The following is a 124,100-nucleotide window of genomic DNA, read 5'->3' on the forward strand; positions in this document are numbered from 1 at the left end:
CTGAAATTTGTCTTCACGATACTTGGTAAGACCAGTTTATTGCCACGGTCAACCTTCATGCTCTAACCGGTTGCAACGTTGAGGTTTGGGGCTTTCTGTTTCGGCTGTATCTGTGCAGTTTCGCCCGGCTTCACGCAGCTGATCATCTGTTTTCGCGGTGTGCTACTGCGTCGCTTTGTCCTTCCTTGTTCCAGATAGTCAGCCACCTCTCTGAGGACTATGTCGTGGCGCCATCTGTACCTTCCTTGAGACAGAGATGTAGGACAGCAAGAAATAACATGTTCTAGAGTGCCGAGACGGTCACACTGTTGGTATTTGTAGTACTATGTCATCGAAGTTGTCTCTTTGGCTGAAACTTAATTAAACTGTTAATGATGATTTCTTCACAAACACGCACACATCTTACTATATATATTTGGTATTATCGGCCGTTGTAGGTCCACTTATGTATTTGTTTGCAACACGTGTAACTGCCTGTTTGTGCAATGCAGAAACGCGTAGAATAAACGCATGCATCAACATGATATGTAATGTACAAGTCCATGCATACATATCTTCAAATCTAAGAGTTATTTTAACTCAAATGCGAACGCAATTTTAGAAAGATACGAGCAGTGATTGTGATGCCTCGTTCATTACACATTTATGCATAATGTGTTTTAATATCTACCAATCTGGTTTCCGCCAAAATCATTCCTGTCAAACATCCTTGATTCGCCTTCTTGTACATTCTTGGTTACAGTATATTGATTCTGGTCGCATGGTTGGATCAATTTTCCTGGATCTCAGAAAAGCATTCGATTTAGTAGATCATGACATTTTACTTAAAAAACTCAGCATGTACCATTTTTCTGACAATGCTCTTGCTTTGATGAAATCTTATCTTTCTAATAGAAGACAGTGTATTAAAATAGGTTCCAGAAAATCGTCGTTTCAATATATCAAAACCGGTGTACCACAAGGCTCAAAATTGTATTTCTTATTAACATTAATGACATCCCATCCTTCGTTAAAAAATCAACAATTGATCTTTACGCAGACGATTCAACATTACACGTATCGGATTATAACATTCATAATATACAATTACATTTGCATAAAGATTTGGACAGTATAGCAACATGGTGTTCCTTTAATAACATGTCAATTTATCCAAACAAAACTAAATGTATGCTTTTATCAAAAGCTCGTCGTTCTACTGACAATCTTAGACTTTATATTAATGGCATAATCATTGAACAAACCAAAGAATTTAATTTACTAGGAGTTACGATTGATCAGCTTCTTACATGGCAATCTCACATAAACAGTGTAAATCGTAAACTTAACTTTATACTGGCCTCATTTAAACGAATAAACTATTTTATTAACTATGAAACAAAAAACTATTTAACAACTCATATATATTAACGACTATGGATTATTGTTGCGCATTATGGTGTTCAGCAGCACAGTCACACTTACGTAAAATACATTCGATACAAAAACTAGCTGCTAAAATACTACTGAATAAACCATATTTAACTCCTTCATCTCCCTTATTCAAAGAACTTGGTTGGTTGACATTTAATAACAGATGTACTTTCCTAATTGGATCTATTTTTCATAAGTTTGTTATAGGCGCAATGCCCTCTTATTTCAATAATGTTATTCATATCTTAAATAACAATGTGTACGCTCTTAGATCCATCACACACACTGATATATCATCTATTCCGTTTAAAACAATTATGGAAAACGAGCCTTTTCGTGTCGGTCACGAACCATATGGAATTCAATTCCAATAAGCATCCGACAATTGTCTTCGAATACTACATTCAAAATAAAATTTTAAAAATACCTACAAACAAATCATTTTTTTATTTTTCTATGTAAAACTTTGTTGTGATGTGTCTGATGTGATTTATTTTGAAAGATTGAATTTTGAAAGATTGATTTTTGTATCAGATTTTGCATATTTTGTATTATCATAATCATCATCGTCATCTGTATCATCGTTGTCGTCATCTTCGTCGTCGTCGTCGGAATTGATAAGGAAGTTATTATAACATTTAACTGTATAGTTAATTTTCTTTTTTCCCTTGTATGTTCGTATGCATGTTTCAATATGTATACTTGTGTTTTGTTACTGAAGACCACATTGTAAAAAAGAAATTATTTCTTAATGTGAATTCTTCATGAAATAAAGTTATTATTATTATAGCTACAACACTAATATATTCACACGTTAGCATCGATAACAAACTAATATTTACAGCATGATACACGTATGGTTTGTTTTCTCGTTGAGGTCACTTTCTCGGTGAGTCATGCATATGTCTGAACATAGTCCGACAAGAATAGTGCAAGTGCACATTACTGCAGCTTATTAATTTAGCAATATCTAATGGTGCTGACTTATTTCAAGAACGATTTTTTAATACTTATAACTATAATTCTGCTTAAAAGTGTTAATTACCGAGCGCGCGAATTTAAGCAAACGTATAACTGTGGCACCAACTTCACGTCAAAACATAGATGTAGTCTTAATATTTTTCGGCATAAAACATGTATCCATTAAGCAATATATTTTTCTTTGATTTTCAATATGAACAGTTTAGCAAGAAAACGACAAAAACAATTTGTATAATGATACATATAATAATCTTCGTTTTTCAAACCTATTGGAAAAGTCATAGCTTAAGTAATATTCCATAGATCGTTTCGATAAAATGCATTGTTTTTCTTGTGCGAATGAATTAACGACATGTCAGGGTGACATTTAATGTATTGCAAAAAAAGTGGATAAAACCTGGGGCAACGGGACCTATGTCGTTTTACTTTTTACACATATACAACCCTTTAATAATATTTTTAATATAAGTTATATAATATTGCTGTAACTGTTATATGGGTAATTCAGTGCTCGCTTATTCAATGCCGGTAGTAGCAACACATGTTGGAAATAAACAATAGTCGTAATAAACAGCAAATATATACATTTAAAACTGCTCGCATTTAACCTGTTTACGATGTCATTTAGTTACAATCAATAGTTTTCTAAAAAGCGCTCATGTGTTAAATGTCAAGTTGACATGTTTGTTTAATATCAGGTTCACATGATAAGATTACACTCTTTCCAAAAACTATCGAGTGTTTAGAAGTATATAATACGCGGCAATATTTGCCGAGAAAGCGCACATGTTTTAAATGTCATGCTGACATAGCTGTTAATGTCAGATTGACATGAGAGGATAACGATCTTCCCAAAGACTACCGAGTGTTTAGAAGTTTATAATACGCGGCAATATTTTCCGAGAAAGTGCACATGTTTTAAATGTCATGTTGACATTGTTTTTTAATGTCAGGTTCACATGAGAAGATAACGATATTTCCAAACAACATTAAGTATTTAGAACTATGAATTACGCGTCCACTTTAAATTAAGTCAAACAGAACTACAAACTAACGCTTTGTTGAAAGGATATTATTATCAAACGGTTTGCAAATAGTCTTCATTCATTACAATTTTCACCTTATTCGCCTTTACATTTATTGTTGCTACTGTTGGGTAACTCTATGCTTGCTCATTCAAATCCGAATGTAGTGACATATGTTTGAAATAAACATGTGTCGTACTCAACTGCGCATATCAGCATTGACATCTGTGCGCAATAATTATCCTGTTGTATATGTCAGGTTGACATGTGTTTTTAATGTCAGGATGACATGATAAGTTAACGATCTTTCCAAAAAATAATTTATAGGTATTTAGAAGTATATAATACACGACAATATTTTCCGGAAAAAACGCACATGTTTTAAATGTCAGATTGACATGGGTTTTTAAAATGTCAGGTCGACATGAGAAGTTCACGATCTTTCTAAAAAATATCGAATACTTAGAAGTATATAATACACGTCAACATTAACTGTTCGTCAAACAGAACTACAAAGTAGTGCGTTGTTGAAAGGATCTTATTGTCAATCGTAATAAATAAGACGTCGCTTGTTATGATTGGGCATATGTCATGCTTATACTAATATTCAGACACATCTACATATACACATTGGAAACTGTGCGCACTTATTATCTTGTTTACGATGTCATTTCATGTCATGAACTAATTTCCAAGAAAGCGCACTCAAGGTTTCTAAATGTCAGAATGACATGGGGTTTTTAATGTCATTATGACATTGTACGTTAATGATCTTTCAAAACATAGGGTATTTAGCAGTATATAACACGCGTCAACAACGACTGCTATTCAAGCATACTTTCAAACTAGCGCTTTGTTGAAAGGATCGTATTGACAAACGGTTTGGAAAATATTTTGATTCATCAATTTGAAAGGGATTAAATGATACGTAACTTAAGTGAAATATCGTATATCTGTTATGTTTACGTTTTTTTAACACAACTAGTTTTGCATTTATTAAAGTCGAATTATAGTGTGCATTCATCATATTAGGAATAAATTTGTCAAGGCTTTATTAACATTATTTTGTGTAAGTCATGGCAACATTGAGACTTGTTCTTGTGATTTGTGTGATTTACTTAATAGGTAAATAACCAGAACTACTTCTACTACTACTACATCTACTACTACATCTACTACTACTTCTACTTCTACTACTACTACTACTACTTCTACTACTACTACTACTACTACTACTACTACTACTACTACTACTACTACTACTACTATTACTACTTGTACTACTACTACTACTACTACTACTACTACTACTACTACTACTACTACTACTACTACTACTACTACTACTACTACTACTACTACTACTACTACTTCTACTATTACTACTACTACTACTACTGCTACTGCTACTACTACTACTACTACTACTACTACTACAACTACTACTACTACTACTACTACTACTACTACTACTACTACTACTACTACTACTACTACTACTACTACTATTACTACTACTACTACTACCACAACTACTACTACTACTATTAAAACTATCACTGCTATTACGACAACTACTACTACTACTACTACTACTACTACTACTACTACTACTACTACTACTACTACTACTACTACTACTACTACTACTACTACTCTACTACTACTACTACTACTACTACTACTACTACTACTACTACTACTATTACTACTACTACTACTACTGCTACTACTACTACTACTACTACTACTACTACTACTACAACTACTACTACTACTACTACTACTACTACTACTACTACTACTACTACTACTACTACTATTACTACTAATACTACTACTACTACTACCACAACTACTACTACTACTATTAAAACTATCACTGCTATTACGATTACTACTACTACTACTACTACTACTACTTTTACTACTACTACTACTACTACTACTACTACTACTACTACTACTACTACTACTACTACTACTACTACTACTACTACTACTACTACTACTACTACTACTACTACTACTAATATTACTGTTACTACTACTACTACTACTACTACTACTACTACTACTACTACTACTACTACTACTACTACTACTACTATAACTACTACTACTAGTACTGCTACTAGTACTACTTTTACTTCTACTGCTACTTTTACTTCTACTACTACTACTACTACTACTAGTAATAATGATAATACTTCTACTTCTACAACTAAAACTACAATTACTACTACTACTACTACTAATATTCACTGAATTACGTGTCCAAAGCTCTATATTTATATAATATAGTGATATTAGATGCTCAAATTGTTTCAGGAGTGGATGCTTCCAGCATATACGGTACACGCACGTATCAAGAAGGTATATCAAACTCTTTATTATAAATTCCCACCAGTTTTGAAATTTGACGTAACGTCTGCGACGTTGTTCTCACTATCTAAACGATGGCAGTATTGCCGAAACGAGTTAAAGATGGCATTTGTCTTTTCATTAACATACTTTGTACGTAGTGTGCATTTACTATTGAATATTTAAAAGTTAATGTTTTCTGTCATCCATTATATCAAGGGAAATATTGAGTTCTGCGGCAATCGCTATTGACATTGTCTTTGCTTTGAAAAACACAAAACTGCTTGAAAATGTTTTGTTTTTGAAATATCCAGTACGACACTGCTTTAATATTTTATTTTGTATCAGCTTGCTTACTTATATTTTGTCAAAACCTGGAAATGTGAAGGATACAAACGCGTTTGATGTTTTATTTGAAATTTTATTAATTAATAGCAACATGCTACTTTCCGATATATCAAATTACATTGTCAGAAAAATACAGCCATATTTCGTTCCTTACGAACATTTTTTACAAAAGTAATTCATAACGATTGATACCGAATTTTACCGTAACGTGTTTGAATGCAAATCCTGATGTACACAGGCACACATTTCAGTCAAATAATATCATTTGAATCAATAAAATGCACAATTAATGCATTCTTTAATTTGTTGATTTGATGTAGTTTCCATGGTTGTTGGCTTGTAGGCGAACGTGTACCATCCAAAGACCCTTGCCTTTTTTGCCGTTGCTCCAACGGAAAATTGTCTGTGAAGGTATGGCATGCCTGGATTGCGTAGGCTACACACCACCAGGCCAGTGTTGCCCAATCTGCACAGAGGTGTAACATATCTTCATTTGAAAATATAATAAAACCCGTTATATTTGCGTGTAATCGGTGTTATTATTGGGTTAACGTGGAATCGTATAAACATTGTTAAATGAATGTTGTAATACTGCATTTACATATAATTAAGTGCTTTTTATAGGAAAAATGATGTAAAATACGACTGGAAAAAACAAAATGTGATAATCATGAAATAAAACAATCATCAATAGAGTTTTTATGTAAAACACTTATTCGATATTTTGTCATTCGTGTTTTACGAGAACTGTTTGTGAAGCTGCAATTCACCACTTCTTCTCATTTTAAGAAGCAAGCTTGAGATAAAATACAAAGGTTTGTAAAAATCGTACACAGGAACTAATCCCATTGGGAGCAGTAAATGTCAAAAGTCCAATGTTTACGTTTGAACTAAAAGAAAAGAAAATATTTAAGTGTCAAAATCTAGTGAACTTACTCTGGAAATGCTCAATCAAGAACCATAGCTCAAAATGTTAAACTCCAAACCATAACTCAAAAAGACCACGTGGACATCTTCGAATGCGACATGGATTTTTTATTTAACGATGCATTGATAATTATACATAGACATTTTTTATAAACAATAATTATAATATGGCTTAATACCTGAATGAACTAAAATAAAAACCCATGTGATCGGTTTGATGAAACTATATTATATTACATAATGTTAATAAATCTTCATCATCAGAAAACGCAAGTGGCTCATCCGCACATATGCAAAAGCTCTAGCTAAAATATTCATAAAGCGAACAATACAAATAAATTTAATATACCAAGAGGAACTGTCGTTCTTTATGTCCGTCTTGCATACCAGAACATGAAGTATGAACATGAAATCATAAAAACTGGGTTCAACGCATTGAGGCGGTTTAACCCGGTTTAAAGTTTAAAGGCTAGAAAAACCACATAAGTAATAAAAACAAAACATGAGTCTACAACGATCTCATTTGAATTGATCTCTACAAAGCGAGCATGAACACATGATTTCAAAAACTAAACGTGTAAATTAAATATTGCTGACATAATTTTAGCGTAGTAGAGTCGTTAGTATCGAAAATCGCTTAAAACGTTAATGGTTAGTTTTTCATCTATATACATGTAAGATAGTACACTTTCAAGTTTCCACGTTGTCGGCGTTTGTTTTCAGCGTGCGGAGGCTTACACTTCGTCGCTGACCCATTCTTCTTTCCATTAACGTTGTTCTTCATATTGTTAGTTTTCGAAAACTGCGACATCGTTTTCTGTTTGACAGGAAAATCTCAAATTGGTCACGATGCTTAAAAATTGTTACAAATTACAAAACACAAATAATTTAATTAACATGCGTTAACTACGCACGTCGAATAGTTGAACCACTATATACAACTCCATAGTGTTTAACGTTGTTCGTATTTTGACTACTTGTGTATGCCTTTTATGCAACTCCGAAGATTCTCTGGGGTCAGTTATTGTTTCTTATAGAAGTAAGGATCACGCTTTTGCTTTGTGGAGAGCGTTGTGTTTAAACATCAATCATGACAGCTTTACATCATTACATTTACGTGTATGCATCTTTGACAACATTAACCTCATGTTTACGAGTATAGTTCGCCCAATCAATTTATATTGGCAGTCTTAAACTATTCATGCCATGACTTCAAAACTTTATCGATTTCAATCAACTTCATGTACTATGTGATGAGAACGACATTTTTTATATATATTTATTTATAATGGCATAATGTGTATGCCTTCATATCTCAAATTCAGATGATGGTCTCTTAAAGACATATTCCGATAAATCTAATGAAATGTAACATTGTTCCACCAAAGTGAAACATGCTTAAACGGCAGGTCTATTCTGCTTAGCGTAACATACTTAAAGACAGAATCTAAACCCTATGTAACCCGTATACAACGGTCACTGTTTAAACGGAAGAAAATAAAATCATAATTTATTAAGTCTGATCAAGTTGTTCTTGCGGGAAGATATATATATATTTATTTATTTATAACTATGAGTAATTTATGTCCTGTTCAATTATATATTATGACCGTACACATTTCCCTATTTGACAATATGTATTTGTAATTGAATACAAATTCTTAGAACACATTCCAGTCAGATTGATTTTTCCTCTAATAGTTTATTTGAAGTACATTTAGAAATTTTAAGACAGCTTTCTGTCTAAATATAACCATTTATTGCGCAGTGAAATAAAGAAACCTATTAAAGATCATATACAAAATATTACTTAAACAGCTATGCTCGATGTCATTAAAAGTTCTATAAAAAGTATTGAATTCAAAATTACAATGAAAGAACGTGAAGGAATAACAAACTACTATACAAGTTAAGCCCAACTTAACTTATATTAAACAAAAGCAGCTGGTTATTAGAGTGTAACAACATTACAATTCTGAACCTGTTCGAGCCGATCACCTAGTCATGTACATAAGTCACGCACATCAGACGTATACATTCTTGGGAAACCCCCATTCAGGATGTTTTTGTCATGCCATATATGCTTACAATTTATGGTCATCTATAATGTTTCTGTACCGGACTCGTTTTATGAAGTTGAGGTTGCGAACACGGTCTGAATCCGGATAGTCGAACAGCAGATGATAAACACCAACGCAGTTCAAGCCAAACATGGCGGACCCAAAGGCGAAATTTGTAAATATTTTTCAGGATTTTTATCAGTAAAAACGTCAAACTTGTCACAGCAGTAATATCCTGTTGTGTAAATAAAATATTTGTTTATTAACGCTCACGTGTTTTCGGTTACGGGGATTGAATCTGGGTCGTCCCACCTTGGCGATCCGGGTTCACTCCGTTTTCCTGCAAGCATTTTAGTTTGGTTCGTGGTCACAGTACCGGAGAGGTTGGGTTTCAAACGAGTACTCCGGCTCTTTCCTCCCCCCCCCCCCCAGCACAAGGCCACAATTAAATTTAAAATCTTTTAATATCAATTAAATAACTAAAAATTGCATATTTATACGTCAATATTTACCAATGCCTTCTTGCGTCATGTTATTTAATTAGGTTGCCCATGGCGCGGAAAGACCTCAAACAATTCAAAATACACACACAGTCACTTTTTATTGCTGGAATTTATTGAGATATTCTTTAGAAAGGACATTTGAAGTCCGCACGTTTTTAAGTATCTGAACACAACCCAGTACATGTGTTAAACTACCGCAGATATATGAACACAAGACGATGTATAATGCTAATACGCAATATCTGATGAACTTCTGTAATCTAATGTAATGTAATGTGATATCAAAGTGTAACATTAAATCATAATAAACACGTTTTAAGCTAAGTCGTTGTTGTAATTGCTTGTTTGAAGTCTTGCATGCTTAACATGTATGTGTATTTTTCATGCTGTTTTATCTAAATAAAATTGTTGGAAACAATGTACCAACAATAAATTTTGTATTTTATGAGTTTTAAGATACCTGTCAATGTTGTTCATTTCAACATTTCTTTGGGTGACGAGGTATCCGGGCAATGGTTCATACGCTAATTTGGACAACAGAGGACATTGATTCATACGTCGTTTTGACAACCCAGACATTCGTTACAACGTAATGTTGACAACTCCAAAAATGGTTCATGCATTATTTTGACAGATAGGACATTCGTCCGGTATTCGGGTTACCAACCCCACAACGACCGATATGAAGTTCACCAGGCTAACAAATATTAAAGAGTGTGGGTCATTTATATAGTACATAATCATACATTATATTTGTACAATTAATCTTTTATAACGTTATGTTATTCATATTTCGTTTACCTCAAAACTAAATAAATAGCAAACAAAGATTGTGTAATGATATTTAATGTTACGAAAAAATTATGTATTAGGTTTTAAGAATTCACTTCAAACGAATTCCCTCTAATTATAGGCATATCGGTGTTTAATGCTATGTTATTAAACTTCAGTATCTCGGTAAACGATCACAGTGTACGCATATGAATTTGTTAAATGACTTGGATAAAACGGTTAGGATATCTCGCTAACAGTTAACGTCATCAAATGCGCAAATATATTTGTTTATCGTTTGAGTTTACAAATCAGAAAAAAATACTTTCTTATAATGCAATATATATGAACGTTTGGGCCCATTCAAAGTGGGCACGAGGAAATCGATTGTGTTTGACAGTTTCCGTCCTTCTGTTTTGAAAGTCGAACTATAAAGACATGGTAAAAGTGTGTGTCTCTTTTCTTTTGTTTATATTTTAATTACAATTACAATGTGAATGAATGTTTGAGCTTTAATAATAATTTAGGTTTTGGTTAACCGATAACAACAAAATATGCGGATAACGTATATGTGTATGAATGATATGTGTTTTTTTCAGGAAGATAACATACAGTTTCTCGATATGTATTTGTTGAATTATTTTATTATTGTGAGGTTTGTCATGTTTGATGCAGACAGAAGAATGCTTTGCCAAATACAGTAAATGTACGGAACATTATTTATGTCTTGTTTTGTTAATTAGCAAAGAGTAAGAAAATGTGTTGTATTTTATTTGAGATTTGTATAGGAGAGAGACTGGGGTACATCGTTGATATATAAGAGGTAAATGAAGAGGTCCATGAGGAATTAGTTTGGAAGCTCGCGAACGCAAAAACATCCGGAAATCGTTTATTAGTATTAATATTTATAACTAAAATCGTTCAAACAGTCAAACATGTCATAATCACAAAATACTTTTAAAACAATACATGTTTCATGCTGCTAATACATTACTCATAGGTAAATAATTGAACACATGTTTATTTCAAACAATATAAGTATTAAAACACAATCTGAACAATTCGAGGGAATGGAAGACGATTGTTTGATCGCAACACAATATTAACACTTGTTCAGGAAGCAAAAATAAACAAGCAAACAAAAATAAACAATCAATCGTTTCTTGAAATAAAGGGACCGTGAACAAATTAAAGTATAATACATAATCAAGTATGCATCAACAAAACAAAATATAACACAACGTATTTCAAGGAAAAAAAGAAACAATTAATAAAGTATTTCACCTGCATCATCTACTGACTTGTAAACACTTGACAACTTGTGAACACACGAGACAAATGAAATACGCGAAATAAATATTTAATGGGGCATAATGGGCGTGAACTGAGCTGTGGATAGTATGACCGGATGATACAGGTTTTTGAGTTGTCGTCGATGTCGGTGGCGGAAGTGTGGTGGTCTGGTACGGTGACGTCATGAGGAACCGATCCACCACGTGTATTATTGCGTTAATGGCTAAAATGTTTGGTTTGACGATCTTGGCTTCGATGTCCTCCCAACGGAGATAAAACCCTGAAAGTAGATAGCTTATAATAAACTGTATACCCGATATAACATTTCGCGCCATTGGTGCTAAAAGAAACCATATGCCTTCTTAGTTCAATCGCACCTTTTTGCACCAAGGGGGCGATTTTATATGCGTATATATAACAACCAATCGGTTTGTCCGACTTCCTTTTTTCAATTCATGAGCTTTATGTTCACAACAATTTTTTTAAGTTTTCAAATATAGATCTTTTATTATAAATGTCTTCTTAAAGTAAAATAAATATTTTTTCCAACGAATTGAAAAGAATAAAAAAAAATAAAGTAATTATGGATGTAGGTAATAAGTATGTTCTTCCAAAATGGTGGATCAATGTAATGCCATACGACGATTAATAAACCTGGCCCCTGGTGAAAATGGACACATGATATCATGTTAAGGCTTAAACGTGTTAACTAGGAAGTTATACTATAGATACTAAGGGCTGGTTAAACGAACAAGGCTTTCCAATGACGGTAACAAGGCGGTTACAGAAGTTGATTTAATTTTTGTGTGTAATTATGCATCTCGTCTAGTACATGTTTTATGCTACATAATAACGAAATTTGTTCATTGACACAAACAAACAAAAACTGCATGTATAAATAAATTTGTTTTGCCTACTAATGTGGCGCAGACGTTTTACAAACTAAATTCATGTACCATACGGAGAAAATAAAACTAATATTAAATCAATTTATCAAGGAAATCTTGTACAAGTAAAAATATTCTAAACGTTTGCATATCAGTACGTTGTGTAAATGCTTCTATATTAACGATATAAACATTGATATAAATTAGCTACAGCAATTTCTCCAATCTACGGCAATGCACAGATCTTTTTAATGCAGAATAGATTGACTAATGTCCTACAAAAGCTCATGAAATCATACAGACGACACTAACTGTCAGTTCTAGCTATCACTGTAATAGGGTCACTCAACATCAGTTTTAGCTATCACTGCGATATGGTCACTCACCTTCAGCTTTAGCAATCACTGTGATATGGTCACTCAACGTCAGTTCTAGCTATCACTGTGATATGGTCATTCACGTTCAGTTCTAGCTATCACTGTGATGTGGCCACTCACTGTCAGTTCTATCTATTAATTGTGATATGGTCATTAACCGTCAGTTCTAGCTATAACTGTGATATGGTCACTCACCGTCAGTTCTAGCTATCACTGTGATATGGACCCTTACAGTTAGTTCTAGCTATCACTGCGATATGGTCACTCATCGTCAGTTATATAACTGTGATTTGGCCACTCACCGTCAGTTCTAGCTATCACTGTGACATGACCACCCACCGTCAGTTCTAGCTATCACTGTGGTGTCGCCACTCACCGTCAGTTCTAGGTATCACTGTGATGGGGCCACTCACTGTCGGTTCTAGCTATCACTGTGATGTCGCCAATCACAGTCAGTTCTAAGTATCACTGTGACGGGGCAACTCACCGTCAGCTCTAGCTATCAATGTGATATGGTCAGTGGCTGTCAGTTCTAGCTATATGTATAGATGTGATATAAAGTCAACTCACCGTCAGTTCTAGCTACCACTGTGATATTTCTGCTACCTGCGTAAGCGCTGAAGGAGCCGTCGATGATGGTGTCGTAATCCACCTTTTGGTTGGGGACGATATGGCGGCGAACGATCTAGTCAAACAATACAACGAAAACCACATGTAAACAAATAATAGTTAGTTTAAGAGTTGTGTCCTTTATATGTACAGATGTCTTAAATGAAACACATTTATAATATTCGACAGCTTTTAATATGATGCGATGAAAAAAAACGCGTATATCGGTTTCTATTCAAATTGACAAAAGATATAGTGAATAACGATGAAATAATGTGTATGTTGGCAATAGTCAATACAAGCTCTATGAAACACGTTTAAAGTGTTATTATTGCTGTATTTCGTGAGTGAAATAATTATGTTTTCGAACTTGATTCCCGACGACATTATTACGGGCAAAAAACAACCTTGTTTACTAAAACAGCCAAATAAACATTGAACTAAGACGTCTAAATATTTTGCATAACCATGTAAAATACTGTCCTTAATTGCAATCAAAAATCTAATGTCAGGTTTAGCATCAGGTCTAGTGCTAGGTCTACCGCATGGTCTAGTGCAAGGTCCAATGTCAGGTCCAGTGTCAGATCAGGTGCTGTGTATAGTGTCAGGTCAAGTGTCAGGTCAAGTGAAAGGTCCAATGTCAGTTCAAGTGCCAAGTCAAGTGTAAGGTTCATGTAAAGTGTAAGGCCCAATGTCAGGTCAAGTGTAAGGTTCAGGTCAAGTGTCGGGTCAAGTGAAAGGTCCATTGTTTGGTCAAATGTTAGGTCTAGGGTAAGGTCAAATGTCAGGTCAAGGGTTAGGTCAAGTGTAAGTTCCAATGTCAGGTCAAGTTTCAGGTCAAGTGTAAGGTCCAATGTCAAGTCAAGTGTCAGGTTAAGTGTAAGGTTCAATGTCAGGTTCAATATCAGGTCAAGTGTCAGGTCAAGTGTCAGGTCAAATGTAAGGTCCGATGTCAGTTCAAGTGTCGGGTCCAGTGTAAGGTCCAATGTCAGGGCAAGTATCAGGTCAAGTATCAGGTCAAGTGTAAGGTACAATGTCAGGTCAAGTGTGAGGTCAAATGTAAGGTCCAATGTCAGGTCGAGTGTCAGGTCAAGTGCAAGGTCAAGGGCAGGTCAAGTGTCAGGTCCAGTGTAATGTCCAGTGTCTGGTCAAGTGTAAGGTCGAATGTCATGTCAAGTGTTAGGTCTAGTGTTTATTCTTGTGTCAAGTTAAGTGTCATATCTAGTGTCAGGTAAGGTTACGTCTTGTTTACGGTCAAGTTAGATTCAGAATAAGTAAATTATCGGCCAATAAACGCTCATACCAACTAAGTTTTCTTCGTAGCTAAGCATTTTGATGCTGTGTTATCAAAGATAATATTGCGACTGAATGGTAAGATAATTCCATATACCAAACAGTTGTGATCAACATGATCAACAGGATTTCATCTTTAATCATTTAACCATTGTTTTATTTTATTAATCACCATTATCGCACCATACTAGCAGACGATTACAGCAATTACTATCCTGCAAATCATTTTTACAATATGAGCCGCTAAATTTGACTTTCTGCTCTCTGTGGTGATCCCAGGTACGCTGGGCGCAAACGACATAAGACACATTCTCGCGTGACGCGCCTTGTATTGCGATTCACTCTTACCGCAACGCTTTTTTAGCCTAAAAGGAAAAATGATCGTGAAAAAACCTGAAGTTGGGAAAATTCGCATCGTGAAATCTTCGGTTTGGGAAATATAGGACGTCTTTATTGCTTGGTACGTTATTGCACAATCCCACCTACATAATATTGTACATGTTCTTGTTGCTGAAATGTTCAATTTTAGTGCGCAATTTATCTGTTTAATTGTTGATATTGTACTTTTGGAACGGAATTGCCATTTTATATTTTTTGTGGGGAGGGCGGAATTATTTTTGGCATTTATGAATTGTGCAAATTGTCCTCAATTGGAAAGTGCCTATTACGGGTACGTGATAAAGAAGAAAAACAAATGGCTGTACCGCCATCTTCGCCTCCTTAGTGAGGTTGGTGTTTATGTACTCCAGGTCCAGCCTACTGAGATGCTGGGGGTCAAGCGAGGAGTCCGAGGGCACGAACACCGTGTACATGGTCTTCAATGACGTCAGATCGATACCTGTGTCGCTCGTAATGAGCTTCAGCAGCTGATCGCTTCCAAGACTGTAATACAAATATAAATAAGCCTCAATTTCGGACAACGGGGCTTAATCCATGCGGTAAAACATCGTCCCAAATTAGCTTGTGCAGTCCGCATGGGATTATCAGGAAGGAACCTTTCCGCTTATATGGTATTTTTCGTTCAAAGTCTCTTCTTTGCAAGAATCAAGTTTTTGTGGAAAGTGTCGTCCCTGCAGTTCGCACGGCTAAATATGGGATGACACTTTACGCACTTTAATCCCCGTCATCCCAGAGCCGGGCGCAAACACACACACATGATATTATTTTATCATGATAGTAACGATGATGCTACCTAATGTCATCCAAATGCATGAAACGTATAAAAAGATTGGATACAGTATATTATGGATGCGGATGGTGTTAATGGGGGTGGTTATTATTATAATTAGTATAATAAAAAGTAGAAGTATTATCTAATCTCCCTGGTGAAAATTATATTTCAGCATTATGGGGATGATGTTTGTCATGATAAGCTAATTGTTTGATAATGATGGCGGTAACGATGGTGACGATAATGTCAACAATGCTTCGGTTGAATGCATGAACGATCGTTAGCTGAATATTGCTGTCAATACCTAATATCTGGTTGATGCGTCAACTCAAAATGAGCGTCATGCAGCGGGAAGTTCAGGAAGCCGTCGATGACGTAGATAATGCCGTTACTACACGCGATGCCGTCACGCACCAGGTCGAAAGACCGTCTGAGATTCGTGTAACCGATATCAACCGAAGTAATTTCTGTGAAATCGTGTGCATAGTGTAAGTTATTTATGATATAATAACTGCAAAATAAACCACAATCATCGTGAGGTGAATATCAACCGAAGAAATTTCTGCGAAAGTTATTTAAAACACAAAAAACACAGTATTCTCCATACTCATAACCTTTTTTGACTTAATAACCACAAGTGTTTATTTTCTTAATACTTCATCAAGGAAAAACAAGCAATAGTTTTACAACGACGCAACAAAAAAATCTTTTAACTAAAGTTTAAAAATATGTTTGATATCAAATTCGTGTTTAGGCTACCGTTTTAAAGTAATACATATTTACCCGTTCTATTGGTAGGGTCCACATTAACAAAGGTGAAGGTCGTATTGTAGCGATTCTCTGTGTAGAACACTCGGCTGCCAGTGAACATAGCGTCCATGTTCGCTTGATTTAACGTGATAGATGGCAGTGCGTGGCTGTTGAATAACTGAAAAAAGCAAAATATAACGTTATATTATTTTACCGATTCGCGTGTGCGTAAAGTGTCGTCCCAGATTGGACTGTGCAGTTTACAGTCAGGGATAACACTTTTTGTATTATTCGTTTAAAGGACTTCTCTGCGTTGCGAAAATCCAGTTAAGGCGGACAGTTTTTGTCCCCGATCAGCCAATGTAGACTCATTCACGGGCTTATCTCGGAAGACACTTAACGCACATGGGTTATAGAAAATCCGCTCTTGAAACTATGACAGACTGACCATCTCAATGATACGTTTGAATTTTGATTTATAATAATATGCAAGTCTGTAACGGACCTAAAGACACACAGCAGCAATAAATTTCAGTACACTGAAATTAAATAGCCAAATTTCATATTGTTACTATAAATAGTAACATAACGACGTCGCGAGCGGGCCGTTATTCGTATCTAGCGGGCACATATAAATTATTGTGCCGTGTGTTTTTGTCTAATAATGAATCATTGAAGAACGTTTTAAACTTTTTCCAAAAGTTTTAACTCTTCATTTCATGATACATGTATAAGTGACTATGCAATTACATAGCATTCACAGAATCTATACGACAACTAACCATTTAATATTAACATCGTTTTCATTGCCTTAGCTAGATTGGAAAAAATATCAACTAAACGTGTTTAGCATAAAATATTAGCACTTCTAGTATGCCTAGGTCCGACTTCTCGTTTATGTAATAAGTATTAGGTTCTGTGAAATTTGCTATTCATTTGTTATTTGGTTGGAATCGCGCGAAGGTTGATATCCGCCAAGCGATAAAAAGGTCCCGGTTTGATTCCAACTGAGGAGGTCTTCTCGAAATCGCATCAAAGACATTATGTGCTGGATGTACTCAGAAAACGGATTCGAAAGTGTCTTAGTAGGTCTTAGGCTTTCAATAAAATTGAAATGAAATATATATGTTTAAAGTAACGGCACGAAATGCTAATGTAATGTAACATACCTTTCTATCCATGTCTGGCTCCGCGCTTATGTAACTTCGGTGGAAGTTTGAGAGGCTTGCTATAAACTTGGCACTGGGAACCAGCAGAGTGAGATTCGTGTCGTGCGAGTTGGACCACGTGTAGAGGTCATCCACGTTCATTATCATGTCGTGAAAGGGCCTGAAATGATTTCAAACCATACCCCGTATTCACCAAACAACCAACTTCTAGACTTTTGACTAAGAACAAGACTTAATTTCAAAAAATAACACTTAAGTCCAAATATTAAGACTTAAGACTTAAAATAAGACTTAGGAACAAGCTTTAAGACCACGAAGAAGGAACGTTCTTAAAATAATAAGGTTCTTTAAGAGCTTAAATGTTTGGCATCCGTACATTGATGAGTTTATTAATAATTTTAGAAAAGTAATTGACAACTAAAAATGCACAATAAAATAGAAAAAGGCGCCTGAAGTATCGCGGTGGCGTGATGTCCACCTAGCGGTTGAGAGTATCTGGCAGCGATCCTAGCGCTAGGAGCGTTCTTCAAAGAAATCAAGTAATGCTCGAATAGTCATAGTCGCCTAAGGTAGTACGTATTGGTACCCTGAGCAATCTTAAGTACACTGCATAGTACCTGGGGCATGGAAAATGTGCTTAAAAGTACCCTGGCGTATGGTAGGGTGCCTTAATGCACATTTTCTTCTACGGGGTCACTACATTTTACTAAACTTAAGAGTACCTGAGTGACAACATTGTAGTTTAATTAAGAGTACCCGGGTTACTACCTTGTAGTATAATTAAGAGTATCCGTGCTACTACATTATAGTATATTAAAGAGTACCCGGGTTACTACATTGTAGTACCCGAGCCGACCAATTGAGCCCAAGAAATAATGAACCCCGTAAAAACGACTCAATACTAGTATTTTGTTCAATAAGCGATAAACTTCCGGTGCTATCGAGCTTACTAACATGGAAAACTTTAAACTAGAAATGGCGTACAAGAGGTTGTTGGTTTTCTCAATGGTTTCGGCGACGGTCCAGAAGGGAAACTGTAACAGCGTGTCCAACACGTGGATGATCCCGTTACTGCAGCGGATGTCGGACCTGATGACGCTCCCACGGACATTGCAACTGACCGCGAAAACTGAAAGATGAAGAATACAAGAACTCGTTACCAGACCATGCCGGCCATTCACGAAGCCTTAGCTCACTTATTCAGAAATTCGTTACGAAAACCTCTTACCAAAATGACGAACATATAGCTCTCTTATATAGACACTTGTTACCACCAATTTCTGGCCAAAATGACATACCTATAGCTCACTTATACAGACACCCGTTACTAAAACCACTGGCCAAAATGACGAACTTATAGCTCACTAATACAGACACTCGTTACCAACAAATACTGACCACAATGACGGACCAATTGCTCACTAATACAGACACTCGTTACGAAAAAATCTGTTCACAATGACGAACCTAAAGCTCAATAATTCTTACACTCGTTATTAAAATTGTTGGCAATAATTACGAACCTATAGCTCACTAATACAGACACTCGTCACCAACAAAAGCGGGCCACAATGACGAACCTAAAGCTCACTAATACGGTCACACGTTACGAAACATTCTGGTCACAATGACAAACCTATAGCTCACTAATACAGACACTCGTTACGAAAACTTCTGGTAAAAATGTCGAACCTATAGCTCACTAATACAGACACACGTTACGAAAAATGGTGGTCAAAATGACAAACCTATAACTCACTCAGTGAGATACTCGTTACCATCAAATGTTGGCAAAAATTAAGAATCAATAGCTTACTAATTAAGACACTCGTTACCAACAAATGCTGGACAAAATGACGAACCCATAGCTCACTAATACAGACATTCGGTACCAACAAATGCTGGACAAAATTACAAACCTATAGCTTACTAATTAAGACACTCGTTACGAAATATTCTGCACAAAATGACGAACATATAGCTCACTAATTCATGCGCTCGTTACGAAACATTCTGGCCACTTTGACGAATCTACAGCTCACTTATACAGACACTCGTTACCAACAAATGCTAGACAAAATGACGAACCTTTAACTCACTAATACAGACACTCGTTATCAACCAATGCTGGACAAAATGGCGAACCTATAGCTCACTTATACAGACTCTTGTTACCAACCAATGGTGGAGAAAAAGATGAGCATATAGCTCCTTAATACAGACGCTTGTTACCAACAAATGCTGGAAAAAAATGACGAACCTATAGCTTACTAATACAGACACTCGTTACCAACAAATGCTGGCCAAAATGACAAATATATAGCCCACTAAGTCAGACACTCGTTACAAACAATTCCGGTCGCAATGACGAACCTATAGCTCACTTAAACAGACACTCGTTATTAACAATTCTGGTCACAATGACGAACCTATAGCTCACAAATACAGACACTCGTCACGAAACATTCTGTCAACAATAACAAGCCTAATGCTCGCTAATTCAGAACCTCGTTGCGAAAAAATCAGGCCGCAATGACGTACCTATAGCTTACTAATTAAGACAATCGTTACTAAAAATTATGGCCTCAATGACGAACTTATAGCTCACTAATACAGACCCTCTTTACCAACCAATGCGTGTCAAAATGACGAACCTATAGCGCAATAATTCAGACACTCGTTACCAAACAATGCTGGACAAAATGACGAAACTATAGCTCAATAAGTCAGACACTCGTTACGATGAAATGCTGACTAAAATCAAGAACCCTTAGCTCACTAATACAGACATAATTTTAACCCGGGTAAGTTATTGGCTGTTTCAAGAGTTTCCATGATGACATTACACATGCGATTTTCTAAACTCATTTCTTTAATGAAGCTAATGAATTATGCAGCTAGTTATGTGCTTATATTTGTAATCATCAATACATTTGTGAAATTTCCATATAATCAGCAGACGTATTTTGAGAGATTATATATACCATTTACTTTATTTAAGTCCGTTTAAGAGCTTTAAGTCTTGAGTTGCTGACTAAACTCGATAAACACAAAAGTAAATATAAAGAAAATTATGTGAATTTTGGATAAAGATCAATTTTATCATCCGATACTTAGAACCATGATCATTATCCAAAACTCACATAATATTCTCTTTATCCTATTATTTCCTCCCTTTTCCCATTAATAATTATAAAAAAGTTCATTTTATGATTTTATCTTTCCGTAGTTGACAAAAATATATTCACCAATTTTTGGAAAAACCAAAATCTGATCTAGAAATAGAGATATTTTCAGCTTAAAATTATACGATCGTTGTTATACTATCGATTTTCATCTGGTACAAGGATTAGAAGTAACATGCTATTAATGTTTGTATGTTTATTCGCTATAGCTCCAACTAATGAGACACGTGTAATGTTTTACTGGTGAATAGACATATGCAATTTCGTACACATGCTATTACCTTTCTCTTGTTCACGTAGAACAAAGAGCGGATCGCCTGTCAGAGATGAAAATTTCGAGTAATCACGTAACTGCTCCAGGAAATATGAAGAGCCTAAAATAACATGTGAGCGAACGATCTGAAATAAAAAGCATAATACGGGGTTTAATGCATGTGCGTAAAGTGTCGAGCAATATTAGACTGTGAAGTCAGCGCAGGCTTATCAGGGACGATTAGCCTGTGCGGACTATTTAATTGATACATAATGCGCAAAAGTAATTACGAAGCATTGTAGATTTACATATGCATTCATATTTTTTTGCACTCATATGTTGGTTTCATTGAGATTTTTAAATAGTTTTGGAACAAAATATGGGCAGTTGACACATGCATATTTACCGCTATGTAGTCTAACTAATAAACTCAAAAATCAGTTTTCGCAAAGATATAGCAACAATATTCCATAGATCGATATAGTTATGAATGTTAGAAGTATTCGAACATGTTGCAGTAAGATGGGGTCTTGCAGCTTCTGAGCCCGATGGGTGGGTAGCAGTGTGAACGCGTCGTCACTGGGAACGAACATGGTGAACGTTTTACTCGTGTCCTGAAGGATTTGTTTCAGAGACGGAATGACATCGATAATTCCCGCCATAACCCTTAAGAAAAACAAACAAACGTTGTTAAATACTTCTGTTCTTAAAAAATAAAACGTGTTAATACTTTTCGAAACTTTAAGTAACCTCGCAATTCAGTAAATAACAAAGAACTCACACTTTTAGTTTTAAGACAATGTCATATTAATAACGCCCCTATTAAGGATATCATAATTGATTAACGCAACATTTCAGCTTCTTCACTAAAGAAACGCTACCGAAATGACTCATAACAGTATCATTTTGGTACAATATACAATGTACAATAGCCTCATTGACGTAATGATCACATGATCATGAATACGTAACCCGTCAATATACAATGTAAAATAGCCTCATTGACGTAATGATCATACGATCATGAAAACGTTACCCGTCAATATAAAATGTACAATAGCCTCACTGACGTAATGATCACATGATAATGAATACGTAACCCGTAAATATACAATGTACAATAGCCTCACTAAATTTAAAGTACAAACCATATCTAATTTACTTTGTTTATCGCCCACCAAATAGCCCTCAATCTTGGATTGCCTCATTTGATTTACAATTAAATAAAGCAGACATGGGAGATTGTAATTTGCATTCGACAGGGGATTTTAATTTTCAATGTTTAAGCCAAAACGTATTTAACAATAAGAAATGGGAAAAACTTATCACTGATTTTAATTTAAAACAACGTGTGTCTTTTCCAACAAGAGTTACTGAGCGCTCATCATCTATATTAGACCATTTGTATTCAAAATATGACAACATTAATGAGGTTATCACACCAAAAATATGCATAAGTGACCATTACCCAGTAGTTTTCACATTAAGCCTCTAAGGTAAAATCGTGTAGACAGACGATCATAAAATTACTAAGTACAGATGTTTTAACAAATTTAATAAAATATATTTTCAAAATGACTTCTCGAATCTTATTAAAAAGACTGAATTTACTGAACACGATTTCAACTCTCTAAAAACATATCTAGATGCTAAGCTAGATTCTTAGCATTTCTCTGTTCAGTTTATTACTAGTACTTCATTAGAAGTTGGTACTTTAATTGATCAATTACATTCAAACAAATCTGCTGGGGCTGATGGTATCGGGCCCTGCATTATTAAACTCTGCAAAGAATTCATAATACGACCAATCACTGCTCTTATAAATAACTGTATATCACATGGAACCTTTCCAGACATGCTTAAAATTGCAAACGTTACACCTTTGTACAAGTGGGGATCGGTAGAAGATCCTAATAATTATAGACCAATATCACTTTTACCTACTATATCTAAAATATTTGAAAAGCATATAGCTAAACAATTGCATATATATCTAGAATCTACAGGTCTATTAAACAAAACTCAGTCGGGTTTTCGCAAATATCATTCTTGTCAAACAGCATTGATTAAAATAGTTGATTCATGGCTTAAACAAATAGATAATGGAAATCTGGTAGGTACAATTTTAGTGGATTTAAAAAAAGCATTTGATCTTGTCGACCATAGGGTTCTTTAATACAAATTAAAACTATCATTTTAATGATAGGTCATGCGACCTATTTTCTTCATATGTCCACAATCGATTTTAGTATATCAAAGCAGAAAACACTTCCTCTACTTGTAAAAGCATCATTGCTGGTGTTCCCCAAGGATCTATTTTGGGACCTATCCTAATTCTTTATTATGTTAATGATCTTTATTAAATCTTACATGTAATTCTGCAATGTTTGCGGATGATACACTGTGGGAACAAATATTCAAACAGTTCAAACTAATCTACAAACAAATCTTTCCATTGCAAACGAATGGTGCAAAACTAATAACATGATTATTAATCCACTAAAAACTACTTGTATGGTATTAGGGTCGAAACGGAAAGCTCAACAATTAACGAATCTAAAACTTAAAATTTCAGATACGGTGATCAAAACAGTAAATTGTCAAAAACTTATTGGCCTTTATATTGACAATACTTTATCCTAGAAACTACACATTAACAGCGTTTGTTAAAAAATGTCGTCTCGAATGTTTCTTCTGCAAAAAATAAAACCATATTTAACCCTTGACATGCGTAAACTCTTCTATAATGGTTATATGTCACCTATATCCGATTTCGTTACATAGAGTTCAGCAGCCAAAACGGAAATTAATAGAATAGTAAAAACAATACAAAAGCGTTGTATTGCACATAGTGTAAATAAAAAGTACAACACCAATTCACCAATTCAAAAACCCTATTTAAAGATCTATAATGGTTGACTTTCAAACGGCGTAAACACTATTTCACGTCAGTTTTTGTATTTAGATCATTTCACAATCAAACCCCAACATACATACGTGACCTTTTAACACCTTCACAAAATAATCATTTTAACTTGCGATCTTGCGAAAAGAGGGATTTAAGGCTAATGCGAATACCAGAATAAAAAAAATTCAAACGATCGTTTGAATTTTCTAGCACAAATATTTGGAATTTATTACCGCAATCTATACGTCAACCAAACAATTAAATGACATTTAAGAAAAAAATAAAAGCTTATCTTTCTACCACACCTAATGAAATAAACTGAACATGCTTCATGTTATTTTTTAGTAAATAACCTTAATTTGATGTGTAAATACTGTTCTTGCATAAATGGTAATTGTAGTTTTATAAATGCCATTTGTTTTAAATTATGATATATATCATTGTACGTGTACATGCATATGAATATTTATGTTTTGTTCTTATTGCTCAAGATGAAATATGATGTATTTGTTGTAAATTGAATTATGTTATAAGACCTTGTTGATATAAGAAATGTATTATATAAATTGCATATTATGTAATTTCATCTGATGTATTTTTTAACAAGTAAATCTTCTTTAAATAAAGGTTTTGTTATTATTATTATTATTAACTGACGTTATGATCACACGATCATGAATACGTAACCCGTCAATATACAATGTACAATAGCCTCACTGACGTAATGATCACACAATCATGAAAACGTAACCCGTCAAAATGCAATGTACACTAGCCTCACTGACTTTATGATCACATGATCATGACTACGTAACCAGTGTGCTTTTAAAATGGATTGCTTGACAGCATATTTGTTCGTAGAATAACGAAAACATTGTAGTCACAATTACTAGTATTGTTTTCAACATAATTAGCGTACCCAAGTCCGGGTTGCACCGCCATTTCGTTCACAATGTTCCTGGTCGGAAGGTGCAGAAGGTTATCTGTGATATGTAAGACGCCATTAGAACACCAGATGTCCTCGATAACTACATCAGCTCGAATCCGACTTCCGATTATGAACAAACCTGGAAGGGCAATTGCAAACCAGTCAACGATTGAAAGTGACAAATAAGTTCATAGAAGTTCAAAGCCTTTGTCAATGTTAATGACACATTCAATAGCCATAATTTCAATGTCATTTTTAATTAAGATTCTTTCAATGCTATTGTCGTTTATAATATTAATTATATTACCAATAGTCAAAATTTCAATTGCATGCTCAATAGCCATACTTTCAATGTCATTGTCAATAGCCATAATTAAAAAAAGTCATTGTCAATAGCCATAATTTCAATGGCATATTCGATAGCCGAAATTTCAATGGCATGCTCAATAGCCATAATTTCAATGGCATACTCAATAGCCATAATTTCAATGGCATGCTCAATAGCCATAATTTCAATTATATTGCCAATAGCCATAATTTCAATTGTATTGTAAATAGCCATACTTTCAATGCCACTGTCAATTGCTATAATACCAATGCTATTGTTAATAGCAATAATTTCAATGACATGCTGAATAGCCATAGTTTCAAATGCATGCTCAGTTATATCAGTTATTTCATTGACATGGGCAATAGCCATAATTTCAATGACCTTCTTCATAGCTATAACTTCAATTCCATTGTCAATAGCCATACTTTCAATGCCAGTGTCAATAGTTATAATATAAATGATGTTGCCAATCCCCATAAGTTAAATTGCATGATCAATAGCCATGAAAATGTTCAATGGCATGCTCAATAGCCATAATTTCCATGACGTGGTCAATAGCAAAATTTCAATTGCCACAAGTTCAATACCATCGGCAATAGATATAATTTCAATGACATTCCCAATAACCAACGTGTGCGTAAGTCATTATCATCCAATAAGTAAACCCTATATTGTACAAACCTTAATTTGACATGAACGATACATTTAGTCAAATACATCTAAAGGTTTGCTTCTATCACAACATAGGCTAAATAGATGATTCTTGCAAACTGTATAGATTGGAAATCTTTATTGTCTAAAACTGATACCGTTTATCGAATAACACAGGTTTTCAAAATAAAGCCATTTGACTTTATAACACTCATGTAAAGTGTGTTTAATATGCAATGACCTAAATCATTTACAATTATATACCAGCTCAAATTCATGGTATATCTGAGTATTGAACTACTATTTTCTTATTTTGCTATGTCTAAGACAATACCTGTCTCGGTTGGATGCAGTGTGATAGTTTTGCCCGCTAACGTAGGTACCTCCATCTCGCCCGTTATTTGGGTGGAGCTCAGGATAACCCCGGGTGCAATCGATCCATGCAGCGCCTAAATCAGAGAAAATACATTTAAAACTGTAGTAGGGTTAGGTATAAGGTACGGAATCCGGAAAGTGTCATCTATAATCTCGCCCTTCTTTCATCAAGGGCGAAACTATTTTAAAAGTACAAATATTGTGCGTCGCTCCGACTATCGCGCAAAATATTGAGTATCGCTTCGTGTTTCTAATGTTGCGGTCTGAAATTAGACCGCGATACACGAGATTCGGATTATATGGGCGATATTCGAATAATAAAATATCATGCGTCGCTTCGCGTTTCGTGCGTCGCCCTTTGAACGCGAGACACGTCACACGAAGCGATACACGACAGTTGAGGCGACGCACGATATATTGCACGACAGTCGCGGCGAAGCACGATACTTTGCGCGACAGTCGCGGCGACGCCCTTGTGTAGGTAGCCCAAAAGGCGAAATATCGTGCTCAATATATCGTGCGTCGCCGCGACTGTCGCGCAAACTATCGTGCGTCGCCGCGACTGTCGCGAACAATATCGTGCATCGCCGCGACTGTCGCGAAAAATATCGTGTATCACTTCGTGTGTCTAGTGTCGTCCTCGTTGAAAGAAGGGCGAGATTATAGATGACACTATTCGGATTCCGTACAAAGGAGAGCTTATACTGCCTTGCTATATGAGCCAGCTTTTATAGCGATGTGATAGAGTGTCTAACTGATTAAGAACCTGGGGTTCCCGGGTTCAATCCCCATGGTCAAGATTTTTCTGGCTGGGTAACAACATGATGATACTTTTTATATCGTCTCATATTGTGTCTTCAATACACATGTTTGTTGCAATGTGGTCAACTTCAATAAAATTGATGCATCGTATTTAATGCATCTTTTGCCATTGTTAAACACCATATTGAAAATAAGCAATACAGAAATGTACTTAATTAACTTAAATTATTAAAGCAAAACAAAAGAAGTAAACGTACACGATTCGAAAACATGACACTGTTGTATAATTATAATCGCTTGTAAAGAGTTTGACTTGTTAGCAAAATGTAAACACACAGTTTAACTTCATCCTTAAATTACGCGTGTTCACACAGAAAGCTTAATGCATTATTGTCCAGTGGAATACAATACTCAAACAATACAATATCTATGCGCATTTACGTCGAGTATCAAATTGTAGTTGGACGTAAATTGTTCGAACGTGTCGCTAGGGATTTTGTTCAAGGCAGCGTCGCTAATCAGGAACACCGTCATGGGTCCATTTCTTGTAGCGCTCAATGTCGCCATTAGGTCCTGGTTCTTGCTAATCAATTGCTTCATTTTGCTATAACAACACAGTCAGTATTCTTTATTTTATCGAAGCAATAGACATAAAGTGATTAAATCTCAATATCTAGTTCACTTACAGTAGTTTGTATGCTTAGCTTCGAAGGTAAAGAATCTGAAACTGCAGCAACAGGAATAAAAACATATCAACACGTAAGTTCCTTTATTTAAGGCAAGTAACCGATTTCAAAACTACCTGACACAGCAAATAAATGTTTTTGACACGGGACAAAAACAAGCCACATACACACATACACGTGAATAAAACTGAAGTCATCGCTTTGGAACGGACAATGTAAACCATAAGAAGTTTCACACGTTTTTATGCGGCTCACAATTTCAGAACACGTAGAGATATTCTCTTTATTGGATCTTACAGCACACAAACACAACACAAGTTAATAGCGCTCGATTGATCATTGTAGGCTCGAGCACTAATTATAAATACCCCGGGTACTCTTAAGTATACAACAATGTACATCGGGTACGAAAAATATACTTAAATGTATCCGGCCTATATTAGACTGTACCCGAGTTTTATTCCCGTCAATAATCCGATGTTAAACATTACTCCAAAAAACATTCATCAACATGCTTTTTTCAGTATAAGTTTCAATAATGTAGAGGCCATTTTGCAGAATATTGACATAAACATGAACATAATACCAACACAAAAATAGCCGACAACGACTTATTTAGTGTTTGTATTCTCGGGAACTGTTAAGCATATTTTCCGTACCAGTGGAACATTGTAGTATACTTAAGAGCACTCTGGGTACTTGTAAGTAGTACCCGAGCCGACAATGACAAATCGAGCGTAAATAGCGTACACATTAACGCAGTTAAGAAAGCGATGTACAACACTGGAAACATGAAACATGCTTACAGCGCATACAACCAAATTGGTGCACAAAGGTACCATGTGACATTGAAATAAGAAGGCAAATGGTACCTGTTTGCACCAATAGGGAGATACTTTTTCGCAAATAAAGCACTGACCTCAGCTGGTTGATGCCTATGATTGCGTCCCAGATGGTGAAGTCACGCTGGAAGAGAACACTGTTGACGAGATGTATGACGCCGTTGGTGCAGCCGATATCCGGAGTGGTCACCTTGGCACGGACACCACCGCCTTCCACGTATACGACTGAAGGAGTAGAGGAGAATATGGTTTTAGTGTAAACCTATGTTTAGCTCCATTGCATCATAAGACGTAGGCTTACTGAAACGCTCTCTATTAAGTTCCTGGATAAATGTAGTTGGTGACTTTGGGGGAGGACTAAATAATGCTTATAAAGTGGAGATCGAACCCATGACTTCCGGGTATATTAGTATATAAATAATCAAGTCCTTCAAGCTATAATTATTTCATGTAGATAGGAAATGCATAACTATAATACGTGATAACAGTTTAATTACAATCAAATCTATTTTAAAATACGTGTCTCTCAACCGTAACTGTTTTTGCGACTGGTGTTTTTTCCTTCAGTCTATGATAATAAAATGTACAGTTCGGTACGAAATTAAATGGTGGGTCTTGTATTATAAGCAATTAAAATACCAACTCTTTATACATAAAGATATGTAAAAATATGTGTACATATTCATTTATGATCAAAATGCAAATAATCGTTTCGTTTATTGCTTATTATCATACATAAACAGTAAAAACCAGTGAGAGATCGCAACAACAACCGAGCTTAATGCATGTGCCTTAAGTGTCGTCCCAGATTAGCCTTGCAGTCCGCACAGGCTTATCTATGAAAACAACTTCCCTATTAATTGGATTTTTTTTAAAGAAGAGACATTGTTTAAAAGATAAAGTACATACTAGCGGAAAGTGTCGTCCCTGATTAGCCTGTGCGACTGCGCGGGCTAACCCCTGACAATACTTTACGCAGGTGCATTAGGTCCTTTTTCGCAGGAAAAGGCTCATCCGTATACCATTTTGAATCTTCTTCACGGTCAATATTGCGCCGTCTGCGGTCGAGAATGTTTCCCCGTCTTGGAAAGAATCGATGGCCCGCTCTGCATACATAATAAGGTGGTCCTGGAATAACTAAACAAAAAACACATGCCGATAATTTAACGTGTTTTGGTGTGATCAATTAATAGTCAGTTAATAATATGTGATCAAATAATAGTCAGTTAATAATATGTGATCAAATAATAGTCAGTTAATAATATGTGATCAGATAATAGTCAGTTAATAATATGTGATCAGATAATAGTCAGTTAATAATATGTGATCAGATAATAGTCAGTTAATAGTATTGGTGTGATCAAATAATAGTCAGTTAATAATATGTCATTAATAATTATATACTCTGGACATGAAACGTTTCTTACATATTTTGAAGTGCATTTTAAATTATAGTTTATAATTTGCTTAAATACATTTTAAAAATTCAAATTAACTTGAACCTAACTATAAACGTAGAACTAAATCTCTCAGATACACCAATCATTTATTAAAAAGCACTTGAAAGACCGTCGGGAAGTAATATACAATTCAATTTAATATTTGAACTTGTTCCGTCAAACATTTTAATGCATTGACATGAATGTTGAATGTTCTTTTTGTGTACAAATGTAAAGTGTGAATTATTAGTTGATACAACGATTTCCTAACCCATTTATGCCTAGTGGACTAACCCATCCTTCTAAATTAGGGATGTCTAGTATATTTATTTCTATATTTAGAATATTTCTTACAAAAATTCCTTTAAGCAAACATCGCATACCCTGATGAGACGCCGCATCATGCGGCGTCTCATCTAGGTCTTCGCTGTTTGCCAAGGCCTTGTTTCTAGACGCTAGGCATACATGGGTTGAGTGAGTGAAAAGTAATTCGCAATCATGAACGCATATATATCCACAATAATTCATATTAAAATGAACGGTTTTGTGCGTAACTTTTATGAAGACATATTTTTTCTATTTGTCAATATAACCTAACACTACTCACCCGAGAAACGTGAGTTCCATTATTGTCTATTGAATGTTGTTTATGTTGGGGCAGCTTTGCAAAGGCGTCGTCTGTTGGAAGGAACAACGTCATTTTGCGTGTTTTATCCGTGAGTTCGGTCACGATTTCCGCGTCTAGACCGTGAAGATTGCCTTGTATAAAACTGCAATATAAATTGCCTTGTATAAAACTGCAATTTGTATTGCTTTAGCATAAATGATTGTGGAGCGAGTTCTGTTTTAATAATCGTTTATGAACAGTTATTTTTCAAGATGGTTTAAAAGCGCAACGCGAAACATGCGTTTCGTATGATAAACATAATCATAAAAATTGGTTGTTTCAAAGATTTTGAAGATAGCATATATTTATTGCCGCGTTTTCCATCGTACACGTTATATACTGAATGTTATAACAAGTTACTCTGCATCGATATTAACGAACGTTTATGGTACCCGGCATTCTCGTAGCATGATGATACGCAGTTCGCATACACCAGCTTGTTTGCTTATCCTCGGGTTTGGAAAACTGGACTTAATGCATGTGCGTAAAGAATCGTCCTTAATTAGCCTGTGCAATTCGGAACGGCTACTCAGGGACCACACACCTCACTTTAGTTAGTCCCGGTTCATTAGTGGCAAGTGCCCTCTCTGATTAATCTAGAACGACTCTTTATGATTATGCATTTAGCCAAATTTTCCCAGAACGATATTCTTGCTAAACAAACCCGGTTACTTTACACATGTTCACAATAATTGCAATGTGCGCTTCAAGTTAATACAAAACCAGACCCGATTATACATTATATGAAGATAGGTCACACACTACCTTATCTTTTGCTGATGCTCGATCGTCTGCCGCAAGTTTCTGTACACAAAGAAAAGCAGATCGTCGATAACGTGGATGACCCCGTTTTGTACCGGGATGTTCGGCTGCACAACACGAGCTCGAACCTTATTGTTCGACACGTACACTGCAACAATTCAAGGATGAAATTATTTAAACTTAAAACAGTTTGTGAGATTGCCTGGTTTGTCCCCCTTTGATCATATACGTTCAATTTAGACAACTGAATATTCCCAATCTGGTTTAAATGTTTATTAAAATCAGTTGGATTAACTATAAAGGCACTGGCTTTGATATAAAAAAAAACATGTGTGTCTTAAATACGTAAAGCGTCGGTCCAGATTAGCCTGTGAAATACGAATACAAGAAAGGTACAATAAAAGCAAACGCTCATCTTGGGCGACGCCCATTTATTTAAACATATATACAGTCATTTTTGCTTGCGTTTTAAATTTCTAAAGAGCGAAACAGGAGTCTTCAAAACGTATTTAATATAAACTCTGTTGGTGTTTTGCGTCTGTTTGTTTACTTATTTAAAGCTTATACCATCGGATCCAACGCGGTAAAACTTCAGTATGCCCGCCTTTGCTGGGTAGTTGGGAATGGTTCCCATCCTGGGGATATACACCGTTTCGTCCTCGATCGTGTGGGCCCAAAATACCTACAAACAAAGCACTTGAGTATCGCTCTGGGAAAATGGGGCTTATTGCATGTGCGTAAAGTGTCTTCTCCGGCAAGCCTGTGGAGTCCGCATAGGCTTATCAGGGACGACACATTCCGAATGTATTATATTTTTCGTTTTTAAAAAGTATTTAATAATAAAAATCGTTTTATACTACTGCTCATTGTGTAAACGTGTTTTCTTTGCGAAAAACCAATTTAAATGGAAAGTATCGTCCCAGATTAGTCGGTCCCGATTGCGCATGATAATGTTAGACGCAATTACGCAAATGCATAAAGCCATTTTTGCCAGGACGATGTGCAATTAATAATGCGTTTTACACCAGTAATTCTTCACATTCTTGCCAACCTTTCTACCGATGTATTTACCCATTTATGCCTAGTGGATTCTCCCATCCTTCTAAATTGGATCAATTTATTTCCAAAATTAGGGATGTCTAGTATATTTATTTTTGTATTTAGAATATTTCTTACAGAAATTCCTTTAAGCAAATAGCGTAGACCCTGATGAGACACCGCATCATGCGGCGTCTCATCAGGGTCTACGCTTTTTGCCAATGCTTTTGATAGACGCTAGGCATAAATGGGTTAAGTTAAATTGTTCAATCATTGCGTAAAACAAACGTAATGAATGTTTGTTACAAAACTGTTGGTTTCTTCAACAGGAACGCAAAAGACACATTGATAAATACGAAAAAAAAAGTTTGTGTTTTAAATTGTGTCTTGATTATAGTTCCAAATGATTGTCGTCCTGTGCGCACGTTTGTTTAACAAAAGTCTTCATGATTTGGTGTATAAGCATACGAACTGGTCGTGCATATTCAGTGTAATTTGCTCAATAAACCATCAGTTTCTAATAATATTCTCTAAAGTAACATTAGGCCGAATGTAATCAATACAATCAGAAATAAAATTGATAAAATACCAGAGCCTACCTACGATTGCCTTGACAAAAGCTCGATGAGTCATTGTCGGTTCGGGTACTACTTAAATGTATCGTGGTACTCTTAAGAATACTTAAATGTACCCGGGGTACGGAAAATATATAAAAAGGTACCCGGGATTTCTAACGATAGGGTAGATGTCGGACTTTGTTGTAAAACTAATTATGTTCATATTTATGTCAATATTTTATACAATTGAATCGATGTTAAACAAACTCATACTCAAAAAAGAATGTTGAATTTGTTTACACAAATAGAATTTTGCTTCGTATCCGTAGCACATTTTGCGACATCAGATTTTTGGCGGGAATAAAACTCGGGTACAGTCTTAACTGGTCGGGTACGTCTGAGTATATTATCCGTACCCGGGGTACATTTAAGCAGTATCCGAGCCGACAATGGCTAATCGATCGTGACAAAAAAAGTGCGAATAAACCAGCCCACAACCAAAGATTTCTTACCGATTTCAGCAAAGCCGTATCATTAAACAAAATATCCTTGCCAAAGTCCGACATTATGTTTATGTTGGAGTCATTAGGAGCAAACACGGTGAAGCGATTCGTTGAAGAGTTCGTTGCAGACTTTAGTTGCAGGTCGATGATAGATGCCAACCTTATTGATCTGGAACATAAACCACAAGTCCAGTACATAATTTATTTATACAATAACGAAGCACACACTATAAAATTGACATAGATAAATCCATTGCCACCAGAGTATACAAAAGATTGTTTTAAGCACCACAGTTATAAATATTAAGTCTATGATAGAGAACATAAAGACCAAGTCATTGTTAGATGACAACGTAATATAGCTGGACTATGAATACCCAATTCTTAAATATGACGTTAAGGTGTAGGATGCATTATGTGAGTTTCAAATATGCAGATATAATATATTTTTTGTCCCTTATTGTGTTTAAATTTGAAAATAAAAAATACTCATACCCAGTTACAAACAATGCTGTTCCGTTTAATGTCAAAATCGTTATTTCGTACAAAATAACGGTTGATCTTGTTCGTGATTTTTAAAAAGTTCTTAATATGTCACCTTTATTATAATCGTCAGATTTTTAGGGATAAGTGGCGTTCCAAAACTCTAACATATTCCGATATACGTCTATTACAGTAGTATACCATAGTTATATGTATTTATAAGTTATGTATAACATTCGTATGTCTAACATATTCCGCGATACGTCTTTTACAGGAGTATCACATAGTTATATGTATTTATAAGTTATGTATAACATTCGTGTGTCTAACATATTCCGTGATACGTCTTTTACAGGAGTATCACACAGTTATATGTATTTATAAGTTATGTATAACATTCGTATGTCTAACATATTCCGAGATACGTCGTTTACAGGAGTATCAAATAGTTATATGTATTTATAAGTTATGTATAACATTCGTATGTCTAACATATTCCGAGATACGTCTGTTACAGGAGTATCACAAAGTTATATGTTTTATAAGTTATGTATAACATTCGTATGTCTAACATATTCCGAGATACGTCTTTTACAGGAGTATACCATAGTTATATGTATTTATAAGTTATGTATAACATTTGTATGTCTAACATATTCCGAGATACGTCTTTTACAGGAGTATCACATAGTTATATGTATTTATAAATTATGTATAACATTCGTATGTCTAACATATTCCGAGATACGTCTTTTACAGCAGTATCACATAGTTATATGTATCTATAAGTTATGTATAACATTCGTATGTCTAACATTTTCCGAGATACGTCTATTGCAGGAGAATCACATAGTTATGTATTCACTTATAAGTTATGTATAATATTCGTATGTCTAACATACTCCGAGATACGTCTATTACATGAGTATCACATAGTTATGTATTCATTTATAAGTTATGTATAATATTCGTATGTCTAACATACTCCGAGATACGTCTATTACATGAGTATCACATAGTTATGTATTCACTTATAAGTTATGTATAATATTCGTATGTCTAACATACTCCGAGATACGTCTATTACATGAGTATCACATAGTTATGTATTCATTTATAAGTTATGTATAATATTCGTATGTCTAACATACTCCGAGATACGTCTATTACATGAGTATCACATAGTTATGTATTCACTTATAAGTTATGTATAATATTCGTATGTCTAACATACTCCGAGATACGTCTATTACATGAGTATCACATAGTTATGTATTCACTTATAAGTTATGTATAATATTCGTGTGTCTAGCATACTCCGAGATACGTCTATTGCAGGAGAATCACATAGCTAAGTATTCACTTATAAGTTATGTATAATATTCGTTTGTATTTTGCATATGAAAAAACAAGTGTAAGTATTTCTAATATAAATACTGAAAATACAACATGTGACCGTATTTCTCTTGCATGTTAATTCCCGAGTTCGAGTGGAGAAATATTTGTAAGCGTGTTTCGCTAAAACACAACGCTTTTATGCCATTCACTAAAAGGCAAACATCAATTTGCATATGGTCTTTAATCTGTAAACAAACAGTATTGTTTAATTTTAAATAAACTAAAAAAACTATTAAATTTTTATCGCAACAAATGTTCCTCGATACGGAGCATTGTGATGCAGTTGATAAACCTGTATCTATTGAATGTCTGAAAAACATGTGAAATTACACACAATAAAGAACCCAATCTTAAAATCTCATTTGTTTTCCGCAATTGTGTACTTAAGCAAAAACTCAAATGTGTCTTTTATGTCCTGAAAGGTGCTTTCAGACACTGGTAATATCGTTTTTATTGCCCTTCGTCTCGTACGAGAAAGCGTTGCTAAACATCTTATTGCAACCAAGGGGGATAATCGTGTTAAAACATTTGATAATGAAAACCAAAGCAATCATTCCTGACATCAAGACGTTTGAGCAGCGGTGCTTAAAAGAATGTGTAAATCTGGCGTTTCAGATACTCGTAAGTTAATGGCGGCGTCCAATTTCCAAATTTCAGACACTTTTACAGATCCATTTGTAAATTTGTCCGATTTGCCAACGATAATCAAGTTTGTTGCGGAGTGTGTTTGTGTATTTACATTTGCGATAACGCTGTTATTTAGGGGCTAGACCATCACTTGATTTGAATTATTACAGTATGTAATTGTAAATGAAACCTTAATTTAAAATTCGTTTAGATATTATTTTATCAGCGATTTAATTCATAGGTTAATTAAGCTATACATATATTACACCAGCCTAATGCTGTATGTTGATAAAGCTATACATATATTTCACCAGCCTAGCGCTGTATGTTGATTAAGCTATACATATATTACACCAGCCTAGCGCTGTATGTTGATTAAGTTATACATATATTACACCAGTCTAGCGCTGTATGTTGATTAAGCTATACATATATTACACCAGCCTAGCGCTGTATGTTGATTTATTACACCAGCCTAGCGCTGTATGTTGATTAAGCTATACATATATTACACCAGCCTAGCGCTGTATGTTGATTTATTAAGCTATACAATAATATTACACCAGCCTAGCGCTGTATGTTGATTTATTACACCAGCCTAGCGCTGTTTGTTGATTTATTAAGCTATACATATATTACACCAGCCTAGCGCTGTATGTTGATTTATTAAGCTATACATATATTACACCAGCCTAGCGCTGTATGTTGATTTATTACACCAGCCTAGCGCTGTATGTTGATTTATTAAGCTATACATATATTACACCAGCCTAGCGCTGTATGTTGATTTATTACACCAGCCTAGTGCTGTATGTTGATTTATTAAGCTATACATATATTACATCAGCCTAGCGCTGTATGTTGATTGATTACACCAGCCTAGCGCTGTATGTTGATTTATTAGAGAGCTATACATATATTACACCAGCCTAGCGCTGTATGTTGATTTATTACACCAGCCTAGCGCTGTATGTTGATTTATTAGAGAGCTATACATATATTACACCAGCCTAACGCTGTATGTTGATTTATTACACCAGCCTAGCGCTGTATGTTGATTTATTTGAGAAATACATAAAAAACAAAAGCACGCGTAATGCCATATTTAATATATTAAGTAAATAAATCAGGATACCCGAATAATTATCATGAAAATGTCAATATAGTATTAGGATACCTTCGGCATAACACAAAATCCAAAATTAAATGTTCATCATTTTTACTATATCATGCATCGATAGCCCTTAGACGTTTTAGTAAACATTTGATACACATTTTTACACAACAAATATGAATTGCATTTGAAATTTCTTCTAATCCTAACGAACCACAATTTATGCAATTTTAAAATTTGTACAATTTTTACATTTTTTTTACATATTTTACGTTTTTTTTTAATTTTAATTATCACAATTTTAATCTTTAGTGAATCACAATTTATTTCAAATGCATACATTTCGAAAGCAATTTAATCTTTAATGAATCCCAATTTATAATAATCTTCTTTAAAATCAATGGAAATAACTGGCAAATATGAATTGCATTTGAAATGTCGTGTAATCTTTACAGAAAATGCATGTTCTTACTGGAATGAAAACCTCTGTATGTCCGGATGTTCCAGGTAATCTGCGACCGTCTTGTTGGACTGTATTGGTATCAGGAACCTGTCAACTAGGTGAACTATTCCATTGCTAGCCAGAATGTCTGCGGTCAGAATCCAGGCTCCGTTGACGGTGTGTACCTATATCATAGGACATGCACGAGTGTGTACCTATATCATAGGACATGAACGAGTGTGCAACTATATCATAGGACATATACTGTACTCGTTACCTGCACTAATTACATTTGAGCCTCGCTCTGGGAAAACGGGGCCTAATACAGTGACGTAAAGTGCCGTCCGCACAGGGACGACACTATCCGCCTTCAAGGTATTTTTCGTTTAACGTCGAATATCAATATTAGGCGGAAAGTGTCGTCCCTGATAAGCCTGTGCTGTTTTCACAGGTTGATATGGGACGATAATCACGCACAGTCATTATGCCCTGTTTTTTTCCGCAGTAAGACTCATGAAGGGAAATGTGGAAGTTAGTGTGCTTACTATTCGTTTTATGAAGTCGAAAAGACAAAAGCAATAATGAAACTTTGTAAGGCGAGCAATTATTGCTAGTTTTACATTATACATTGAAGATAACAGTATTTAAACTATGAACAGGAGGAAAACAAGATATTATGTACTAAACAAAAATGAATCAGCACATTTCGTTTAGATGTAGTTTCGCATGTATTCTAGTAATACAATACGATTCAACACCGTACTCCACTCAGCATTATGGACTGATAGTTGATATAGTGTGTGCAAAATAAGTATTGCAGCGTTCAGTGACAGGTGGCTTGCGATGCAACAGGAATTTATTTAGAATTTGCTTAGTGTACGAAATACAGTATCAGTAGTCATCAATCTAACATCGAATACTCCACGTTATTGATTTAATTAAACAATCTTCAAATGTTTCAATCAAATCACCTTAATCCATGTGTTCAAAGTGTGGACATACGAGTACCAATTTAATGTAACCGCTTGTTTCCGTAAGCCGTAAGCATTTGATTAAATCGAGCTAAATAAACGATCCTCGCTCTGGGAAAACCGGTCGTAAAGTTTCGCGAAGATACAACACTTTGGATGTGTGAAAGGTTTTATCCAAGATTAGCCTGTGCACAGGCTTATATCGGACAACACTTTCCGTCTCAACAGGAGTTTTGATTAGAACAGACTTTCGTTAAACGAAATATACAGAACAAGCTGTAAGATTCGCACCTGATTAGCCTGTGCGGACTGTGAAAGATTCGCACCTGATTAGCCTGTGTGGACTGTGAAAGATTCGCACCTGATTAGCCTGTGCGGACTGTGAAAGATTCGCACCTGATTAGCCTGTGCGGACTGTGTAAGATTCGCACCTGATTAGCCTGTGCGGACTGTGTAAGATTCGCACCTGATTAGCCTGTGCGGACTGTGTAAGATTCGCACCTGATTAGCCTGTGTGGACTGTGAAAGATTCGCACCTGATTAGCCTGTGCGGACTGTGAAAGATTCGCACCTGATTAGCCTGAGCGGACTGTGAAAGATTCGCACCTGATTAGCCTGTGCGGACTGTGTTAGATTCGCACCTGATTAGACAGTGCGGACTGTGTAAGATTCGCACCTGATTAGCCTGTGTGGACTGTGAAAGATTCGCACCTGATTAGCCTGTGCGGACTGTGAAAGATTCGCACCTGATTAGCCTGTGCGGACTGTGAAAGATTCGCACCTGATTAGCCTGTGCGGACTGTGAAAGATTCGCACCTGATTAGCCTGTGCGGACTGTGAAAGATTCGCACCTGATTAGCCTGTGCGGACTGTGTAAGATTCGCACCTGATTAGCCTGTGCGGACTGTGTAAGATTCGCACCTGATTAGCCTGTGTGGACTGTGAAAGATTCGCACCTGATTAGCCTGTGCGGACTGTGAAAGATTCGCACCTGATTAGCCTGTGCGGACTGTGAAAGATTCGCACCTGATTAGCCTGTGCGGACTGTGAAAGATTCGCACCTGATTAGCCTGTGCGGACTGTGAAAGATTCGCACCTGATTAGCCTGTGCGGACTGTGAAAGATTCGCACCTGATTAGCCTGTGCGGACTGTGAAAGATTCGCACCTGATTAGCCTGTGCGGACTGCACAGGTTATGACGACACTATACGCATAAGCCCGATTTTCCCAGAGCCTGGCTCAAATGTATTTTGAGTAAAAGGCCGTCACTTACTATCGAGTCTCCGTAGTTGTAACTTCCGAAATACCACCGCCTCTGTCCTTCGAGAGGAGTCATCGCGGATTTCCGTGAGGACATATCAGCTACACTCGTTACCGAGTCCGCTAAAAAAACATGAAGGTTCATTAAAATAACTCGCTGTTCTGTTTCTAATAAAGTAACATGAATTCTCAAAATCAACGAATATTTCGGAATATGTTTCGCAAAATAAAGTGAAGCCTTAAAAAATCAGTGTTCTTTAAAGCAATAGCCAAAATTTCAACGCTAGATGTGGTATGGTAACATAGATCTAACAAGATACAAATTGCTCGATTTTATTTTTTGTGCGAAAATATAGTCCATGTTAATTTCCCGACACGATATCCGAACATTTACGAACGAACTCAAAAGCCAACGAAGGACGGGCTTCGGGCAGCGTCGGAAGAACGACGTATTCATGAGAACTATGTCGTGCTTCCGAAGCTGCCCGAAGCCAATCTCGCGTTCGCTCGTCTTATGTCGCAGTAAATCTATGTTACCAGACCACTTCTAGCGTAGAAATATTGCCATACGGAACATTGATTTACATGAGTTAACTTTATTTTACGAACTAAAAACGCGCTTTTTTTCCATGTCGGGTGATGGCGGCATTCATCGTAAGGTGTATTCGAGTATACACGGTTACATTCTTCACAATGCGGTTTACTTCGTTAAAATGGTCGATTTTAATTGGACATTGTAGGTATACTTATTGTTGTGTTAAAATGTAACGTGTGGTGAGGATTACGGTTAACGTTTAATAAGTGCTTGCTTGGATATCCGTTAGGCGACCGGTAACTTTTATGAACGCTTTCTCGGATTTCCATTCGGTAATTGATTAACTTTGAAGCGTTACTTTATATGATATTATTTAATAACAATTCCATATATTTCCTACTGTTCGAACAACAAAACATGTTACTATGCCAAACAACTGGCATTTAATCACTAACCAATTTATCATGTGCGTTTGTACGTTATACAATTAAAACGCCATCATGTATCAGTCTGTTAATGCATTTCAACATCTTACAGCTATAACCATTCGCATGCAATCAACGAATAAATCACCCCGAACATCGACAATGACGTTAATCAATATACATACACAAGGGACGGTTACTACATAAAACCTACGGGATTGTCCATTATGTAAATCTCAGAATTTCCAGCTGTATTGGCCGCCACAGGAAACGGAACGAGTCATTCATAGCGCAATCCCAAACTAATTGTCGCTATTTGTAATGTGTGCGCACGTTCTGATTCATAGCGCAATCCCAAACTAATTGTCGCTATTCGTAATGTGTGCGCATGTTCTGATTCATAGCGCAATCCCAAACTAAGTGTCGCTATTTGTAATGTGTGTACACGTTCTGATTCATAGCGCAATCCCAAACTAATTGTCGCTATTTGTAATGTGTGCGCACGTTCTGATTCATAAGCGCAATCCCAAACTAATTGTCGCTATTTGTAATGTGTGCACACGTCCTGATTCATAAGCGCAATCCTAAACTAATTGTCGCTATTTGTAATGTGTGCGCACGTTCTGATTCATAAGCGCAATCCCAAACTAATTGTCGCTATTTGTAATGTGTGCACACGTCCTGATTCATAAGCGCAATCCTAAACTAATTGTCGCTATTTGTAATGGTTGCGCACGTCCTGATTCATAAGCGCAATCCTAAACTAATAGTCGCTATTTGTAATGTGTGCACACGTCCTGATTCATAAGCGCAATCGTAAACTAATTGTCGCTATTTGTATTGTGTGCGCACGTTCTGATTCATAGCGCAATCCCAAACTAATTGTCGCTATTTGTAATGTGTGCACACGTTCTGATTCATAAGCGCAATCCTAAACTAATTTTCGCTATTTGTAATGTGTGCGCACGTTCTGATTCATAAGCGCAATCCCAAACTAATTGTCGCTATTTGTATTGTGTGCGCACGTTCTGATTTATAGCGCAATCCCAAACAAATTGTCGCTATTCGTAATGTGTGCGCATGTTCTGATTCATAGCGCAATCCCAAACTAATTGTCGCTATTTGTAATGTGTGCGCACGTTCTGATTCATAAGCGCAATCCCGAACTAATTGTCGCCATTTGTAATGTGTGCGCACGTTCTGATTCATAAGTGCAAAACCAAACTAATTGTCGCTATTTGTAATGTGTGCGCATGTTCTGATTCATAAGCGCAATCCCAAACTAATTGTCGCCATTTGTAATGTGTGCGCATGTTCTGATTCATAGCGCAATCCCAAACTAATTGTCGCTATTTGTAATGTGTGTACACGTTCTGATTCATTGCGCAATCCCAAACTAATTGTCGCTATTTGTAATGTGTGTACACGTTCTGATTCATAAGCGCAATCCCAGACTAATTGTCGCCATTTGTAATGTGTGTACACGTTCTGATTCATAGCGCAATCCCAAACTAATTGTCGCTATGTGTAATGTGTGCGCACGTTCTGATTCATAATGGCAATCCCAAACTAATTGTCGCTATTTGTAATGTGTGTACACGTTCTGATTCATAGCGCAATCCCAAACTAATTGTCGCTATTTGTAATGTGTGTACACGTTCTGATTCATAAGCGCAATCCCAGACTAATTGTCGCCATTTGTAATGTGTGTACACGTTCTGATTCATAGCGCAATCCCAAACTAATTGTCGCTATGTGTAATGTGTGCGCACGTTCTGATTCATAAGCGCAATCCCAAACTAATTGTCGCTATTTGTAATGTGTGTACACGTTCTGATTCATAAGCGCAATCCCAAACTAATTGTCGCTATTTGTAATGTGTGCGCACGTTCTGATTCATAGGCGCAATCCCAAACTAATTGTCGCTATTTGTAATGTGTGGGCACGTTCTGATTCATAAGCGCAATCCCAAACTAATTGTCGCTATTCGTAATGTGTACACACGTTCTGATTCATAAGCGCAATCCCAAACTAATTGTCGCTATTTGTAATGTGTGGGCACGTTCTGATTCATAAGCGCAATCCCAAACTAATAGTCGCTATTTGTAATGTGTGCACACGTTCTGATTCATAAGCGCAATCCCAAACTAATTGTCGCTATTTGTAATGTGTGCGCACGTCCTGATTCATAAGCGCAATCCCAAACTATTTGTCGCTATTTGTAATGTATGCGCACATTCTGATTCATAGCGCAATCCCAAACTATTTGTCGCTATTTGTAATGTGTGCGCATGTCCTGATTCATAGCGCAATCCCAAACTAATTGTCGCTATTTGTAATGTGTGGGCACGTTCTGATTCATAAGCGCAATCCCAAACTAATTGTCGCTATTTGTAATGTGTTCACACGTTCTGATTCATAGCGCAATCCCAAACTAATTGTCGCTATTTGTAATGTGTGCACACGTTCTGATTCATAAGTGCAATCCCAAACTAATTGTCGCTATTTGTAATGTGTTCACACGTTCTGATTCATAATCGCAATCCCAAACTAATTGTCGCTATTTGTAATGTGTGCGCACGTTCTGATTCATAGCGCAATCCCAAACTAATTGTCGCCATTTGTAATGTGTGGGCACGTTCTGATTCATAAGCGCAATCCCAAACTAATTGTCGCCATTTGTAATGTGTGGGCACGTTCTGATTCATAAGCGCAATCCCAAACTAATTGTCGCTATATGTAATGTGTGCGCACGTTCTGATTCATAATGGCAATCCCAAACTAATTGTCGCTATTTGTAATGTGTGCGCACGTTCTGATTCATAATGGCAATCCCAAACTAATTGTCGCCATGTGTAATGTGTGCGCACGTTCTGATTCATAGCGCAATCCCAAACTAATTGTCGCTATTTGTAATGTGTTCACACGTTCTGATTCACAAGCGCAATCCCAAACTAATTGTCGCTATTTGTAATGTGTGCGCACGTTCTGATTCATAATGGCAATCCCAAACTAATTGTCGCCATGTGTAATGTGTGCGCACGTTCTGATTCATAATGGCAATCCCAAACTAATTGTCGCTATTTGTAATGTGTGCGCACGTTCTGATTCATAATGGCAATCCCAAACTAATTGTCGCTATATGTAATGTGTGCGCACGTTCTGATTCATAGCGCAATCCCAAACTAATTGTCGCTATTTGTAATGTGTTCACACGTTCTGATTCATAATCGCAATCCCAAACTAATTGTCGCTATTTGTAATGTGTGCGCACGTTCTGATTCATAGCGCAATCCCAAACTAATTGTCGCTATTTGTAATGTGTTCACACGTTCTGATTCACAAGCGCAATCCCAAACTAATTGTCGCTATTTGTAATGTGTGGGCACGTTCTGATTCATAATGGCAATCCCAAACTAATTGTCGCCATGTGTAATGTGTGCGCACGTTCTGATTCATAGCGCAATCCCAAACTAATTGTCGCTATTTGTAATGTGTGCGCACGTTCTGATTCATAAGCGCAATCCCAAACTAACTGTCGCTATTTGTAATGTGTGCACACGTTCTGATTCATAATGGCAATCCCAAACTAATTGTCGCCATGTGTAATGTGTGCGCACGTTCTGATTCATAATGGCAATCCCAAACTAATTGTCGCTATTTGTAATGTGTGTACACGTTCTGATTCATAATGGCAATCCCAAACTAATTGTCGCTATTTGTAATGTGTGCGCACGTTCTGATTCATAGCGCAATCCCAAACTAATTGTCGCTATTTGTAATGTGTTCTGATTCATAGCGCAATCCCGAACTAATTGTCGCTATTTGTAATGTGTGCGCATGTTCTGATTCATAGCGCAATCCCAAACTAATTGTCGCGATTTGTAATGTGTGGGCACGTTCTGATTCATAAGCGCAATCCCAAACTAAGTGTCGCCATTTGTAATGTGTGTACACGTTCTGATTCATAGCGCAATCCCAAACTAATTGTCGCTATGTGTAATGTGTGCGCACGTTCTGATTCATAATGGCAATCCCAAACTAATTGTCGCTATTTGTAATGTGTGTACACGTTCTGATTCATAATGGCAATCCCAAACTAATTGTCGCTATTTGTAATGTGTGCGCACGTTCTGATTCATAGCGCAATCCCAAACTAATTGTCGCTATTTGTAATGTGTTCTGATTCATAGCGCAATCCCGAACTAATTGTCGCTATTTGTAATGTGTGCGCATGTTCTGATTCATAGCGCAATCCCAAACTAATTGTCACTATTTGTAATGTGTGCACACGTTCTGATTCATAGCGCAATCCCAAACTAATTGTCGCTATTTGTAATGTGTGCGCACGTTCTGATTCATAGCGCAATCCCAAACTAATTGTCGCTATTTGTGATGTGTGCGCACGTTCTGATTCATAAGCGCAATCCCAAACTAATTGTCGCTATTCGTAATGTGTGCGCACGTTCTGATTTGAGCTATACGGACCATTGAAGTAAGGGATATATTTCAAGCGTATTGTTGTTTTTGTGTGGCTTGCCTTTTTTAATTCCTACATATACACTTCGCAATTTGCAATATCATTACATCTAAACGTTGGCTTAAAAGGCAGTTTGCCCGCGCAGTCGTTGTAACCTGATACATTTGAAAGCGAGCAAACGTTGCCATGTTTTATGTTAATTTTTACAGTTTAATGGTAAGGTAACTTTAAACTTAACTTGTTATGCAGCATAAAATAAATATTTTGTTTCTGTAGGTAAACGGAAAATAAATGCAATACATATGTGGCCTATATCATGAAGGAACAAATCAATTTAATGCAATACTTTAAATACGTATTATGTCAGTAAGAGCGAATACATGTATATACAATTCATTTACGCTGATTCCTATATTTAATACAAAAAAAAATGAGACATATGTTTAAGCTTCGTGCACTCCTAAAGTTAGAACAGATGCGTACGTAAGGTGTCGTGTCCACTAATGCTGTGGCTAAACAAAGCGGCGTTGCATATGAGCTGTGCTCTGTGACTGTGCGTTAAGTGGCGTTCCGGATTAGCCTGTGAAGTCCGCACAGGCTAATCAGGGACGACCCTTTCCGTCTGAACTCGATTTTTGCTAATAAGAGAATCTCTACAAATGAAAAATAATATAAATGGGAAAGTGTCGTCCTTGATAAGCCTGTGCGGACTGCACAGGCTAATCTGGGATGACTCTTTAAGCATTTGCATTAAACCCCCTTTTCACAGAACACGGTCCATATTAAAATACATATTTTTACCCGAAGGAATGCCCTAACCATCACATCTAAATCGATAATTCGGCGGCTTATTTCTTACATAAATGCTCTCATTTCAATTAAATGCAACTTTATAATCCATTGCATTGTAAGTTAGATAAGTTTTCCAAAAAAGAAAATCATGTTAATAGTATATGATCCAAAAGTATGTATTTGACAGTACTGTAATCGTTGTTGAAGCCAAACCGAACGGAATCTCGTTTTATGAGTACTGCATTATCATGGAATACGAACGAACTTGTCAGTTTTGGATTCATATATAATGCGCCTTTAATTATTTTAAAAGACAACTTACCTATCAGCTATGAAAGAAATGTACATGACTGGAAAAACTCACCTATGTGATATAGAAGTATGCTTTCCACGGTTGCACGATCACTGGTGTTGTAACCAAACCAGGCGGCCTCGGTAAGGAATACATCGTTGGAGGAGGACACGGGTACGAACACTGTGATGCCGGGTCTCTCGAAGTGATGGGACAGGTTGTACGTCTTTATCAAGGAGGCGAACTGGAAACAAAAATAAGTCATGGTCTGGGAAAACGGGGCTTAATGCATGTGCGTACAATGTCGTCCCAGATTAGCCTGTAAAGTACGCACCGGACAGACGTTTCAAGTACGACACTTTCTGCCTGAAAGGGATTTGCATTTTGAGAAACTTCCTTTGAACAAAACAAGTCCATTACAGCTGAAATTGTCGTCCCTGATTATCATGTGCGAAACCAATGCTTGTGCGTCAAGTGTCTTCCCCCAAAAAAGCTTGAACAATCAGCACGGGCTTATCTCGGACGACACTTTTCGCTCAAAGATCCAGTCAGTGCAGGCTTATCTGGGACGACACTTTTCGCTCATAGATCCAGCCTTTTTTTTCAAGAGCGAGCATAAAATCACTTGCACATGTTTCATTGTAAGAAACAGCCAATGTTCTTATAATAACAACGTTAACTTATACATTATTGCGGATGTAGTTGGTAAACCGTTCCCTACAGCGTATGAGGCGGTCACATTAACATTAACAAACTTTGAATTTCTTAAGACAGGACACTTAGATAAGTATAATCTTTGGGGTTGACGCTTCCTGGTGGCCTTTATGTAATATTTGTTTAGATAAATCTGAATCGATTTTACTTAAAGCTGAATGAAAATGAACATGCGGATTTGTCGTTATTTCTGTACAAACGTATAACCAATGGAAACATGAATAGGTAAGTTATATAAATCGTAAGTGATTGAATATTTTCCAACATGTATTTCGCCAGTTTAAATCTTACTTTGTTCAAACTCTGTCCTGAGGAATACTGGCAGTTGTTTAATAATCATGGGCGTGTCAATGTATAAACACTGCACAAGAATGATCATAAAATAATAAATAGACACTGCGAATTTTTATGCCAAACAGTAACGCTTGAATAAGAAACGTGATATGAAAGGGGTCTGGAATATTCTGAAACGTGCGCGTTTCCGATCTAACTGAAGCATTTTAATTTGCAACGCATTGTTCATATCGGTTTTTTATACTTGTTTACGAAAATTCATAGCACATATCTGTTTTGCTATATCATTTATTTATTTTTTTAAAAACGCTTGTCAGTCAATAATTTAAGACACAATACAAAATAACAATAGAAACATAACAACATACATAATTTGCAACAAATAGCCTTGCGTTTTGGAAATTAATGTATTTCTATGATTTGTGTTTTTGTTTTGGTTTGTTTTAATTCGTTAATTCAAATGACTTATTTCCATATGTGTGTTGTTACTCAATAAAAGCGACACAAGTACTACAGATGCGATTTGTAATACAAGACACGTTTTCACCTGAATAATGGAATGCATATTGATATATATATACATCTTTATTGCAAAAAAACTTCTCATCTGCGAAACTTTCAAATTACCATCTTATTATAAGTTTAAACATAAAATGTATGGGGCATTCGACCTTTGGCGACGTATCTGACATAGCAATTGACGTTTTGTGTTTGTCTTGAATTAAATAACAATGTATGGGCCTGGTGAAAAATGATGGATTTTATTATTATGGTTGGCGTCAGTTCAGAGCATGATGCCGTCCTTGGTTTTCGGACGCTTGTAGTACCTTACATGTTTCATACATATACCATAGATACACTGTTGTTTTATAATGCAATCCTACATCATGAGTATTGAATAGGAAGGAATATGAAAGAATACACACTGGTAGCATATTTTATAGTTGGTAAAACAATATTTCTTCTAGACAACAAATCAAGTTTGCTGAAACAAATAACTACGTGACAATACCACATCTTTTACGCTCAGAATCGATATAAATGACAGTACTTTCCCTCCAATAATTATTATAACACTAGTAGAGTTACTGCATAAGTTTTCAAGGATGGATCAGAAAATGACACAGGGTGTGTCAGTTTCTATTAAAATAAATCGCTTCTTAAAAGGAATTGCCATATAAAGCTATTAAGTATATGTGATCTAATTAAATATGAAGAACTATAAACCGGACGGCCATTGAAAATGTCATAACTGTTCTCAAATTTATGAATAATGATGCAGGAGACAAAAAATGTCAATATCTGTTTTTGTACAACTGCGGTTCGCGTAGATATACTCGTAACATAAAACAAAGATTGAAAAATCATATGGTTAAAATATATTCTCTACAAGAAGCGACCAGTGCGTTAATTTCGGGAAATAAGTGCTTAAGAACAGAAAAAATACGGTACTTAAGACTGATATAAGATTTTTAAAGAAAGATGTAAAAAAGAAGAAAACACACAACTAATTATATCAACTGATTTTAGAATGAATAATTTAACATAAGATAGCTACTTTCGAAGTTGATATCTACATATTCCAAATGATAGGCCTCACAATCATGACCAAAGAAGTTATAAAGGCCAACCTTGCGCAGTCTATTCCAGTATTGTATGTGTTGATATACGGTCTTCCGGTGATGTGCAGGAGGTATCACAGTAATCCCCAGGTTTGCCATGACAACCAAGACAGTTCCAACTATAGTCAACACGACGCATGTTTTCATGTTTGCCTTACAACCGCAGTATCATTGTGAGTGTTGGCATTGTCTGTGTCTCATCTTTTCTTTCACTTTCTCGTCAGTGTTTCATGCTGATTTACCACACTTTTTATCCATTATATCCAAATTCGTCGCGGCGCGTATTGGACCTAATGAAATCGCTTGCTTTCCATCAATACATCAAGAACATATGCTCACAATCGCATACTAGTATCAGTATAATGTGTTCTTTTCTGCATATTGTCCGTAATAGCAAGAAGTCCTTTAATATCCTCTACTAAAGAAACACTTAGATTCATACTCGATCGGAACATATAAATATTAAAACAATGAAAGTAAGCTTTGCACTATTTACTTATGTTATCGTCATGGATAAACGTTGTGTTATTATAACCGAGGATTATCCAGTATTATCAAGATCTGTACAAATCTGTATTTTACAACCAATGTAACGCTTGCAATTTGCTACGAACATCGTTAATGTATAACCATTGTTAACAGTGCGTTCGCAAACCTACTTAGTAACAATTTGTTATCAATAAATCCCCACTCTTTCTCTCTCCCTGTCTCCAGCGGCAGTTCACTCATTTGCGCACACACTTACATTTCTTAGCTAACAGCAATGCTCACGTCTCAATGCCTTCAATTTGGCATGTACAACGAAATGTGAGAATCCTTCACGCGGTCATTTACGCCTCACTTGACCCGTCTTTGCAATCATACGTGCAGAACGCAAGCCAACCAGTCAACGAGCGTTAATACAGTTACAACTAAAGTATATATCGTTTGTATTATATTATACGGAATTTCAGTGCCGCCTTATTATCGTATTTTCAATATTATACAATGTATTATATGAAAATTGAACTAGATGTAATAACATTTCGATTATTATAAGATCTTAATTAATAATACACAAACCAGGCTGACTACCCTGAAAGACATTACCAATGCAGTCAGTAAATCTCCCATAAGGTCACACGTTAATCACGTAATTGTTTTAACAGTGCCTTATCAACGTTAAAACGCGTGTTCATTTTCGCCTGTCTTACAGCGCACACCGTTATCCTTATAAGGCGGCCTTTGATACACACATGCACAAAATCCGATAGTTGGAACGAGTTCATTACAATGTACAAAAGGTTCACAAAAAATCTACTTAATTATACATATTACAAACGCATGCGTAAAAGCTTTTGTACTTGGCTAGATAATTAGTAAACACATTCAATCGTTTTGAATAAGATACCAGTAATTTGTGGATTATCATTATATTTCATCATGCTTCCAGCGTATGCGCTATAAAGATGTCACATTGTGAACGCGTCTTTAACAAACAAAAATCTATTTTATTGCACCCATCGTTTGATATAAACAATCTAAAACACACATAGCCGAAATGCCAAAAATGTTCATGGAAAGAAACAGACAATTCAGTATATGTAATTGTTTTCTAACAGCAGTGATGGCAATACAAAAACTGTGACAGACCGCTACCAAGATCTCTAGAAAGTCTAGCAGATTTATCTAATGAAATGGTGTTTGCTTTTGATGATCAGCGTGTTTGTTCAGGCGGTGACAAGACAATAGTCTCAGATGAGAATCGGCAGCAATTGCAGACCTATGATGATTGCAAACACCGTTGTTTTCTATGGGTAGATACTACCATGCTTCAATATTTCGAGTCTGATTTTAACGTATACTTTTAATACTGCGTTCTCTACAAATTGTTGTTCAAACAACATTACCGTGTACGCTAAATACCTATTACAGAGATTGACTTTTTAAATAATACGTTACAGATCAATAAATAAGTGTAGTTTCCAAAGCAATTATGCTTGTTTCATTCATTCTCATAATCATGTTTTATTCCTTGTTAGTGAACATGTTGTGTACATTGCATACTACATTTAAAACGATATACATATACATTTTTATTTAACCCTTTACCCCTTTACCTCACTTAGAAAGTTAAATTTAATTACAGACTTTTCTTACCATATTCAAGTTTTAAAGGCTTCATTTCCAACCCCTAGATACTGATGGGCAGCAAACAGCATACAACCTTAACAGAGTGCGAGTTACTCGCAGGCTGTTCTGGTTGTATGCTGGTTGCAAAAACCATTTCATATTCACTTTCTGATGGGGAAAGGGTTAAATCCTCTTTAAAGAATTGGCATTGGTGCTATTACTTAAACATCAACTTACCAATAAAATATTGGTGTACACACTCTATTTACTCCATATGTGTTGTTAACAAGATTTTAAAGTGTACATTTCTATAAAGTTAAAAAAAGTGCTGCTTTTATTAAACGCTGAACGATTTAGATTCCGGAAAACTGGCGGAAGCAAAATATTCTAAACTTAAATAGCAAATTGAACTAGTTATCCACAATTTATTATAGAATCTTATCTCAGAAAGCATCGCACTATTGGAGTAGAAAGAAAAACAAAATGTCCAATTAAGATGACAATCGTGGCGTTGCCAGTTTCTCTGTTCTGCGTATGGAAAGTCACGTATTGTTTCAAAGTAAATACGGGCAACTAGGCATGGGTGTACCTACGAAACGTTTCAAAATCGCGTGTCGAATTTAAAAATTTGATCGCCATAATAACACGTCCCGTATGCAAATCCGTCCTGCGTGTTTCTGTTTTGGCGATAAAATCTTTCTGGCAACGAATGATTGACTGCTAATTGCAGGACAAATCAAAGCATTTTAGACAGCTGTTTATGAGAATGCTACGAGTCTTTCCCTCTACATTTTAGACTAACAATATCTAGAAGCCCTGTTATTATTGTGAAGTTTTCAATGTCATGTTGATGTACTGTTCATTTTCACTAGCGTTTGAATAGCATTTTCGCAGACTCAGTTATGACAACTAAATAAGTGCGAACTTCTGATTTAATCTTATCTTCAAATTGTTATAATTTGTAACTGTATAGACCTAAGACTATTTACTTCGGACGAAAAATATCTAAGTCTCTTCGAAGCGTGTGTTTTACATTTTACAAATGTCTTCAACGAAAACAATGTACAACCATTTGTTCATGTGGATAGCACATGCTATATTAGAATAACAGACATCTCATATTAAATTCTATAATGTGGCCTTGGGTACAGATCGGCAAAGTTTATTGAATTATCCTCGGTGTACTTAATCCTGACACAAATTTATTATTAAGTGAGTGTGGAATTTGGCATGTCACGGTGTAAGTCTGTGAGTATTATTTTCTAAACTGCTCTTCTTCAGACGACATTACATTTTTAATAGCGACAACATTGGCACTATTTGCACTATTTAAACTTCTCTATTGTGAATGATCGACGTAATGCTTATATCATAACATTTTTAAAGCGGCGACAGTTTTGTAAAATAGTACATTTATTTTGAAGGAGATGTGAATAATTGCAAATGGACATACACGTGTGTTAACACTACATGATGTTTCGACGCAAAGCAAACTGAGGAAATTGGACCTTATTAAAAGAAGATGCGGTGACATATCGAACTCTTTGGACCTGAATCCTAGCTACAAACAAACGTATTTAAGTGAAAATGATCTAAAAATGTTGTAAGTCTACGCCCACAAATCTTTTAAATGACTTAGATTCAAGACCAGCGATTACCAGATAAGATGAGGATCAAAGACGAATAGAAGGAGAGCTGTAAATGGTGCGTCACAAATGCTTTCAATTAAGTATACGGAGATATGGGAATGGATTTACCAATATTCAGAGGGAGTAATCACTTGATAGTCAAGATGGCGACGGTCATGCAGAGGCAAGTATATTTCGCCGTTTTCAACCCTAAATTACTTGTATTATTTTTTAAAATGCCGCTCACTTTCCAGTCAAATTAGCAAAATAGCGTTTGTTTTGTATAAATATTCGCTCAATATGTCGACTTTACTCGATGAACAATTTCTTAGCGGGATGACCTAATTACAGCTCAACTAAGAAAATTTGCGGGGAATAAAGTCGAGATATATAGCGAATTTTAATACGAAATAAACCCTCATCGCCTTTTTACTGATATGGATAGAGAGTGAGCGTTATTTTGCAATTTAACAAAATATATTAAGGGTATAAAACGGCGAACAATATTTGTCTCGGCATGAACGTCGCCATCTTGACTATCATGTTATTATCCCCTCTGACATTGTTCGTTCCGAGTTGAACAAAATGAGTACCGGTATGTATCTGCGGGTCGTTAACAGGGTGCAGGATCACATGACTGTGTGGGGTTCCCGATTACACGTTAATGGATGTAAACAAACCGGTAAGATATGCTTGTTTTTCAAATAAATTTTTTAAACAATTTTCTTGAGAATTTCAACTCGTGCATGAAAGACAGATTTGTATGCTGCTTATGGCAATGTGAAATACATCAGAATTACTTTAATTAATAACCCTGTGTATTTGTTCAAAAAGAGGGCCTGAAAGGCCCAAAGTCGCTCACCTGAGATAACAAGATATTATTGGGACAAATCTTCTTACCAAGTTTCATGAAGATCGGAAAATAAATGTGGCCTCTAGAGTGTTAACAAGGTTTTACTATAGCCATTTAAGGAAAAATGCCTCGCCCCCTGGCAGCCATGTTTTTCAACCAAACGGCATCATTTTTGAACTCGTCCTCTATATTATTAGGATGAATCTTCTAACCAAGTTTCATGAAGATCGGAAAATAAATGTGACCTCTAGAGTGTCAACAAGGTTTTACTATAGTCATACATGTATACGGAAAAATGCCCCGCCCTCGTGGTGGCCATATTTTTCAACCAACCGGCATAATCTTTGAACTCGCCCAAGATATTTATGGGATAAATCTTCTGACCCAATTTCATGAAGATCGGAAAATAAATGTGCCTCTATAGTGTTAACAAAATTTTACTATAGCCATATAAGGAAAAATGCCCCGCCCCTTGGCAGCCATGTTTTTCAAGCAAATGGCCATGTTTTTCAAGCAAATGTACCCATTTTCGAACTCATCCAAGATATTATTGAAATATTCTGTATATATATATATATATATATATATATATATATATATATATATATATATATATATATATATATATATATATATATATATACAACATACCAATATATACAAAAAAACTTTCACATAGAAAAATGATGCTGTATTGTGTATTACATATAGAAATATGAATAACTGTTGATATCTGATTATGCATGATTTTTTTGTATATTCTCGTGGTGGTTCCGTATGTTGTTATGAGTTTTTTACATAATGCGTTTTCTAATTGACGCTTTTGCGCGCAAGTGCGCAAAGGCGGCTGCTAAGTGTGCGCGTGTGAGTGTGAGTTTGCGTGTAAGTGTGAGTGTGCGTGTGCGACTGCGTGCGCGTACGTATACGTAAGTGCGTGCGTTCGTGTACGTGCGTGCATGTCTGGGGGTTCATGCGTGTGGTTGTCAGTGAGTCTGTGTGTATGTGTTTTGTAAGTTACATGTCAGAGTAACAAAAACGACAGTAATTAAAAACACGTTTAATATATGCAACAGAACAACATTTCTGTTGGGGGAAAGAACTCACTGAGTATACAAAGGAAAGAATGCATATCTATTCACGTATGACACTTCAATGCAATAACAGTGATTTCAATTGAAGCAGAATCCTGCATTTTGATGCAAGAAAGTTGCAATGTTCTAATTGTTGACTCCTGCAAACGATAGCCTTTCATCATTTTGAACACAATCCAACTTGTAAAAAGGACAAGAAATTAATCATTTATGGAAATAATAAAGCATTCAAGATTTTTTTTATTATTATTATATCACAGAAGCTATTGCAAACCCTTAAACATGCATTTAGGAACATTTCAAGTAACTTCAGTATTTTGACCGTAATCATTTTTATTTTGACCCTTCATTATTTTGAGACTATGTGTCATTTTGACTCTTGGTTTTCAAAATCTATTGAAATCCCTGAATAACATGTCAACTGATGAAAGTTTATTCTACTCTGCTAATCGGAAGCTACTTAACGAGGATAAAAGTCTCTCAAAACTGATAAAAGTCGAATAATTGTTGTTAATAGCGCTATTGAAGTCAAGAAATAGGTCTATTAAGGTTCGCAACGTCAATGCGGGATCTTAATAACTTAAGTGATATACATACCACCATATCATGTTAACTTTTATAACTTATCAGGGCGACCCTCCACGTATCAGCTCTTGTCAGTTTCATTACTCCGGTTTTATATGTATATGGGCCGTGCTCTGTAAAAAAAGGGGTTTAATGCATGTGCGTAAAGTGTCGTCCCAGATTAGCCTTTGCAGTCCGCACGGGCTAATCTGGGACGACACTTTCCGCCTAAACTATATTTTTGCTAAAAAGATACGTTCTTTAAACAGAAAATATAATAAAAGCAGAAAATGTCGACCTTGCTTCGCCTGTGCGGACTTCACGCACATGCATTAAACCCCCTTTTCACAGAGCACGGCCCATATACTTTTTCCGAAGCTATTCATAAGACTTGTTAAATAGCAAATTCCAAACGTTTTAACACCGCAATGTAAATGCAACACTAGAACACAAAATAGACAAAATCGACAAAACAGTGTAAACAACGTGGCCTCTTTAAAGATAACATATCGTATGGTAGACAACAATAGACTGGTACCTTTGCACACATGTAACGTACAGCAAGCAGCCGACAGAATATGAAAACTTGTGGCAAAACGACATGTTAAAAAGTTATAATAATATAATTTAATATGATAATATAATAAATATTAGCTTTTTATGCATAGAAAAGTTAAAACAACTTTTGTGTTTATATCAAAACAAAACTTAAAACCAAGGAGCACATTTACATCAAATACGAACATAATACAACTTAGACGCAACATATCGCCTTAATATTTAGTAATACTCTACTCGACACGAAAACTGACACATAAAGTCATATTTATTTTTATTATTTTCTCAAATACCGTTTTAGATATTGGCCCTTTTAAACGAAAGATCACCCTTTTGTCTTACATGTACTCTCGCGAATAAAAAGCGTGAAAATGGTATTATCTTTTCGATTAAAAGTTCGTGTTGTCTTCCTTTTTATTCGGTATCGGTTTTTAGTATACCGGTCTTTAACTCGTCATTCCACTCGTTAATTAACATAAAATAACAGATGCTTGAAATAATCGACTATTTTCTGTTCTCTTAAATCTTTAATACGAAATTAACAATGCAATTTCGTTTGTTCGTGCATCAACCTATTAACCAAATATCTCGTTCTTGATCGTCGCACAAAACCACCTGTACAAAATACCTCACCATGACACCATCTCGAGCCGAGCAACAATTACACGTAATTATCCGCGTAAGAGATTCGTTACAATACCCAATACCTTGATAACGAGTTTAAGTAGGCGTCTTTCCAATAGCGAGAACACTTGAAATAACAATGCAAACTTTTTGTGCGATTTGTAGATTGGAAAGCCGAAAATACTAAGGACAACGAAACTAATTATCAATTTACCATCCTCGACAGACAAACGTTCGTAGCACGTAATCCTTACGATTGTCAATCCTATTCGCAAAAAGCGATGAAACAGGTGTTAACAATGAGAATTGCCTCTTCCCTCAAGGGATTGTTTTTTAATCGCTTCATGCGTTCATGTAAGCAGTAACATTACACATTTGATGAAATATTGTTTTTTTTAAAACGTGACATTCCAAAATACCGATTCCGTTTATTGAATGCCCTGTTTTTGAAGCACGTTTTTATTTTTGCTGAATATTTAACACTCTTAAACTTGAAGCAGAAAAACACTTGATATCTTCAAATTAAAAATAACGTTTTTTTCATAACTTCGTAATGCAAGAAAACAATCTCTATAAATGCACAAAATATTATCTTTCTTGGGCTATTGAAGAGTAAATAACGTGCCTACAAACGTATGTTCAACGCTATTCCATGCCACCATCTACACCTCAATGTTTATTATCAAATCATTGTATTTCAGTGAACGATATTATTTTATTTGAAGGCCTTACATAAAACACAAATAACAACACAATGCGCTACCGAAATATAAACCAAGGCTGAACTTTCTATTGATGTCTGATCTTACGCACGGGTATTGGCAATTTGTAAGAATAAAGATCAACTCGTGATTGTAAAGTGAGTGTAGCATGTTTTACGTCCACGATAGTGATTTTGTTATTGCATATTAATAAGACTATCAATATGCTTCATAAGTTACCGCCAACCTTATTAATCGTCTCTCACTGCTGAAGTTAATGCTTACTTTATACGTTGTCGCTTACTTTATAAATAGTCGCTTACTGCAAAAGTTAAATCTTACTTTATAAGTTGACGCTTACTTCATAAGTTTACGCTTACTTTACATGATGAAGCTTACTTTTAAAGTTGACACTCACTTCATATGTTGAATTTTACTTTATTTATTACAAATCAATAAGACAATCAATATGCTTTATAAGTTGCCACTAACATTATTAATCGTCTCTTACGGTATAAGTTGAAGCTTACTTTATAAGTTGACACTTACTTTATAAGTTCTCGCTTACTTCACATGGTGAAGCTTACTTTAAAAAGTTGACACTCACTTCATATGTTGAAGCTTACTTTATTTAATACAAATTAATAAGACAATCACTATGCTTTATAAGTTGCCGCCAACCTTATCAATTGTCGCTTACGGTACAAGTTATAGCTTACTTTATAAGTTGACGCTTACTTTATAAGTTGACGCTTACTTCACATATTGAAGCTTACTTTAAAACGTTGACACTCACTTCATTAGTTGAAGCTTACTTTATAGATTGACGCTTACTTAAGAATGTACGCTTTGTCTATAAGTTGACGCTTATAAACAATTGTGCGGTTACTTCAAACATCCGTTATTGATCAGGGAGCGTTTCTCTCTAAATTCTTCAACAGCGATGAAAGTTAGCTTGTTTTTGCATATTTTTAATGTCTTGGCATTTTAAAACGCCACACAGTGATCAAATGTTGGCTGATTGTGTTATAAACCATCGAACTCTGCTTATTATGAATCTCTTAGCGTGCGGCAACCATGTTTTGTTGTTCATTAACCATTTCAGGCGTTTCAATTTGCACATTGTTTAAAGACCCTTGTGAAATGTTGTTCCGTTCATGCAACCTGAATAATTGCTTGTTAGGGAGGTGTAAACGATGTTGTATAAACACGAACCATGCTGCATTATACATAGCAATACAAGAAGACTAATTTTAAATAATGATTTCCTCGGCTTATGTTCAGCCCAAGGCCCGTTTTTTAAAAACATATTAACAATATAAAATATTCACTCTTCCAAAAAAAGACTGCATTTAATCACGGTTATAAATAATATACGCAAGTTGATGTTGATGCTAAAATAATCGGTATTTCAAGTCCTATTATTTTATTCACAATAAATCGATCCGAAAAATGCATTTACATACATTTTGGAAGACAGGTTATTATAATTTATCTGATAAAAACTCCTTTAAGACGTGTTCGTTACAAACATATTTATTTAAAAAAAAGGTAAATCCACTTCAATGACAATGAAAATACTTCTATCAATGGAGAAACATCAATAAAGTTTATTTGAATGGGTTTTTAATTTACGATCTATTTTCGAATGATTACATTTAAGATATCGTATTGGACTTATTTTGTTAGTAAAAGACTGCGCTTTCAATTTAAATCTCAAGTTTGCAGTTCAAATCAAACATACATAACTACAATATATTTCATTTTAAGTTCCAATCCAATATTATATATTCAACAATGTACTTTATTCGTATAATTAAAAAAACCTGACCTCGTGAAGTAAACTTGTTTATTTCAATATTGCACTAAACTTACAACAGTAAATCTCCGTTTTAACGACTGTTCCACTTACACTATTCTAAATTTATCCATCGAAGAATGAGTTTTATTCTCATCCATGACAACACATACAAATACCAGATCGATGAAAACATCAAATCCTTCAAATTTCCAAAACGTTTAGATTGAATTCGTATTGTCGTTTTTTGAACGAAGAATATAATTTAATCGCACATTAAATGCACATTGCAAGTAATAACTCACATAATCCAGAATGAATAACCTGGACGCACCTAGCACAAGGTTTGATGTATAAATACTTTCAAAATGAGTTTCAGCGACTCTACCTATTTTAACATAACTGCGTCTTTCTTTCCTTATCCTGACTTAGTGATACAATACGCACACAGTTTCGCATCAGCACTAGGCATTAAGATGTTTATCTACCTCCAACAATGCAAACATTGCTACTTTAGACTGGACATTGCGTGCGTAAATATAATTACCACTGATAGCCGCCAGTCCAGTTAGATTGGTCACCCGGTGAAAGGGAATATTTACTTCCCATGAACAGTTTAAATAAGCGTCGCGCTGGAAAAACGGGCCATAGTGCATGGGCGTAAGGTGTCGTATGAGATAAGCCTGTGCAGTCCACACAGGCTAATAAAGGACGACACTTTTCGTCTAAACTTTAAATCTCGTCATACCGATATCTGAATTAACGCATCATTCTTTTCTAACAGGACCACCCACTTTAAACCCTAAATTTAATTGTTCTGTAATCCCGAACATTGCATGCGTGGGAAAGCGAAATTACGCTTGTTATCAGCGTCCTTGAAATGTGATCAATGAAATGTTTATATCGGGTGTGTGTGAGTCACCCTTATATCAAAAGCTTGGATAACAACAAAGAAGAGTTCGGATATAAAAAGACTTTTTCGCAAGCATCGCTTTAACCCATGTAGTTGCAATTATGTTATGTTCCTTTTCGCATGTGTGTGTATGTATTATTTCTCAAAGATGAAGTTTACTTTGCCAAGCTGTATTCATGTGTTTGTTTGGATTGTTGCAATTTTAACAGCAGTGCAGTCACATTCACACTTTTCTCGGCATAGCTAGGCTTGGGCGTTTAACCGTGCAGCATTTGGTTCACTTACACCAGTGACTGAAATCTGCCCTTCTTCAATCCTGTGCCGAAGAGAATATGTTTTTATTATAGACATATAAGGAAACGGCACCGTCCCTGGTTGCCGTGCTTTTTAAGCGGACCGAAACCATTTTTGAACTCAGTCGAGTTATCATTAGAACAAATATGGTTAACTTGGAGCCACAGCCACTTGTGAAGCCTCTGCAATCTCCTTATACCGACAAAGTCTCGATCTAGTATACATTGATATCTGGGAAGACGGGGCTAAATACATATTCCCCACCCGCCCACTAGCGGCGTTCCTTTTTCAATGAACGGGAACCATTTAGAATTCAGATGAGGCTCCTAATAAGATCACACTGCTCAATGCACATCGATTACATAAGTGGATCGTTAACAATATTGGGCCGTGCTCTTTGAACAAGGGGTTTAATGCATATGCGTATAGAGTCGTTCCAGATTAGCCCGTGCAGTCCGCACAGGCTAATCAGTGCTAATCAGGGACGACACTTGCGGATTTTATTATAGTTGTTCGCTTCAAGAAAGTATCTTCTTAGCGAAAATCTAGTTATGGCGGAAAGTGTCGATTAGCCTGTGCGAACTTCACAGGCTTATTTGGGACGACACTTTACGCACATGCATTAAATCCCTTTTCACAGAGCGCGGCTCATATGTTGTTTCTGGCACTTTGTAATAAGATTGACTTTTGATAAAATGTATGTGATAAGATTGACTATCGATAAAATGTATGTGATAAGATTGACTATCGATAAAATGTATGTGATAAGATTGACTATTGATAAAATGTATGTGGTTATATTGACTATCGATAAAATGTATGTGGTTATATTGACTATTGATAAAATGTATGTGGTTATATTGACTATTGATAAAATGTATGTGATTATATTGACTATTGATAAAATGTATGTGGTTATATTGACTATTGATAAAATGCATGTGGTTATATTGATTATTGATAAAATGTATGTGGTTATATTGACTATTGATAAAATGTTTGTGGTTAGATTGACTATTGATAAAATGTATGTGGTTATATTGACTATTGATAAAATGTATGTGGTTATATTGACTATTGATAAAATGTATGTGGTTATATTGACTATTGATAAAATGTATGTGATGATATTGACTATTGATAAAATGTATGTGGTTATATTGACTATTGATAAAATGTATGTGGTTATATTGACTATTGATAAAATGCATGTGGTTATATTGACTATTGATAAAATGTATACTTCCTTCAAATCTCAACGTACCGTCTCTGGAGAGTTATGTGTTGGGTTGTAACAAGCCAAAATATCTGCCTTAATAGGATAATAGGTGTGTCTGCATTAACATTTCTTATGTTGTCGCATAATCCTATTGCAATATAATAAAAAGTTGTATTAAATAGCAATACGTTATGTTATGAACGCTTATAAACATTTAAATATTATCTTAGTTACTTATTAAATGTCCATACGATAACTTGTGTAGAGATGTCGCTGTTTCTCGAAAATGTCGTTCGAATGTATGAATAATCTAGTCGTTGAGTCAGATTGCGTCGCCAGCAAATTAATTCAGGTATTTTAACCTGCTTATTTTTACTCAATTGCATAGAAAGCCGAAAGCTTATTTGAAACGCTCTCGAATCCGTTTCCTGGGACTAGAACCAGTACTTGGTGTATATGGGGGAGGTCTAAATAACAGTCCCACAGTGGGGATCGAACAAATGACCTCCCGGTCGCTAGAAGGACACCATATCCAGTACGACATGGCGACAATGAAGATAATTATATTTGAACGTGTATGACAGACAAACGCAATTGTTCAGATGCTTCACTCTATATTTTATTTGGTTTATGTCTTATCAATCAAATTATTTGCCCATGAGAAAAGCAATACGACACCTGTAGAAACACACACTTGAGAAGCGCAACAAATAACCATAACTACCAACAAAGAGTTATAACAATGTAACGTGTAGCCAGTCGCTGTAGCGCTTACGAGGTTGGTGTTATTTGAAATCCGAAATATAAAGATAAACAACTTATTATCGTTTCAACGATTTTGGGAAACAGACTCGACATCCAAAATACTGCTAGACGTCTTGACCTTACGTGACGCACCTGTTGTTAAATGAAGTATCTATGTCCTGTCTTGACCTTACGTGACGCACCTGTTGTTAAATGAAGTATCTATGTCCTGTCTTGACCTTACGTGACGCACCTGTTGTTAAATGAAGTATCTATGTCCTGGGGTAATGTTTTGAAGCGCAATGGTGTTGCATTTTACCTTCGTTCTTACATACGATCTTTTGAAAATGTGTGATTAATACAATAAATAGCAATTTAATATACTAATATTTAAAGCATTTTTTTCGCTGAAGATATATGGTTCTTTACCTAACACAACTTCTACATTCTAGTAACTGATACCGTTAAACCGACACATGGGAGAGCGTTATACACACGCTCATTCACAAAATAATACCTTTATGTAATAGGTATGGTAATATTTTTATGAAATTTGTTCAGGCACTTCTGAATTACTTGCGTAAATGTTGAACCTAACGGAACAGCACCACAAACCGCCGCTATCATAAGCTGCGCCAAGTTAAAGACATAAGTCGCACTCTGCAAAAACGGGGCTTAATGTTCGTGCGTAGTGTGTGCAGACCGCACAGGCTTATCAGGGACGACACTTTCCGCATGTCCTGCATTGTTCGATTAAAGGAAGTAGCATCTTCGTTAAAATGCAGTTTAGGCGGAAAATGTCGTCCCTGATTATCCCGTGCGGATTAAATATGTCTTTTGGGTTCCTTGCACAATTTCAAACAGAAATGGGGTAACAAATGTCGATATAATTGCCTGACAAACATTGAACAATACCTTTCTTTACGTTGTATAGCTATATAACATGTGAACATAAGAACTGAGTTACATAAAATAATTCCAGCAAATTATGTATGTCACACCTCTTTGGACGCTAATATGTTATAGCAGTACACCAGAAATGTGACATCGGCACATAAATACATATATGTTAACCTCGCACTGTGAAAAACGATTTTATGCATGTAAGTCAATTGTCGTCCCAGATTAAACTGCGAAGTCGGCACTGGCTAATCAGGGACTACACTTTCCGCTTTTCCAGTTGTTTTAAAGAAGTCGTCCCTTACAAGCCTTGCAGACTGCACAGAAACGATAAATCAGTCCAAATTTGCCATTTGATAGCTAAGCACGGGTCGATATCGGAAGATGCTATTTCATTTCACAATAATTTCATAAAACACTACAACAAATTTTGGTATACAAAACAAATAAACTTAACATTAAGTTTCCGTTGGCCTTTTATCCAGTCTACTTGTAAATTGTATACATTCAACAATGCTTTAACCATAAACGGTAACGAAATCATCCTGCCAAATAATTTATTGAATTCAATCACGAACACAAATAATATTAGCACATTGATGCTTAAATAATTGGTATTAACCCTGCTATCTGATTCATCTCTTACACTGAACGTCGATTAGTAGTAAATCCAGTAACCTATTTTTGATATGGGTAGACAACGCTTCAACATTTTATATGATAAGAGCATGTTTATAGACGAGTGTGTTTGTAATACCTAGATTTATTTCCATAAGTGTTAGCCGTTGAAATAAGAAAGAAAATATTTGGACGAATGAAGCAAGCGGACATGTTTTATATTGGGACATGTATTATTAATATTTATGTACGATCGATGAAATTGTACATTTTTAATTTATTTGGAGAAAAAAAAAATACTTTTTTTCTTCACAAGGTATATTAATCCACATTTAAAGCCTTTATATATCTTCAAAAAACATATATCACTTGTTTTACAAATTTGTTGTTTGTACACTCTTTTATATTGGATATGTCGCAATGTACATCTGATACGCAAACAATATGTTAAAGATACCATTGGCATCATGGATGAATCTTATGGGTACGTTGATCATACTTTAAATTAAAGTATTGACCTATAATAATAAATCACAAAACTGACAAATATATCAAGGGTATTATAAGACGAGTGCATGTGGTTTAATATCCCTGCATCTAAAGTAAGCTTACACCATTAAAAATAACGTATAATTACCAGTGATCAGAAGAGAAAACGTCAAATTTGTCATATTTCATTGAATCGTTTGACAAATAATCCAAGGCAATTTAAACATTCCTGTTTAAAAATTGCACACGAAATGCACACTTCAAATCATTCAACAGATAACTCCGCAAGTAATAGCATCCACAAATCAAAGCACAAAAATATTGATACATATAACACTTTTTAGAATGCGCCCCATAGCGGTAGCTTAGTATGAGATTCATGCGGCTCACAATTTCACATCAGTTCACGGTGTACCACCAGCTACTGTACAAACATTGCTACCTTAGACTGGACATCAGTACACGGTGTACCGCCAGCTACTGTACACACATTGCTACCTTAGACTGGACATCAGTACACGGTGTACCGCCAGCTACTGTACACACATTGCTACCATAGACTGGACATCAGTACACGGTGTACCGCCAGCTACTGTACACACATTGCTACCTTAGACTGGACATCAGTACACGGTGTACCGCCAGCTACTGTACACACATTGCTACCTTAGACTGGACATCAGTACACGTTGTACCGCCAGCTACTATACACACATTGCTACCTTAGACTGGACATCAGTACACGTTGTACCGCCAGCTACTATACACACATTGCTACCTTAGACTGGACATCAGTACACGTTGTACCGCCAGCTACTATACACACATTGCTACCTTAGACTGGACATCAGTGCACGGTGTACCGCCAGCTACTGTACACACATTGCTACCTTACACTAGACATCAGTACACGGTGTACCGCCATCTACTGTACACACATTGCTACCTTACACTGGACATCAGTACACGGTGTACCGCCAGCTACTGTACACACATTACTACCTTAGACTGGACATCAGTGCACGGTGTACCGCCACCTACTGTATACACATTGCTACCTTAGACTGGACATCGCGTAGGTAAATAAGATTAATTTATTGCTGTCATCCCAGATAGATTGGTGACCTGAAATGATTGACTTTACTCACACAAATACATGCCTTATTCGCATACATTCGCTCTAGCTTTAGCGCTTATGGCTTAGTAAAAATAGTTCCGCATAGCTTTGTTCAAATATTGAACTGCAGTCGGAGTATAAGTAATTGCAGTAGTAGTAGTAGTAGTATAGTGTAGTAGTATGCAATATAGAAGTAGTCTAGTATGTAATGAACATATAATAAAATTAATAACATCAGCCGAAAAAATACGCTATTTATTTTACGCAAAATGTTTACACGTGAGTCATGTCGATTAGATTTTTGAAAGCTTAAACTAACGTTTTCCCATTTTAACACATTTATGCCTAGCGTCTAGAAAAAAGGCCTTGGCAAACAGCGTAGACCCAGATGAGACGCCGCATGATGCGGCGTCTCATTTGGATCTGCGCTGTTTGCTAAGAGGAATTTCTGTTAGAAATATTCTAAATATAGAAATAAATATACTAGACATCCCTAATTTTGGAAATAAATTGATCCAATTTATAAGGATTTGAGAGTCCACTAGGCATAAATGGGTAAAATGACACCCGCATGCCTTCAAAAGACACAGATGGCAATAAACATATTTGCGTTGCGGAATGAAAGTTAGACGTTATCAGCTTTCGTTGCTTGTTATCAATTTTCTATCACATTGATTGTGTGGTCTCAACCATTCGGATATAAATTATGCGTAACGCTTAGCTGTGAAGACGTGTTCAGAAGTAAACATTAACTTGCACAAGCTAATGTGTACAATACCGCCTTTTACGAAAAGTATTGATTTTTTGTTATCTCTAAACAATCTAACATTTACTTCACTATTGTAAAAAGAAAGTTTAAAATTTTACGATGTTCAATCGCCACAATACTTTACCAAATCGTATCGTCATTCGCCGCAATTCAGGTCATTTAAAAGAGGTTTCTTTCCCAATATTTCGTAACTAAAAAATATCCAAAATATCTGGTAATTACAAAAAATGCATAAAAATCGGTAAATGTATTGGTAGTTCATATCTTAACAAATACCATTTGCTTGATTCTGCAATAACATTTTTAGAATGTTGTTATCGAAATTAATTGAGTTTCAATACAAGTGGTTAAATCTGTTTTGTTATTCTAGTGTACGCAATCGTTTCAAAGTCGTAAACCACATCTTCGTTACAACGAACCTAACATATGGTTTCCAACATATAATTGAGCCGTGTTCTGTGAAAAGGGGATTTGATGCAAGTGCGTTAAGTGTCGTCTCAGATTACCACGTTTATTCCGCAAAGGCTAGCCAGGGACGACACTCTCCGCCAAAGCTGTAATTTTGCTAAGAAGAGACTTTCTTTAAACATAAAATATAATAAAAGCGAAAAGTGTCTTCCCTGCAGTCCGCACATGCTTATCTGGGACAACACTTTACGCGTATGCATTAAAACCCTTTTTCACAGAGCACGGCCCAAATATAAACAGCCGAGTGAACACCAATCGCCTTAAAGTTGTTAAAAATCTGACAGAAAATACTCGAAAACAATAAAAAATATTTCAAGGAGTTTGTTATGAACAATTAATCTGATATATTTTATAGTAACAAATCCGTATGGTACATCAAACAGTTCTCTTAGTGTTAGTGCATTGGGTGTGTCAAATCGCATGTCAATAATGTCAATGTCAATGGACTGAACCAATAAAGGCAGACAGGATTACAACTAATAACCAAGAATTACCAGGGAATACCTTTTTAATCTGTACAATTCCTCATTTGTCCAAATAGAAATCAACGAGTCCGAGAATAGTCTTTTCTATGATTAAACACTATGAATATAGATAATGTCATATTTTTGTCACGTTTACGATTTTCATTTAAACAAATTCACATGTTGTACAAAGAATCAGTCCTTAATGCTAGCTCATAGGGAATAAGAAAGTAAACATGCCAATAAAATTAAATCGTGCAAATTACGTTAAAGTCCAAATAGAAATAGCTTTCGTTTGGTCAGACCAAACAAAAAGTGTGATTTTGATCTGGCGGGATTTAGCGCATTAAGGTTTGTAGTTCTGAGCTGAGATATTACCGGAATAATTGACTTCGCTGTCAAGAGCTGTACATGTTATCTTGAGCAATATCTTTACTGTTCAAGTATTAACTTGCGCAATATCTGATATGTTTCACTTAATATCCTGTGCAATATCTGCTATGTTCCGCATATTAACTTGCGAAAGGTATGACATTTTTCAGGTATTAACTTGAGCAATATCTGCTTCGTTTCACTTATTAACTTGTGCAATATATTCTACACTGTATGTTTCACGTATCAACTTGTGCAATATCTGCTACGTTTCACGTAATAACTTGTGCAATATCTGCTACGTTTCACATATTAACTTGCGCAAGATATGCAATGTTTCACGTATTAACTTGTGCAATAGGTGTAATGTTTCATATATTAACATGTGCAATATATACTTTCTTTGCTTCAGATATTAACCGGTAACATATCTAATATGTTTTACGTATTGACTTATAACAATATGTACTATGTTTCAAATAATCGGCAGTTTACAGCATAAGCTGACACATTAAAATTAATAGTGAAAATTGATTCATAACAATATGTCCAAGCGCCTGTGCAACACGCAGAATTAAATGTGCAACCCAGTGTGGTTTGGGATGTTTCCTTCAATTTTTCAAGACAAGTTAATGCACAATCTCTTTGATTCATTGGTCGCGTACACAAAACATGTGTCATTGATCTGTCAACATCCGGCAAAGACTGTTCATTTGCGAATTAGCATAAATATTATGTAGTGGCGTAGGCTGCAATTATTTCTACCGCCGTTCGCACATTATTGAATATATTTTGGGACGATTTGCCATCAACGAAGACATTGGTTGATAAGGGGAGAAGCTTATACTGTTACGTTGTGTAAACAATAGTAACGTCCAAGCAGAAAGGGAACATTTCAATATATAAACAAATAGCAAGTTAAGTATTTCAGCTACATTGCTTATTAAATTGATTATTTCCAAAACTACTCAATTACAAGAGTACATTTATGTCAAAATAGACATATGGTTTAACATAATATTCAATTGATTACGGGGTTTTAGAAACTAAAGTATATTTTTTTCAATTTCTACATCGGAACGTCTTTATATTTGAACCTCCGCTCTCTCTTACTATGGGAAAACGGGTTCTTATACAAGTGCATATAGAGTCGTCCCAGATAATCACGTGCCGTCCAAACAGGCTTATCAGGGACGACACTTTCCGCCTAAACTGAATTTTTGCTAATAATGTACATCCTTTAAACGAAAAATACCCTAAACAATGGAAAGTGTCAGAATGCACAAGTTAATATTGGACAACACATTCCGCCTTAAGTGGATTTTTGCTAAGAATAGGCATCGTGTACACGAAAAAAAAATCAAAGAGCGGAAAGTAAATAATGGGGCCTTTTTTATTTAACTAATCTTCAGTTGGATAACATAATAGACCGGTACGTTTGTTTCTTTTTTCTCCATGGTTTAACTTATACTTAAATGTATTCCGTTTGAACTCCTTTTAAATGACATAACCGCTTTAAACTTTGTTAAAACATTTCCGATAGACTTCACACACTAACATTTTCTTTCCCGTGCATTCGCTTCACACTGTATTCTTATACACCATATAACTCGGACCTAATTTAATTATATCCGTTTGCATTATTGTATTAACAAGACATATACGGCTCATATGTGAATATAATACTTCTTTATTACAGTTCTGATACGTGCATGGCATAGAATATATGGGCCGTGCTCTGTGAAAAGGGGGTTTAATGCATGTGCGTAAAGTGTCGTCCCGGATTAGCCTTTGCAGTCCGCACAGGCTTATCAGGGACGACAATTTCCGCTTTTATGGTATTTTCGTTTAGAGAAAGTAAAAATGTATTTTGGCGGGAACTTTCGTTCCAGGCTAATCTGGGAAAACACTTTACGCATATGCATTAAACCCCCTTTTCACAGAGCACGGCCCATATTGATATTCCAACTCACATTTATAGATACAACTGACATTAAGTTGGTTAACAAACTATCGAATGTGTATATTGTTATTTTATATATTTGGAATCGAACAAAAACGCACATGCAATCTCTCGGCAAACAACATAATTTTATATCGACATTGTCCAAATAGCGTACATGAATATCAATAGGCATCGGAAACAAGCGTTTGATTGTGGTCACTTTGCGATTGGAATGCGAGATGGATACATTTAATATATCCTCCGAATTCCCAACGTATCTTCTCCGGACAATTAAAGCCCGGGATATAAAATGCTGAGTGCTCTGAGAACAATCTGAGTAAGAATGTAAACATATTAAAAGACCCTGAAAATTCTGCTTTATAATGTTAAGAATTCGCTTCGTTCCCTCAAACATCTGCACAATGTTTCATTGAATAGTAACTTTGTTTTAATTCTATATTGCTAAGATTTATAATAAATTATTGTTTTGTAACGAACATGAAACGTCTGCTGTACATTTATTTTTCTTTAACACTCTTATTAAATTATAGAAATTTAGACTTTGTTATCCGCAGTTTTAAAGTATGCGCTATCAATTTGGCTATTGTAATTCCTATAGAACTAAAAAGCCCAATATATGTAAGTTCGTTCAAATGTCCATCACGTCGTTTACTTTACGTTGATTTATCAACTAAACTTACTGAATATATTTAACATCACAATTGAAGACACCCGTACAATACTCTTCAACATGACAACCACTGGCACTTATTACAAAACATGCAATTAGCAAAGAGATATTTTAAAACAAAACACAATACTTAAATAAAGACCATAACCAGGCGCCAAAACAATGCAGCAACTACTCTCGAAGCTTTCTAGACCACTTTTAGTGCCGCATCAAAGTCCAAAGAACAAAGGATACAAATGCACAAGGGCTATATAGCGATGGTAATTGTGACTTAAACTTCTCTCAACGAACAACAATGAAGAACACATAACCCTTAATGTCAAACGCTAAAAACAAAAAGTATTTCGCATTCTTCTGGGGTGTTTCCCTCTTTCCTAAAAATGAATGAAGGTTAATTGCTTGGTAGATTTTAAACAGCTTTATTAGTATATATCCGAAGCCTTATTTATCAATGTGTAAGTTAAGTCAATATAATTGCCTGAGAAGCATCGAGCAATACATATTGTAACGTTGTATAGCTATATAACATGTGAACATAAGAACTGGGTTACATAAAATAGTTCTCGCAATTCATGTATTCCACACATTTTTGGACGCTAAAATTGTATAGCAGTTCACCAAAAAATGTGAAATTGGCACATCAATATATATAAATTTACTTCGCTCTGGGAAAAAAGGGTTGACTGCATGTGCGTCAATTGTCGCCCCAGATTAATCTGTGGAGTCCGCACAGGCTAATCAGGGACGACCCTTTCCGCTTTTATGGTATGTTTTGGTTAAAAAAGTCGTCCCTTATAAGTCTGTGCGGACTTCACAGAAACGATTTATCAGTCCAAGGCAGCCGTTTGGTAGCTGAGCACGTCTCTTTATCGGAGGATGAAATTTCATTGCACATTGAATTTCATAAACCACTACAACAAACTTTGGTATACAAAACAAATAAACCAAACATTATGTTTCCGTTGGACTTTTATCCCGCCTATGATCTGAATTGTAATATCTATACATGTTGATTCAACAATGCTTTAACCATCAACGGTAACGAACTCATCCTGCCAAATAATTTATTGAATTTAATCATGGACAAACATAATATTAGCATTTTGATGCTTAAATAATTGGTATTTAACCCTGCTACCTGATTCATCTCTTACACTGAACGTCGATTAGTAGACAATCCAATAACCTATTTTTGATATGGGTTGACAACGCTTCAACATTTTATATGATAAGAGCATGTTTATATACAAGTATGTTTGTTATACTTAGATTTATTTCCAAAAGTGTTAACCGCTTAACTTAGAAAGAAAGTATTTGTACGCATGAAGCAAGCCGAATTTTTTTAGTATTAGGGAAACACGTATTATTGATATGTATGTATGATCGATCGAATTGTAATTTCTTAATATCTTTGGAAAAAAAAAATTTCTTTCTTCACAATGAGTATTCATCCACATTTAAAGCCATTATATATCTTCCAAAAAACCTATATCACTTTTTTGACAAATTTGTTGTTAGCACACTCCTTTATATTGGTTGTGTTGCACATTACATTTCATACGCAAATAATATCTTAAAGATAACATTGGCATCATGGAAGAATCTTATGTGTACGTAGAACATACTTAAAATTTAAGTCTTAACCCTAAGTAATATATCACAAAACTGACAAACATACCAATGGCATTATAATACGAGTACATGTGGTTTTAATATATCCTTATCTAAAGTGAGATTACACCATGAAAATAACATATAAATACCAGTGATCAACAGTGAAAACTTCCATTGTATCCTCATTCATTAAATCGTTTTACAAATAATCCAAGGCAATTTAAACGATCCAGTTTAAAAATCACACACGAAATAAACACTTCAAATCATTAAACAGTTAACACCGCAAGTAATGGCATCCACGAATCTAACGCACAAAAAGATTGAAACATATAACACTTCAGAATGCGCCCCTAAGCTGTAGCTTAAAACCAGATTCATGCGGCTCACAATTTCACATCAGTACACGGTGTACCATCAGCTACAATACACACATTGCTACCTTTGACTGGACATCGCGTGGGTAAAAATGATTAATTTATTGCTGTCAACCCAGATATGTGGTGACCTGAGTTGATTTACTTTAATCACACAAATACATGTCTGGATCGCACACTGAGCTTTAGCGCTCATAGCTTAGTTCAAATATTTCCGCTCATAGCTTAGTTCAAATATTTCCGCTCATAGCTTAGTTCAAATATTTCCGCTCATAGCTTAGTTCAAATATTTCCGCTCATAGCTTAGTTCAAATATTTCCGCACATAGCTTAGTTCAAATATTTCCGCTCATAGCTTAGTTCAAATATATCCGCTCATAGCTTAGTTCAAATATTTTTTCTCGTAGCTCAGTTAAAATATTTCCACTCATAGCTTAGTTCAAATATTTTTTCTCGTAGCTCAGTTAAAATATTTCCGCTCAAAGCTTAGTTCAAATATAGAACTGCAGTAGTAGAAGTTGTAGTTATAGCAGTGATAGTAGAAATTGTATTCTAGTGTAGTTTTGGTATTATATAATGAACATACAATAACATTATAAAAATACGCTATTTATATCACGCAAAATGTTTACAAGGGAGTCACATCAATTAGTAATATGAATGCTTAAACCATCTTTTTCCCATCAAATGACAACCGAATGCCTTAAAAAATGCAAGAACCGTAATTGCGTGGAAAAATGAAAGTTCGACGTAATCAGCTTTCGTTGCTTGTTGTCAATGGAATATTATATTGATTGTGTGAGGGTGTCTCAACCATTTGAATGTAAATTATGAGTAAATACTAGCTGTAAAGACATGTTCAGAAGTAAACATTTACTTCCGCAAGCTAATGTTTACAAACATCGCGTTTTACCAAATGTATTGAATACTTGATCTCTAAACAATCTACCATTTACTTCAATATTGTGAAACGGAAGTAAATACTTGTTCGGATGTTCAATCGCTACACTGCTATACCAAATCATATTATCATGCGCCGCAAATCAAGTCAGTTATGTGATGCTTTTTTCTCAACGTTTAGTAACCAGAAATATAAATCCAAGATATATGGTCAAAACAAAAATGCATTAAAATCGTTAAATGTATTGGTAGTTTATAGCTTAACAAATAATATTCTATTTTTTCTGCCATAAATAAAGTTTAGAATGCTCTTATCGAAATTAATTGAGTTTCAATACAGGTGGTAAAACCTGTTGTTACTCTAGTGGACGCAATCGTTTCAAAGTCGTAAAGCACATCCTCATTACAATGAGTCCAGCATATGGTTCCCAACATATTATTGAGCCGTGTTCTGTGAAAAGGGGTTTTAATGCAAGTGCGTAAAGTTTCGTCTCAGATAAGCCTGTGCAGTCCGCACATGCTAATCAGGGACGACACTTTCCGCCTTAACTGGATTTTTGCAAAGAATAGGTTTCTTCAACAGTTAACTCCGCAAGTAATGGCATCCACGAATCTAACGCACCAAAGGATTGAAACAGAAAACACTTTTTAGAATGCGCCCCATAGCTGTAGTTTAGAATGAGATTCATGCGGCTCACAGTTACACATCAGAACACGGTGTACCACCAGCTACTATACAAACATTGCTACCTTAGACTGGACATCAGTACACGTTGTACCGCCAGCTACAAAACACACATTGCTACCTTAGACTGGACATCAGTACACGTTGTACCGCCAGCTGCAATACACACATTGCTACCTTAGACTGGACATCAGTACACGGTGTACCGCCAGCTATAATACACACATTGCTACCTTAGACTAGACATCAGTACACGGTGCACCACCAGCTACTATACAAACATTGCAAACTCAGACTGGACATCAGTACACGTTGTACCGCCAGCTACAATACACACATTGCTACCTTAGACTGGAAATCAGTACACGGTGTACCGCCAGCTACTATACACACATTGCTACCTTAGACTAGACATCAGTACACGGTGTACCGCCAGCTACTATACACACATTGCTACCTTAAACTGGACATCAGTACACGGTGTACCGCCAACTACTATACACACATTGCTACTTTAGACTAGACATCAGTACACGGTGTACCGCCAGCTACTATACACACATTGCTACCTTAGACTGGACATCAGTACACGTTGTACCGCCAACTACTATACACACATTGCTACCTTAGACTGGGCATAAGTACACGGTGTACCGCCGGCTACTATACACATTGCTACCTTACACTGGACATCAGTACACGTTGTACCGTTAGCTACTATACACAAATTGCTACCTTAAACTGGACATCAGTACACGTTATACCACCATCTACTATACACAGATTGCTACCTTAGACTGGACATCAGTACACGTTGTACCGCCAACTACTATACACACATTGCTACCTTAGACTGGGCATAAGTACACGGTGTACCGCCGGCTACTATACACATTGCTACCTTACACTGGACATCAGTACACGTTGTACCGTTAGCTACTATACACAAATTGCTACCTTAAACTGGACATCAGTACACGTTATACCACCATCTACTATACACAGATTGCTACCTTAGACTGGACATCAGTACACGTTGTACCGCCAGCTACAATACACGCATTGCTACCTTAGACTGGACATCAGTACACGTTGTACCGCCAGCTACGATACACACATTGCTACCTTAGACTGGACATCAGTGCACGTTGTACCGCCAGCTACTATACACACATTGCTAACTTAGACTGGACATCAGTACACGTTGTACCGCCAGCTACTATACACACATTGCTACCTTAGACTGGACATCAGTACACGGTGTACCGCCAGCTATTATACACACATTGCTACCTTAGACTGGACATCAGTACACGGTGAACCGCAAGCTACAATACACACATTGCTACCTTAGACTGGACATCAGTACACGGTGTACCGCCAGCTACTATACACACATTGCTTCCTTAGACGGGACATCAGTATACGGTGTACCGCCAGCTACTATACACACAAAATCCCTTAGACTGGACATCAGTACACGTTGTACCACCAGCGACTATACACACATTGCTACCTTAGACTGGACATCAGTACACGTTGTACCGCCAGCTACTATTCACACATTGCTACCTTAGACTGGACATCAGTACACGGTATACCGCCAGCTACTATACACGCATTGCTACCTTAGACTGGACATCAGTACACGTTGTACAGCCAACTTCTATACACACATTGCTACCTTAGACTGGACATCAGTACACGTTGTACAACCAGCTACAATACACACATTGCTACCTTACACTGGACATCAGTACACGGTGTACCACAAGCTACTATACACACATTGCTACCTTAGACTGGGCATCAGTACACGGTGTACCGCTAGCTACTATACACACATTGCTACCTTAAACTGGACATCAGTACACGGTGTACCGCCAGCTACAATACACACATTGCTACCTTACACTGGACATCAGTACACGTTGGACCGCCATCTACTATACACACATTGCTACCTTAAACTGGACATCAGTACACGGTGTACCGCTAGCTTCAATACACACATTGCTACCTTACACTGGACATCAGTACACGGTGTACCGCCAGCTACTATACACACATTGCTACCTTAGGCTGGACATCAGTACACGGTGTACCGCCAGCTACTATACACACATTGCTTCCTTAGACGGGACATCAGTATACGGTGTACCGCCAGCTACTATACACACAAAATCCCTTAGACTGGACATCAGTACACGTTGAACCACCAGCGACTATACACACATTGCTACCTTAGACTGGACATCAGTACACGTTGTACCGCCAGCTACTATACACACATTGCTACCTTAGACTGGACATCAGTACACGGTATACCGCCAGCTACTATACACGCATTGCTACCTTAGACTGGACATCAGTACACGTTGTACAGCCAACTTCTATACAAACATTGCTACCTTAGACTGGACATCAGTACACGTTGTACAACCAGCTACAATACACACATTGCTACCTTACACTGGACATCAGTACACGGTGTACCACAAGCTACTATACACACATTGCTACCTTAGACTGGGCATCAGTACACGGTGTACCGCTAGCTACTATACACACATTGCTACTTTAAACTGGACATCAGTACACGGTGTACCGCCAGCTACAATACACACATTGCTACCTTACACTGGACATCAGTACACGTTGTACCGCCAGCTACTATACACACATTGCTACCTTAAACTGGACATCAGTACACGGTGTACCGCTAGCTTCAATACACACATTGCTACCTTACACTGGACATCAGTACACGGTGTACCGCCAGCTACTATACACACATTGCTACCTTAGACTGGACATCGGTACACGGTATACCACCAGCTACTATACACACATTGATACCTTAGACTGGACATCAGAAGACGTTTTACCGCCAGCTACTATACACACATTGCTACCTTAAACTGGACATCGGTACACGGTGTACCGCTAGCTTCAATACACACATTGCTACCTTACACTGGACATCAGTCCACGATGTACCGCCAGCTACTATACACACATTGCTACCTTAGACTGAACATCGGTACACGGTATACCACCAGCTACTATACACACATTGATACCTTAGACTGGACATCAGAAGACGTTTTACCGCCAGCTACTATACACACATTGCTACCTTAGACTTGACATCAGTACACGTTGTACCACCAGCTACTATACACACATTGCTACCTTAGACTAGACATCAGTGCACGTTATACCACCAGCTACTATACACACATTGCTACCTTAGACTGGACGTCAGTACACTTTGTACCGCCAGCTACTATACACGCATTTCTACCTGAGACTGGACATCAGTACACGGTGTACCGCCAGCTACTATACACATATTGCTACCTAAGACTGGACATCAGTACACGGTGTACCGCCAGCGACAATACAAACATTGCTACCTTAGACTGGACATTAGTACACGTTGTACCACCAGCTATTATACACACATTGCTACCTTAGACTGGACATCGGTACACGGTATACCACCAGCTACTATACACACATTGCTACCTTAGACTGGACATCAGTACACGTTGTACCGCAAGCTACTATACACACATTGCTCCCTTAGACTGGACATCCGTACACGGTATACCGCCAGCTACTATACACACATTGCTACCTTAGACGGGACATCAGTACACGGTATACCACCAGCTACTATACACATATTGCTACCTTAAACTGGTCATCAGTACACGTTGTACCGCCAGCTACAATATACACATTGCTACCTTAAACTGGACATAGGTACACGGTGTACCGCCAGCTACTATACACACATGGCTACCTTAGACTGGACACCAGTACACGGTGAACTACCAGCTACTATACATACATTGCTACCTTAAACTGGACATCAGTACACGTTGTACCGCCAGCTACAAAACACACATTGCTACCTTAGACTGGACATCAGTACACGTTATACCACCAGCTACTATACACACATTGCTACCTTAGACTGGACATAGGTACACGGTGTACCGCCAGCTACTATACACGCATGGCTACCTTAGATTGGACATCAGTACACGGTGTACCGCCAGCTACTATACACACATTGCTACCTTAGACTGGACATCAGTACACGGTGAACCGCCAGCTATAATACACACATTGCTACCTTAGACTGGACATCAGTACGCGCTGTACCGCCAGCTACTATACACACATTGCAACCTTAGACTGGACATCAGTACACGAAGAACCACCAGCTACTATACACACATTGCTACCTTAGACTGGACATCAGTACACGGTTAACCACCAGCTACTATACACAAATTGCTACCTTAGACTGGACATCAGTACACGATGTACCGCCAGCTACTCTACAAACATTACTACCTAAGAATGGACATCCATACACGGTGTACCACCAGGTACTATACACACATTGCTACCTTAGACTGTACATCAATACACGTTGTACCGCAAGCTACTATATACACATTGCTACCTTAGACTGGACATCCGTACATGATGTACCGCCAGCTACTATACACACATTGCTACCTTAGACTGGACATCAGAACACGGTGTACCGCTAGCTACAATACACACATTGCTACCTTAGACGGGACATCAGTACACGTTGTACCGCAAGCTACTATACACACATTGCTACCTTCGACTAGACATCAGTACACGTTGTACCGCAAGCTACTATACACACATTGCTACCTTAGACTGGACATCAGTACACGGTGAACAGCCAGCTATTATACACACATTGCTACCTTAGACTGGACATCAGTACACGGTGAACAGCCAGCTATTATACACACATTGCTACCTTAGACTGGACATCAGTACACGTTGTACCGCCAGCTACTATACACACAATGATACCTTAGACTAGACATCCATACACGGTATACCGTCAGCTACAATACACACATTGCTACCTTAGACTGGACATCAGTACACGGTGTACCGCCAGCTACACTACACACATTGTTACCTTAGACTGGACATCAGTACACGGTGTACCACCAGCTACTATACACACATTGCTACCTTAGACTGGACATCAGTACACGGTATACCGCCAGCTACTATACACGCATTGCTACCTTAGACTGGACATCAGTACACGGTGAACCGCCAGCTATTATACACACATTGCTACCTTAAACTGGACATCAGTACACGTTATACAACCAGCTACTATACACACATTGCTACCTTAGACTGGACATCAGTACACGTTGAACCGCCAGCTATTATACACACATTGCTACCTTAGACTTGACATCAGTACACGGTGAACCGCCAGCTATTATACACACATTGCTACCTTAGACGGGACATCAGTACACGTTGTACCGCAAGCTACTATACACACATTGCTAACTTAGACTGGACATCCGTACACGTTGTACCGCCAGCTACTATACACACATTGCTACCTTACACTGGACATCGCGTGTGTAAATATTATTAATTTATTGCTGTCAACCCAGATAGATTGGTGTCCTGAAATGATTTACTTTACTCACACAAATGCATGCCTTATTTGCATACAGAGCGTTAGCGCTATAATAGCTTAGTTCAAATATTGAACTGCAGTAGTAATTGCAGTAGGAGTATTTATGGTGTGTGGTATGCAATATAGTAGTAGTGGAAGTATATAACGAACATAAAATAAATACAAAAACATCCGATTAAAATAATGTACGCTATTTATTTCTCGCAAAAATGTTTAGGTTTTTAAATGCTTAAAACATCTTTTTTCCCATTAAATGACAACAGAGTGTCTTAAAAAATGCAAGAACCATAATTGCGTGGGAAAATGAAAGTTCGACGTTTCAGCTTTCGTTGCTTGTTATCAATTGTAATATTATATTGATTGTATGAGGGTGTCTCAACCTTGCAGATATAAAGTGTGTGTAAAGCTTAGCTAGCTGGAAAGACGAGTTACGAAGTAAACATAAGCGTGCACAAGCTTATTTTTACAAACATCGGCGTTTTACAAAATGTATTAAATTCTTTATCTCTAAACAATATAACATTTACTTTACCTTTGACACACGTAAGTTTAAATTTTGTATGATGTTCATTCGCTACATTGCCTTACCAAATCATATTTTCATGCGCAGTCAAATCAGGTCAGTTCAATTATGTTGTTGTGTGTTCGATGTTGTATTACCAAAAATATAAATCCAAAACAAATTAATAATATTAAACTGCATTTAAATTGTTCAATGTATTGGTAGTTTTTAGCAGAACAAATACCATTTGATATTTTCTGTAATAAAAAAGTTTTAAAACGCTTTTATCTCTCTTAATTGAGTTTCAATACAGGAGGTTAAACATGTTGCTATACTATTGGACGCAATTGTTTCCAATTCGTAAACCACATCCTCGTTACAACGAGCCCAACATATGGTTTCCAACATATAATTATACACAGCCGAAAACTCGAAAACAATAAAAAATATACCACGGACATTGTTATAAACGATTAATCTGAAATATTTAATATAAAACAATCCGCATGGTTCATCAAACAGTTGTACCTTTGTAAGTGCATTCGTTGGTTGTGTCAAACCGCATGTCAATAGCGCCCATGTCAATGGGCTGAACCAATAAATGCAGACAGGATAAGAACTAAGAACCAAGAATTACCAAAGAATACCTTTCTATGTGTACAATTCCTTATTTGCCCAAATGTATATAAACGCTTCCAAGAATAATTTGTTCTATTATTTAACACTCAGTACATAGAATATTTCATATGTAGCTTTTACGATTTTCATTAAAAAATCACATATAGTACAAAGCATAAGTCCTTTATGCCGGCTCAAAAGGGAACAAGGAAGTACAAATGCCAAATTTAATCAAGCACATACCGTTTAAATCCAAATAAAAATCGCTTTCCTATGTTTAGGTAAAAAACAAGTAGGATTTGATCTGACGGGTTTTAGCGCATTAAGGGTTGTAGTTTCAGAGCTGAGATATTACCGGAATAATTGATTTCGCTGTCTAGAGCTCCACACATTAACGTGGGCTATAGATGATATGTTTCACGTATTAACATGTGCAATATCTGCTATGTTTCACGTTTTATCGTGTGCAATATCTGCTACGTTCCACATATTAACTGCGCAAGATATGCAATGTTTCCCGTATTAACTTTAGCAATATTTGCTTATTTCCACATATCAAATTCTGAAATGTCTGCAATATGTCACGTATTAACGTTTGTAATATATGCTATGTTTCACGTATAAAACTTATGCAATATCTGCTACGTTTAACATTTTAACGTGCGCATTATCTTCTATGTTTCACGTATATCTTGAGCTATATCTGCCCAATGCCACATATTAACAGGTGCAATATATACTTTATTTCAGATATTAACATATGCAATATCTGCTACGTTTCGCGTATTATTTTGAGCAATATTTGCTACGTTTCACTTATAAACATGTGTAATATATACTTTGTTTAAGATATTAACTGGTGAAATATCTGTTATGTTTTACGTATTTACTTAAACAATATCGACTATGTTTAACACACTCGGTTCTTGAGCATAATCTTAAACATTGAAATTAATGTCGAATTTGATTGATAACAACATGCTCCAGCATCTTTGTAACATGCAGAATTAACGATGCAAAGTTCAGTGTTGTTTGCGGGTTTTTTCCTTCAATGTTTCAAGACAATGTTAATTCTCAATAGCTTTGAATCATTGGTCGCGTACAAAAACCACGAGTCGTTGATCTGTCATCATCCGGCATAGACTGTTCATTTGCGAATCAGCATAAATATTATGTAGGGGCGCAGGCTGCAATTATTTCTACCGCCGTACGCACATTATTGAATATATTTAGGGTTGTTTTGCCGTAATCGAAGACATTATTTGATACGGGGAAGAAGCATATACTGTTATGTTGTGCAAACAAGAATTACGTCGTTCGTTCTACAATCAGAGAGGGAACATTATATAAATACACAAAAAGCAAGGTACGAATGTCTGCTGCATTGATTATAATGGTGAGTAGTTGTAATAATACTCAATTACAAAGTGTACATTTGTTTCAAAATATACATACCTTTTCACATAATATTAAATTGATAACGGGATTTGAGAGACTTAAGTATTATTTTAAATTTCTACACCAGAGCGTCTTCATATTTGAGCCTTTTCTCTCCCTTTCTCTGGGAAAACGGGTTTTAATGCAAGTGCTTTTAGAGTTGTCACAGATAATCATGTGCAGTCCAAAGAGGCTTATCAGTGACGTCACTTTCCCCCTTAACTGGATATTTGCCAAAAATAGACATCCTTTAAACGAACAATACCCTCAACAGTGAAAAGTGTAAGAATGCACAAGCTAGATCTTAGACGACACTTTACGCACATGTATCAAGCACTGGTTCCCGATCTCTCTACGTTAGAACGTCTTTATATGTGTATGTAATAATGTTAAGAAACCCTTAAACGCATATAATATATGGGCCGTGCTCTGTGAAAAGGGGGGTTGATGCATATGTGTACATTGTCGTACAGGTTTAGCCTCTGCAGTCCATATCCTTATCAGGGACGACACTTTCCGCTTTTATGATATTTTTCGTTTAAAAAAAGTCTCTTCTTGGTAAAAATATTGTTAAGCCGGAAAGTGTCGTCCCAGATTAGCCTGTCGGACTGCACAGGGTAATCTGGGACGACACTTAACGCATATTCATCAAACCCCATTTTCACAGAGCACGGCTCATATTTAGATAAAACTGATGTTTAGCAGTGTAATAAACTATCGAATGTTTATACACTTCTTGTTTTATATTTGGAATCGAATAAAAAAAGCAACGCACAAGCAGACTCTCGGCAAACAACATATATCGACATGGTCCAAATAGCGTAGTTGAATATCTATAGGCATCGGAACCAAGCGTTTTGTTGTGGTCACTTTGCGATTGGAATGCAAGATGGATACACTTAATATTTCCTCCGAATGTCCAACATCTTCGTCCCTGGGGAATTAAGGCTTGGGATATGAAGTGCTGAGATGTCTGAGAACGATCTGAGAATGAATGTAGACGTAAATGTTCCTGAAAATTCTGCCGTATAATGTTAAAAATTCGCTTCATTCCCTCAAACGTATGCACAATATTTCTTTGAATAGTAACTTGTTTAATGTTATGTTATTAATATTCATAATGAATCATATTCAAACATGCTACGTCTGCTGTGCATTCATTATTCTTTTACAACGACATTCATATTATTAGAATTAAAGCCCAACACTCAAAATCAACGAATATTTCATAACATATTTCGAAAAATAAAGTTAACACATACCAATCAGTGTTCCTAGTACCAATAGCCAACATTTCAACGTTAGATGTTGTCTGGTAACAGACTTTACGAGGTACAAAAATGCTCATTTGTATTGTGAGTGTGAAAATATATTCCATGTGAATTTCCCGCTACGGTATCCGAACATTTACGAGCGAACGCCAGATTGGCTTTGTAACTAATTAAATCTATGTTACCATACCACATCTAGATGTGGTAATGAAACATACCATATACCACATTAAGAAATTAAGACTTTCCTGTCTGGCAGTTTTTAAGTACGTAATATCAATTTGGCCATAGGAATTCCTAAATAACTATTAATCGCAATATATGTAAGTTCGTTCAAAATCCCCACCACGACGTTTATCATTCGTTGATTCATCGACTTATCTTACTGAAAATATTGATCATCGCAATTAAAGACACCTGTACACTACTCTTCAACATGACAACCACTGGGACTTATTACAAAACATGCAATTAGCAAAGAGATATTTTAAAACAAAACGCGATAGTCTAATACAGACCATAACCTGGCGCGAGAACAATACAGCAATTACACTCGAAATAGTCTAGACCACTTTCAGTTCAGTATATAAGTCCAAAAGAACAAAGGATACACACGCACTGAAGGGATATAATTTTATAGCGATGGTTATAATGACTTAAACTTCTCTCGACGAATATCAATTATGAACACAAAACCCTTAATGTATAACGTTACGTAAAATACAAAAGGTCTGTCACATTCTCCTAGGATATTTATTAGTATATATCCGAAGCTTTATTTATTGTTCTGTATATTTGTTTCTGTTTGTATGTCACAAACACTTTGTAAGTTAAGACAATATAAATGCATTACTAGCATCGAACGATAACTTTCTTGACGTTTTTTAAGCTATACAAAATGTGCACATAAGAGCTAAGATATTTTAAATAGTTCCAACAATTTGTGTTTGCCACACCTTTTCTGTGCGCCAACATATTATAGCGGGCCACTAGAAATCGACAAATCAATAAATATATATTAACCTCGCTCTGGAAAAAAGTGTCAAATGCATGCGCGTCAATTATCGTCCCAGATTTATCTGTGAACTATGCACAGGCTAATCAGCGACGACACTTTCCGCTTTTATGGTATTTTTTTTTGTTTAAAAGAAGTCGTCTCTTATAAGCCTGTGCGGACTGTTCAGACACGATTTATGAGTCCAAAATGGCCGTTTGATAGCTAAATACGTGCAATATTGGACGATGCTATTTTTTGTCACATTAATAAAACTCTACAACAATTTTGGTATACAAAACAAATAAACCAAACATTAAGTTTCCGTTGGACTTTTATCCAGCCTCAATTTATCTGAATTGCAATTTGTATCTATTCAACAATGCTTTAACCATACACGGTCACGAACTCATCATGAAAAATAATTAATTGAATTAAATCACGAACAAAACTAATATTAGCATTTTGATTCTTAAATAATTGGTATTTAACCCTGCTATCTGATTCATCTCTTACACTGAACGTCGATTAGTAGAAAATCCAGAAACCTATTTTAAATATGGCTGGACAACGCTTAATCTGATAATAGCATGTTTATAGACAAGTGTGTTTGTTATACCTGAGATTTATTACCAAAAGTGTTAGCCGCTTAAATAAGAAAGAAAATATTTGTACGAATGAAGCTATCCGACATTTTTTTTTATATTGGGACAACATGTATTATAAATATTTATGTATGATCGATCGAATTGTCAATTCTTAATTTCTTTGGAGAAAAAATACTTTTCTTTCTTTATAATGTGTATTAATCCACATTTAAAGCCATATTATAGGTCTTCAAAAAATGTATGTCGTTTTTTCCACAAATTTGTTGCACACTATTTTATATTGGTTATGTTGCAAAGTACATTCCAAACGCAACCAATAACTTTAAGATAACATTGGGATCATGGATGAATCTTATGGGTATGTAGAACATACTTTAAATGAAAGTCTTGACCCTTACTAAGATATCACACAACTGACAAATATATCAATGGTATTGGAATACAAGTGCATGTGGTTTCAATATCCCTGCATCTGAAGTAAGATTTCTCCATGAAAATAGCATATATACACAATACCAGTGATCAAAGTGAAAACTTCAACTTTAACCTATTTCATTGAATCTTTTGAAAACAAATCCAAGGCGATTTAAACATTCCAGTTTTAAAAAATCACACACGATATAAACACTTCAAACCATTCAACAGTTATCTCCACAAGTAAAAGCATCCACGAATCTAACGCACCAACGGATTTTTACTTAAAACACTTCAGAATGCGCCCCTGAGCTGTAGCTTAGACTCTACATCACTTCACGGTGTACCGCCAGCTACAATATACATATTGCTACCTTAGACTGGACATCGCGTGGGTAAATAGGATAAATTGATTGCTGTCAACCCAGATAATTTGGTGACCTGAAATGATTTACTTTACTCACTTGAATACATGCCTCATTTGCATACAGAGCTTCAGCTCAAATAGCTTAGTTCAAATATTGAACTGAAGTTGTAGCAGTAGTAGGAATTGCAGTGGTAGTAGCTATAGTGTAGAGGTATGCACTATACTAGTGGTGGAAGTCTATAATTAATCTTTAACAATTATGATAACAACCGATGAAAATAATTTACGCTATTTATTTCACGCGCAAATGTTTATGCGTGAGTAATGTCGATTAGTTTTTGAATACTTAAATCAGCTTTTTCCCATCAAATGACAACATAGTGCCTTAAAAAAACATTTCAAGAACAATAATTGCGTGGAAATCTGAAAGTTCGACGTTATCAGCTTTCGTTGTTTGTAATAAAATAAATATTACTGTGAAACCATTATTATTCGTCAGACATTAATTTTCGTCTTTTTCGTCCTTCGACCGATGGACGAATTCAAGATCCTAACGAACAATCATGTCCCATATTTGAAACAAATAAGACTGAATTACCGTAGGCATGAGTCATTTAAATCCAGCGTTATCCACGCATATACACAGGGCTCGAAATTAACACTCGCACACTCGCAAAATACGAGTAAAAAAAGATTGCAAGGTAAGTTATAAAGCCACTAGTAGTTTTTGCAAGTAAAGAAATAGTGAAAAAAAAACAACGAGTGATATTGCTTAATGCGTTCGACGGCGAGAACGCTAAACCGTAGGTCAATTTTTTGAACGTCCGAATACCCATATGCGGAAGCGCGCACCTTGTTTGTAGACTGGTTTACTTATAGTACAGATACCCGGATGGTATTGATACAAAGAACATGAAACAGTCGACTATTCACACTGAAGTTAAATCCGGTTTTGACACAAAGGGGTTTACATTATACACTTTACTGACAACTAACATTTCCTGTAAAACGCGAATGCAATAAGGCTGTATCGAATGCGTCGACTTCGTTTAGGTATAATAGTGTTGATTAGCGCTAATTGTTAACAACTTTATTACCCATTGTTGTATTGTGTGTTTCAGGGGTGTTGCAGATTATACAGCCAACACGCGGCGAGTCCGGATTAAAGACAATACTATTAAACGCAATTAAAAGTGACTACCAAGTGTCACCCCCGTCTATCACGAGCTTTATATTACAGAAAAAAATATTATAGGTTTATAGGTTTCTTAAAATGAATTATGTTCAAATAATTCAAAGGAAACATTCTAACAGTTTGTTAAACGTCATAACTATGTTTCCCACACAATTTATAACTGATCAACTATGCTTAACGGTATCCGGAGAAGCGCCCCCCCCCCCGGAGAACTGCCCCCCGGAGAACTGCCCCCTTATTTTAAAGGTGGCGGCGAGGTGCCCCCCCCCCCCCCCATCAAATCGGTAGGGGCGGAGAACTGCCCCCCTGTCAGAATTAAGTAGGCGGATATCTGACCCCCATCAAATTTGTAGGGGCTTAAAAATACCCACAACAAAGTCGTTTTCACCCGTTTCTCTTCAGCAATAACCAGCCACATACAAACGACACATAGGTAACTTCACACAAAACAGTTTATTCGGATCCACGACCAATTAACTGGAAACATACGCTTTTGTTCGCAGATGACACTTTATGAAGATCAATCGCTTTGGAGCATGTAACCGTTTAATTAAACATTTTTTCCTTGAGAGGTCTTGTCGGAGTCAATCTTGACTTTGAATGAAGATTCAAACGTTTATTTAGCAATATGATTGTTAGGAAGTTCGTTTTAAGTACAGCTTTCTGATACTGCACTTTTAACATGTGATATTCAAACTCGTGAAGCAATCTATACTATCACCTTACAAAATGCAAAGTTTTATTCTATGGTTTCCTACATATAATTATAACAGCCGAGTGATCACCCATCGCCTTAAATTTGTACAAAGTCTTAGAGCAATATACTCCAGAACAATAACGATATTTCACGGAGATTAATATGAAAAATTAATCTGAAATATTCTATAGTTACATATACGTATGGTTCATCAAACAGTTCTAGCTTTGTATGTGCATTCATTTATTGTGTCAAATCGCATGTCAATAACGCCAATGTCAATGGACTGAACAAATAAAGGCAGACAGGATTACAACTAAGAACCAAGAATTACCAGGGAATACCTTTTTTATCTGTACAATTCCTAATTTGTCCAAATATAAACCAACGCTTCCAAGAATAATCTTTTCTATGATTTAACACTCTGTACATAGAAAATGTAATATGTAGCATTTATAATTTTTATTTAAACAAATTCATATGTTGTACAAAGCATCAGTTCTTTATGCTGGCTATAAGGGAACACGGAAATAAGAATGCCAATACAATTAAATCGTGTAAATTGCGTTATAATCCAAATAGAAATAGCTTTTGTATGTTTAGATAATAAACCAGTAGGATTTGATCTGACGGGTTTTAGCGCAATAAGGTTTGTAGTTTCAGAGCTGAGATATTACCGGAATAATTGATTTCGCTGTCTTTAGCTGTACATTTTAACTTGTGCAATATCCAATATGTTTCACGTATTAATGTGCGCAATATCTGCTATGTTTCACGTATTAGCCTGTGCAATATATGGTACGTTTCACATTTTAACGTGCGCACTATCTGCAATGTTTCACGTATTAACTTGAACAATATCTGACCAATGCCACATATTAACATGTGCAAGATATACTTTATTTTAGATGTTAACTTGAGCAATATCTGCGTTGTTCCAAATATTATGCTGTGCATTATGTGATGTGTTTCACATATTTACATGTGTTAATTTAGTTTCAGCTATTGACTGGTGAAATATCTGTTCAATTAAGGTGCAAACTTCAGCGTTATTTGGTTGTTTTTTCAACCATTTTTTTAAGACAATGTTAATGAAAAATCGCTTAGATTCATTGGTCGCGTACAAAAACCATGTGTCGTTGATCTGTCAACATCCGGCATAGTATTTTCATTTGCGAATTAGCATAAATATTATGTAGGGGCGCAGGCTGCAATTATTTCTATCGCCGTTCGCACAGTATTGAAGACATTTTGGGATGATTTGCCGTCGACGAAGACATTATTCGATACTTACAAGAAGCTTCAAATGCTACGTTGTGCAAACAATCGTTCGTTCTACAAGCAGAAAGGGAACATTATGAAATACAAACAAATTACAAGTTACGTATTTCAGCTGCATCGATTATAAAGTAGAGAAGTTCCAAAATATTCAATTACAAAGTGTAGATTTGTTTCGAAATAGACATTCTTATTTACATAATGTTCAATTGAGTACGGGCTTTGAAGGGCTAAAGTATTATTTGTCATTGTTAAACCAGAGCTTCTTTGTATTTTAGCCTCGGCTCTCTCTGTGGGGAAACGGGGTTTAATACAAATGCGTATAGAGTCGTCCCAGACAATAATATGCAGTCCAAACAGGCTTATCAGGGACGACTCTTCCGCTTTAACTGATATTTTGCTAAGAATATACTTCCTGTAAACGAAAATTACCATCAAAATTAGAAAGTTCTAAAATGCACAAGCTTATATGGGTCAAAACTTTACGCGCATGTACTAAGCCATGTTTCCCCACTAATCTAATGTCAGAGCGTCGTTATATTTGGATGTATTCAGTAACCGTTTATTTTTTCAGATATATCCCTGTAGATATAAACCACAAAGTAAACGAAATGATTAGCAATAAAACACTTTATTTGGCAAACATATAACTTTCATCGCCAAACAATTTAGAAAATCTTGGTACGAACGTATAGTACGTTGGTCGCTTTATATGCTTGTTTCTAAACAGGAACAACTATTGGTCTTTGAAATATAAACTATAATCGAGGGGAGGCTTCCTAAAATATCAACAATATTTTCCAAATACATGTTTCAGTAAAATGTGACTGAGAGAGAGAGAGAGAGAGAAGGAGAGAGAGAGAGAGAGAGAGAGAGAGAGATGAGGAGAGAGAGAGAGGAGAGAGAGAGAGGAGAGAGGAGGAGATAGGGTGGAGAGACGAAAGAGAGAGAGAGAGAGACTAGTGAGAGAGAGACTAGATCTCTATCGTCCCTATGGTTTTTATGTTTGTGGTCTACTCTCTTCTCTCATCGCTTTATTCTCTCGGTGCTCTACTCTCTTCTCTGTATCTCTCTCTCTCTCTCTCTCTCCTCTCGCGCTCTCTCTCCCTCTCTCTCTCTCTCTCTCCTCTCTTCTTCTCTCTCTCTCCCTCCTCTCTCTCTGCTCCGCTCCTCTCTTCTCTCCACATCCGCATCCGCCCTCCGCCTCTCAGAGAGGAGAGAAACAGAGAGAGACAGACAGACAGACAGACAGACACAGAGACAGACAGACAGACAGACAGACAGACAGACAGAAAAACAGAAAGACAGACATACAGACAGACAGACAGACAGACATACATACAGACAGACAGACAGGAAGGCATGCAGGATGGCAGGCAGGCAGGCAGAAAGACAGACAGACAGACAGACAGTTCGGGTCCTGACATAATGCAGTTTCAGGGCTTTATCAACTTCGAAACACGCACACAAACAGTGGTCTGAATTCTAAATAAAGACCAAAAGTTTGTTTGTTACATGTGTCCAACTTCCACAAGTCATAAACGTTCATATTTTGTGCAAATTTGCTGTCAGTGAGATACGCTAAATATTCAAAGGTCAACATCGTAACTGAATGTTACATTTTACTGACAGAATGTGTGTTGTTGAAAAGTGACAGCAATTCAAATAATTGCTGAAAATTGAACTTTCTTTCAAATTTACTCGCTTTATCATTGGTGCTTGAATAACCCTGTCATTTAAGAAACAGTAATGCATAACGTTTAAGAGCCGAGTATCAGTTTATTCTATGACAATCGCTTATTTGAGCAACTTTTTATACATAATTCATTAGACATCGGAAATTGCATTAGACATCGGATACTGCATTCGACATCGGATACTGCATTAGACATCGGAGATTGCATTAGACATCGGAAATTGCATTCGACATCGGATACTGCATTATAAATCGTTTACTGCATTAGACATCGTGGATTGCATTAGACATCGGAAATGGCATTAGACATCGGGTAATGCATTATACATCGGGCATTCCATAATAAATCGGAGATTGCATGAGCCATCTGATATTGCATTAGACAGTGGTGTTGCAGTAGCCTTACACAACAATGTGCATGTTTAAATGTGAAACTTGTCAAATATATTTCGATATCGACTGACACGTCCTCTTCATACAGCCAAGTCATAGATGAACAACACGTTTGAAATAATGAATTAAAAAGTGTCAGACAGCACATTCAATAAATATGTATTCGGTCATTGCAGCCGGCGTGTACATGTTGTATATCATCATTTAAATTACATTTCATTAAACACTTAATTACTGGAAGGAAATCCATAATGATTTCAAATTCAACTTTCAATTATGATGTTCGTAGATGTGTTCATAAACTCCGAGCACGTTATATCTACAATTCTTTTCAAACTCTTAACATAATATTTCAAACAATTACAAAACTATATTGATTCTATTGGGATTCGAATTTTCCCAAAGTTTACAAAATCTTGGGAAAGTATTTCACACTAGATTTTTATTAAATTTAAAGAATCTTGAAAGGTGAATCGAAATGCGGCTAAGAGTTGAATGCATCGATTGATACACATCGATAAAAATAACATTTCCTTTGAAAGTGGACGTTGATGACAAATACGTAACAATGTGAACAGGAGAGACGAGTCGTAACCTGGGAAGGATTCGTTATGTGTTTGATGTGCCAGTCATTAGAGGTATATTATTACTTGATTATGACATGAGCTCGTAATGACTGTTTTTCTTTCTCTGTGTGGCTCGCACTTAAGCAATTTTAGAAACTGTTATTAATTACACAAACACGTTATATAACATCTTTTTTCGATGTTTCGCTGTTTCAATTCAACAATGAGCTGTTTTTGTATTCGTGAACATTATGTTGCTATGATACGGTAATACTGTTATGCCGATTTGTAAACGGAGAATATTAAACGACGATACATGCTTTGATTTAAATACTATTATCACTTAAAACTATGTTATCTTGTACCAAATGCATACATAACATAAACGCCGGCATTTGTCAACATTCCGCGTGAAGTGGTTATTTTCGAATTAACATAAATATGAAGCAGATGCAAAGGCTGCAATTATGTCTACCGCCGCACTCGATTATTTGCAGTCATTTTAGGATATTTGCCGTCCACAAAGAAATAATAGCACCGTTTGGAAACAGTGATAATTTGACGTTGGTGGAAATACGACGCTCGATTTTAGAGGCATAAAACGACATCTCTGTGCACACGACACACATCTAGACAGTTTCAACTATGACCTACGGAATACCGTTAATGCCATCGTGGTTACACCTTAAAATCCAGAGGGCGAGAATGCGAGAACGCGATAGTACGATGGCGATAATTCGACAATACGGGGACGACAGTGCGACAATACGATGGCGAAAATGCGAAAGTACGATGGCGAGAATGCGAGAACGCGATAGTAAATGACGACAATGCGACAGTTCGATGACAACAGTGCGACAATATGATGGCGACATTGCGATAGTGCGATGGCGACAATGCGACAATGCGATAGTGCGATAATACGATGACGACAGTGCGACAATACGATGGCGACAGTGCGATAGTACGATGGCGAAACTGCGAGAATGCGGGGACGCGATAGTACGATGGCGACAATGCGACAATGAGATGTCGAAAGTGCGACAACACGATGGCGACAATGCAATGATACGGTGGCGACAGTACGATATGACTATCGCATTGTCGCCATCGTACTATCGCACTGTCGCCATCGTATTTTCGCACTGTTGCATCGTCGTCATCGTACTATCGCGTTCTCGAATTCTTGAAATCGTACTATCGCATTGTCGCCATTGTATTGTCGCACTGTCTTCATCGTATTGTTGCCATCGTTCTATCGCGTTATCGCATTCTCGCCCTCTGGATTTTAATGTGTAACCCCGATGGCCGTAACGGTATTCCGTAATGAGCTCTATAAAACATACGCATACGTTTGATATTCAAAGTAATTTAAAAATATTATATTTTGTTAACGCAACGGTAAACATTTTTTCAGTAAATTAGCTTTAACATTGGATGAATTATCATCGTTCTGGGGAAATTGGGCGTAATGAACGTGCGTAAACTGTCATCCCAGATTAGACTAGCTAATCGGGGACGACACTCTCCGCCTCGTCAAGATTTTCTTATAGAAGATACTTTTTTCACGAAACATGCCATAAAAGCCGAAGGTGAAGTTCCTGAATAGTCTGTAAGGATTGCACAGGACTTCTAGTTTGCACAACGGTAAAAGCTTACATAAGAGTTTATATATAACACCAGAACTGTCTTTATACTGTTTCAGAGCGCATTAAAGCCCCATAAATACTAAAAAAAATGAATGGTTCGTGCAATATTTCCTACAACAAAGTTAACCCGTAAAAAAATTGAAATTGACTTCGGCAGCGTCGGAAGCAAGACGCAGTTCTCATGAGCTGCCCGAAGCCAGTCTCGCGTTCGCTCGTAAATGCTCGGATATCGTCAAGGGAAATTCACATTGAATATATTGTCACACAGAAACTAAAAACGAGCATTTTGTATCTCGTTGTATCTATGATACCTGACCACATCTAGCGTTTAAATTTTGTCTATTGCTATAAGGAACACCGATTGCGTATGGATTAATTTTTACGAAATATTGGTCCGTTGATTTTGAGTATTTATGTAGCTTTTAGAATTATTGTTTCAGCGGAGCAACACTTATGTTGTTTAATGGATGTTTTCACTTTTGATTTAAAGTCGGCTTTTAGTAATCGTAACAAGAAAACGTATAGCGTAAACAAATTGTAGAAAGTGTGTTATTTGCATTAAATCTGTTCTAGTAAATTGCATGAACGAGACTATCTAGTAACTTGCATGAACGGTAACTATTATACAATAGTTTCGCAATTATTTCAAATCTTCATTATTTAACACTGAAGAAGCACTAAATGATTCCCAGTGTAAATCGTTTTCAAATTTTCCTTCACAGAACAAATACAATAATCTCGGCATCTTAAATATTTTTGGAAGAATTCATAACGAGTCATTTAAACCATTACACAACGGATGATTAGTCTCGCGGGGTTTTGAAATTGTCCGAATTGTCGATGAAAGACGGGCAGGGATTTCAATTTGGATTTGCGTTTGGCAGTTTCATTAAATTTATAGAATCTTCAAAGGCGAACCTTTGTGACTAAACCTAAGAACGAATGGGTGGATCTATAACTATTTATATTATTGTGAAATAGAGCATGTATTACATTTGCTACCAGGACACGTAGTTTCGTTTAACAAAAAAAACACACTAAAGTAGCCATGAGTTTTGAGAAGAATAAACAGTAACAGAATACATACAAATATTAATGATATTCTGTAGAAACAGAAGTTATGCGTTTGGAACATATTTTTACTAGTATGATAGCAATACTATTGGTAACTTTAATCTTTAAATATCGGACATAGAACTCGTTATTTCCTTTTATATCATAACTGATAACTGGATTGACAAAAGTATTTACAACATATTGTAGGAACCTTGTGAACAACGTTTAAAATCACACATAGAACATTTTCAGTGCAAACTTATTTCGGTGGCAATGTGTACATGAACTCTGATGTATTGTTTTATGGCGGAGACAATAGGTCCCCATTATTTGTGTATAACTATTAATTGTTTAAAAGTTCTTCGATGTGTTTATTTGCACTGTTGACTTTGAAGTCAATAAGACCATTATTCAATATGGTCTAATGTAAGTAACTTTGTTATGAATTAAACGTATATTCATACCACACAATAGTGTTCGTAGCTAAAAATATAATACGTGACATCATATGTTTCATGACATGTCTTATTATGCCATCGAATTATAAGTTAATTTATCATTTGAGTAAGACGCAGTTTTCTGTCCACGTTTGCAAGTAATACTTTTACCGCGTCATGCGAAAATGTCTCTTATTATGTAGACGACAAGCGTAGCTCAAACCCAGCCTGCGCAAATTGCACAGCCTGAGCTAGTCTTACCGTATATGGCATATAAGACTATTTTTTGCATTACGCGGATCTTTGAAAATCTCACTGTGAAATTGAAGTCAGACTGTGTTATAAATATCACACTGGAATATGTCGATAGCCTATTCCGGCTAACAGGAACGATTTCTAGACAGGCTGAGCACCAACGTTTAAAAATGGCGATTTCTATCTTATCATGACACACATTTATTTATTTTCTTTTTTTTTCTCACCATGCATTTTATTTCCTTTTTTTTATATTTTATATCTTGAGAACAAAACTTACTATGCTATCTTGGCAAGAACTGTTGGGCAAATTGATGTTGTTTAGAATCATTGAATGTTTTATAAAGTTGGTAATAGGTTGAATGTGTTCACATTCCCAGAAAAGATGAGTTAAGGTTTCTCATGTTTTTTACAAAAAGAACATAGATTGTCGTTCACAATTTTCATTTTATACCACATAGATTTTATACCCAAGATTTTGTGTACAATTCTAGTTTGAAGCCATTGTATATATGTATCTATGAAGTTTTAAAAACAAAGTTATGTGTAAACTTTCAATCAATATTATTTAATACTTCATTCCATCTATTTTGACTTGTAGGTTTTTCTTTATTTAATGTATATGTGCTATATATTGATTTATGTTGGTTTTGCTCTAAAACAATTACATTCAGATACGAAGAGAATAATACTCCAGTGGTGTTCGGAAACAAAACTTATTTCTTAAATTTTAGTTTTGTTTTTACTTGAGCTATTTAGTTTCAATACTTACATTTATCAATTTTAAGCATCTGGCGACACACTTCAATACATGCCTAAATCTGTTAACAACTCGCTTTAAAAACGAAACCAGAGTGGCTCGCTAGGTTTATAGTTGCTCTTGTTTTTTTATGCGGAGGAAAACTATCAATCGAATAACAAAAAAAAATTCCGGTGTTATTAGATCTCTGGTGAGAAAAAGAGAAGATTCGTGAAAATTACGACAACAGTTAAATTAGAAACATGTTAAGTAAGGATTATATAGAATAAGATTTGACCGTTATAAGATCTGTAACGATTGTGCTTTCAGACAAGGGTGTGTTTTTTAAGACTGACTATGGGTTTTTTTTCCTCGTCATTGTGCATTTTGTATGAATACATTATATATACTTGTTATGGCATACACACAAACACTACGATAAAAGTAAAACACAAGATAAATGATATATTTTCTTGTTTTTGAGAGATGCTCTTTCAGCCGGGTTAGTTTTTTGTAAGTTTACTAATATATCATGATATTTATTTATTTTATATATTATGGGTTGTAATGATACCAGCATTTAAATCGAATTTACAGCAGATATTTTATGATATATTCCTGCCAACAAGAAAATACATTATTTAAAGGCGTAATACCGTGTGGCTCGATTACACATATTCAAAAGACTTAAAAAAATAGTTTTTGTTTTTCTCAGTTAAATGGACCCTTCACAGTGTTTTTCAAATCGTGTCTGTTGTCTTTCTTCCACATACATTCTATATAACAGGTGCGTTGTAATGTTTAAATATAAACACATACATAGCCAAGATAAAACTATATCACATACTGAACCTAAACAGAAATATATATGTTTCTTGCTGACATCTTGCAAGTACTCGCGGTAAAACTGTTTATTTCCTTTTTTCTATTCAAGATATTATATTAAAAGAATCATTTTAAGAAGAACGTTCACTGTAATGCGTACAGACACGATACGGAACTCACATGTCGTATATCTGTCACCACCTAGCATAATGTGTTTTTTTGTGAATAAACATAAATATGACGCTTAGGAGAATGCTGCAATTATATCTAGCTTATACCAAGAATACCTACAGATAGTTCTGACGCTGTCCCCATCAACTAAGACATTATTGCATAATTAAGTGATTGAGTTTGTTTCATGATGGGTCTGATTCGCATATCGCCTAGATGTTATACTTGGGAAATATGTTTTGTATTGTATCAAACTTCGCAAAGAAATTCAACTGGAACTAGCTAGGTGGATCAAAACTATGCCTTCACAACAAACCACGTGATGATAGCCTCACCACGTTGTAAACTAATTTAACCGTTCTTATTTTTACTTTTTTAAATTAAGGTTTTCAAAATATAAGAGACACTCATACTACTTTTTATAATATAATACTTAAATAACTAAAACTAACATACTACCAAATCTGTAAGGATTTGCTTGTGATGGCATAGATTGTTTTTAAGAGCAAGAAACGACAACTCTGCGTTGTGTTCGGTGTTGTACAGGTAATGCCTGGATGTATCGATATTCGCAAATAACGAAATACACGATCGATATTTGTCTCAATTACACGTCATCGATACAGGTGTTATTTACATGACATTAAAACAATATTTAAAATGTTATTAAAAACGACCTCTTCATTATAAACTATATATTGATAAAATAAAACACCTATGTTTTATAATTTAAAAAAACAAGCATACTTGCATGTATTATTATTATAAAATATTATTGCTAGTAAAACACATTTATAGTTTTTTTAACACCAACGTATGTTACTCCACTTTATCAAAAATGCTAAATGTACGGTAGAACTAAAGTTAAAATCCAATACGTCATATCTTTATAACGCTTTATTAAATTTTTATTTAGACATAATACACATATATTTCCGGGCTCCGTATCTATTTGGGAAATTGCCGATTCGTTAGGATAACATCTATATCGAATTTTACAAAAAAAATACATACGCTTAAAACTTTTCGAATTCTTATTTTTTCCAAAAGGAAACTACTTTCATTTTACAAAACAATAACGATATACGCTCATATGACATTACATATACGAATCTACAACATATTTTCAACAAACAAATGTAAAAGCGAGTATATACTATCGTGAATCTAACTGAAGTAAACAATACATGTTTGATGGTTACATATACATATTGTGAATTAATTGTATTTAAAGTTGCTCGGTCATATTTCTATGTTGGTTTGAGATTGCAAGAAAACAATCTTAAAACTAAATTCGCATCTACTCGCTTTAAAATCGTTTTCCTTAATCGAAAAAATCTGTACCAGGCTTTGAAAATAGTATTTTTAAGTTTCATTAAATAATACCCAGACTAAATGCTTGGAATATTTTCTACCTAATAAATGATTATCATCAATTCGAACGACCGGACATTTTAATTGAAAATAAGCAAGAAAGTGGTAAGAAATATGTTTAATTTATGCTTGTTTTTGCCTCAGGCTTTTCTAGATGTATTCATTATAACATTTGAGCCCTTAAACATAATTTGCAAACACTTCATCTCGACCTTCGTTGGTTTTGCAGATGGGAAACAGAAGCTTACGATAACAAAGCTATTTGAATAGTTGTATGGGCCACGGCGTTATAGTAAATGCTCTATTTGTTGCTGAATATAACAGAACATAATAAACTGTTTATTAAGACTTATAAGACTAAATTGTGAAAGTTCGCTATGTAAAATTCAATTCTCTCTTCACATTTGTGAATTGTTTATATAGGACTCCAATTTTGAGCTGAGGCGAGCACCCCAGTATGGTATAGTGATCTTTTATTCCAGATTTGACTTTGAAATCGTAACATGTATACAGAGAATATGTTGTGAGTTTTGGATACAGATCAAGTTTATCATGCGAAGCTTACAACCAATGTAGCGCGAGGCTTAATCCGAAACTCACATTATATTCTATAAATCCTTTTATTTCCTCCCACTGTCCATTAATAATTTTCAAATATCGCATTTTTTGACGATTTTGTTTTACAGTTATTGACAAAAACATTTCCATTTTTTTCAAAAACAATCAATAGCGATAGTATCGAGCTCAAGTTTATACAATCGTTGTTATACTATCGAATTTCATTTGGTAATAGGATCAAATAAAGTTATGGTCGCGATACGAATATATACTTCCAGCATATCCATACGAAACGTAATACTAATCAAAAACGTATAAAAACTTAACCATTCAGCAGGCGGCATGGTCTTGCACGCAACAGGTATTCTTGAAATAATAATCATTTTTATATTGATTTTGAAATCACGTACTGCACTATGTATCTATAAACCAAACAGGAACATGAACTTCCTTACAGTTCGAGTGTCCATTGTGACCTTTACCTTCAACCAATCGTGTTTTGTCTTTCCCGCGGCATGGCGTCTTTATATAATTAATTAAATTTTCTATTATCCTTTGTGCAAATTTATTTAAATATTTAATATTGCACAATATAGCTATGGGCCGATCACGAACTATTACAGGCAAATCATCTAATTTAATATCAAATTGCAAACTGCAATAATCGAACAACATATGCTTAATATATATCTTACCAACACTCTCTCGGGGACGTAATTAGCATTCATAGTAGTGCAGACAGTTAAATTATCACAACAACGAATTCTTGCTTAAGCGTTCAAGGCTGGCTTAATAAAGAACATAATATGTAACTATTTCCTTCAAAAACCACATAATACAAGAGAAAAAGTAAGAAAATACTAACAGACTAAAATGGATGCAATTTACGAAGTTACAAAAATGCGCAACGTTTGCAAGTAAAATGAGTTAGTTCAGACTTGATTAAAAACTGTTCGATGTATTCTGTAATGCAAGCAAATCTGGTTCATACACGAACCGATACTTTATTTGTCAATTTTAAACACGCAGTTGATATTTGTGATTAGTACACATATGAACAAAATGAACATGTTTCATTTATACTTATACTGATAACAGCCTATAAATTGCTGCATACTTTGGACTCTGCCCCAGTCAACAAGGAAATTATTGCATCATTTAAACAAAGTAAAGATTTGAACCGGGCAAAAACTAAGTAATAAGTACGCTTAAAAGACAAAAACATGTTTAATCAATAAATATGTAGGAACATTTATTCTTCAATATTTATGAAAAAGGTCACGTGTCACTCATTTGTTAAACGGTGTCGAAAAAGGTGGGCATACAAATTAATAATTATGAATAAAGGAATGAGACAAGTACAATTGGGAACACTGTGACATGTTCAACTGCAATAAACGCCGGTTGTTAAGTGTCCGATCTAAAGCGAAGTTTATTAGTATTTCACAGATGTTGCAAAATAAAACGAATTTATTTATAATTTGAAGTCAACAATTCATATAGCACGTGCGAGTTAATGCATATACCAACAAATACACAATATGGTCACACACATACGCATTTGTCCTTATTAAACTGCTCCTAGCGATTGAGAATGTTGCTTTCAGAACAATGCATGTTTGTTCTGTTTATTGTTATTTTTCTAAAGCTAAATTTGAACGAGTTTTGATGCTGAGACCGCCAACTTTAACCCTTCTTAATGCAATATGTCAAACGCGCTTGCGATTTGTTTCCGTTTTCCATGCGGGAGATCATCACGTGTCAATATGAAAAGTTATGATAATACTTAAATGATCAAATATGTAATGAATATAATACGATAGACCTTCACACAAAAAAGCACAATGAGCACTTATTCTGACCAATATAATATATTTTCCTAAATTAGAACTTCCAAGTGATATATTGCAGTATTCATCTTTTATACTGTATATAAAGATGCGTAATTGCAAATAATAAGCTATACTTAAGTATTTCTTTTTTGGCCATTTTGGTCATCAACCGATTATACGGGAATTATGTGGCCAAAGAGCGTTGATTAGTGGCGCATTTAATGACGTATATTAATGACAATTGAAGTTACGTTAATAAGCATCGATATGGTTAATTTAACAGCACATAAATACCGGTAGTATTTGCTGTTATTGTTTGGAAAATTGTATATTTTACAGGATCTGTTCAGACGAAACAATTTAGATCAGAAAAGGCAATGACTCAACTCTCATTTCCACGTCGATAAATTAAGGATAAGATGTCATCACACAAATGCATTGATATTTTAAACATAAATTTTAATATATATTTTCATAATTTTTTTATACATACCAAGTCTACTGAAGTATATTATGACCATTACATTAAACAAGAGGGCCTGAAAGGCCCAAAGTCGCTCACCTGAGATAACAAGATATAATTGGGACAAATCTTCTGACCAAGTTTCACGAATATCGGAAAATAAATGTGGCCTCTAGAGTGTAAACAAGGTTTTACTATAGCCATATAAGGAAAAAATACCCCGCCCCCTGGCAGCCATGTTTTTCAACCAACCGGCATCATTTTTGAACTCATCCAAGATATTTTCGGGATGAATCTTCTGATCAAGTTTCGTGAAGATCGGACAGTAAATGTGGCCTCTAGAGTGTTAACAAGATTTTACTATAGCCATTTAAGGAAAAATGCCCCGCCCCTTGGTAGCCATGTTTTTCAAGCAAACATAATAATTTTCGAACTCATCCAATATATTATTAAGACCAATCTTCTTACCAAATTTCATGAAGATTGGACAATAAATGTGGCCTCTAGAATGTTAACAATGTTTTACTATAGCAATATATAGCCATATTAGGAAAAATGCCCCGCCCCAGGTGGCCATGTTTTTCAAGCAACCATAACCATTTTCGAACTCAACCAAGATATCGTTGGGACAAATCTTCTGACCAAGTTTCATGGTGATCAGAAAATAAATGTGACCTCTAGAGTGTTAACAAGGTTTTACTAAAGCCATATAAGGGAAATAGCCCCGCCCCTGTGGTGGCCATGTTTTTCAACCAACCGGCATCATTTTTAAACTCGCCCAAGATATTATTGGAATGGATCTTCTGACCAAGATTCATGAAGATCGGACTATATATTTGGCCTCTAGAGTGTTAACAAGATTTAACTATAGCCTTATATAGCCATATAAGGAACAATGCCCCGCCCCTTTGCGGCCATGTTATTCAAGCAAACGTAACCATTTATAAAACTCATCCAAGATATCATTAAGACAAATCTTCTGACCATATTTCATCAAGATTGGACAATAAATGTGGCCTCTAGAGTGTTAACAAGGTTTTACTATAGCCATATTAGGAAAAATGCCCCGCCCCCTGGCGGCCATGTTTTTCAAGAAAACGTAACCATTTTCGAACTCATCCAAGATATCATTGAAACCAATATTCTGAACAAATTTCATGAAGATTGGACAATAAATGTGGCCTCTAGAGAGTGAACAAGGCAAATGTTGACGTTGCACAACGCACGACGGACAACGCACGACGGACGACGGACAAAAGGCGATCACAAAAGCTCACCATGAGCACGTTGTGCTCAGGTGAGCTTAATAGAACGCAGCTATGTGTTGTTTTTTGTTGCTGCTGTTATTTGTATCTTAAAGTGTACATATTTATATATATATATATATATATATATATATATATATATATATATATATATATATATATATATATATATATATATATATATATATATATATATATATATATATATATATATATATATATTCAGACAGAAAAGAACCTTTTCGATAATTCAGTATACAATCTCCTCAATCAACCATTCACAATTACACTTACTTGTCCTTTTTCGCCAGTAGGGTGTTGTTTTGTTTGTTTTTGTTACAATAAAGGTGATTAATATGTCAGCTGGTTTGGAATATTTGATAAAATCAACCATTTAAAGTCAATTAGAGATCTTTGAAAATCCCTGTAGAATTAATTTGCATCGTAATTGGATTTCATCTCAGTAAATTCTCACTCTGCCTGTAAAAAGATTGTGAGCCTCATGGGATTTCAAATATATCTCTTAACTGACGAGGAAAACCAGACAGGTTTTTAATTGGATTTGATTTTGAGAGTTTCGTAGATGGATGTGAATCTGCAAATGTTGAAGGGGTTGTGCCTAAGACAACAGAGGCGACAACCAGTTTACCTCTATTGTTAACAATGCGTACAAACATTTAATCTTAGAATGTTACGTCTGTAGGCGAGATGCATTTGTATTGCGTCGGTTTGACAAGGTTGGACAAGGATTGTATGCACGCACATGTAGAGGCTATGTATACAGCAGTAGCAAATGGTGTTGTTTTGTTGTTGTTGTTTTAATTTTGCTTGGCACAGTATTTAGGAGCATCATGAGACCGGTTTTGGAAAATCTGGGCTTAATGCAGGTGCGTTGCGTATACTCGCGAATAAACCTGTGCAGTCCGCACATGCTAATAAGAGACGTCACTGTCAGCCATTATTTAATTTTTCATTCAAATGTCTCTTGTAAACGAAAATCCAGTCTATACGAAAAGTGTCGTCCCTGATTAGTCTGTGCCGAATTCTAGGCTTATCTGGGACGACACTTTACGCACGTCATGCATTAAGTCCAGATATCCCAGAACGAGGCTCGTTTAAGCGTTTTTACGAAGTCAATCCCTCGGCAATTTATATCGGCAAATCTTTATAACGGCTGTTCCGATGGGTCGTATTACTCCCTTGTGATTTCACACTACCGTCTTAAATTATCGACGGGTGTCGGCAAAACAATTGAGCCAAGATTTTGCTTCAACGATAATTATTCCTTCGGGGTCGATATTATTCGTAACTCATGCTAATAAATTCACTTACATTTCGCATAATTTCTGCCATTTTTCTTAAGACTCGATTTACACAGAACACCTTTTAGGTTGTTTTTTGGTTTTATGTTCCTGATTTGCATGAGTTTAAAAAGCTCGTTATATAGTTGATTGATATGACATGTTTATTGCATTATAAGCCAGAAGAAAGCTTATTCAAATGAAAGGTTATTCGGTACCATGAAGAGACGATATTTTTTATGCCATCTGGTGGTTTATAGGTGAATATTAGTAAATTAAAACAGTGATTATCATCGAAAATTTTCACTGCTTTACTATGAAATGACGTTTTTTTGTCATGACGTCATCATGTTAGCGTAAGTTTCCAGTTTAAATAATTATGTGTAAGCATAAAATAAAAGAACATGTTGTGGATTCGTTGGAATATCGATTTTAATTTACTTGTGATCATAAACAAACACTGTTTTTTATGATGCCTCGTGAATTAAAGTTGATATTCCACAAATCCAACAAATATCCTCTATTTATTTGAAAAGAAAGAGGATGGTAGCGTTGGTATACTTATACCCCCAAACAGAACATATATATGCGCGCGTATGAGATGGTAATGGCATTTATGGAAATCAGCTGACTATGTTCATGTTGCAAAACGTTCCAATTGTATAAACAATAGTTTAGATACGTCATAATGCCACAATTGAGTCGTTAGTGCTTTTAAGTATCCAAGCGGTACTGACAAATGTGTAAACGGCAACATTATAACGATAAAGCAAAAAGAAACATAAACAAATTTATCAAAACTTTATGACTGTGTACATGTAATTAACTACCTATATGGCATGACATTGTCAAGAAAGTTCCGTAAACATGTGTTGTTATAGTTGTTGCTACGGTTGTTTCTATAAATAATTTTTGCGTACTAAATTCACTCAAGATGTAATTCTTGTACTAGTCATTTCAGTGGTAACCGTTTAATAATAAGGAAGACAAATCCTGACAGGAGTTTAAAGTATGACTCGTACAAGGTGATTTCCTAGCAACCTCTGCGCAGAGAGTTGACTTAAACCAAGATAGCTAATTTTAATCCCCTTCTGTTTTAACCAACCACGTGATCATAGCCGAGCCACGAGATACAGTAATTTGTCCCTTTGTTTTTTTTACTTTTTTAGTTTTTTTTTTATTATGTATTATGAACCTAAACTTATACACCATTTTTAAAATAAAAAAGAAAATGTTACTTCTTTTCAAAATAATATTTTAATACTAATCGGTACACACACACAAAAATAATCCGTACAGATCTGGAAGGATTTTTGACGATGCTACGAAGCAGCTCGTCTAAATTATCATACCATGAAAAAATTCTTCACAATGGCGACCTAATATGTAAAAGACCGAGCCAGTCCGATTGAGATAGCTCATTTTTTCTAATCGGCATATCTCCCTAATTATCATTGATAAAGGTAAAGGAAGCTCTGCTATAAATAGGACATCATATTCTGGGAAAAAGATTTACATGTAATAATAGTTTGAAAACGTTAATTTTAAATCAGTTATATTCAATCCATTATATGTTTATAGATCAATGAAGCAACTATGCATTTTCTGTATTGTACTTGACATTTGTCGTGATTTTATAAATACATTGCGAATGAAAACGTGTATAATTAATGTTTAACGCTATCATGAGTGTAAAGAAAACAAATTATTTCGAACATGCCATGTGTAAACGTTATAGCGAGTATGGTATATAAACAGCATTAAAGCCGTACGACATCTATGAAACTCGTTCTTATGCGTGCTTTCTCATTTTGCATATTTAATAAACTTTTAAAACAGAAATTACAGAGCCACATCAGTGAACACACTATGTTTGATAATTCATTCGTTTGTTGGATAATGTAGCTGTTTTAAACACATATTAGGTCATATCGCGGATATTTAGTTAACCTTACCATGTGCTCATGGGCGAACTCTCGTATTCAAGTAGTATTCGACTCTGTGCTTACCTACTTTCAGGAATCATCATGAAATTATTGCCGTACTTAACGAACAAACATGCCTAAGATTATTGAATAAGAGAAAAAACAATAATTAAAAGATAAAAATTATATGTTCATGCAAATGGGCATGTGAAATCACGTCCGTACTCCGTACACATAACATCATTAACTTAGGAAAGGAAACAACGAAATATAAGGCTTGGTATGATATGCATGTGAACTTAAAAAGCATGGTGTAATTAAAGAGCATGTCAAGTTTTGAATATATCTGCTACGTAACGTAATGTTATACCCCACACACGTTTTACTGTAACAGAAAGTTTTTTTAAGATAAGCGGTAAAGAAAATACACGTCGAATATCTTTTTAAAGATATTTCTTGTTATATTTGATCGAGAATGTAACCCGCCTCCCAGTTTCGCTAAATGGGTCTAATTCCCCACGGGTACTACTTCCCCGTACCCCCAATTTTTTTTCGTACCCAAAATTTTTCGTAAACAATTTTTTTTCGTACCCAATTTTTTTCGTACCCAATTTTTTTTCGTACCAATTTTTTTTCGTACCTAAATTTTCTTTCGTAACCAAATTTTGTTCTTACCTATTGTTTTGCATAATTTTTGTACCCAAAATGTTCATGCCCATTTTTTTTCGTACCCAAAATGTTTGTACCCACATACACACTTGTGGTGATTAAGATAAACTTAAATTAATGCTTTGATATCCATCCTGTTCAAAAGCATCGTCACACCAGTACTGTCAGTACCTTGATCTTGTGATGGCAGAGATTGTATGGAACGACAACTCTGCGTTGAGATTTATTCACCTGGGTCCGGTTTAATAAAAAACTACAAAACACGACTGTAGTCACGCGACTGTGCGGTCGACCGACGGTTGTCGGCCGCCAACTGACAAATTGTCGCGTTCACGGAGAAATTTGCCGCGACTGTGGTCGCATGACTGTGTGGTCAGTCGACTGCGGTCGTTGTAGTCGCTATTTTTAGAAAATTATCACTTCCGCCATCAACATTTTTTATTTATTGTGCGAAAACTCATATCACGAAAAGTAAATCTTAAATTTGTTAAAAAAATATGATATTATTTGTTTTAACAGAATTCGCTTGCGGATTCTTCGTCAAAGGTGTGTTTGTAATAATACTCATTAAGTGTTCAAAGTTCAAATACAAAATCTGACGCAATGAAATAAAATCTACTACTATGGTTCACGCGTCTCTGGACAATGTCCTTTCGCGTGTCAAAATTGCAGAACCTCAAACATACTTGCCAACGCAGTTTCAAGATGTTGGTACTAAAGACCGTACATTTATATGAATATTCACCATATACCAATATGAATTGGTGCGCTCGACAAATCGGACGGAAGGAAGGATCGAATGATAATGCTCGTAGATCGAGGAAAACGCGTGCAAAAACTGCATTGTGGCGTCTGGATGTCTACGGAAGTCTTTAAAACCAAATAACGGGTTTGCAATCAGCTCTGGAATTCACTAATGATTATGGACATACTGCTGAGACATTTTTGTTAAAATGTTCTTTTATATCTGGCTTCTAAATCTGCCCAATAATTAGTGCACTTAAAGGTTTGATACATTGCATTATCGTCTGCAAAATTCATATTTATGAGAATCTATCTAAATAAGGTTGATATTTCACTTTTATAGGATTGAACTTATGACACTTTATCTGGGCAATGATCGTTTTGTTAATTATTCATATTCCATTGTAAATTTCACTTCAACTTGATACACATACTCGAATAATATGTATGGGACTCTTCTAAATAAATAAAGGTACATGGTGCCGAGAAAATTGTATTTCGGGGAGTTCGTTCCTGCATATTTTATAATACTGTCAACATATCTGAGATTTGCTTTATTGATACCATGCTGTTTTGTCTAAATTAAACGGTATTTTTATACAGGATATATTTCACATCTGATCTGAAAAAAAAACGTCATGAATTCGTATTGTCGGTACTAGGAGATTAATCAAATGAATATTTGAAGCATCTGTCAGTATAACAAAAAAGTTTACTTACACTTATCTTGTCTGTATTTAAGATATTAGTCTGGTTATTGATGGCTCGAAACTGATCTATTAATCCGAGTGTTTTTTAGCATTAATTTTGTGATTTCATTTTATTATTGATGTCTTTATCAATATATTATTTTATTTCTCAACCTAAAAAAATGACGAAATGATTCATGAGGGAAAATACTTATCCTTTATTTGTTGATATTTGTTTCTGTTTTTCCCTTCATTCGTTGTAACCACAAATTCTTTCTTCTAAAAGCCATTATTCATTATTAATACTGATGTAGGTTATATGACTCATTCAATATTGTTATTACAAAATTAAATTGGTACTGTTTCTTATACATAAACACGAAGTGATGAAGCTATTGGTGGAGTAACATTAAAGTTGTGCACATGTAAATAAGTATCGATACCACTTTACTTTACACTATACTGCATGTATAAATCATTTGTGCGTATGGTAAAAGTATTGCCGTTTTTTATACCATGGTGTATTTTTACAATTTTAAAAGAATGCTATCAATATACATGTAAATTGTCATACGATATAGTTCAGCATATATGAGCCGTGCTCTGTCAAAAGTGGGTTAAATGCATGTCCTCAAAGTGTCGTCCCAGATTAGCCTACGCAGTCCGCACAGGCTAATTAGGGACGATATTTTCCGATTTTATGATATTGTTCGTTTAAAGCAAGTGTCTCCTTAACAAAAGTCTATTTAAGGCACACATTGTCGTCCCTGATTAGCCTGTGCGGACTACACAGGCTAATAGTGGACGCTACTTTACGCACATGGATTAAACCCCCATTTTTACAGAGCACGGACCATATGTAGAGTAATGCGTCAACGGGACTCGTTGAATGTAAAATCAGTGCCTTCAACTGAATTCATCTCAACGTACGTGTACAATTTGCAAATTATAGGCCAAGATAAGTTCCAAAGAAGTTGCCCTTAATGCGCAGTTTATTGAATGATATTGGTGCACATAAACCCGGGATTATTTGCCCATTGCCTTCCTGTGGGACTAACCTTTAACTTTCAGTGAACAGTTTGCACTCCTCTCTTGTATTAATACTACTCTTTATAAGCCGGGAGAAAAATAAATGACGCGACGTTTAGCATCATAAAACATATTTATCCCATTGTTATTAAGGTAAATCAATTAAGTGCACTTCTTCTAAACTACTGTATATGTATTACTTTCCCTTGCTCGAGACATCCGTGTATTGGATGGGGAATACGCATATTGATGATACAATATCGTATAAATTTCGGAAACGTATTCTAGATCTACAGCAAAGGTGTCTATGAGCTCCAATAGCTCACTCCTTGGTAAGCGAAATCGACGGAAAAGTTCATCATCATTGTACATGTCTTATGGATTCAACCTATCTCTAAAAACTCGCTCTCTTCGAAATTGTCTTCGCATTCGATGAACAAGTCGCATGGAGGCCGCCATGATTAAACTCGAAACTATCCGCGTTCATTTTGCACGGGTTTTGAATGCCGACAAAGCGTCAAGCGACGAGCAGTCTTGGGTCCGGTTTAATGAGAGCGACCATGGTCGGGCGACTATGGTTGTACCAGCGCATAATCGCCCTGCGACGATAGCCGTGTTTAATGCAGAGCGACGGTCTTCAATCGACCGCGCGTTGTTCGACATATTGTCGAGCGACCGCAGTCTACCCCTCACACCAAGGTCCGGTTTAATAAAAAACTACAAAACACGACTATAGTCGCGCGACTGTGCGGTCGACCGACGGTTGTCGGCCGCCAACTGACAAATTGTCGCGTTCACGGAGAAATTTGCCGCGACTGTGGTCGCAAGACTGTGTGTTCAGTCGACTGCGGTCGTTGTAGTCGCTATTTTTAGAAAATTATCACTTCCGCCATCAACATTTTTTTATTTATTGTGCGAAAACTCATATCACGAAAAGTAAATCTGAAATTTGTTGAAATAATATGATATTATTTGTTAAAACAGAATTCGCTTGCGGATTATTCGTCAAAGGTGTGTTTGTAATAATATTCATTAAGTGTTCAAAGTTCAAATACAAAATCTGACGCAATGAAATTAAATCTATTACTATTGTTCACGCGTCTCTGGACAATGTCCTTTCGCGTGTCAAAATTGCAGAACCTCAAACATACTTGCCAACGCAGTTTCAAGATGTTGGAACCAAACACCGTTCATTTATATGAATATTCACCATATGCCAATATGAATTGGTGCGCTCGACAAATCGGACGGAAGGAAGGATCGAATGAATAATGCTCGTAGATCGAGGAAAACGCGTGCAAAAACTGCATTGCGGAGTCTGGATGTCTACGGAAGTCTTTAACACCAAATAACGGGTTTGCAATCAGCTCTAGAATTCACTAATGATTATGGACATACTGCTGAGACATTTTTGTTAAAATGTTATTTTATATCTGTCTTCTAAATCTGCCCAATAATTATTGCACTTAAAGTAACAATCACGCTCAAAATATCGAATATTTCGTTAAATAAAGCTAACCCATAAAAAATCAATGTTCCTTTTAGCAAAATGCAAAATTTCCACGTTAGATATTGTCTGGTAGAATTGATTTAACGAGATACAAAATGCTCGTTTTTTTTTGTGGCCACAAATAATTCCATGAATATCTCCCGTGAAATATCCGAACATTCACGGGCGAACACGAGATTGGATACGGTAAGCGTCGGAAGCATGTCATGAATAATCATTCTGTGAAATCAAAATGAATTCTGGGTAACTGGAACTTAGCGAATGCGAAAATGGCTTGTATAAATTATGCAAATGAACGCAACCCGAATGAATCCGATCCTGACTCGAAAGCGAAAGTAGATTATATCGTGGAACGATATTTAGATATTTAGATGCTTAAAACTTGCCGAATGCTTGTATTATAACGTTTTTACATCAATGTTGCTTGTTTTTAGGGTCTTCCTATTGTGATTAACCATCGTATGGTACTACTTGTTGTCGAATGTTTTTATATAGCATAATACAGTAGCCGTATGTATTGGTGAGCGTGAAAGTGACTTTAAAGGTTTGATACAATGCATTATCGTCTGCAAAATTCATATTAATGAGAATCTATCTAAATAAGGTTGATATTTCACTTTTATAGGATTGAACCTATGACACTTTATCTGGGCAATGATCGTTTTGTTAATTATTCATATTCCATTGTAAATTTCACTTCAACTTGATACACATACTCGAATAATATGTATGGGACTCTTCTAAATAAATCTAGGTACATGGTGCTGAGAAATTGTATTTCGGGGAGTTCGTCCCTGCATATTTTATAATACTGTCAACATATCTGAGTTTTGCTTTATTGATACCATGCTGTTTTGTCTAAAGTAAACGGTATTTTTATACAGGATATATTTCACATCTGATCTGAAAAAAAACGTCATAAATTCGTATTGTCGGTACTAGGAGATTAATCAAATGAATATTTGAAGCATCTGTCAGTATTACAAAAAAGTTTACTTACACTAATCTTGTCTGTATTTAAGATATTAGTCTGGTTATTGATGGCTCGAAACTGATCTAGTAATCCGATTGTTTTTAGCATTATTTTTGTGATTTAATTTTATTATTGATGTCTTTATCAATATATCATTTTATTTCTCAACCTACAAAAATGACGTAATGATTCATGAGGGAAAATACTTATCCTTTATTTGTTGATATTTGTTTCTGTTTTTCCCTTCATTCGTTGTAACCACAAATTCTTTCTTCTAAAAGCCATTATTTATTATTAATATTGGTGTAGGTTATATGACTCATTCAATATTGTTATTACAAAATTAAATTGGCACTGTTTCTTATATATAAACACGAAGTGATGAAGCTATTGGTGGAGTAACATTAAAGTTGTGCACATGTATCGACACCATTTTACTTTACACTTTACTGCATGTATAAATCATTTGTGCGTATGGTGTATGTATTGCCGTTTTTTATACCATGGTGTATTTTTACAATTTTAAAATGATGCTATTAATATACATGTATGTTGTCATTCCATATAGTTCAGCATATATATGAGCCGTACTCTGTCAAAAGTGGGTTAAATGCATGTGCGTAAAGTGTCGTCCCAGATTAGCCTATGCAGTCCGCACAGGCTAATTAGGGACGATATTTTCCGATTTTATAACATTGTTCGTTTAAACAAAGTGCCTCCTTAACAAAAGTCTATTTTAGGCACACAGTGTCGTCCCTGATTAGCCTGTGCGGACTACACAGGCTAATATTAGACGCTACTTTACGCACATGGATTAAACCCCCTTTTTACAGAGCACGGACCATATGTAGAGTAATGCGTCAACGGGACACGTTGAATGTAAAATCAGTGCCTTTAACTGAATTCATCTCAACGTACGTGTAAAATTAGCGAATTTTAGGCCAAGATAAGTTCCAAAGAAAGTTGCCCTTAATGCGCAGTTTATTGAATGATATTGGTGCACATAAACCCGGGATTATTTGCGCATTGCCTTCCTGTGGGACTAACCTTTAACTTTCAGAGAACAGTTTGCACTCCTCTCTTGTATTAATACTACTCTTTATAAGCCGGGAGAAAAATAAATGACGCGACGTTGAGCATCATAAAACATATTTATCCCATTGTTATTCAGGTAAATCAATTAAATGCATTTCTTCTAAACTACTGTATATGTATTACTTTCCTTTGCTCGAGACATCCGTGTATTGGATGGGAAATACGCATATTGATGATACAATATTGTATAAATTTCGGAAACGTATTCTAGATCTACAGCAAAGGTGTCTATGAGCTCCAATAGCTCTCTCCTTGGTAAGCGAAATTGACGGAAAAGTTCATCATCATTGTACATGTCTAATGAATTCAACCTATCTCTAAAAACTCGCTCTCTTCAAAAATGTATTCGCATTCGATGAACAAGTCGCATGGAGGCCGCCATGATTAAACTCGAAACTATCCGCGTTCATTTTGCACGGGTTTTAAATGCCGACAAAGCGTCAAGCGACGAGCAGTCGTGGTGTGAGGGGTAGACTGCGGTCGATCGACAATATGTCGAACAACGCGCGGTCGATTGACGACCGTCGCTCTCCATTAAACACGGCTATCGTCGCACGACGATTATTCGCCGGTACAACCATAGTCGCCCGACCATGGTCGCTCTCATTAAACCGGGCCCAAGACTGCTCGTCGCTTGACGCTTTGTCGGCATTCAAAACCCGTGCAAAATGAACGCGGATAGTTTCGAGTTTAATCATGGCGCCCTCCATGCGACTTGTTCATCGAATGCGAAGACAATTTCGAAGAGAGCGAGTTTTTAGAGATAGGTTGAATCCATTAGACATGTACAATGATGATGAACTTTTCCGTCGATTTCGCTTACCAAGGAGTGAGCTATTGGAGCTCATAGACACCTTTGCTGTAGATCTAGAATACGTTTTCGAAATTTATACAATATTGTATCATCAATATGCGTATTCCCCATCCAATACACGGATGTCTCGAGAAAGGGAAAGTAATACATATACAGTAGTTTAGAAGAAGTGCACTTAATTGATTTACCTGAATAACAACGGGATAACTATGTTTTATGATGCTAAACGTCGCGTCATTTATTTTTCTCCCGGCTTATAAAGAGTTGTATTAATACAAGAGAGGAGTGCAAACTGTTCACTGAAAGTTAAAGGTTAGTCCCACAGGAAGGCAATGCGCAAATAATCCCGGGTTTATGTGCACCAATATCATTCAATAAACTGCGCATTAAGGGCAACTTTCTTTGGAACTTATCTTGGCCTATAATTTGCAAATTTTACCCGTACGTTGAGATGAATTCAGTTGAAGGCACTGATTTTACATTCAACGAGTCCCGTTGACGCATTACTCTACATATGGTCCGTGCTCTGTAAAAATGGGGGTTTAATCCATGTGCGTAAAGTGGCGTCCACTATTAGCCTGTGTAGTCCGCACAGGCTAATCAGGGACGACAATGTGTGCCTTAAATAGACTTTTGTTAAGGAGGCACTTGCTTTAAACGAACAATATCATAAAATCGGAAAATATCGTCCCTAATTAGCCTGTGCGGACTGCGTAGGCTAATCTGGGACGACACTTTACGCACATGCATTTAACCCACTTTTGACAGAGCACGGCTCATATATGCTGAACTATATCGTATGACAATTTACATGTATATTGATAGCATTCTTTTAAAATTGTAAAAATACACCATGGTATAAAAAACGGCAATACTTTTACCATACGCACAAATGATTTATACATGCAGTAAAGTGTGAAGTAAAGTGGTATCGATACTTATTTACATGTGCACAACTTTAATGTTACTCCACCGATAGCTTCATCACTTCGTGTTTATATATAAGAAACAGTACCAATTTAATTTTGTAATAACAATATTGAATGAGTCATATAACCTACATCAGTATTAATAATGAATAATCGCTTTTAGAAGAAAGAATTTGTGGTTACAACGAATGAAGGGAAAACCAGAAACAAATATCAACAAATAAAGGATAAGTATTTTCCCTCATGAATCATTACGTCATTTTTTTAGGTTGAGAAATAAAATAATATATTGATAAAGACATCAATAATAAAATTAAATCACAAAATTAATGCTAAAAAACACTCGGATTAATAGATCAGTTTCGAGCCATCAATAACCAGACTAATATCTTAAATACAGACAAGATAAGTGTAAGTAAACTTTTTTGTTATACTGACAGATGCTTCAAATATTCATTTGATTAATCTTCTAGTACCGACAATACGAATTCATGACGTTTTTTTCAGATCAGATGTGAAATATATCCTGTATAAAAATACCGTTTACTTTAGACAAAACAGCATGGTATCAATAAAGCAAATCTCAGATATGTTGACAGTATTATAAAATATGCAGGAACGAACTCCCCGAAATACAATTTTCTCGGCACCATGTACCTTTATTTATTTAGAAGAGTCCCATACATATTATTCGAGTATGTGTATCAAGTTGAAGTGAACTTTACAATGGAATATGAATAATTAACAAACAGATCATTGCCCAGATAAAGTGTCATAAGTTCAATCCTATAAAAGTGAAATATCAACCTTATTTAGATAGATTCTCATAAATATGAATTTTGCAGACGATAATGCAATGTATCAAACCTTTAAGTGCACTTATTATTGGGCAGATTTAGAAGCCAGATATTAAAGAACATTTTAACAAAAATGTCTCAGCAGTATGTCCATAATCATTAGTGAATTCCAGAGCTGATTGCAAACCCGTTATTTGGTTTTAAAGACTTCCGTAGACATCCAGACGCCACGATGCAGTTTTTGTACGCGTTTTCCTCGATCTACGAGCATTATCATTCGATCCTTCCTTCCGTCCGATTTGTCGAGCGCACCAATTCATATTGGTATATGGTGAATATTCATATAAATGTACGGTCTTTAGTACAACAATATTGTATAAATTTCGAAAACGTATTCTAGATCTACAGCAAAGGTGTCTATGAGCTCCAATAGCTCTCTCCTTGGTAAGCGAAATCGACGGAAAAGTTCATCATCATTGTACATGTCTAATGGATTTAACCTATCTCTAAAAACTCGCTCTCTTCGAAAATGTCTTCGCATTTGATGAACAAGTCGCATGGAGGCCGCCATGATTAAACTCGAAACTATCCGCGTTCATTTTGCACGGGTTTTGAATGCCGACAAAGCGTCAAGCGACGAGCAGTCGTGGTGTGAGGGGTAGACTGCGGTCGCTCGACAATATGTCGAACAACGCGCGGTCGATTGACGACCGTCGCTCTCCATTAAACACGGCTATCGTCGCACGACGATTATTCGTTGGTACAACCATAGTCGCCCGACCATGGTCGCTCTCATTAAACCGGACCCTGGTACAACCATTGTCACCCGACCATGGTCGCTCTCATTAAACCGGACCCAGGTCAACGCAGAAGGGGGGACTACGACGATGAATTTTTAGCTAAAGAAATTAAGAATGCTCTCCCTTGAAAAAAAGTTTTACCTTCCCACGATGACCGTTAAACTCAATTTCTTCCGTAATGGTTCGGAGTGCATCGACGTGTAGCAACTGAAACAGCAGTAATAAGGAAACCAACCACTGCGCATGTGCGACCGGAAATAGCATGTTTACATCCGGATGATCTGAAAAAAATGATACTTTCATCGTATAATACAGCCAACGAGAGTAAACGAATGCAATTTAATTATCAGTCTAATACAATGGTTTCAATTAAATAATAATTTTCTAATTGAAACGTAGGCAGTTTTAAATGAGGGATGTGCGAATGACTGCGTGTGTGTGCGTTCACGAGAGTGTGTGAGTGAGTGGACGTGTGTTAATTTATTCGTTTTGTGTTTTAAGGTTGCCGTGGCGTAGTGAATACGGTATTCGTATAGCTACAGAGTGGTCACGGGTTCGATCCCCACTGATCCCTAGATATCTCCCATTGACATCATGTACTAGTTCTAGCCCAAGGAAACGGATTCGATAGCGTTTCAAATAAGTAGTAATAAGTTTAATGTGATAGAACAAAACTAATAAAGTTTAAACTGAAAACTAGACTTGTTTTAGTTAGAGATGTTTGCTTTAGTATTAGTGAGCGCTCTCTTAAATTTCTCAGAGAAAAGGAAGCACGTTCCTTTATTGTACGGGTTTTAGCTGCGTTGGTTTATATACCAAGCACAACAGTTATCATAGCTTCTTGTTCTGTTCAATTAAAACGAAGAATGCATAATTGTTTTGTATAATTGCATTTCTTATTATTCAATCTCGCTATTGATTATTCTACTTTTGTCGAAAATGCAGTCAAACAATTATTTCGGAGATCCGGTATCTTAAAACTTTCATCAATACGGATCTTGATGTCTACTTTTATAATACGTATAATTACGGCGTAGAAATTATAACACGAACTTTAAATTATAGGGTTCGCGGACTTTCACATTTGTTACTTGAGGGTCCGTCGCAACATTTCGGCAGCTCGAATTACCCGTCTCACACACAATCTAGATGTTAACTGTCCGCGATGATTGAACATTATCCAATTGAACGGCCAAGGCAAAACGCTATTAATTATCTGTTTCTCATGATCAGCCTTCTCGATTTTGAATAATAATTTTAAAAAATACATGAAATTTCAAATAAAATTGAATGTAACATCGAGAATACTGTTAAATAATACACTAAAGATGTACGTAAACAATTCTACTGAGTCGTATTCTTAATAATATTTGTAATCAAACTTATAATGTATCCGTTGCAAAGTGATACACTATAACCAGCGAATGTTTTTCCCAATTTGGAAATGTTTTTATTAAAATAAAAAATAAAAATAAATTATTTGTTTGGAAATATTCAATTTAGAATTTTTTGACAGCAATTGGGAAATTTGTAGTTTTTTTTTCCTATTTGGGAAAGTGCCGTTTTCCGGTACTTTAAAAAGAAGGAAAAAATCGCTGATTATAACGTATGTAAAACACACTTAATGTTAACAAATATAATACACTCAGTGGCAAATTATTTAACTGAAACTCTACGTATATCATGTAGATTTTGCAGACACAGTAGTTATGTTTCACAAGTAAGTTATCAACACATTAACGGGTCCTGAATATTTAGATCAGCACAGGCTTATCTTTGAGGTCACTTTTCTCGAGACTGTGTTTTGATTTAGATGAGACTTCCTTTAAACGAAAAAAATCTATAAAAGCGCAAAGTGCCGTTCTTGTGTAGCCTGTGCGGACTGCACAAGATTATCTGGAACGACACTTTAAGCACATGTAATAAGCTCCGTGTTACAAGAGCGCAACTCGTTTGCATGTTCAAGCTAGAGGCGGATTCCTTTCTGGTGTACTTGGCGTTTGAAAAGGTCGCCAATACGCCAAGCCGAAAGAACGATAAATATAATGGCCAGAACGACAAGAAGTAGCCACACGACACATATAACATGTGTCTCCCTTTAAACCCACCGACAAGCCAACATAAATGAATGACAAATATATCCGCCAGAACGTTCGACAAGTATCACGTTTGTCGCCATGTTTGCTGTTCTTGCGTGTTATCGTGTTCGTAAACTTCAGAAACGCAAGAACGTTATGGCAAAATCCGCAACCATACTCTGCTAGTAAACATTTAAGCAAACAAGCGTTGGTCATATCTTCATTGAATCACGATTCACGACTCTCCTGACACATTTTACATCTACTTGTATATGAAGATACATGTGTTTTTGTGTTTGCTCATTTACTCGCTTACGTTTATTTTTATTTGTGTTGAATTGCTTCCCCAAACGGATATGTTTATTATTCAAAATATATGGACCCAGAGGACCCAGAAACTACAGACACTATCTGTTGCCTAAAACGCTAACCAACGTTAACGCGGCGGGAATGTTTTCTTATTCATCATCTGTCACTAAAACGCTCACCAACGTTAACGCGGCGGGAATGTTTTCTTATTCATCATCTGTCACTAAAACGCTCACCAACGTTAACGCGGCGGGAATGTTTTCTTATTCATCATCTGTCACTAAAACGCTCACCAACGTTAACGCGGCGGGAATGTTTTCTTATTCATCATTGCTCACCAACGTTAACGCGGCGGGAATGTTTTCTTATTCATCATCTGTCACTAAAACGCTCATCAACGTTAACGCGGCGGGAATGTTTTCTTATTCATCATCTGTCACTAAAACGCTCACCAACGTTAACGCGGCGGGAATGTTTTCTTATTCATCATCTGTCACTAAAACGCTCACCAACGTTAACGCGGCGGGAGTGTGTTCTTGTTCATCATCTGTCAGTTATTATGGATTACCAAATCAGATAAACGGGTATTGATTACCAAATCAGATAAACGGGTATTGGTTACCACATCAGATAAACGGGTATTGGTTACCAAATCAGATAAACGGGATACTTGCTAAAACACAATTAAACAGTCGCCTGTGCGGAGCCGTTTATATATTTAAATATCATTTTTGCGAACGCTCTATAAATAACAATTACTTTAATTTCTAAGTTTAACATATTTGTATCGTTCAGTTTTATGTGTAACGTTTACACAAACATTATTTGATTACAGTTAATTCATCATTAAAAGTCACATTTTCGTATACATGTCATACAAAGGATTTATAAATTTATATCTAGTATATAATAAAGTTTCAATAGCAAAAATAAAATAAATCCTGTTTAAAATTTAATATTAAATACATATATATATATATATATATATATATATATATATATATATATATATATATATATATATATATATATATATATATATAATTAAAATAATGATAATTTATTTTGACAGCTACATTTGCAACGTCGAATATACATAAGCAAGATAAGAACACTTTAGGACAATTTTCTTTGAAAGAGAATATAACCGGGTGCTCCTCGAGCCTGTAAACAGTAAATAAATAAATACTGATCGCAAAAACACTAAAATCAGGTGACAGAGCACACGTTATTTCAACAAATGACAAATGGAATATCGGCTGTAAAAAAGTGTTTAAATAACTCTAGTCTAGCCTGGTCCTACAAAAACATACAACCAATTAAATATGCACATATATTCATAAAGACATTACATTCTAATGTAAAGAATCCGAGTATTAATTATCACTGAAAAAAAATGCACGCGTAATTAAAGATTCAGCTATTTGGCACTTCTAACCCATTCGTAAGAATTCAATCGAGCGTTATGCCTTTACATTTGCAAGCAATATTGATAACATTAAAAAGTGCAAAACATCACGTAATCTTCACTGAAACTGAATAGTTTAACATGATAATCGGCTAGTGTGCTACATTTAGTATCCGTTTGAAATATTACGATGCTGTTTCAGCATTTTCTTTATAATTCACCATTTCCTTTATACTGAACTATTTTCAAAAATATACATAAAATATACTTCAAGCCATCTGTATGTGTTTGCATGCATTGACATGTTCGTGATGTTTTTTGGGTTAATTTTGTCTTTAATTGTCTTGATCTAATGCTAGATTTTAGTAATCGAATATGTATGGGTCAAGTGTATGTGTATATAATTGTAATTCAAACTTAGTATTAATTGCTTTAGACGCAGATTACTTATTGAATAAAGGTAATGACACAGATATTTAATGCGAAACCGGAATAGATTTAAAGCGAGAAAATTACAGTATTGTGTCGAATACCCGTATGAAAACCACATACTAATTACAAAGTTAATGAAGCGACTGTTGACAACCAACGTGTATTGAGTCAATTATAAACCATGCGATACAACAAGATTATTTACATCAGTATTAATTCAATAAAACCAATGAAGTGATAAAACACGCTCGTTTTCAATTTCTTATGAACACAAATAAAAAAGGCTGCGTTTAATATCGTACTTGTAAGAAATGTTTAAACAACACCAAATCTTAATTTTATTAACAACTGTATGTGTCAGTAAAAATGCATTATTTTCTGATAATTGCAGTAAAATATGCACGTTGCATCTGTTAAAACATGTGTTAAAGTTTCAATAACTGGTGTCTTAGTAAGGCGTTAATAGAATTACACATTCTACAGTATGAGGTTCTGTCATTTTTTCCATTTAATTAAGAAACAAACAAACACTCTTCATATTATACTCACTGTGAAAGTAGGAATTTTGAAATCCGTTATCTTTGTAATTATTTATTTTATTTACATTTAAATATATTCCAAAAACTTCATAACATATCAATGATGAAACATTACCTGTGACATTATCGATGAGTTTTACAGTCCTATTTAACAGTTTAAGTACCAAAATGAGGCTTGCTGTTAATGAAACATCCGTATAGAAATCCGCGGGGTCACTTTGTTTCACAACTTTTATTTCAAACAAAACTTCAAGTGAAAATTGCCATCGAAAGGCGACACATTTCTAATCAAACCCGGCTGTTCCAAATGGTTAATCGATTAAACTGTCTACATCCAGGTCAACCAAAGGTCCCGAGTCCGTTTGTACCAGTCCGTTTGCATCACTAGCCTGCCTTATGTTTTTGTAGCAATGACACGCAGCACTGGTTAGACCGCTCTGTACCATACCCAAATAGTATGCGTATACTGCACGCAAAAAAAAGGATTTGCGTTGTTGTTTACTTTCTGGTAAGACCGTTCTGTACCATACGATACCCATATACAAAACAGCCAATACAAGCATTTCAAATAGATTCACACACTGTTTATAATAATATGCTCAATGTATAATGCTCTCCAATCAAAGAATTGCGATATTCTTGATACACTAGTAAGACCGACGCATGCGGGACATATTCAAAGAAAATATTTACTTCCTCCCATAAATGCAGTATTGTGCCATACACCATTTAAAAAAGAATACTTCCGTTAAAAGGCAACTGCGATGAATTTGTCACTGTACAAATATCGCTCTGTAACGAATTAGTAAAACATGTTATATATTTGATTTGAATTTACAAAAATGAAATAAACAAGCAAATATGTATGCATAAGCAACACTTGAGGATATTTGAGCAAGTAACAAATGGAAAAATACACAATATATGTATTATAATAATGTAATAAATAAACCCCAGAAACCTTTTCGGGAGAAAAAAAAACGTTATCATCAGCAAGTTTTTCATTTAAAGCAGGTGACAAATCGCCTTTTCAATACAGGGCAGACACTAAAGATCACATAAAATGAACCTTAACAACGTAGAGATCACTGCATGACGTTTGCGATCCAGCAATAATTGTTATTTTTACTTCATATGTAACTTGTCCCTCTTCAATTTGAATTAGCCGATAGTCTACTGTTAATATATAGCGGCTCGACGAAAAACAAATTAGGGAAAGGTTATATTATTGCATAATATACGATAAATAAAATCCGATTTTCTATCTATAAATGAGCTCGCTCTGGAAAAACGGGGCTTAATGCATTGCGTTAGGTATCGACCGGCAGTCCGCACAGGCTAAGCAGGGAAACACTTTCCACTTGTATTGTATTTATGTTTAAAGGGAGTCTCCTCATCGAGAAAATCCAGTCCAGGCGGAAAGCGTCCTCTTTGTGTTGACTTCACAGGCTAATCTGGGCCAAAAATTTACAGAAATGCAATACACCCCGTTTTCCCAGACTGAGGCTAATTGTTTGTGTTATAATCCCACACAGTGTATTGTGCGGGAGCGTTTTCTCCTTTGGTGACTATACACAACCAGTCACCCATATCATGTCAGCACGGTGCGATGTTCGGGTTTAAAATCAGCAGTTAACTCGATAAAGTGAATAAAAGTTTGAATGGGCGACACTCAAGATGTCTAATCATCATCCGAGTAATAAATGGGTTGCACGTTAACGTGTTGATTTAAACAGATTGTAAACCAGAACAGTTTGAAAACTTATTACCAAAGCAGGTAGACAGAAGGTTTTTATTAACCACCTTTCTAATGTATTGGATTACACTCGGATAGTATTTAGATATAACGTTATAATAATTGTTTATTACGTTCCTTTTTATATCACTTAATAAACGTTCAACAATTATATAATGTAGAACGTGTATTTTGACACTTTTTAAAGGAAATAATACCAACATTTTAGACAGTTTATGACAGAAGAAATTTACACAAACACGTATTTTGTATACACTAATTTGTTTACACTATCTTGTTTTAGCAACATATTTTTATCAGGTACGCAGTATTTTTTTTTGGCAATGTGTTTTCATCATTAGCACGAGAGCAACATCCAGTTTGGCAATACATTTCTGTTATAATCCCATATGCAACATCCAGTTTGGCAATACATTTCTATTATAATCACATATGCAACATCCAGCTTGGCAATACATTTCTATTATAATCACATATGCAACATCCAGTTTGGCAATACATTTCTATTATAATCACATATGCAACATCCAGTTTGGCAATATATTTCTATTCTAATCACATATGCAACATCCAGTTTGGCAATACATTTCTATTATAATCACATATGCAACATTCAGTTTGGCAATACATTTCTATTATAATCACATATGCAACATCCAGTTTGGCAAAACATTTCTATTATAATCACATATGCAACATCCAGTTTGGCAATACATTTCTATTATAATCACATATGCAACATCCAGTTTGGCAATACATTTCTATTATAATCACATGTGCAACATCCAGTTTGGCAATACATTTCTATTATAATCACATATGCAACATCCAGTTTGGCAATACATTTCTATTATAATCACATATGCAACATCCAGTTTGGCCATACATTTCTATTATAATCACATATGCAACATCCAGTTTGGCAATACATTTCTATTATAATCACATATGCAACATCCAGTTTGGCAAAACATTTCTATTATAATCACATATGCAACATCCAGTTTGGCAATACATTTCTATTATAATCACATATGCAACATCCAGTTTGGCAATACATTTCTATAATAATCACGTATGCAGCATCCAGTTTGGCAATACATTTCTATTATAATCACATATGCAACATCCAGTTTGGCCATACATTCCGATTAATATAAAGGCCCAGTCTCACGATGATTCCGGTGGAGCAACGGTGCGTGATCTACCGGGATGAACCGGGCTCTACCGGGATGAACCTGGGCTCCACCGGGTAGACCGGGATGAACCTGAGACGACCGGGGACTACCGGGGCTCCACCGTGAAGGTGTAAATCTGTTTTATACCTCCGGGATGAACCGGGAGTCACCGGTAAGGACCGGCAACGACCGGCACGGCACCTGGAACAACCCGGACGGCACCGTGAACAACCGTCACGGCGCCGTAGCTCCACCGGGGCCCAAACAGACCCCGGCAGGGCTACCCCGACAGACCCCGGTTGTCGCCGTTGGTGCTCCGGCGGAACCCCGGTGAATGCCGGCAGAGTTCCGGTATAGCTACGGTATATCGATAAACCGACGCTCTGCCGGGACGTCACCGGCAGTCACCGGGGCTCCGCCTGGGCATTACCGGCGACGACCGGGGTTAAACCGGGGCGTTGCCGTAGCTCTTCCGGGGTCTGATGCCGGTTTAGCCTCTGTGAGTGCCGGTGGAGTAACGGTATACCGGGGCTCTGCCGGGACGCTGTCGGCTTTCACTGGGGCTCCACCTGGGCATTACCTGCGACAACCGTGGCTCTGCCGGGGCCTTACCTGGATAAGTCGTAGCTAGTCCGGGGTTGACCGGGACTGTGCCGGGTTGTTGACCGGCTTCAACCGGGGACCACGTATAAAATTTCTACGCATCATTCCGGTTCTCGCCAGTCGACCGACGTTAGCAAACCGGGATGGACCGGGCTCTACCGGCACTAGTGAGACTTGGGCTTAAGGTATGCAAAATCCAGTTTGGCAGTACATTTCTGTCACTATCAGGTATGCAACATCCAGTTTGATGATACGTTTCTATCAATATAAGATATAAACTTCCAGTTTCGGCATGTGTTTGTATCGTTATCAGGTATGCAATAACCAGTTTGGCAATATGTTTACACGTATCAAAAGGTAATCACGTTTTGCACTAAACTTCTACAACACAAGCATCATCTAGCTGTCGGAGAATGGACTCTATATAATCTCATTACTGTTCACAGCGTTGTCCGACTAACAATAAATAGTGACATTCCGAACTGAAGATATAACTAAATATTTACTATTTCGCTTTCCAAACAAGCATACGAGTTGTTTGATCGAAAGACACATTGATTTTA

At 35.9% G+C, this 124,100-nt stretch overlaps 1 protein-coding gene across 12 annotated transcripts; it reads right to left on the reverse strand.

Moving 5' to 3' along the window:
• Positions 1-11,267: 11,267 nt before the first annotated feature.
• On the reverse strand, positions 11,268-120,366 carry LOC127860548 (uncharacterized). 12 transcript variants are annotated; one of them, XM_052398668.1, is made up of 23 exons: positions 120,116-120,366; positions 115,376-115,515; positions 46,720-46,891; positions 40,137-40,246; positions 37,923-38,077; positions 33,838-33,997; positions 32,298-32,412; positions 31,734-31,878; positions 30,909-31,071; positions 29,885-29,999; positions 28,940-29,087; positions 27,776-27,938; positions 26,532-26,646; positions 25,207-25,354; positions 21,889-22,045; positions 21,408-21,525; positions 18,926-19,070; positions 17,942-18,101; positions 16,806-16,950; positions 16,327-16,489; positions 15,556-15,733; positions 13,520-13,634; positions 11,268-11,965 (listed from the first exon to the last, which is right to left on the reverse strand). In XM_052398668.1, exons 2-23 carry the CDS (start codon positions 115,496-115,498, stop codon positions 11,682-11,684), a joined length of 3,297 nt encoding a protein of 1,098 aa, XP_052254628.1. In that variant the 5' UTR covers positions 115,499-115,515; positions 120,116-120,366; the 3' UTR covers positions 11,268-11,681. The 12 variants fall into 12 exon arrangements, with proteins under 12 accessions (XP_052254628.1, XP_052254625.1, XP_052254627.1 ...); XM_052398665.1 differs by lacking the exons at positions 115,376-115,515; positions 120,116-120,366 and adding exons at positions 49,287-49,695; positions 80,449-80,572; XM_052398667.1 differs by lacking the exons at positions 115,376-115,515; positions 120,116-120,366 and adding exons at positions 49,287-49,692; positions 71,973-72,245.
• Positions 120,367-124,100: the final 3,734 nt, after the last annotated feature.

The sequence above is a fragment of the Dreissena polymorpha genome, chromosome 15 (assembly GCF_020536995.1).
Source record: "Dreissena polymorpha isolate Duluth1 chromosome 15, UMN_Dpol_1.0, whole genome shotgun sequence".
Taxonomy (NCBI): Eukaryota; Metazoa; Mollusca; class Bivalvia; order Myida; family Dreissenidae; genus Dreissena; species Dreissena polymorpha.

Excerpts from the sequence above, each read along its gene's own strand:
- LOC127860548 (XM_052398665.1), bottom strand. The coding sequence starts at position 49,424 with ATGAAAACATGCGTCGTGTTGACTATAGTTGGAACTGTCTTGGTTGTC. Across the intron at positions 40,247-46,719 it reads CATACTTCTATATCACATAG|CGGACTCGGTAACGAGTGTA; the intron begins GTGAGTTTTTCC and ends ATGTTTTTTTAG. Across the intron at positions 31,072-31,733 it reads GAGCATCAGCAAAAGATAAG|TTTTATACAAGGCAATCTTC; the intron begins GTAGTGTGTGAC and ends TTTATATTGCAG.